Below are 121,896 nucleotides of genomic sequence, written 5' to 3'. Positions count from 1 at the left end.
GGGAAGCAATCTACTTAGGCTCAACTTTGGTTCCCTACACAACCTCTGCAGTTGAGTAGGACTACATCAAACTGGAAGCAATCAGCCTTTCTCCCGCTAGGAACAATTTGCAAATGTTCCACCAGAGCCTCCCATCCCGTGTTGTGGTACTACATAAAACCAAGCGGTGGCTTTGGGATACATCAAGAGGTGGTGCCAGGACTTTTTTTTGCTGGAGGTCTGCACCTTCAGCTCTTGTCTAGGCTTGAAAAGAGAAAAAAAAAAAAAGAAATTTAAATTTTTATTTCTTACCTCAGAAAAGAGGTCTCATCAGCAAGTGACAAATCATTCTTTGAGCTTGTGGTGAGTTCATAGCTGTCAAAAGGGGAAGTCCTCCTTTTGCTGCTTTTTACCGTGTGCCTGCTGGAGCACACAGTGAGTCATTTTGAGTCACTGAAATGGCAGAAAAGGATCTCAGAAGGAAAACAAATGGAAGATGGCACCCTGCCATTCCAGTGAACTGAACTGGCCTGAGGGAGTCTCCAAGCAGCCGCAGAACAGGTGTAGAGGGAGCTGGAAAGCTCCTCGTTACGGCCGTGTGTAATTAAACCAGCACAGCTGCTTCTGAAATAGTACCTAGGAGCATCTTCTGCTGCTTCTGGGGTTGCTGCACAACAAAGCTGAAGTATGTTGTGCCTGAAAGAATAGCACTCGCAAGAAACATATCCCTTGATTTTGATGTAAATAGTAAATACCCCAGAGAGAAAGAGTGGCACCCAGATCTTCCTCAGCCTGAGGTAAGCACTGTGATAAATGAGGTCAAGTCATGTTTCCCTGCTGGGCTTTATGCACAACAGCACACGGTGGAACAACTTCAACAGAAGGCAGTTAGAGAACAACCCCTGGGACAGATGGGTTTGGTCTCCCTCCAGCGTGGGAATTTGCTTTTGGTCTCCCATTCCTTAGGTACAGATTTGGATCAGTAGAGCAGTAGGCAGGCTCCTGCTCTGTTGAGGGAAAACTTCAGCCTGATTTTCTAAAAGGCTTCTACTCCTCCCTACCCTAAGAAAAAGGTTCTGGGCTGTGCAATGAGCTGACAGATCTCCCTGCGTGCTGAACAGGCTGTTATTAGACAACTCTGACTAAAGCCAGCAGGCTGCTGGCAGGCTGCACGCGGTATTTCACGCAGGTAGAAGGTGCCTCGTTCGGGATTCTGGATTCCAGTAACCTCAAGGGCAGGCACCCACCCGGGATCTTGATGGTTAACTTCTGAAGTCATGTATTGGATCTGGTCCAAAAGTTGTCACCTGATGTGATCTTCACGGGAAAATCAAGATACATGGTTCCAAATGTCCCATTGGCTCAGGCAGATGCATGCAGATACTGGAAATAAACTATACCGAGTCACTAGCTGAATCTAAAAACTTACAGATTTAACACAAAAAAAATCCACCTTTTAAGGTAAATGCTTTGGGAAGATCAGGGTATGAATGACTTTCTATATTTCATACAAAGAAACAGCATCTCTGATCTCTGACAGCTACAGACTTGTATTAGATGTATTAACTTTTAAAGGATCTGGTTTCTGACAATTCTAAGTGAGTTATGTTTTCCATCACTCTGCCCCTGACATTTCCATAAAACTTTTAGGTTCATGTAAAATGTTCTGGTGTCACAGACTGTTGTCTTTGCGTTGGGATTATTAAATACTGTAATTTGTGTCTCTGCTACGTGGCCATCTCATGTAAAAAATCCATAAGCCAGTGTGTAGCTTCTTTTCAAGACATCTTATTATCCTTCACATTTGCTTAAAAGTGAATACTTCTCATTGTGCTTCCTTTTCTCTGCATTCATTAAACATATGGACTAAGTTAACGTTTATCTGTATGTTGATATGGGTCTCAAGATGCATGGGGACTTAAGAGCTCTGACCCAAATCTGAAATTTGCCAGTATTAAACATCTTTGCTGTGCTGTAGCCTGATCTGAAGACATGGATAAACCATGGTAAAATCTTTTGTAAGTTCCTCATACACACTAAATTTCACTGTGAACGAGCTCCTATGCACTTTAATTTTCACAGTGCAAAGGCAGTTTGTGCTCATCTTTTATTTGCTCTTTGTTGGGTTTTACAAAGTAGGCACACCTTTGCCTCGGAAGTGTGGTATTTATATATGGCTGACAATACGTGATTAGAGGAATGTTGATAACCGAGCAAAATCCCAAAACCAAGCATGAGTCTAAGCTTCTGTTATAGCACTGCTGGAGTCCTGAGCTCCTGTGACAGCCTGGGCTTGGGTTCCCTTAAACAACAGAGGAACTGAATCTGTGTCGTACCACTCTCTTTGGATGCACTGACCATTCCACCAAGAGGGAAAAAAAAACCAAAAACATACACCTGTTTTAACTTTAGCTGATAAAGGAGAGTATACTGTTCCTCTTTATCCTTTGTCTCATGTGTACACTATCCAAACTTCCAACTTATAAACAGAAGGTCTCAAATCAAATTGCCTTTGCCATACAACTTATTAATTCCTGAATCAATCCAATGAACTAAAAATACGTATTTAGGAAAAATAGTCCTTATATAAGCAAATATCTCCTCATAGCACATATACGCAACGTGGGAAAATGTCAGAAAGGCTACTTCTTTTTTCCTATGTTCTTCCTACTTGGCTTTCTAATTCTGAAAAGTGAATTTATATTGAAGCTTGGTATGTATAGTTTCCCATATCTTTGTGAAAGACTCCTTCATTGCTCCTTAATGCTGTTCAGAACTGGGACCAGGAGGCCTACTGCAGATTTCGGTGACCAGGGGTGGAACAATAATCTGCCTGCTAGCAGGCATTTATGGATTAGCCTGCTAGCAGGCAGTTATGGATTAGCACATAAAGATGAGATATGACTTGCCAAAGGGTTTTGTAGAGGTTAGATGACAACTGAGAATCTTAGAAAGGGAACCTGAGTTCCAGACTCTGAAAATTGCTCTGTCCCCAGTCCCTACTTGTTTTAAACCATGTCATTTCTGTCCTAACCTTATTCTTGTGGTGGACTTGGCTTACTGAACCCCTTAAGCTTCCCCTTCCCTCATTAGCAATGTTTGTTTTTTCCATCCTTAACTGATCTGTCTCCTTTCTCATTCCCTTGCTCTACTCTTTTTGCTGAGTCCACTGCTGTTCCTTTCCCATTCCTCGTGCAGTCTCAGTTTCCCATCTTCCATTTCACTCACTGGCTTCCAGTCTCAGCCCCAGGTTGGCCTCCTTTTCAGTTTCTCCCCACACTCTTTCTGTCCCAGTTTACTCTTTTTTCCCCCCTCCCAGTTCAACTTTTCTCCCCACTGCAATGGGGTGTGTCAGGCTACACCTGCACAAGTAAACTAAACCTGTGCTAGGTGTCCCCTAGCTGCCCATGCCTGTCAGCATGCTCTCAAAGTATTTTTCAGGCACAGTTTGGCAGTCAGTGTGGGTCCAGAACTAACTCCAACAGATGTTGGAGTTTGGATGTGGCAAGCCTGCTTTGAAAGGCAGCTGGGAAGGAAAACGTAGGCATTTGGATGTGACCTGTGCCATGTCTGTTGACCTCAAAGACAGAGAACAGACTCTGGACTACGAAGATGTGTAGTGACCTTTATCCAGGGCTCAAATTTACTGAGATAATTCCCATTTCTCCCTTAAAAGAATTCCCTGCCAACAAGTTCCAGTGTCCAACCCCAGAAAGCTCAAATATGGTAAATCTAGCCTTACCTCTGCATCCTTCAGGTTGGAAGATAATTTTTTTTGTTGTTGTTGTTGTTGGAATGACCTATGCACAGTTGCTAAAGGAGACAGCTCAATAAAGAGAGAGTTACTGGAGCGTTAATCTGCATAGTTTTTTAAAAAAAAAGCTTTGTAGAATATACTATTTTTTTTAAATTCATAAACTTAGCACCCCCTTTCCAAGCTTTGACATCCAACACAAAAGCAGAATTTCTTAAAGAAGAAGTCACCAGATGTTTACTTACCATGCAGAAAACAATGCATGACCTAAGTCTCATCATTTGAAAAAGGTGAACTACGTAGGTTAAAATTTAAAATAAAGTCAATTTTAAGATAAGACGAGGGAAATTTTAGGAATCTGCTTTTGAGAGCTGCTTTTGGCAACTTGAATTAATTAGAGCCAGAGCTGTTATTGTCCAAGCTTAATCAGGGCAATTTATTTCACCAAAACTGAGAAGCTCGTATTCTATTCAAGCAATGTCAGCAATGAATCATGATTGATTCCACAGAAATGACAGAGACGTATGTGAACTCAGACACAGTAAAATCTGCAAAATAAAATCAAAGATATTTTTGAGAATTTATTCCAGCACTTAAATTTACAGAAAACTGAGGTAACCCTAACAAAAGCAAAAAATATTGCAGTACACCATTGCAGAAGACATAAGAAGAATCACCAGTTAAAAATGTGAAAATACAACCATATACCCTTCATTCTTTAAATCTGTTCACATTTGTATTTGTCTTTCTTTGTTGGCAGTCCACAACTGTTCTGAAAGCACTGAAATTGAGTACTGTAATAATGTATGGCACTACTAATAAGACTTGAGATCTTTCTCTCCCTCTCTGATCTCATTTGAAGTACGAGAACTTCAAATGTGCACTGTCAATGCACAGGCCCCCAGTGTGCCTAGGGGCTCATTTTTGCATGCTCTGCATTAGTTTTCCATACCCTTTTCACTACACATTCGGAGATGCCAAGGGCTCCTAGCCTTCAGCATTATTCAGCAGTATTAATTAGTGCGTATGAACAAAACATATTTATAAAAGACAACATTTTAGAATGAAATGTACTTTCTCTTGGAACTCCTATAGTCTAGAGGCGATTTGCAGTTTGATCTCAGACAAACTATTTCAGCTCCAGACAACAACATTTGGAATGTCAAGAGACTACTGAAAGTCCTTAGAACAGCCTTATGAACATTACTGTTATAACTCAGTAAAACCATTTAATGCTTCCCATAACATTGAATCTAAATACACATTAGAGCAAGCCATGATTGATCATTCCAAGTTGCAATATGGCTGTATATTTCCAGATACTACAGAAATAAATGGTTGTGGTCATTCACAACGCAGTATCACACCTTGCAGAATAGAGTGCCTCTTTTTAATTTGTATAAATTTCACTAGGAGAAATTCCAAATGTATGATGAGACAAGAGCAGACATATCTCTGTGAGTGAGTTGATAAGACATGTTAAAAAAGTACTATTTAATAAAATAAAAACCTGGCTACCAGATAAGAAAATCTTTTTTGGAAATGCTTTCTCTTTTCAGAACATTGTAGAAATTCCCTGTTGACAATCTTACAAAACACGTACATGCTGCAAAAAGGAAACATACAGCAGGAGCAATGAAGAATTACCTCAGCTTTCATCACCATTTAACTTGATTGAAATAGTTCTCATGTTCCATTAAGTATAATAATACATTTGGAAAATGTAAATAACCTAATTACATTTTCTTGTTTCAAGCTGCCAGGCACCAGTCATATATCGCAGTCGTATAAAAAGAAGATCCCTGCCCATCTGCAGCCAGCTCCAAAAGGGAACTAACTTAGAACCTGTGATTAATGAAGAAGAAAATCAGAAGGACATTGTTAGAAAAAATGAACAATGGCAAAACATACTTTTACTAGTCATGAACCTCTGCATTCTCAGCACATTCAGCCCTACAACCTACACCTTAATTGTCATAAAAAATATTACAAAAATATATATTAAAAATATATTGCCTTATAGCAATTACACTCTACCATGAGTGGCAGCAGCAGTAATTCAATGTATGCCACAGGATGCACAGTATTCTCTGCAACAGGGCTTTCTTCAAATAAATAGGAACCTGAATACCAATAGTTAAGCAAATGATTTCTGAACGACTTTGGAAAGTCTTTGGAAATTGTATTTGAAAGATAATAACCTCCCGATCTCTTACAGCAGTAACACGAATTTGCCAGCCTTCAGGCAAGGTAAGCAACACACACCATGAAACCAATTCCTCTTCCATCTCTGCCAACATTAGTGCTAGGTGGCACAAATGGAACCGTATTGAAAGAAAATATTCTCTTTTAAAGTAAAGTTGGTTTAGGATGTTCTCTACTTGCTTGCACCCTTTGTCACCATCACAGTTCATTATACTTTTTGTTGTTCAGGGGTTTTGTTGAGGAGAAAAGATTCAGCTTAAAAATAAAATATTATAGAAAAAAAAAGGAACTGCATTTGATCAGAGGAAGTAAGCAAGCAGAAACGAGCAGTACCTCTTAAGTTGTTTTTGCTACTGAGAAACGTATAAAACTATTCTTTCTAGTACCCCAGTAACAGAGATCTCTGTGTAAGTTTCAAAGAATCAAACAAAATCTTAAGAAGAGAGGGTGCTCTAGAGGAGACCTTAACAGATAGGTTGAGAATTTTGGAAGGAGAGACAGAGAAACAGAACTGAATCAATAAACAATGATGGTCAGGCTTCCTGCAGAGCATTTTACAATTGCACTATTTTTATTAACACATTATTGCAAGAGGACTTGCTGAAGTAGTACTCTATCCTAGCAGTATAATTACCTATCTTTGTCTCCAGTGTTACCCATTCACCTATTCTTCCTGTGCTACCATGCCATATCAGAAGGCAGGCAGACATGAAATTCAAAATTTTTATGGAAAGAAGATTGTGTACTATCAAAATTGGATAAAACGATCCACTCTGGGAAGACCCTCAGATATTTTATTTGGGAGTGACACTTAAGGAATCTTGCCAAGAAAAGAAACCATTTCCTTACCTTCAATTTCAGTCCAGTTGACAGCAACTTCTGCTATAGGTATTCTCAAGTGCTGAGCTATGTAAAGAAGTTCTACATCAAATGCCCTGAAATAGAACAGGAAATAGCAATATAGAGTGATATTTATTTCCAGAAGGAAGGTGGTGGTACTGTTAATTAACTCCTTAGCATAATTTAAAACAGGTTGGTGCTCAGTTATGAAGTTCGTACCAATTCCCTACAGGTCTGATGCACATGAAAGGGAAAATAATTTCCTTGACTGAATGAGTAAGAAAATAGCCAACGTACAGAAAACAATACTTCACTGCACTCTGTTTCTGAAGGTGTGTGTCATGCTGAGCTCAGACCACTGCTCACTTCATTCTGTCACAATCAGGATTTAGAAAATTTTGAAGACCAAGCAGTCAAATGTGCAATGTCAATCTACATCTCTACTACTTTCATCAGAGGACGACTACCCACTGTTTTTATCCTGACATGATACTTCCTCCTTGAACTTTCTAAGTGAAGAATAAAGACAGCAGCACAGAAGTGATTTGAGAAGGTAGTGTACATAACAGAGCCGGAACAACAGCTGTACTTTACCCAGTGACCATTTAATGTACAACATAAAAACCCTAAAGACCTGTCTTTTTTTTTTTTTCCTGCACAATTGTTCATAGGCTGTGCAGCAAAATGAATTGGGGAAGTGATCCTACGCTAATTAAGTCATCTGACCCCCTTGTCTAGTTTCTCCAAAATAAGCTTTAATCCTTACTGTTCTCTGCACAGAAAATTGTGTGCTTCATTCTTACAAGTATATGCTCAAATAGTCCCTCAGAACCTGAAGCACTGAGGCTATTAGTATTAGAAAAGTGCTTTGGCAACGGTGGCTTATAATGCTTCTGTAGAAATCAGCATACGAAGTTACCGGTAGTTGCTGTTGACAAGACTGAATGCAAATCACAATTATGAAGCTTTTGGTGATGCTGGTTACATTTCTTAAATTTATTGATTGCTAGGTCTTTATTTTCTCCCATTGCAGTCTTCAGTTACCAGTAGGGCTGTTCTTGTTCCTTGCTGGTCATTGAAATTCAAGCTAAAGACTTCCTCTCTCATAAAAATAAAAATACAAAACAAAACAAAACTCACCACCTTTTCGATTTTTAAAGATATTAGTCTGTATTAGAAGAAAACTATCAATGGCCATCCATATCTGATTTCTGTTAGATTCAAGATATATTCAAACACAAGTTCATTTCCCAGGGAACTAAACCTTGCAGGTCAAGGAATTGGAAGTGTTCTAGCCAAGCTATTGGTTTGAAGCCAGTGGAACAGAAGTTGCAGAACAACTTCTATAGGTCTTGAAAATACTGCTGTGAGGCAGTCAAATACAATTCAACACTAACCCATATTTTCTCTCCATAACTTCATACTTTTAGAATCTCCTTAAATTCTCATTGCTAACTCCAAATCAATTGTTTTTTGAAACAAGAAAAAAATAATAATCTGTTGCCATTGGAGAAAATGTATGCAATAAAATAATTAAATAATATAATTCCTTCATGCTTCAAGTTTTGTTTGAATTCTAGCCACTACTACTTCCATTTGTACAACAGCTGTGGGACAGAAAGGTGGTCAAGAGCAAGCAAAAAGACATACTTTAGCAGGTGGCTAGCCAAATTCAGACATTACTTCCTTGTACTTCGATCCACCCTCTCCTTTCAAGCAGTGCAGGCTATTTCTTCAAAATTATTAATGAACGCAACAAGAGAAGCGACTTTGAAGTAATTACTCAGGTATGACATGTACACATAGGTTCCCAGTGAAGCACACAGGCCTGCTGGTGAAATCGTTACCAAACACGCATCAACCTGAATTCACACGGTAAGCACGTGTAAATAGAACTACTGATACCACTCTGAACAGCATTAAAACATGCAAAGGCAGCATAAACACAAATTATCTACAGAGACTAGATATTTTATATAGAGAATTTAGAACCATTATTCAATTTTGATTAGGACGCAGACCTTTTAATTGTCACAAAAACAGTTACAGGAATAAATTTATGTATTTTTTTCTTCCTCAGTCAACTGAATCTGTGCCAAGCAGCCTTGCCATTTTGCTGTTTTCTTTAAATTAGGGCTGAATATTATTTTATTAATTATGCCATGGTCTCTTTTACTGAAATTGTACTACTTGATTTTTTGCTGACATTTTATATTTGTAAGCCAAAAACCCATGTATTCACCTTTGAATGTTTATGAGTCATGTGTATTAAGAGTCAATCTAATTTTGCAATACATACTACTTAACTGACTAAAAATCTTAAGAGACACAGAATAATTGTCTGATGAATTATACTATATGAACTGCTCTAAAAATATTACTCCATGAAGTATTAGCCTGGTGAACTAATGGTTGTTTGCAACAATTCCTATGGACAACCAATTACCGGAATGTCAGTAATATACATCAGAGTACAGCAACACTAAATAGTTTGGCAAACTACAGTGCTCAAAGTATAAAAGGACAGGAATTAATCAGGTTGAACGCTAATATTGTTACATGTGGTTGTCATTTGTGTGACAGTGAACATATCCTGAATTATAAAGTACTCTATTCGAGGCTGAAAGGAGAATGACTTTTGTAGGATGCTGCTGGGGTACTGCTTTCCTTCAGCTGTTCCCCGCCATCTTCCAGCACAAACCATATGCGTGCTAGAAGAGTTAATGAGGGAATATGGGTTGTACGGTACTCAGTACACCAACGATGCTATGCTCAGACTGCAGACCACCAAATCCAGGCAGTACAGAAGTACTCAGTTTCCCTAGCCAGGATTTCGGCGTGGGTATATTAGCTGGAGCCAGCTCTAGAGATCAAAGCAACACCAGTGGATGAGCTGATGAGTGCAATACACGCGCTTTGACATGAAGCAGCACGTCAGCCACTTGCGAGTAGTTAACGTGTGACAGAACCACTGTTGGGAATAGCAGGGAGTTGTTCCCACCGTGTACTTCAGGGGATCCTCCTGCAGAGAGCAGATGTAGGCGCCTCCTGGGCGTGGAACACAGTTCAGAGCACCTATGTTTGGCTCTAGCTTGAATGAATTCCTAGAAATGCTTAACGCTCTTCCTTGATCACGTAGAAAGTTCAGGCTCTAATTTAAGTACCTGAAGTAACCCCAAAATACACGGTGTGAACCATTTCCCCACCTACTTCTAACAGTGGCTCCATTATGTGTTAATTAACACAAACATGAAGTATAAAACACAGGAAAACTTTTCCGTGTGGTTGTGTTTATGCTAAATACTTTTGATTAAGTTACAATTTAAGGCTATGCTGGCTAAAACTCGGTTGAACACCAGGTTGGTAGGTGTTTAGCTGAATTCAGTCCCTTTTAAACTGAACCTGCAAAATGTTTCAACTTATATCTATCCTGCAAATTTAATCATTATTTTGAAATTGCTGTTTGGCTTTGTTGGTCCAATACTAAATGTTTCAAATATCAAAATTTGGCCTTCTGATATACCATTGCAACAGAAATTTAGAACTTTTCTATAATTAAGATGATGTGTTGTTCCAGCAAACTCTTAAAGGGCAGACAAAACTTTCAATGGCCAAAGAAAGAATGAAATATACAGTCATGCTCCAGCTGTACTGGGGCTTTTGAAAGCCCACATGTGCCTGCTCAAAGCAGGATTTTTTTTTTTTACTTCTACAAGACAAAACAGAGATAGTTGTAACAGCAAAATATTTTTGTGTTGATTAGATGTCCATAAACAATTCTACTTGTCATGCATAAAAACAGGAAAAAACAATTCATTCCACTGCTTGTGTTCGTCTACAATGCTGAAGAGGTAGAAAAAAGTCCTTCCATACCATTTGTGTATTTATCTAAGCAATGAACGCTTCTTTTTCTGTAATTTTTTTTTTTTTTTTTACACATTCACATTTAGAGGTTAGTGATAGACTGAAGAAGCAAACATGACTTCTTTATACTGAATTTGTGTGTTTTAAATGTGAAAAAATGGCTTGTTCAGTGCACAAGGCATTTTTTAGACAAAAGTAATAACATTTTCATCTATTGTATCAATATTCTAATCTAATCAATTTAGCTAATCAATGATCTTCTAAGTTGCTTAATATCATTATAAATTGCTACTTTACAAAATTATGTCAATCAAGCCAGAACAAAAACTGCCTTTTGAATTTCCTCTCATTTTATCAGTATTCCAGGTAGGATAATAACTGCTGCCACGTCTAGCTCTTCTGTGTAAGGAAAGAAAAAATTCTGGCTGGAAGAATTTTTTTTTTTTTTTTGTAGTCAGAAAAAATATCAATGATCAAATTTTGGATAGGAAAATTCTGCCAGTGAGGCAATTGATTTCCCAGTTTTCCTCTTGCACATTATAATTTAACATAGAAAGTTACACTTTTCCAGGTCAAAACTATAGATGCAGAAGTAAAGCTTCTTTTGGAATCTGAAAGTGAGTAATTCCAACCATCTCTATTAAGTTTTTAAAATACCTCTTTTAATTTTCTTTTAAGTTTTAATTTAAAAAATGTGCTCCATCCATTTGTGAAAAATAGATTAGTGGTATAATCAGATTCAGAACCTAAAACACAAAGCATATGCTCTCTGTTCAAAAGGTTGCTCTCATTTCAAACTAATGTCAAAACTTTGCTATGTAGAAAGTAAATTTCAAGAACGTTTAGTTTGCATTCATATACATACAGCCATCTCTCCAAAGAACAGTTACACACAAGAAGAAAACACTCGCAAAAAAAAATCTTGCGTACAAAATAAGCATGACTTCTCAGTATCAAAAATATAAAACAGTTTCCAGCATCTATTAATTTTTCAAATGCTTTCTGAACTTTAGAGTTCGAGTAATAAAATATTCCAGGAACTATCTTGGTCTCTTTTGAAAAATTGTTATGATTCTCATCACTGTAACGATAAAACAGTATCTTTCTCTGTATATTTCAGTTTGCTTTTAAGATTTCCTAAATATAAGCATCTATAAATTAAATTCAGCATAGCAAGAAGGCAACTGTGGTCTTAATTTTCTAGTATTTTTAACATTAAAGAGGTGATACACAACTCAGTGTCAACTGGAAGAGAAAAGCATGATGAAAGCAGAAAAATGTGGAGGTCTGAGCAACTAGCTTTTCATTTCTACTGCAGCTGAAATTTGTTTATTTCCTCGTGATTAAATTAATACTGAAACTGTCAAAGGCAGACACAGGATCATATAAATGAAGATCATGATGTCCTGTCCTGTTGCTAACCCCCTTCCAATTTTTTCCCGTGACAGGTGGATATGGAAACACAAGGCTCCATTTAAAGGTGGTGCTAATCGAACACTAAAAACACCATAAGCATTTGTTTTTGGTGTCTCTGATAACAATCGAAGTATGGAAACTTAAAAATCTTTCGTTCTCTCCTGCCTAGCAGCAGGATAGCTATGTTGCTTATATTGACCGGAGTCAGAGTGCGAGACGTTCAGTTTCCAAGTAAGAGACTGTGCTCCTAACACTCGCTCTCTGAGTGAGGTGTGTTATCAGCCTGCTGAGAGACATACCGACAAAACACCTGTATTATTTCTTGGATAAGTGTTGCTCTGCCTTATGGCAGTATCGACAAGATCCAGCACTTCAGTGCAGTCTACTGCTACCCAGTGCTAATTCAGCACTTACACTCCCCGGTATGCAAAGACACTTGAATTCCTTTTTCTGAAGGGAAGAATTCTCTGGGCTTTTTGTCTACAGAAACAACCAACATTGCCCATATGGCCCAGAAATTGACCTGCCTCAGATACAAAACTGGGTTAGTAGTCTTCACCTTAATCCACGATGTTGAGGATTTACTGAATAGTTTTGTATTTTTAATGCAATTGACGCACAAGCAACTTGACATTTTTCCTACATATTGTGACACCGTGAGTGGAATTTACCCTGCTGAACTCCAGTTACCTACAGAGATAGCTCCTTCTGTACAAATTGTCCAGCATCCCTCTGTAGTCAGAGGCAGGAAATGGGCACTTGTTGGCCACACTTCATCTGGCATATTTTAGAGGCCTACACTAGAAAGAAATGAATGATACCCTAATATTGTCCCTTGTTCTTTTGCTTCAGATGCTAGGTGACAAGCAGATGCACTCTACATGAGATGGAAGGAAATCCAGTCCTTTGGGTGCACGTACTTATATTCTAGCTGAGCAATTAACTTAACAATTCAGGCAGGGATTATTAGAAAACCAATTTTATAGCCATTTCATATTAAGATCTTATTAAATATGTTATATATCAGCGTTTAGTCTAAATATGACCTCCTGTACGAATTCACTCAACTCCGTAGCACCTCCAGAAACTGGAGCCTGACAAAACTTGAGCAGAAAGGCTCTTGCAGAACCCGCAGTCATTCTCTTAAACAGCTTACCACACGCTGGTTCAGCAGCAGGGAAGCCCATAACAGACTCTATGACCATGGTGCTTGCTCTCGGATGGATACGATCCTATTAAATGCTGCTTGTTTGCTGCATTCTCCAGCACTCTCCTCCATTATTACCAGAGTATCTGAGCTCTGAACTGAAATCTTCTTTCAGTACTTAACTAACGGGATTTTAAGATTCAAACAGATTTTAAGATTCAAACAGAATCAACTGATTTCTTTAGATACCAAGTAACACCACCGCAGTGATGGAGGGGTGGTAATAAATGTAGATTTCAGAGCCTCTTGTCCAGTATCAACATGGAGGTTTCTCTCCAATTCCTTGCCAATGATCTCAGTATGAATGAGTTGTTCTGTGACCCAGTTAGGGATACTATATAATACTGAATACTGAGTTCATCAGGCAGCTGTAGGAAGAAGGCTCCATAGTCCTTCCTCTGACAGCTTCATACTCACCAGGTGACAGAACTTCCATGCCACAACGTCTAACCAGTTTTTATTTTCATTTATACACACCAGCTATGTGATGGAAACATATCAGAAGCCAGTTTTACTTAAAGTAAGGAATTTCTACTACTGGATTACTTCAGATTATTACATTATTAAATACAAAGAAATCCAGTGCATGGTCCTGTGAGATGAATGGCTGATGTCTCTATACCATTTCCTACTGCAGCTGTCCCAACTGTCTGTACACCACAGACATTTCACTTAAAACAACCATTTCCTTTAATATGCTCACTTTTCCCACATGCTTATTTCCTTCTCCCCCAGTTTATTTCCAGATCTTGCACATACTGACTGGGAAAGGGACAATAATCTGTTTTGTGCACTAAAATGTTAGCTTCCACTTGCACAAGCTGGATGTTAGCTATGGAGCTGAAGAGTAACTTCTGAGTCCATATTGTAGTATATTCTTCAGCAGTGGCAAAGCCTTTCATCTTGAGATCTTTACTGTTCTGTCAGATTTGGTTGAAATTAGCCAATAGGTATGAAAATAAAGTGAGGGAAGCACAAGAACTGCCTGAAAGACATATGAGTAGAAAAGCAGACAGTATATTGCCTGTTTTGGCAGAAAATTAAAGGAAATAAATAAATAAATAAAAGTATTACTTTTGGCAGATTTGTGACTTGGAAGTATCTGAAGAGCTGCTTTTTGGAAGAATTTGAGCTGTTCTTTTTTTTTGACCAACAAAATGTTCTTCTTCATGAACCAGTAAGTTTCAGATAAAAAGGAAAACATTTACGGGATTAGTTTATGGATTATTGTAAATAAAAAAGCAAGTACTGAAGTCTAATTTTATAGCAGCACATAAAAGCACAATGTATTAGCACACCAAGTCCTGAAGTGCTGGTGTGTTCCACACGAGCAATAAAATTACTATAAAATAAATCAGCAATATCCCTTTATCACTGCCTGTATTCTTGGATAGTGGGGTACAGGTGACAGCATACAGCACAATTATTTTTACTCTTTTGTTCCTTTGCTAACAGAGAATACAAGTGGCAGAACAAATCTTAAAGCTTTTCTTTAAGAAGTTGAACACTTCTTGTATGTCTGACCAGTAAGTAAAATTACATTCAAAACACTCAGTTTAAAACATCATAAAATTGATGATCGCATTTTCACAGATTAAAATAATTGTTTTAATTAATTCCTTTCAGTGTTCCTTCTTGAACCGCTTAAAGAGTAAAGTTAAATAGGATAATTTTGAGATGTGCACTTCTGGACTATGTATACATGTTTAGCCACATATTAAGAAAATTCCTGAATATGAAATTTACACAATTTTATAAATCATGTTTGGCGTTGGAGTTAGCAGCACAAATAAAGATTCTAGCTCAGCTATGGTTTTCTTTATGGCAATCAGGAAACCTCTCAGCCAGGAAAGTGATTTTGCAGATGCTGGACACACAAAATTCCAGATTCATTTTAAGAGAAGCTGCATCATATGCATCAAATTTGTGTGCTCAAACACTACCTTCACAAGCCCATTCTCTAGGAGTGATAAAGTGTGACTACCACTGCCAAAACTCAACCTAAAACTAGATGCAATGGATTTTACTGAGACTGTGGGATTAGGCATTTTTTGGGGAACACTGGTCAGCAATTCTGCTCCCTGTAGCAAGCAGTAGCCTGTGAGAGATTTTTTTGGATGAACACAATAATTTGAAAAGATTGATGATAATTAAACTTGGGGACTGTCATGATGCTTTTGAGCAATAACTGTGGACTAGGAAGTTTACAGAAACTCTGGTATTTATGGGGAAACAGCGTTTCAGTCTCATAACAATAGTCACGACTATAACTCTCATAAGGGAACTGTTCTAGCTAAATTATAAAGAAAGTTCTAAAGTAATTCATAGATCATGCATCATTTTCTAGTGCCTTAAATTAATGAGATCTATCAGTAGTCCTCTCATTAGATATTCCAGCCAGAAAATAAAGGTATTTCCTTTTTCTTTGAGCCTTTAGCAATTACCAATATCTTGTCAGACATGGACATTAGGAAAAATGCTTTGGTTAAGGAACACTCAATTGTGAGGTTGTATTGCATAAAAATAGTTTGTTAAGTTTTGAATAGGATTAATAACCGTCAACTTTCTATATCACAATACGAGCTTCTCCCCATTTCTTACTCTGCCTTTAGGGCTCATATCTGTAAAAGGAGAGAGGACTCTCGGAAATAAGTAATGGAATATAAGACCAAAAAAAAAAAAAAAGTCTGTTTGGGTTTTCTTTCTTTTAGACGTGGAGAGGAGAAGAGTCCACTCTCCTAATCAATCACCTATTGGTCTGACAAGGCAAAACCAATTTGTACTACTTCTGAGTACTACAAAACTCTTTCTACACCACATGTCAAAGTAAAATGGACTAGCAAGGCATCAAGGAGTAAACTGTTATCCAAAATCTCTGCAACGTGGTCTTACAATTCTTCCTGCAGTTTACATTGGATGCTATTTTAAAGTCAAAACTTAGTTCAAAACTTAGCAAGTCCATCTGTTTCCCTTATCCCTATCTTCACAAAAAGAAAGAGTGAAATGAACCAATTCCTGAAGTAGATCTTAAGAATAAAATAGAATTCCTAGCAAATACCAAGGTATTTTTGCTATACAAGTAGTACTGTAATTCATCAAGAAACTGGGCAGCTAGGATTTATGCACAGACATCGTGTTTCATAGTAGCTGCAATGCTGGAATTACTTTTTCAAAACCATGTTCAATGAGGAAAAGAAAAAAACACAACAAAAAGAGAGATCTTACCAGCGTTCTACATGGAGAGTTGAGAAAGTCCGCAAGGCAGCTTCTCTGGTGAAGAGTTTAAATCCACACTGCGTATCCCTGATTTCTTTGACACACAGAAACCATACAAGGAAGTGGAACCCGTACATAAGAAGAGTTCGAAAATACGAGCGCTGTGAAAAAAAGACAAGAAGTTAGATGGCTTCATTTATGTGATGAGTGAAGCGTTTCAACAGAGCTGGCTTATAGGACAATAAACATGTTTCGTGACGGCTTTCAAAGGCTGTAAAATATTTTTGTTTTGCACTGGAAGCAAGCCAGAACTTTTTGATTCTTACAGTGAAACAAAGTTAGAGCTGAAAAGGAACGACTTGCCGGTCAAGTTCATACTTAGAATATAAGCACAGGATATGAGAAGTCCAAGTTCTTGTTGCTGCTTTCCCTAATTCAGAGCAGCTTTCCATTCTGTACAATACCATACCAAACACAGCAGAAACCCAAACCTGGATTTCAACTCAGATTGAGCAGTACAGTCTGTGATTTCCAGGAACTGGGGGTACCAGGAAGAGGAGAGTGAAGGAGGAAGGTGGAATGGCATGCTACATCCTCTACTCCACTGCGTGTATCTGTCTGGTTGGCTGAACAAGTCCAACAAATTCAAAAGTTAACACAACCGACACTGGAGAATAAGCCAGCAGGGCTGCATAAAGACTGTTATTCTTAAGGATATACAGTAAAAACTACCCAGGTTCCAGCTGCTACTCCAAAACATTTCTTTTGAAAGTTTATTGTTATTCCTAAAAACCAAAACCAAACAACAACAAAAAAACAGGAGCATCCGTTGTTTGCAAAACACTTCTTTCCTTAAAGATTCAATGATCTCCAGAGATTACACACAATGTGTTAAGGCACTTAAAAGAATGCAATTAAAGAATGGATGTTTTTTTCAGCATGTGATGGACCAAGTAACAAACAGGACAGAAGTAACAGCTGCTGTGTAAGGTAATTTTTAATTTTATATTTCCAGCAATGTTCCAGTCACCTCTTCTGTTCTTTTGCAAATATATTTTATGTTCCTGCTACAAGTTCTCACAGTCTATTCTTTAGTTACACTTTTGCCCTTGACATAACAATCACACAAATGTGTTTGTCCATGGAATCCAGAGGCTGGCCTCTGGGTTTGCAGAGATCACTCCTAGTCTTGTGTTCAAGACAGCTCCTAAACAAACAGGACTCAGACCCACAAATCACTTCTGAACTCACTGCTGAATTAAGCTGAATTTAGATGATTGTATTTAAGACAGCAAGCCAAATACCACGCAAAATCTTTATGAGCCAACAATTCATCTGTTAAACATCTCTGGGTGATAAGAGATGCCTTTAAAGCTAATAATTGCAAACCTCAGTTGAAAAATGGGAAGATGTTCAGCTTATTATGTAATGGCTTTTGGCTTAAGGAAATTAAAGTTCATACCTTGTGCCTCTTAGAAAAGAGCTCTCACCCTGAGCTAATGGTAGATATGGTGTGGATTTTTTGGCTCTGTTGATGAAGGTGAGCCACCCTGTGACCAAGAACACAAGACTACTTACTAGTCCCAGAAGGAAAGCTCTAAGAGGCTGCGTGACTGCCATCCTGTAATAGTGTGCACTTACTTTGCAAAAAGGAGCTCCTGGGTTATGTTCATTGCTCTCAGGACTATTTATGCCTTTATTTATGGAGTCATTAAAGTGCATTAACAATTCTAGAAGCAGAACAGAAATCTTGATGTCTTGAGACTTAAATTAAGGGTGAAATTCTGGTCTTAATAAATCCCACATGGCTTCTTATCACAGCTTCATTCTACTGTTCTAGATGCCACTATGCCCAGAGAGAAATCCCAACTTCTCAAACATTATTTTGCATCTTTTTATTTATTTATTTTTAATACCTATTGCCCTACTCAGCAGTTTTTTCCCAGTATGGTAGTCCCTCATTTCCAGACTGGGGACAGCTGGGGTGATGAAACGTGCTACATATTTTAAACAGAACATTGCTACCTAATCAGCTGATGATTCCCTCATCAAAAAGTCAGAAATAGGGGGAGAAACAAGAAGCAAAGGAGGGATACTTTCATCCTGCAAACTGTATTTTTGCATTAAAAGATGAAGTGCTGTTCCAATTCTTCTCCCTTACCTAGCAAGACCCTTCAAAGATGCTAAGAAATATGAATGCACCGAAGAAAGTTCATGTATATTCAGTGCCTCAACACAGCAGGAAGGAATTCTGTGGGCTCCAATTTATTAGCTACATGGTCTCCATCTAGCTACATGGTCTTCATGTAGTAGCAACATTTCTAGGACTCACAGGCTAACTGTAAATGGTATATTCTGTCCCACAGGCATGCAAGTTCCATGCCAAAGATTTATTCTTATTTGTGAAAATTATGTGTTGTTTTTTTTTTTCCTCCTTTTTTTTTTTTTGGGTGAGGATGCTGACATATACACACCAGTATTTATAAGAACTCTTTTCAAGTGAACTGCTCCAATGCCACCTGATAAACTGGAAGAAAGATCTACCAGGTGCTGCACAATTTCTTTTGGACTTTTTTAAGGATTTTAGTATTTGGGTATATATATATTAGTTTCAAGTATCAAACATCAGCATAAACAAAGCTTACTCTTGAGAATATTCAACACGATGAGCATATCTAACGATGCTCAAAAATATTAGTCCAGCAATGCGTCTGTTGCAATATGAGTTCCATGCCTGTGCTTTGTCAACTATTGCCAGCCAAGATATCAGAAAACCAGATGCAAGATAAGACTGTGCCTATGCATCACTGTTTATTCTACAAGAGCCACACACTGAACAGGACTGTTCAGTAGATTGAGTACAAACTCAAAAATTTTACTATAATACAGAAAAATTACAGTACAGTACTTTCCCACTGATTGAGATACTCTTCAAAGTTTATTGCTAATTATCCCTAACTCACTTTGAACAGGCCTCAAGATCTGTAGATAACAAGCTCCTGCTGTGGAAGAGAATCAATGAAAGTGAACTCATCAGTTGCCTTCCACTCCACCACTACTAGCAGAAAACGTACACTTGAACAGAGACCATTCCATCGTAGGAGCTTTAACTCACCAGTCACAAAATGTTAACTTCTGCAGACTGTGCCTAAAACTTTACTTCCTAATGACAGGAAACCAGAATGGTCTCTAGCAACCAGTTAAGTCAGGAACTTGAAGCTCTGCTTGTAAGCTGTTCTCAACTAGAAAAACTGAATCCTTCAGTCGTAACACTAACTGAAACCAGTTCAAAGTTGGTGGTGCCTGAAATCTAGAACGCATCCGTTTTATGTGACGGAGCATATGCTCCACTCATGGCAAGCGTTTTCTATTTTTCAGCTTCCATTCTTTTACAGATCTTGCTTATTTAATTGTAAAACCTGTAGAGCAGATTCAAACAACGGAAATATTTTGAGTACTAGTACACAGAAAGAAAGGGAAACAAACCTTTGCTATTGAGTCCTTTTCCAGATGAGCTCTAGAACCACAGGAAATAGCCATCTGGTTCTGTGCAGGAATTCAAATTAAAGAATTATTAGTTAAACTAACATTTGCTGAATTATTGGAATTTTCTGTGAATCTCCACGTGAAACCTTTATGAGTAATGATAACAGTATAATAAAAACTTCAGAGGCGTATACTTTCCTGCTTCCTGTAGCTGCACTTTTTCTACTGCTGTATTCCAAGGCTAAAATAAATCTTTTTTACAACTAACAGATCATCTAAAGGTTATTACATTTTGTATATGGTACATACAGATTGCTACAATTTATTCATATTTGGCTTAGTTTATATCATTCCTCTGAAGTATGCATACAGTAAATGTACTAAACACAGATATGCAGTGAGCATTGCAAGGCTCCTAAAGTTATAATGTACGTTTCCCTTAGATATTACATTGTAAAGGGATATGAGAATACTTGTTGCCCTGATCTATCTTCAAACAAGTAAAACACCCCAGTTTCAGTCACAAATATAACCCCAAATTAAATCAAAAGAGATGATCAAAATAGAATATTTAAAGTTATTCTCACACTACTACTTCTGACACAAAATCCCCCAAATCTGCTGTATTTGAGTGTGGGATTGACGATGGAGAACCAGCAACAACTGCTGCCGCCTCAGCAGTGAAAAGCATCAGGGAAACACTGCCACCCGGTGGCCCCAGTGCTTGCGTTCCTACACTCACGGACAGCCGCTGCCCTTTATACAGGTGCAGCCATCACAGAGTTCCCACTGGAAGGCTGTGTATCATTTCTTGCATATTGGGAACCTAGCTAGATGTACCCCCTTTGTTCTGCACTTAAGCGCTAGGCTCATGAAAACAAACCTCAGTTCTTTCAGGTCAAGCACCTGAAAGACAATGACTATCCAAGGAGGAACTTGTTTCACAGTTTTTTGAATTGGTATTTACAACAAGAATTCTTCCAGATACTGTCATTAAACAAACAATACTGAGAAAATAAAACCTCTAAAAATAGAATGAAATTAAGATGCACCCTTAAAGTTATATAGGATGACATCAGATAAGAATACTATAGTTAACTAAGCAAAAACACTATTTTTAAGTGAATAAAACATGGTGTTTATACAGAGTGTAACAACTTCAAAGGAAAAATGGTAAATAGAACATTATGTGCTGCGTTAAAATAGGCACAGTGAGTGCCAAGGAGGTAAGAACTCCATGGAAGCGACTTCCTGCAGCCCATTCTCACAACTTCTAAACGCGAGGTCTTCAGACTGACACCTATGTTTTCAACTGGATCTCAAAGAGCTTAAGTTAAAGAGAATTATAAAAATTTATCTACATGCATGTGTATTAAACTAAAATACAGAGAGTTTATACTCACAGGCCACGGTTGAAGATTTTTTAGACCTTCTTCTACTTTTTCAATATCTGCAAATTTTGTAGCTCCATCTGCATCAGCCATAAGAATTTTTTTCCCTCGAGAAATGAAGGCACCCTGCAATCAAAATAGTCAATAAAAATCTACACCTTCCAAATCAGTATTTGTCATAAGCTAGCTGCAAAGACTGCAAACACCTGATGTAGCAACCAGAACAGTCCTATCTCAAAGATTCAAGGCAACAGGCCAGGCTTAATATTCTGCTACTAACAACAATTTATTTATATTGTAACAACATCTAAAGACTTCACACACTGCACATTGTCCCAAAATGACGGGGAATGCACAAACACGAAAAGTTAACAATCCATCTCCAGAGAAGCTTGCAAATTAAAAGCTTTGCAAACTAAAATTGTGAGACATGACAAGTTGCTACCATCAGCTAAACAGGGTAGCACAAAGCAGCAATTAGCAGTTGCCACCACACTAAACAGCCTTCCTTTGTCATTTAACTATGGAAAGGAGGATGCAGTGCTATTTTTTTCAGGAGAATTCAAGAGAGAATCTTATATTAGTTCTGAGAAATAATAAGTCTTAAGTCACAGTGTCACTGCAAAATATACGTGATGCTGCAGGTTTTGTCACGTTCTTGGTCAGAGATCTTTGACAATGTTTGATGGGGTTCAGACAGGGAAACGACGGTGGGTTTGCCAAATATATTGTCATAACTGAGCATGTGTGACTTTGGAAAAAAAAAACTGTCAATGAAGCCCCACTACACACTATGAAGTGCAAAACTGTATCACACACAGAATCACCATATAAAAGAGTTTTTCTGTAATTTTTCTTCCCAGGAATAAAATACAGTTTCCAAGATCTGAAATAAGCTTCTTTTATAAAGAGTTTTTGTTTTACTTCATGGAACCTATACTCATTTTTCTGGCAATCATTTTGTCAATATATTGAAATCATAGTGTAGATCAGCACAGCTCTACCTTCTGCATATTTGGGCACAGACAGTTCAGACAGAGAAGGAGATGAAAGTATAAATTACCATCCTGACTGCTCCTCCTTTCCCTCGATTTTTTACCAAAGAAAGAACTCGCACTTTGTCGCTTCCATATTTCTTGCAGTACTTCATTGCAACCTGATAAACATACAAAAAATGAGCATAAAACAAAAACAGGAATCAAGGTAGAAGTTTACATTTGCTCACCCTTTCTTTTTTTTTTAATTTAATAGCACATAGCTATAATCACTTCAGTCTCCACAAATACATTGCCAGTGTTTGCTGGAGTCTGGGGAAATAAAAACCAGTTCACAGTCAACAAAAGAAGACTGGAGAAGATAGGCATGTTCAGTAGAACAGGATATTCCTCCGAGCAATTCTAAACCCCATTCACTCAAGTCCAAAAGACTCACAATACTAATGTAATTTACATCACACTATTTCAGACCTTTTATTCTAACACAAATATTTAATCAAAAAATATGTATTTTTTGCTGCTGCTACCTACTTCTCACTTGTCTTGCTGCTCTCTGTGGTCTTAAAAAAAAAATATCAGTGATATAAAATCCTATTCACATTGATGTGCAGACTTCTTTCATGCTATGGGAGAACAAATAAATGAACTTTTTCCTCTAATCTTTTCTAACAGCTGCCGCAAGTCCTTGCAAGTCCAGAGGCCCACGGCCACAGTGCACTCAGTTAGAAATGATACTAGAAGGAATGCAAAGTCGATAAATATATATGAACAGTACTTAATGGACAAGCTTAAGCTTGAGAAACTTATGAAGAAAATGAAAAAGCAGCATTCATGTTAATACCTGACCCAAAAGTCTACCAAGCAGTAGTTAGAAATAATAATAAAAAAATCCCAAGTTGGCCACCTTTCCTTTCCAGTGACATTCATCAAAGTAGGAGGAGAAGAATGCGGAACTATTTTGAAAGCACTGTTACTGTCACAGGGATTTTAAAATGAACAATGCCACAAAGGATACAGTAAAGAGCAACACAATATATCAGCCATTCTGTCAATTACAGTACGAATCTGCTATTCTAAAAGGCTTCTAATGTTTCCTTAAGTTTTTATTCACATCACTGTGCACATATGGAATATTTTAGAAGTTTATTGAAGCTAAGATTTGAATTTTTACAATTTCAGCAGCAGAAAAAACTGTGGCCAGCACATCAGCCAGTTAAGAATACTGGCATTCAAAAAATAATTATATGTGTATGCTTATGCATATGTGACATCCATCATTCAGGTAGGACAATAATAGAAAGTATTCAGGAACTTGAATTTGAATCGTCAAGTATTTCAAGTAACAAAATGTAAAGGCAAAACATTATTTCACAACTGCAATGTAAAAATCCATACCTCTGATTTCTTGGAAAGACACTTCTTTTTCTTACCTTTGTGGTTTGATCTTTGCTTCCATCATCAACCACTATTACTTCATAAGTGAATGAAGGATCTCGTTTCTTAAAAACAAGAACAGAAAAAATGCATTTCATCCAATATCTGAAGTCCATAGTAGGTGTTTTCAACATCAGCATACTTTACCTCTGGCAGTTTTCAACTATTCATGTTGAGACAGGCACCAATATCATGCAGTAAATTTGCTACGGTAGCAATTTTAGTCAAAGAATTTTGCCACATTTGACGCCTGTTCCATTATATTGGCTGTCATATTGTTCTTCAACTACCATTTATAACTAAAAAAAAATTAATTTATAAGAGATGAAAGTTCAGAACAACATCACTGCTAACACAAACAAACCAAACAAAACCCACAAGAGGCTTCTTACCCAAATAACCAACCCTAATGAAGAACACATGTTTAAAAAACTGTTTGGGACAAACAATTTTATAGTTTAGAATGTTAAATGTATCATTAATCCTTAGTCCCCATCTTGGAGAGATCGCATGCATCATATAGTAGTAATTAAATTTAATTAAAAAAATGCCTTCCAGTATTCAATCTAAAAATAACTGATAAGAGACAGAAGTGTTACTTCCAAGTGGCTATTTAACATACAGCAAAAAAACCAAAGTGAATAGATCACAGACTTATTACATATAGTAAATAAAGATAATATATTTTGAATGCAAAACGAAAATACCTGTCTTTTTTCCAGAAAATCCATAGTTTCATCCATCATAAGAGGTACTAGACAAGAAAAACACAACAATGAAGTTAGTAGATTTTAACATGCTAAACACCAAAAAGCATCTGTACATGCAAGCTGACAACAACCCCAAAGCTAAGATGAGCAAATTGCTTTCTTCATGCCACAACCAGCTTCAGCAGACAAGCTTAGCACCTGCAATTCTAAGCCCCATTCTTTCTGAGTGCAAGAACAATGAAAAAAAATCACACATGTAAGACAGAAACAAAAATTTGTTTTAAAGATTAGAACCCACTTTCCATTTTAAAATGCAATTCTCTAAGTAGTATTACAGAAAAAATTAAAATAATCTCCAAGACTGACCATGCAAACCAGCACTGACTTTCTTCTATTTAAGCCAACTGACAGAGAAATTCCTAATGCTACTTAGTCCCATGCCTTCTCCTACTAAGGCTGTTGGCTTTGATGCTTCAGCCAACAAACTTACGCTATTTTTGCAGCTGATTTATCTGCACGTTAGAAAGACATTCGATGTTACGGTTGTCTTTGCAGGATATGCTCATTCCTGAGCACATCACCAGCGCTTATTCTGTCTCCAGCGAGACAACTAAATGAAAAGCACGTGAAATATTTATGTTCTTGCTTACTGCAAGCACATATATGAGAACCAGAACTGAGGAATGCACTGGACTCAAGAAAGAGCCAGGCCTACTTTGTGTCCAGACGCACGTTGTTTGTCAACATCCCTCAAGAGAATCCCAAACAGCCTGGTACTTTCACTCACCAAGAACAGAAACGTGCTTGTGCTATCATGTCAACCACAACTACAGCTCTACAGCTTGACATTTTCTCTCACATTGGAAAGACTTCGCTTTTTAGTCTTATGTCCTCATGTATATGGCCAAACCAAAAGCCAAACAGCAGAATCAAAACCATCAGATCATCCCTTTCCTGCTTGTCTGAAACTGCTGCTGTTGCTTACAGCAAGTCTGAAATTAATTTTAAAAGTCTGTTTATACACCTTGCTTTACAGCAACTACAGGGGCAATGAGCAGCTATCCTGCTATACTTTATCAAAATAAAGCAGATTCCTACAAGTGCTCCATCCTACTTTTAGCAGCAACAATCAAATTACACAATATCTTAATTTTGAAATTCAGTGTACTTGGACTGTTTTCTGGAAAGGGTGTAGAAAATTAGATACATAATCTGGTGTGCTAGAGTCTACTGCCAACATAAACTGACCTCTGCATTATCAGAGGAACAACAGATAGATTTTCTTCTTTTTCTCAAAACAAGAAAAATCTTACACCGGTCTTCCTCATTGTATGAAGGCACAACAACAGAGAGTTCCTTTGTGGGGGGATCGTGTATACTTGGTACAGATTCTTTCCTGCCTTCAGAGTTTATGAAGAATTTTTCTTCCTCGTATCGGTGAAGGGCTGGCATTTTTACAGCAGTTATGTGAGCAATCACACAAATCTGTGATGAAAAAGATAAGCAAGAAAATATTTGAGCATTGTTTATACACCAGCAATGTATTAAAGGTTTATCTAGCTGCTAAATACGTTACAAGGGGCAACCAAACATATTTCAGTAATGAGATGAGTCAATAGTACATTGCTTCATCCACCAAACTGCAATGGACCTAAGCTTTCTTGTGCGAGTGTTGATCTGCTCGAGGGTAGGAGGGCTCTGCAGAGGGATCTGGATAGGCTGGGCCGAGGCCAACTGCATGAGGTTCAACAAGGCTGAGTGCTGAGTCCTGCACTGGGGGCACAACAACCCCAAGGCTGGCTATTAGGAGAAATTTCTTCACTGAAGAGGGTTGTGCGGCATTGGAATGGGCTGCCCAGGGAGGTGGCTAAGCCGCCATCCCTGGAGGTGTTCAAGAAGCGCATAGATGTAGAACTTGGCAGCATGGTTTAGCGGTGAACTTGTCAGTACTGGGTTAACAGTTAGACGAGATGGTCTTAAGTCAACTGCGACTCTGGATGCCCTCGAAAGGTTGGTCCAAGCCTCGCCGCACCCTGTCCAAATAATCTGTCAGCCAGCTGGCGCTGGCTCCGGTCCTGCACTGAGCCACTGGAAGCGGTGGCATTACTCTGGAGCGCAGCACGCCTCTGTCAGAGCACTTCTATGCACAGCCGAAATACAGCTGGCACCTGTCTCCCCAGGTCCTGGGGAGCACCACAGACGTAGCAGAGGTGGCGTGCGGCAGAATTTCGGTTTCCATGCGAAAATGCTCAACCTTGCTCCCCATTTTCGCAGCAGAGAAGCACACTCCTTGTCCCTGAGCGGCTGGGACAGGAGCCCCACTGCGGGTGCCTTCAGGAGGCGTACAACCCCCAGGACAAATCACACCCCTTGCGAGCCCACCCCCGCTGCAAACACCACACACCCCAAGCCCTCCACGCCACCCCCGGGAGCTCTCACCAGGAGGAGGAGGAGGAGGAGGAAGGCGGCCAGCAACGCTGCGGCCTCGGGCAGGGGCAGGGGCAGGGGCAGCGGCAGCGCCATAGCCCACGGCGGCGGGGGGGAGGCAGCGGCTCGGCGCCCTGTGGCGAGGCTACAGCCACGCGGAAGCCGCCATCTCCTTTTCCTTCCCTTCCCTTCCCCGCCCCGCCGTGCTGGCAGGCGGCCGGCAGCGGAGGCTTCTGGGCGCTGCAACCCCGGAACCACACCCGGGGAAGGGAAGGGAGGGGAAAAGCAGCGGCATGGCGACGGCGTTCAAGTAAGCGCGGGGCGCCGGGGCGGCCCCTCGCGGCTCTGCTCCGCCTGGGCATGGCCCCCGGGGGTTGCAGGCGGATCGGGGGAGCCCGCGGCTTCTCTCCTTGTCTTGGGACCGTGGGTTCTGCCTGCTGCGCGAAATGGGGTGTCGCGAGTGATCGGGAAATGCGGTGTCGCGACTGATCGTGGGTGGGTGGGTGCGGAGGGGTGCTGGCCCCTGTGACGGGGCTGGGGGTGGGATCGGAGGAGCCCCCATGAGACGCGGGGGCTCCGTGTGCCGGCTTCCCTGGGGATAAACGTGCTGCTCCGGAGGCCCCTTATTTCCTTCTGGGTACACGTTATAAAACGTGTGTGTGTGTGTAACGGCGCCGCTGTCAGTGCCTGCATCTTAACACGGCTGAGTGCGGGGTCACAACAACCCCATGCGGTGCTACAGGCTTGGGGCAGAGCGGCTCAAAAGCTGTGCAGAGGAAAAGGATCTGGGGGTGCTGACTGATGGTCGCCTGAACACGCCGCCAGTGTGCCCAGGTGGCCAAGAAGGCCAACGGCATCCTGGCTTGGATCAGGAATAGTGCAGCCAGCAGGAGCAGGGAGGTGATTGTCCCCCTGTACTCAGCTCTGGTGAGGCCGCACCTCGAGTGCTGTGTTCAGCTTTGGGCCTCTCACTACAAGAAGGACATCGAGGCCCTGGAGCGTGTCCAGAGAAGGGCTGTGAAGCTGGTGAAGGGCCTGGAGCACAAGTCCTGTGAGGAGCGGCTGAGGGCACTGGGGGTGTTTATTCTGGAGAAGAGAAAGCCCAGGGGAGACCTCATTGCTCTCTACAGCTACCTGAAAGGAAGTTGTGGGGAGCTGGGGGTCGGCCTCTTCTCACAGGTGACTAGAGATAGGACTAGAGGGAATGGTCTCAAGTTGCTCCAGGGGAGGTTCAGGTTAGAAATGAGGAGACATTTCTTCTCAGAAAGAGCAGTCAGGCATTGGGATGGGTTGCCCGGGGAGGTGGTGGAGTCACCGTCCCTGGGGATGTTCAAGGAAAGGTTGGACGTGGTGCTTAGGGACATGGTTTAGTGGGTGACATTGGTGGTAGGGGGATGGTTGGACCAGATGATCTTGGAGGCCTTTTCCAACCTTAATGATTCTATGATTCTAAACAGGAGAAGGCTTTGTTCAAATATTGAAACAACACTTATGAGTTCTTTTTACCTTAATGTTGTGTGCTTAAAAAAACAACGCACAAACTATGTTGGCAATATCTTGAGTAATAATAAACATAAATTATTTCTTAACTGAAGCATGAAGCATTTATTGCAGTTTTTATTTTTTCCTAAAGATTCAAAGAAAAATATAACATTTCATGTAGTTGTGTTAAACTGTTCTGTGCGTCTGAATGCAGTCATTGAGCTACCAAATATTTTAGATACTGTAATAAAATTACCCTTTCTGCAGGTCTTCAAAAAAATTCTATATTCTTGCTTCAGTAAACATTCACTTTGACCTTAAAACTAATAGGTATTTAATTAATATTACTGAGGTGAAAGCTAGTAGCTTGTGTTAGGTGTATGTGCATGCAGATTCCTTATGGAGAAGAAGTATTTTGGAAAATGAATGACAAAAAAGCTTTGTTTCTTCATCTTTACTATTTCTTAGATCAGTCTAGAGTTTCCAAGTCTTTCATATTCGTATTTCATATTGCTAAGCAGCTTTGCAAGCCATCTTGATTCTTAGATTATTTGTTGTTGTAGGATAGCGCTTGCTTTTTCTTTTTGCTCTCTCTCCTTGGAAGCTTGTGTGTAAACATCCTTTCCTATTTATTGCAGAACAGTGGAACCATTGGAATATTACAGAAGATTTTTGGTGAGTAAAACATGATGTGCATGTATAAATTGCTTGCAAGCAATTCTTGTGTACTCAAGCTTTTTTAATTTGCATGGAAACTTGAAACTGTAGGGGAAAAACAGCTCATTGAGTTGGGGAAAAATGCTTGTAGCTCTTCAGAACTTGTTTTCCCTCCTGTCTCTGTCACTGTTTCCGTGGCAGGTTGTGTTCCTGTTTAACTCCAGATGTGAAAATGCTTTTGTTGGCCTCAAAAGGAATCTGAGTTAAATTTGACCAAGGTGGTGGTGCAGGCTTGTGTCTAGTGCAAAGCGACTTGGCTTTCAGTTGCTACTAAAAGTAATAAAAAATATTGCTACTAACTGTGCTCACTGAAACTATGAAGGAGAGCCTTTTTTTTTTCCTGTATGCTTTACACTAAAATAGTATTGACTTGGAAATGAGTACAGCATTACTGCCATTAGTTTCAGCTCTTGTAATTGAACCAAAATTTTGATTTTGAGAAGCTTGAAATTGTGATGAGTAATAGTTCAGATCTAACGTGAATCATAACAAATTGGTGCTGCTTTTAATGAAGGTTTAGGTTCTGTTGAACAACTTCTGACAGACAATATTTACAAGTTTGTTTTGTTTTGTTTTGTTTTCACTCTAATGTTCGTTTTGAGAGCTCCGCTAGGCGGAGTTAAGGGATGGGAATTGCCTAAAAACTCCAAACAACGCATACAGGTAGAGACTCTCAGTTTAAGTTTCTGAATCTAGCCTGTAGTACTTATCCTTGAAACAGACAATCAATCTACTGTTATATTTATTTTCTAAATCAGTTACAATAAATAAAAAAACCCTGAACCTGCAACCACAAACAGGGCATCCGTTGATGAAAAACTGTCTGGAATGTGATCGAGCTTTTCCTAGCAATTTTGTAGCTGTGCATTTCCACCAAAATGGAGAATGCTTTTTATATAAACTTACTGATGTGTTATTTGATAAAATATGTCTGATGTGTTACTTGATAAGAATATGTTTTCTAATTTGAAATCTATAATTTCTGTGTAGAAAGAGAACTGTCGACCTGATGGAAGGGAGCTAGGTGAATTCCGGGCAACCACTGTCAACATAGGTAAGTGGAGTAATAATGATAATGTGGGTATTATTAATCTCTCATTGCAATAGCCAGTACCCTTAATGACTTGCTGATCAGTTTTCTTGGTGCTTGAATTTTGAAACAAGAAAGAGGAAGGATTTTTATTTATAGTTCCAACAAACATTAAAAAGAACGCATGGTACAGTAATATCTTTGAGCATTGTTCTCTGGTCCTGTCCCGGGCTGCTACGCACAGCAAAATTTAGGTGGTCTTAGAAGTGTGGCTCCTTCTAAGACCAGCAGCTTCATGTTCTGGATGCTGAAGACAGCGTCTGTCCACATCCTGACCAGTGTACAACTGATGCCTGGCATCTTGAAAGGTGCTGACTCCTGGCCTGCGCTTTGTTCTAAGCTCGATGAGCAGCTGGCTCAAGTAGAGGCAAGATGCCTATGTGCAGTGAGCAGCAGGCCTTAACTACCTTTCTTAGACCTTGCTGTGGTTTCTGAAAGAAATATACAGGTTAGCATGTGCCACCACGGAATGATTGCTGGTTATTGCTGAAACAAATGCTGCAGATTTTTTCCATTGTACAGTGTTGCCTTTTCATGAGGTCTAGCTCTAAGTCAGTGAAAAGGTAGTCTGGTGATAACCGTCCCTGATTACTGGCTTAAAAGTTTTCCGTTGATAGGATCTGATCTAGAGCTGTTTTACCTGTTTGTGTGGTAAAAGGTACGTTTTCATCTAGTAGAGCATTGACTGCTATTAATGTAAAGGATATTATTAGTTCAAGTTTGCATCAATGTACAAAACACAATCTGTTGTACATGAAAAAAATTGATCAAGCTAATAATGAGGCAAGCTTAATCTGTAATATTTTGGGAGAAAACGCTAGTAGTAAATTTTGGATAATGGATTCATCAATCCTTAGCTTGAATTTTAAGAATGCTAATAATCCAATATTCTGACTGTTTGATAGAGAGAGGGGATCTGTTCCCATCCTGGATTCATCAAGACTTTGCTTAGCCTGCGTTTAGTTTAAAATGACAGAGATTAAGCACTTTATAAAGGCGGATGTTAATTAATTTGAATGAAAGAAAGATTTTATCGAACTGCACTTTTTCTCTTCAGGTTCAATTACAACTGCGGATGGGTCTGCCCTGGTGAAACTGGGAAATACTACAGTAATTTGTGGAGTTAAAGCGGTATGGTTGGTTTTGATTTTAACTTGGCTGTTAGCTGAATTTGTTTATTTGTCTGTAGAATGCATCTCCTGACGAATTACAATAATATGCCAGTCAGATACAATTACATTATTTCATGAGTTACTTTCGGGTCTCAGAGATAATATTATTTCACTGTCTAGTGCTGCTTGTACATTCTGAGAATGTGTATTTTTGTGGTGTGTACTGCATATGGGGAAAGATATGCACAAAAATACAGAGCTTTTATCTAGAAATAACAGACAGCAATTGAAGAGTTTCTGCAGACTGATCAATAAGTGGATTGGTAATTAGTTGGCTGGACTGTGAAGTGCCTTGTAGCCTCAGCTTTACTGGTGGCCTGCCATGAACCCTGAGATAAATCACTTCACACCCCTGCATGCAGTGAGAGGTTTTCCCATTGGCAAAATGCAGACGGTTAGCTACCTATGAACTTGCAACTGACTGATGAAAAAGAGCTCTTGTAAATCTAACTGCAATGATAACTGGCAAGAAAATGACGCTTCATACTTAGAATAGCTGGAAAATCTTTCTGAACAAAATTCAGCTCTTCATTTCTTCCTTTTTTATTCCAGGAACTTGCTGCACCTGCGGTAGATTCTGCTAATAAAGGATATATTGGTAAGCTTTTTGGTATTGTTCTTACTCAGATTTTTTATTGCTTTAGCTAAAAGTAATGATGGGACAGATGAAGCGTGCTGTGAAGGCCTCTTTAGGGAAAGAAATTGGGTAAAGCTGTATTACTTTCCATAACATCAGTTTTCAAACTGACATTCAGGAAGTGGTACTTCAGAAATTTCAGAATTTCCCTGCTCTGCTTGTGAGTTTTCTATGCAAAGCTACTTTCTCATTCCTGTTTCCAGACCGGGATTGAAGATAAACCCTCAGCAAGGGATGTTTGTTAAGGGGAGAAAGGTAGTTCATCTATGAAAGATTGGGCCATGCAAGGTTGTGCAAAGGCACGTTATCTTTTGTCTTGAAGTCCCAGCAGACAAAAAAGGCTACACAAACTGCTTATTTCTCAGGGAACTGTAGAACTCCAGCATCCTCACTCCGGTGCAGAGTTTCTTGTGAAATAAAATCATTCAGTGGAACAGAGAGCTTATGCGAAATCCCCTTTTTTATAAGGTACCTCCAAAGTATGTTGTTTTCGGTGAACCTCATTATGGTCTGTGGATTTTTTTTTCCACAAAAGTTTATGCATGTTTTTGCTTCCAGTCTAAAGCATCACGTTTTAATGGTTGATGAAAAGCAGATAGCATACCAGCAAAGTCACGCAGTGGGATGAAAATGGTGCTGTTGCTTGATCTAGTTAAGAATGCTTAACACTTAGGGAAGGGTTTGTGTGAGGTCATGATACTCACAGAAGGAATCCAAACAGAAAATGATAAGTACAAGTATTTGCTTTTCTGTGGAACATACCTTTTCCAAGTACAGACTTCTACAAGCTCTTTAGTACAAACTCGTATGTAAGTAACTATTTTTGAGGGGAGAAGTAGGAAGGCTTGACTGAAGAATTCTTGGTCTTGCCTTTCATTTGAAGCACATAAAATGGTATTAAAAGTGCGTATTGTCTTATTTCTATTTTTGATTTCCCATGCCATGATTTCTTTAGTTTATAACTGATGATTTTTGTTACCCAGTTCCAAATGTAGAACTGCCATCCCTCTGTTCAACAAGGTTTCGCTCTGGACCTCCTGGCGAAGAGGCTCAAGCAGCAAGCCAGTTCATTGCGGATGTGATTGAAAAGTAAGGACCATCTTACTGCAATTACACCACAAACAACTCTGCAAGACAATTTTCTATTTGCTGTTTTACTTTCTCGTTTTATTTTAGTTCACAGATAATAGCGAAAGAAGATCTGTGTATTGCAAATGGCAAGGTAAGTTGTATCTCCATATAAAGAAGGGCATACTAGCAAGATCATGGTGGTTAAGACTTTAAACAAGGTATTGGGGGTTGTAGTTTTGTTGTTTTTGTTGTTTTTTCAATTTACATAGCTTGGTTTAGGTCTAAAGTGTAAAATTTTGTTCTTATGAAAGAAGTAAGTATCTTTGTTTGCGTGGCCAGTGTTTTCTTAGATATTGCACCATTTGCTTAGCTGCTGTAATAACTCACGTGTGCAAACCTTTTTTGATAGCTCGCTTGGGTGTTATACTGTGACATCATATGTCTGGACTATGATGGAAACATCTTGGATGCCAGTGCCTTTGCTTTGTTAGCAGCATTAAAAAATGGTAAGTCTTCTCTAGAGTAAGAAACACACTCTGATTGCTGTTGCTTGGAGAAATACGTTAGTTTTTAATCATGAGGGAAAATAATTGCTTCACAATTCCTTAAGTCTGCTTTTTTCTGTCACCTAAATTCCTAAATTGGGAATACAGAGTGGAACTGATGGTAAGGATTCCATAGATACGTAACAGCTGGGCAGTAAGATCTTTTTGTACGTATGTTCTTGCTGTCTTGTAAGATTAATAGCCATTCTGTGTGTTCTGTCTCAGAAATCGGAATCTTTCAGCAGTGGTCACAAACGACTTTAATGTCTAGTAGAGCATCTTACCTTGTTCATCTGTGTTGTGTAGGCAGAACAAGCTGTTGGGAGCTTAGCTTATTTTGTCAAAACACAATGTTTGTAGCTTCATGTGTTATAGTTTGAAAGAACTGTTTTCATGCATGCTAGATATATATGATTATTCACAAGGTGTGGTTTATATACGCATGTAGGAGACAGCATAAAGAGTTAAGAGAGAGGCTTCCTTTTCTAAGCGTGAATTACTTGCCTTTGAATTCCCATAGCTAATTTGCTCTTGATTTCCCTGTCTGCATTACTGGGTTGTTAGAGTGAGAGTTATCTTAAGATTGGATTGTGCTTTTTCTACAGATGTATAAAATACATGAGATGAGACTATATATATATATATATATATATATATATATATATATTTTTTTTTTTACATGTCCTATAGGCATTTTTTGGGGAAAAATTGCTTTTTGTTCAATTTGAGACTAAAGGTGTTGTAATCGTACAGTATTTTGGAAGCAGAAAATGCTTCCATGTAGGGAGGAACGTTACTTTCAAGAGAAAAGTGAAATAGTTACATGAACAGCTAGTTTTAAGCTAAACACTTTCCTTGAATTCAAAAAATGTAACACTAATAATGTAACCAAAACCCCCTTCTCATCTGCTTTCAGTGGCTTACCAATATGGTAAGAGGACAGCTTGAATGTTTCAGTGGTCTAGGGCATCTGTAGGCCTATTGAAAATAGCAGTGTTTAATATTTTACTATTGTCATTTTTTCATCTCTTCAGTCCAATTGCCATCTGTTACTATAAATGAAGAAACTGGTTTGTCAGAAGTTAATTTAAAACAGAAGAATCCTTTGGTTATCAGAAAGCATCCAGTTGCCACATCCTTTGCTATATTTGATGAGTAAGTTCCTGTTTTGTACTTATGAAAACAACTGTGAATCTAAAAGAAATAGTGAAAACGTGAGGATGCTACTGGTGTTTCTGCACTTCTCATCCACTGCTGCTGAAGGACACGAGGGTTCAGGCAATGCTGTTTCGCTTGCTCTTATATCCAAGGTGTGTCTCGCTGAACTGATTTCTAGTTCTGCAGTATAAATGAGTATGCAGCAAAAAAAACACAAAAGTTTGTCCAACTTCCTCCTGTGACTTAAAGCAGAACTGTTTCCCAGCCTAAAGGACAGGCATAAAAGTACTCTAGGGTTGAAGGTTTTGGAAAAGGTATCGATTTATGTTTATGCAGTATCCTTGAGACAAATGAACTAATAGAGTTAATCTTGTAAAATTTTATGTACATAGCTTATATAAAAGACGGTAGTTTTTTGAACAGATTATATGAAGGGTTTAGTCAACAGAGGAAGTAAAAAGTACCGGTCCACTCAAAACAATAAAACCTTTGGATAACTGAAAACATAATTACCCAAGATGAAGTATGACCAGCACTCTTAAGTCATTGTTCCTGTAGGTAAAGAATCTGATTATGAGAAGTCAAAATAATCCCATCTGATAACTTGACTCCTCACCTGAAATTGTTTATTGGCTCTTCATTAGTGTATGTTATTTAAGTGTTCTGTTGCTGCATAGAAGAAAAGTAGAGAATCAAAAATACGATATTTACTGTGCTATCAATCCATTTAAATATTTCGAGACGTCAGGCGTTTATGGCACATTTAGCTGTATTCACAGAAATTACTGATAGGCCCTTTGATTCAGCTGTGGGACGGGGTGAGGGGAGTGCTAAGCTCCAATGCTGATCAAGTGATTACCAAATGAATCAAAGCAGAAAGTTACAGGCGCGCTGGTGCAGAGCACTGAGGAGCTCCACAGCATGACCACTGTGGAGTCAGCCTGTACATAAATGAAGAGCCAGGTCTGATGCATCCAACTCTCGGTGGGTTCAGGTTTCCTTTGTCATGCTGCACAGGACTGATGCTGCACACTGTGTGTGGGTAGAATAAAAAAGTAGCATTTTTGAGTAGCATAGCTAAGGACTGTTATTTTTATTACACTGTTGCGCTGAAAAGGGCAATCTGAAACTGTTGGTTAAAGTGTAAATTACCCAGGAAAACTTTTTAAAAATTATGCATTGCTGCATGAGTTTAAATCAAAAAATTATTCCAATTATTTAATGGGCATATAGCCTCACTGCTATTCCCCCAAAACTTGCCATAATCATCCAGTCTAGGTGCACTGTAGCTGGTAGGTTGAAGTTGATTACATCCATCTCTCACACAAAATTTAGTTAACCCACGTGAACTGAGGCTTCATGAAAACTTCAGGTATAGTCTGTTTGGCTATATCGTAACTCAGAAGCAAAACATTTGTAGTACCAGTTTTTTTGTTTGTTTTGTTTTTGAAAGAGAAACTAAGCCTGGGGTGTTGTTGTTGTGCAAAGTTGACTTTTAGTTGATATCCTTTTTTCATTGGTTTGCTCAATTTTTAACTTGAAAACTAGTATTTTCTACTTTAATGATCTGCATTGTCTAATGTATTTGACAGCTTATTTTGATTTCCTTAAGGTACCCAGTAACCATTTTTGAACTACTCACAGTCTGAGTGACGTTAGAGCTCTCTGACAAACAATTGAGAGCTACTTTGGTGAATTTACAGTAGGAGATGTATTTTGCCTTAAGGTCTGGTATAGATTAATGAAGGCTACACCTAAAAACATCGTCTTTGCTTAACTATGAAGTAAGTGGTTGCATACTGCAAATAACAGTTTTAACAGTATTTTCCTGCAATACCACAGGTCTATAAAACTATTATTGTATTTTGACAGCTGGTATTTTAACAGACATATACACTATTTCCCTTTTTTTTTAAACTAGTACACTGTGGTAAAAAAAAAACACACAGATGAGTTTGAACACTAAATCAATCTAAAATTATTTTATAACACCACATTAAAATTAATTAGCAAATGTATTTTGCAGCCATGTTTAAGGAACATCATGTACTAACGTCTGCATATATTTTCCTTTTAAAAGGACATTACTCGTAGTTGATCCAACTGCTGAAGAAGAAGACTTAGCAACTGGAACAGTAACTATTGTAACTGATGAAGAAGACAGACTCTGTTCCGTCCATAAGCCAGGTACTTCCAAGCTCATTGCATAGGAACCTATGAAGAAGATGGTCTTTTCTTGACCTATATGCTATATAGCTGCTTTTCTTTGTAAAATGTGTGCGTTTTATGACAACAGATTGCTTAAGTAATGATTAAACCACTTACTCTTGAAATTCATTTTGAAAGAGGTGGCATGACTGATGTTTAAAAGTCATAGCTTATCCTACACATAGCAAAGGACAAATCTTGAGCGTGCCTACTGTTTAGCTTCAGCGTGTTTGTTTTCTGTGCCTGAGGCTATAGTTGAAGTTGTATACTCTCTTCAAGTGAAAGTTAGTTGAGAGAATTACTATATTAATACCTTGACTTGGAAAACACATGTAAGGATACTTAACTGAAGCATAAGTGGAAAATCAAATTGTTCCTTTCGATTCTTAGGTGGAAGTCCTCTGACAGGAGCCAAGCTTCAGGACTGTATCACCAGAGCCATAACAAGACACAAAGAAGTAAAGAAGCTGATAGACAAAGTAATAAAAAGCATAAAGCCGAACTGAACAAAAGGCAAGATCTTTTCAAAAGTGGATTTGTAAAAATTGTATTTGTTACAGTGTTCACAAACCTTTTTATACTAAATAAACAAATACCAATACTACATTTACAAAGTTCATTTTTTTCTAAAATGCTTTTCACCCTTATACTATGTACAATGCTGCTGAATGGTAAAAAATACAAGATAAAACATTCTGTTAAAAAATTAAGTGACTTAAAAGGAAACCGGACCCTAGCTGCTTTATCAATGAAGTCGCCACGTTATATAGGGGTAGCTTCCAAAACCAGTTTATTTCAGTGTAATGTCAAAAGGCCGGTTTCCCACCAGTAATATAAAACACTGATTTGTTTTTAAGCTTTCTCCTTTTTGAACTGGAAAAAAAAAATCACCTTTGAATAATTTTTATAGAGAAAAAAAAATGCAAGTCTCAGGATTTTGGAGGGGCTGGTGTGCCTCTTTTCCTTTTACTTTTTGAGTGGCTGCCTGAATGCTGTTGATGTCGCAGGTGAGCTGCTTGTGCTGCTGCTGCTGCCGCCATAGCCATTTGATGCTGCAAGAATCGCAACTGCTGCCACGAAGGAGAAGGGGGAGAAAAAGCTTGTTAGTGTTAGCTATAAAGCTATGTTTCACATCAGAAAGAATGACAGGAAGGTGGAAAAAAATAAACTGAGGAGGCACTAGGTTAACAAAAGGAATACATCATGTACTGGGGCAATGAGTACAGTCAAGCAGCACCAGTGGCACAGAAGCCTGCTGAGGGCATATCAAACGTTGTACATGTTCTCAGACAGCTGTTTCTTTGCCCTTTCTCTCCATTGCAGTAACTGCAGTAACTCAGCAACTTCAGTGAACATTTGGTGACAGTACATTTTTAGCATCGTACCTTTTTCTGTATATGTAGTGTTTTCTTTGTGTATCACAAAAAGACCGTGTGCTAAAAGTATTTTAATATTTTCATAAAGCATCTGAATAACAGAATGCTAAAGGAATGCTTTGTCAGAGATGTTGTATATACTGACTGTAGCTGTGCTACACTGGAACTTACAGGTGCTTCAAGTGTCTTTATTTTGCAATCCTAATGGCACCTGGCAGAGCTTATTTAGTAATGTGCCACAAGCACTCCTTGAATGTTATCAAATCAGGAAGGTGGATGGCTTAAATGAATAAAAATAAAGGCAGTGCTCCAAGCTGAGAAAACTACAGATTTCAAGTCCTTCGTGATAGTTTGTCTGAATTCTTTTTTTTTTTTTTTTTTTAATTTCAGACTGTAAAGACAGTTTTAAAAAAAAGGAGATTTTTTGTTTTGGAGCTGAGAATTTTTTTTTTTTTTTTAAACAGAGCGAAGTTGCTGGATTACTTGTATCTGTTGCTGCTGCTGCTGCAAGGCTTGTTGTTGTTGCTGTTGTAAGGCAGAAGAGAGCTGGAGTCTCTGCTGAGGAAGGCTTTGCCCAGGTCTGTTCACGGCAGAGCCAAGCTGAGACAACACTAAGAAAGGAGAAGGGGAAAGCAGGCAGGTCAAAGAGGTCAGGTTGAGTTTGTCAGGGTTGGGAAAGGAAGACATAGGAATAGAGTGTAACAGAAAGGGAGGATCAACAGAATTAGTTTAAGTAAAATTGGAAACAGTGCAGAATAAAATATACATGATATACATACTTGGTTAGTTAGAACATAATTAGATTATGAAGTGCTCGTGGAGACACAAAGAGGTTTCTCATACTGAATGTTAAGCACACAGTTAAAGAAACATTCTTCAATGAAGTCTGGCATGGAATTTTCCTGTATTTTCTTATCGTATCGAGTGTGACTTACTCATGCGATATAACCAATTTATTACACTTAACCGCCAAACAAAGCAGAGAAGTGCATGCGTTGGTAGTGGAAGTCAAGTATTTCTTGTATAATTCATGTGCTGATAATAAATAGCAAGTTGTTCTTTAAGACTTCTGTAAGACCAAACTTCATTTCAGTGTGAATTTATCAACATACACACTTAAATACAAAAGGAGGCTCAGCAAGCACATACCTGTGGCTTGAGGTTGCATAAAATTCCCTACTCCAGTCAGGTTAATAACAGCAGCTTGTTGGGCAGATAATGCCTGATCTTGATTGGATGGACCTTGGTCAGACCCCTAGCAAAAATGAAAAGCTTGATCCTTATTACCAAACTCAGTACCAATAAATAAGTAAAGCCAGTGTGACGACAAGCTTCCGAAGTGCCATTTAAAAACATTTAATTCTATGTTTTACAGCGCATGTAGATACAGGCTACAATGTAGCCACTACTGAAGTATAACAAATGGATGCCGAATGCTTCCAAACAGCTGTTCGGCAGAAACGGAATTATGGCAGTGACTCAGAAGTACCATGCAGATATTTGCTTCCCTGCTGTCAGTCAGTAGAGATTACAGTTTATGGTTGTAATCTTAGCGCATTTCCTCTCCTGCTCCCCACCCGCAAAGCCTTCAGGTGACACCTGAAGCCATCCACATGCAAAGGTCCTAATCATAATCAAAACGTGAAAAGTCTGAAAACTTACATTCACACGTTCAGATTGTCATATATGCCTGAATGTCATCAAAAAAAAAAATGAATCCTGCTTTTAAAATTTTGCTTTCAGAACAAAGTAGCCCTGACACTAAATGGAATTACTGGAGCCTGATCTAGTGTTTACTGACATTAAGAGTGCTGAATTACGACCTTTTCTTGCACTGATCCAAATAGCAGGGAAATAAAATATTACACATGATTTAAGCAAACTGCATGGCTTATCGGTCATAAGGAGGAAAAAAAAACCAAACGAGTTTTTGAGCTGGTGCATTTCCAGGAATTGCAATGCTTCTTTGGAATGACCACATGAAATAATACCACTAAGATCTAGGTAAACTCGGCCAAAAGACTGAACATCAAGACATACATCATCATCTTGGTGAAGACAATGAAGACAGACTAACAAAGTCATAGAACCAGCATCTGGAAAAAAACAACCCTAAGTACGAACAAAGGAAGTATACTAGTGGTAGCACAGAATTTTTTTTGTCTTTTGGTACTAAAGTTTTTTCCACTAAGCACTTGGATTACAGCACTGTGAACATATACGTTCTTGTCCTTAGAGTGAGTTAAGGAATCTAGTATTCATAATAGCTCATTTTAACCTAACAACCTTAACCCTGGACTATAACATGTAGTAAGAAAACCATTCCTTATGGCAAGTTAGCCAATACAGAGATTGATTTCTTCCACAAAAACCTTTCTGCCACAGAAAGGACTTAGGCTCAAATCAGCCTTTGTGTAAATATCCTTAAAGTTAGCATGTAGAAAATAAAACACTAGAATATGAGCTTGAATTATATATATGTATGTATATAGTTTGTTAATCCAACTAGTAACTGACATTTGGATTCTGAGAATAAGTCTGGAAGTCTCCTATTAAACCGTCACACATTTCAGAACGAGGCCTGTGACACAGGAGACTATACACCGTGAAAATGTTTTAAAGAGTCATCTTATTTATGAACAATCTACAGCAGCACAAGCAAAATTACGACAAAGCGAGTTCTGTATCCATAGAGACAATTTGGTAAACAAAAGTCTTGCATGTCTGGGAAGACGAGAGCTTGTGATTGTAAAGAGCACAGAAGCTGAGCAGCTGGTTTTCCCAAATTGCTGCACCAGTGCTGGAAAGACCTTTAGGCACAGGTAGAACTAACCACTTAAAATTTTTCATTTTGAGAATAAAGCAGTCTCCATCAAGTCTTTAGGCTTCAGTGATTAACACCTTTAACACTAATTACAGGCAGCAGAACGGTAAGTGTCTTAAGATAACTTTAAAGCCAACTGATGTATTTATTTCTCTGGTGCACAGAGAGCAGTTTTGTTACACTACAGGAGTGAAGATCATACACCAGCTCATAGCAGTTGTGAGCTACGAAGTTTTAGTTACTCAGTGGTAATCCTGTCTGTGTTTCTTCTCTGTTTGTCTATGGTATCTGCTAATTATGATAAACAGAGCAAGACTAGGCTAATTTTACACCACTCACAGTGGGCCGTCTCGTTTAATGTTGGAGTGAGGCAGTGCTTAGCTGCTTTGTTACAGCTCTTCTATACAGGATAAAAATAAAGGAGTATAACCCAGCTCCAGCCATGGCAACAAAGCCACTGCGGTCTTTTGCAGTTCAACAAGGTTTTGGAGGAAGACTTTCCTCCCTCTCTGTTACAGACAGATCTGTTGCATAAAGGCTCCTTTATTGTTGAGATGGGGAGAACAGGAGAAACTGATTCCTCCATGCACCCCAGACTGAGGGCTGTTAGCAACACACCTCTTCTCCCTGTGGCTGAGGGCTACAGGTTGTAGGCTGCTGAGACTGCTGCTGCTGCTGGAGCAGGTTAAAAATAAAGGAACCACCTGGAAGCTGTTGAAGATTAAAAACAAAAGGCGTAATTCAATCAAACTGCTGCATTTCCCTCTGTCCTAGGATGAACGTGACATTGATAATGATGTATTCCTTGGAGGTTCTTTTTTGGAAATCCTTTAAAATGAATCGGTTTACAACAGCTGTTGTGTGAGGAAGCCTCATGCTCAAAATAAATCTGCATCAATTGTAGCTGGATTTTTTTTTTTAAACAGGAAAATACTTTTTAATTATTCTATTTCAACTAAAATAGCAGAGATTGTACCGATACTGGAAATGTAAAGGATAGTCTTCAAAAGCACTGTATAGTAGTTTCACATTCTGAGTATGTCACTGAAGTTTAATAGATGCTTCCAAAAAATAAGCTGAAGGTCTGATGCAAGAACTGTTAAAGTGAAAAAGTCTCAATTCCTCTCCCTTAACCCATTTTAATTGCAGTGATTCCAGCCAAATTATTGTTGGCTTTTGAGTATCAGAGGTAGCCTGACAGGGCATACTTCAATTTGGAATAGCATAAATACAAGCAGTTCATTTTAAAGAAGAGCTCTACACTGCCTCCTGTGCCTGTCCTTTCCCATGTTTCTGGAGTGTGTACAGGAGTGGCAGGACGAAGCAGCAAAGCTACAGATGATCTTTTACTGATATCAATTTTCTGAAGCATGGTGCATCATCTGTGGCATTTTGAAGCTGCACCTCTGCAGCTTTAACTTGCAGGCAACTTCAAGATCCAGGAATTACACCCAGTTCCACTCCCTGTTCTGCTTTTTAATGGAGCTCAAACGTAATAAGCACCCTCTGCTCAAGTTTCTATTTGTATGTATGCTTAGAGGAAATGAAACATTTAAAGCCTTTTTGAACATCCTATCTTATGTAAACTTCTACTTTCATTACCAGCAGCTCTTTAAAGTTATTACTGCACCTACCTGTGCAATTCAGATTAGCTTTTAGGCCTTGGATGTGTAACCCTGAGTGATTCTGCTGTACTGTTTTGTGCTTTTCATATCACAACTTTAGTTTCAAGAATGATTTGCAATAAAAGCTTAGGCAAATCCAGAAAACTGAAGATGGTATTTTATGATTAATCTCTTGAATTCAAATGTCAGCATTTTTACATTGTTACTGAAAACTAGCTGCTTTGTTGTGAGCTGAGAATATCATTTCCACCTGATATCTTTACGGAAGTAACTTTTTCCTCATTTTAAGTGTTTTAAAAAAGCAAATGAAATTTGCAGTAAATGGTTTGATCAACTGGCTTCAAAGATCTGTGGCAGCCAATACTGTAAGCAGTGCTAAGCATGTCTCTAAAGAAATGTAAGAAATTATTATTATTGTGTCCAAGTATATCAATTACCTGTAGAAGATTTAAGGGCCGAAGATTTGATGCATTTTTCAAACCAAAAGGGCTGCCTGTTAAAGAAAACATCTTTTTATTAGTAGGAAGTCTTTACTTAATTATATACGTGTATTGCAATTAATACACCTTTCCACTGGGATTATTTCAAACATTTGGAAGCTGGAAAACTGGCAAGCTTAAATTTTGTACTTTAACACAAATGCTGCATTTTCCATGAAGTTGACAAGTTCACAGTTATCCAGATTCAAAGTTAAAGAGCTGACTGAGCAGAAAGAAAACTATCACTGTCAAACATTGTATATGTAACCTGTAACTTGTGTATGCGTTTACTATGAAGATGAACATGGAGAATTTCGTGGCGGTTATTTTTTCAGCAATTCTCTTTCTGGCTTTGAAAAGTTTTACTGTTTGTTCAGTAAACCTAGAAATGTCCAAGGACAGAATGAAGTAGCAGGTTCCCAGTTTCTTGATCATTGTAACAAACAACCAACCCTGTCCAAAATCTTAGCAACTGTACTCCCCTACAAGGGTGCCTGCAAAGAGACATCTGACTTGTAGGGCTTTTGGCATTATTCCACACAGCACTCCTCAAAGACACACTAAAAAGATGTATATGTAATTATCTGTGAGGTGGGTACAGAACTGATTTAAATGCTCCAGTAAAACTGTAGCTGTCAAACAGAATCCCCATTGAGGTCTGCCACAGACCTAGATCAGCTCCCTACTCCCATTTGTTATGTGGATGACAGTGTGGGGTAAAAATCTGTGACAAAACTGGTAAGGGTTGATAATGCTTGAAAGGACAGGATTAGAACTAGAAGTGCTCATAAAGAATTGAAGAAAAGGTCCAAAATCAAAGACAGTGAATTCCAAAAAGACAAACAAACAAGTACAAAACTGAGTTAACTACCCTTGCATCTACACAGCAAGAAAGGATGTGAGAAATTACAGAAGTCACAAACATATCTGAATCACCCGTACCACAAACTAGAGAACAAACAGAAGAACTTCTTCACACAGTTTACATTTATAGAACTGTCACAAGATGCTGTAGATAATAAAAATACAAAAGGGCTTAAAAAACAATTAGACAAGTCCTCAGAACAGAAGTCTAGCAAGGGTTATTAAGCAAAAAGATCCACATGGGTATTCTTCAGCTGAGAAAGTCTCAAAGCTGGAGACTGCCAGAAGAGGTACAGCTGTATACCAAGGGATGTACTGCTTTACATTTGCCTGGACTTAAATTTTCCCCTAAACATCCTCTAATGGGCCACTGTGAGAGCCAGAATATGAACTGGATGGACTTTTTGGCCTAAATCAGTATAGCCCTTCTTAGGTTCATGTAATGCTGTTGCAAAAAAATATGAATAAAAATAGGCAGACCTCACTTGGGGAAATGTTAACAGGAATGTTGTGAAAGAGATGAGATGCAGTTATTCTGCTGTGCTCCACAGTGGTAAATCAGCCAAGCTCAGGCTTGTGTCCAGTTTTGGGTATCACATTTTAAGAAGGATGTGAGCAAATTGGACAGTCTAGAAAAGAGTGACAGGATTATGAAAGGTTTGAAAAATACAACCTATCAGAAAGAGAAGACAAATGTGGGACATGACAGCATGTTTCTGATACTTAGAAAGTAAAGAGAAATAGGGAGCAACTACTTTTCACGTCTGCAAGGAATAGAAGAAAAAATAATTTAATTTGCAATTAAGGAGATGCACTGTGATTAGGGGGAAACATTTTACACAGATAATGAACTACTCCAAACAGCTACTGAAGGAGACTGGAATCTTCTCCAGTGAAGGTATTTATTGAGAGTTTAGTATGGGTTTAGACAGATTTGACTGTCTCAATGTAAGGGATGGATACCTTGATGTACCTTCTATCCTTTTGATTCAGTAATCATGTATTAGGATTCTCTGTCTTAGTTTATTTTTTTCTGAAAATGTAATAAAGAATATAAATGTTGCTTTAATGAATATTGAAACATACAGATTAATATACTCATATTTAAAAGCAGTAACAAACTAATTACTTGTCCGTCTAGAATAAAGGAGTACCAGTGGTAGAATGAAATACCCTGCACATTTAAAAACAGAAGCCTCTTTCTAAATTCAACCATGTCTTTTCTGACAGTCATCATTATCAAAATTGCATCTGAATTTGGAGTTTATCTCAAACATCCTGCTGGGCATACCAAAGGTAATCTGGGTACAGAGTACATTTCCCCACTCCAGTTTCTCAGAGAAACAATCTCAATCATAGCTTACAGTTAGACTGCAAAAATATTTATGTTGTTCCTAAGTTCAAGTCATCAAACAATAATCCATTCACACAATGGCCACTTCGGTCCATTGTCCTCACAGTAGGTTTTTTACACTGTCCCTCTCTGAAGGATGGCTTTTCAACTTATTCACACTAACCTGCTTGAGAGGCAGACTGCATTGCAGCGGGCAGTGCACTTGGTACCAGACCTCCTGATGGTAAAATGCCACTCAGATTTATACCTGCAGGGGCTATGGCACCAGTGTTGCACCCCAACATAGGGTTTGAACCACTCATCAATGTCTGTGCTCCACTGTAGAAGAGGAAAGACAACACATCAAATCCAAGTGGTACAAGCAAATCTGAGTAACTATGTTTTTGTCCTCTGTCTTTTGCTAATTAAATTAATTCTTTTCTGCAAGTAGGATTGTGGATAAAGCATCAAAGCAGCTTAAAAGATCATTATGCTTAGTGTAAAATGAATATGTACATTCATATTCTCAAATGATTGTTTAGTATAATCCACTGAAAATAAAATTTAAGTGGTTCTTTTATTCTAGAAACACTGAAAGATCAGTCTTCAAAACGGTTGTGCTATAGTAATAAAAAGCTAAGGAACAGGTTGGTGTTTTCCTTTTGCGTCATAAAAGTCTCTTCAAATAATCAACAGAAATCAACTGCTGAACATCTTAAATAAATCAAGTGCCTGATACCTGCATTGAAGCACACCATGTGTCTTACACTGAGCATCTTATACTGACCACAGAATTTTATTTAGTCTAAAAGCAGCTCGCTTTATACCATATAATCTACACCTGCCAGCAGCATTATTTTCTAAAACTGCTAAATGAGTTTTGCAAAGAATATTTAATCTAAGTATTTGATTAAATTGTTAGAAAACATATTTGCTCTTTTCTTAAATTTCACACACCTTTATTCATAGAACATTTATAATGAATTTCTTTCCATTTTTTATTTAGTGGTCTGCATACAACATTCCACCTTCTCTCTGATTAATAAAAAGTTCTCAACATTAAAGAGCAAAACCTTAAAACACACTTACATCGAGGCACGTCTTATGGAATTAAATTATATGCATCTGAAAAGCTCAAAGTACAATTTTCTTTATAGACTTCTTTCAGTATTCTCATACTAGATGCTTTCAACTTTGAGAAATGTAAGTAGCTTCTAGTGGCTTTTCAATTCAGAATTACAAGGTGAATGGTCTTTTTGTATTGCAGATTCTGAAAAATATCTACCCTACTGTCTGCTGAAAAAATCTGTATAGCCAAAAAAAAAATCCAGCAACCAACCACCAACCCACCCAGGACAAATTAAGAAGCCGTCGTAACAAAGCACTTACCACACAGAGCCCACTACATTGATGAAGTTAAGTCCTGCAGGGTTTGCCATGACCTGGGTGGAGGTTGTTCCTGTAGTAATGGATGTTACCATGGTGGAAAGAGGAATGGTCATTACAGGCAATGCCTGGCTCAGAGACATTTGCTGCTGAGCAAACGGGGTTAACAAAGTGGGCTGAGGGGTGAAGCCTGAATCTTGGGGAGTAGGGGTGGCAGAAGGGGTAATAGGAGTTGAGCTCTGAGCATCAGGAGGGTGTGGGGTCGATGAAGGGGTGTTGGTTGGAGTAGGAGTAGATGGTTTAGGAGTTCCAGACCCTGCTCATTGAGAAAAATAAAAAGTGCTAGTTTGTTATAAAAGGCCAGTCCCTTTCTGTATAATAAGGTTAATGGAATCTTATTTAGCACTGACAATTTGTCCCATTTCTTAAACTGCAAGTGTTAATTTCTACACGACACAAGTGTTGCAGCACGCACTCATTGTTAAGGATGCAGTATAATCACACAAAAACCCGTTCTCCAACCTTAATTCTTTAAGCCAAACACTGTTCTGCATCCTCCATTAAGTTCTTCCATAATTTATCGTACAGTAAGTCATAACTCTATATTCTGTAATACTTAACCCAAAATAAAGCCATTTCTTAGTGACCATTTTACCCTAATTAATGTTTCTGTCCTAAAATGTTAAACACATAGTCTATATGCACTGCCTGCACAATAGCACCATGTTAAAAAACATATCATGGAAAACAACAGATTCAACAAAGAACAGATACTATTTTAGTAATCATGGGGGTCAGTCTAAATTTTTATCAGATAACTAAACTCCCATTTGCCAAATTTTGATCAAATAAAAAGAATAACTTTTAAAAATAAGAACCAGAGGATAATACTGCATCTTTAAAAGCTACTGTGTAGTGCCGTCTACTTAAATGTAGTATGTATAGCTGTATTTGTTGTGGATGCAGTAAGCACAGCTCATCAATACAAAAATGAAATAAAAACAAAGAAGCAAAAAGCTCAAAGTGTTTTTCTCTCTCTTTTTTTTTTTTTTTTTTAAGCTTTCATGTCCTGCAGAAAGAAAGGAAAGAAATGTGAATGTCCAGCTGTTGTGATAAGGGCCTTACTTAAAGGAACAACTGTGAGCAGTAGATTTACACAATCCATAGCACTAAAATAAGCACTGAGTAAATCTGTTAGAAGAAAACTTTTGTCAGCTTTCTATTTTTTCTTTGTGCAAAACAAGAAGGCAGAGAAGTTACACCTTTTGAGCTATCCAGATTTTGAATTATTTAATGAAAAAAGCATATTATAATACTGTGCAGGATACTGGAATGTGCAGTACACAATAATTCATTAAAAATTGAATAACTGCAGCTGTGATTTCTTTGTACAAATCTTTTCACAAAACGTCTCAAGACACATACATATTTTAAAGACTGCATATGATCTATAGCTACGATTACAACGATCCTGTCAGTGTTAATGAAAATAATTAAACTAGGATGTCATTTATTATTGAAATTTACATGTTAACACCTGAGAATATGGTGCTATCATCATCAGCATCACCACCACACTTGCAATCAGCAATGATTTGTAAAACAGTGCAGGAGTGTTTTAAAAAATCATCTTATCGTTTATTGTATCACCACCTTGGGACTAATCATATTATATACATACATAGAGATACAACTGCACCAGCTCCTATAACATTTAAAAAACCAGATGCTTAAATTATGTAAAGGCAAACTGATCTAACATACTGTTTGTACACTGGAGGAAAAATCTACACTTTGGAATTTTATCACATCATCTACCAGCCTTTCATAAAGAGGAGATCATACTAATTGCATAAAATGTATTAAAACGTATACACAAAGGGTGCATACATATATACAGAAAAACGAACACAATTACAATAAACATAAAAATACATACAGTGAACAAGAGACCTGCCTAAAGCTGCACAACTTATACAATTTAGGGTACACTGTACACTTAAATTTCATCATTCCACAGGTTAAGAAGTTTTATCTCAGGAAGCATTTAAGCAAAAGCCTAAGATTTAATGGAGAATTTAGGTCGTGACTCACTTTGTGAAGAGCTCGCAGGAGACATGGCAGCTGGAGAGAGCATGCTAACTTGATTAAGATCCATAGATTGCTTCCGAGAAAGACCAGGTGGCTTAGAAGGAGGAGGAGGAGGAGGAGGAGTTGGGGATTTTAGATGGCCACTTGACTGCTGTGGACTAAAAATATTACCTGAAAAAAACATAATTACAGTACATTATTGTTCTGTAAATACAAGTTAACTCAAGCATTTTTTAGGATACATATTTGTACAACAATACAGTCAGAAATTAACAAAGTGATACTTTGAAAAGCTCTTTTCACAGATAAAACACTGACTTTTTTAAAAATAAAACTTTACTGAAGAGTCAGCATATCACTTTACAATAAGCAGAACACAGAAAGGAGATGCTCAAGTCGATAAATAATTACCTGAAGAGCTACTTCCTGAACTTGAAGGTAATTTGATGGGAGGAGGTCGGTGTTTTACACCTTTCCCCAGTACTGAAGACTGAACAGAGCCTGATATACTTTCTGGCTGCTAGGAGGAAAGAGAAATTAACACTACCAGAGCAATAATGCGAGCTTCCATATATTTGACAGAAGACATCATTCAGTTAATTTGTGTTATAATTCTCAAAATCATAGCAAAATTACCTTGAAATATTTCAGATTTGTACATATCTGAAAAACAACCTAGGACTAACTCTTTTTAGATCATGATAGTTTATGAAGAAATTCTAAAGTTCCAGTAAAATTTAAACTGAGTAAAAAAAATTAAGGAATTTGTTTTTCCTAATTCTGAAGTCCTTCTTAGTAACTTTTCACAAATGCAAGTGACAGATGCACTTTACATAACAATTTGGTCTTGAAAAAATACACCATTCCATTCATTCACCAACTGTAATCATCTGCTATTTCCAACCCTGATTCTGGGAGCGGGAATTTGAATACATTCAGGAAAATCCTCAATGCATACAAATCACTTTGTTTTCTCATTGACTTCAATGGGATTAGAATTTCCTTAATCTCTTTAAATTAAAGGTATTCCCTTATTGTTTGTTCTTATAACATACTTATCAGGATGTTTAAACACAAGTTAACTTCAGCTAATCAAATCTGTAAATCTTAGTCACTCAGAACAGACCCTAAATTCAACATAATTTCATAATTTCAACAGCTCACATCATCAAAAGACTCAGTGAAACACATTTACCATTACAGACTATATTTTCACATATAAACCATATATCCCATAAGTGAAAATAGTGTCTAAAGCATGCAGTCTAGAAACTGTCTGAAACTAGAAAATCAGGCTCTCTGTATAGCAAATAGAATATTTCAGTGCTGAACCTAACTTAGATCAACATGGGCTGGCAAATCAGAGCATCCACTACTGTGCAGAATTGATCTTTCTGGAGAGCTTAGCCTCCACTGACTCTCAGTAATAAGAGAAACTCCTTCCACGTGTTTCTAGAAGTTTTCTTATAAAAAAAAAAGACTCTGAGGACTAACTCTTTCTTCTTCTATGAAAAACTCTTTTCTTCATTTTCAGAATAAAAACAAATGCCCCATTTGAAAAGAGACAAGATCATTAAACAAAGTCATCTAAGTAACTTTGGTCCAGCTTTCAGTGGGGACTTGCACAGCTGGACAAGATAACTTTTCGAAGTATCCTCCCAACCTAAGTTATTCTGTGATTTTACAGTGTGTGTGTGTGTGTACACAGCGTACGTATGTTGTGTGTATAGTATATATAGACACGCATGCAGATGCGTGTACATGTACACATACAAACATTCATATTTCCTCTCTAACTAGTCTTCAACATACTGTTCTTCTGGCTGATGCAAAGAACCACCTCTTTCAGAGCAAGGTTACAGCACTTCAGAGGATGTATATACAGCAAAGACACAGCAAAGCAAATAGCCCCAGCTGTCACAAATTCATTTACTAGCTGGAGCTTAAATACAGTTGACCACTACAGTACTGAATCTGATCAAGAAAGCCAGCAGAAGTAAAACAGCGCAATACCACAAGCATGAGAATTCAGAAATTTCTACCACATGCATACAAAACATATACACTTTAAAAGTTTTGTTTGTTTTGAAAGTTTTCCTCTTGAAATTAAGGGGAAAACAAATTATAAAGGTAAAAGAAAAGCTCAGCTATTACATCTACTTCCGTTTTACTGATGTGTATTATAAAATGCATGGCTGCATTTTACTATACTGCTCTGTGAAAGGTTTATCTGAACAGAGAAAAATGCTCTAACAAAACCCTGGAGCTAACCGTACTATACACGGCCATAAAAAAGAAGTCATGGCTAAAAGATACAACATCCCAACAGTAAAAAGAAATGTGCTTTCCTCTAGCTTTTCTGATATACTCACCCTGAATGATTATGACAACGTGCTTAAAAATTAATTCAGAATGAATTTTTAGGTTATTTTACTTTCAAATATGAACAACAAGGATTATTCTAATAATTCAACAAGGGCAAATAAAAGAAATACATAGCTCGATAAACTCACTTCCATTTCCTTCCCTGGAGAAAGATGACTGAGATTGACTGATCCACCTGAATTATGAAACATTTTCACAGGACATTTAGCTTCGTTTTGTACTAACTCCTGATACTGGTTCACCACTCTGAAACAAACAAATACATAAAAACAGTTAAAGATCAACAACTTTGAACCTATATATGTATGTACTAACTACAGATGTTACATAAACATATATATATATAATTATGCATAAAATATATATCTATAAATATACATCTGTATAAAATCTAGATAAACACACAGAACGTATTTTTATATATCCATCTTTCTACTTTATGTTCCTGGGTTCTGTGCTTGGATTTATTCTGTTTTAAAGTTTTGTGTTTCTTTGTTTTTTAAACCACTGATTTTGATAATGCCAACTGCAAATGCTTAGATGAAGCAGTTTCCTGCAGTAGGCTTGAATCGGTCAAACTACTTTATCTAAGTTTAAGAAACACTCTTTTAGAGGAATATGCAAAACAGTAGACCTAACAGTTCCCTTCCCGAAAGACAGTACAGTTCTTTGGGATGTCAGCCAGCCATTTCCTCCACATGAGTCCAGAATCTTTTGTAAAGCTGTGTCCCCTGTGCTATGTTCCTTACAGAACAGTCAACCCTCCTTTAACTTGAAGTCTATGTCAGATGAAGACTCCTTAGAGCAGGGGAGGTTCATAGTGAAGGTATATCCAAAAACCACTTATCACAGCACAAGTGACCACACTTTCTTCTTTGAGCTCTGGGACAGCAGAATTTTATTACAGGAGACTAGCACGCAGTGACATACCCAGGAGTGTAAAGCATCAACAGCATCAGGCAAACAAATGCAGAACTGCTCTAAGAAATCCAACGCTACATCTCTAGTAATCCGAGGGAAAACTGTATACTTGGCTCATGGCTGTGGTAAAGTAACCTAATCCTAATTATTCTATGACTTAAATACACTAGAAAACTGATTTGTTTTTTTAAGAAAGCTGAGTCAAAAATGAAGAGCATACAAAAAAGAAAAAGTCCTATATCACACTGAGCTCAAATTAACAATTCCATGATTGCCAATTTACCATACAAAATCTCAAGATGAAATCCCTCTTAAGTGCTTTCAGAATTTTATAATTACTTGTATAATCAAGAATAAATGTGCAGCTAAGTAACAACATGCTTAGGACTTAGGTAGTGGGACAAGCTGTATTTACATACTTGCTTTCCTATATACTTCCCTGCTTGCTAAATGTAGGAATTGCACATTATCTCCCACTTCTTATTATAACAATTAACTCCTCTTATTTTTCTTATCTGTTCAGCATCTGTTTCCGTAACCACAACATTAACAGTCATAATAGCTAAAAGGAACAAAATTTATTATTTGGCATTAAGACAGTTAGTTCTATATCCTGTATTAATTTACCTTTCAGCATCAGTCTTGGAACCAATGAGGAACCTGAAATTTAGAAAGTATAACACATTTTCAGTCATGGATCGTACTAAAATAACGTTTTTATAATTACAAACTGAAAGAACATCAATGCTGTTCTGTTTTCAGATCTGCCCACTGACAAGAGACACTTGATTCATTTGATAGACTGAGTATTTAGTACTTGAAATAAAAACTTGGTTTAATAACAGTGCACAATATACATGTTGTCTAATATAGACTCCTTTAAGAGTAAATTACCTACAAAAGGCAGAATATGGAATTCTTGTATTTCTATTTTCAAAAAATGGAAGCGAATAACTGCTACAGCATTGCTACTGTGAAAAGTAGCAATGGTAAAGTTATCCATCAATCAAGATGCCAATCTGCTCACCCACAAATACAAACATAAGTGTCCTGTGGGTATGTCAAAACCAGCCCTACCTGTATTACTTAAACATTTAGTTTCCATTGTCTGATTTCACTTGTCCAAATTCCAACTCCTCACGCTTTTCCAGAACTAAACATTTCTCTTTTGCTTAATTCTTATGGCTTTCAAATTATCATCATCATTTTTTTAAACACTACCGAACTTCTCAGTTTCTCCAGCTCAAAACGTGTATTAATTTTTAGTTAGACAATGACTTCTTCTGCACCTTTCACTTCCTATGATATGGTTTTATAGTGAGGAAGAAAAATTTTGATGTACATCAACGGGTAATGTCTTAAAAAACAATGGACTAGAACAGTGACACCCCCCTCCTGAAAAAACAAACAAACAAAAAAACACAATAAAAAATAACTCCTCAAACCAGCTAAGAGCTTTATATTCCTTTTAATTCCCAGCCTTATTACAATTGTAAGCTAGCACTGCTGTTCTAAGTAGATCAGTAATAAGTACAGAAAAAAAGTAAAATAGCTCAGACGCTAGGGATAAGATACTCTAAGTATAAGATCCTTAGATTTTAATAAGAACAATATATAAGAATTACATACCAGACAACAATAAGAATAATTTTTTGCTAACAGAACTACAGTTTGCTCAGGCTAACTGCTTCCCGCCTTACTGAAATTTATAGGGTACACCCTGCTGCACAGGTTCCTCCACACAAAGAAGTGGCAGACACACCAAAAGAGTTAAGAATAGAGAATCTTCATAGAGTTGCAGCCAACAGTAGCAGATTCAAAACAGTAGTTTGAACAGGAGGTAACTTTTTTGCACCTCTTGTTTTCCTTTATTTACTTAGCCTGAAGTTCTTTACATAAGGGTAAATGCAATATAATCAAGTTTAATTTTTTTACAGCTTTAGGCAGATTTTGACGCAATGATCAAAATTATGAGTACCACTGGAAAACACATGCTAACAATGTCTTGCAGTATGAGACACTAAGATTTTCACATGATGAGATTTTCTTAAAATATTGCTTTGATGTAAAAGAATATTTAGATTTACTGTAAAAGAACATTTAAGATATGATGTTAGTTGAATGTCTTTTTTCTTGTTAGAAAAAAAATTGAGGTTTATCATCTGATTTTTTTTTTTTTTAAACAAAAAAACTCTTAAAATCAGATTTATAGCTCCTGAATATCCTTATACCTGAAAATGGTAAGTAGTGGTTGTCTTCTTTTATCTATTGCATCATACCACATTTTAAAAGAACATATAACTTACTGTGATGGAGTTAATAGGCTGTCACTTTCCTCGTCACCTTTGAGTGTCTGAATTTTACCATAGTACAACGGATTGCCAAGAGACTGAAAAATCGTCAGCTTTGTTTTTTGCAGCTGATTACCAACTTCACATTCAAACACATAATCGTCTTTTATTTCCTAGAAGAAGGAAATAACCAAATAAGTCTTACAAAAGCAGTAAGAGAAAAAGCTAGTAAAATATGCCAGTTCTATACAATACAAAAGATAAATAACAAAATAAAAGATGGGGTGTATTTGCTAAAACAAAAATTATTTGAGAAGAAATTATCTGAAGAGATGGGAGGAAAGAAGTTTATCATCTATTAAAAATCCAAAAGTACTGCAAAACTTAAACCAATCATGTTAGAAGATACCAAAAGCCAGACTACGTAAACATATATAGAATTCTATAAGTTACAGCAGTGCCAAAAATGTTCAAAAAAAACGTCAGAGATGAAAATTGAGTTCTATGGGGAAGTATTACTTTTTGGTAATATGAAACTACAGGGATATCATGATACATGTTGTTAATAAAAATGATAAATCAATTCAGAAATTACAAAGAATTAATGAACTAATGTATGTCTAATTACATTAAAATGACCTCTCCTTATCAAATCATTCCATTTGTGTGAAATCTTAAGGTTTGACTACAACAATTTAGAAGGGGCTTTCTGTATTTAACATTTCATGATTTCTTTCAAAATTTACTATTTTGATTTTGACAGAAGCCTTTTTCTGTTAATCTTTATATGAGTACCTGCCCTTTTCTGCTAATCTTTATATAAGTACCTGCATGGGGAAAGCAATTTATTGATCAGAGTACTTGCTCCCTGTAAATTACTGTTTTATTTACTATACAGTGACAGCACGTTACTTGGGAGATTACTTGAGAGAAAGGTGTTTTTCATTACATTTCTGGAAAACTTGACAAAATTACAACACTGATCACTGCATGAAATTACAAGTTTCTGTAACAAACTTTCTATGTCTATATAATACATGGAAGGTTAATTCAATTGGTGGAAGGAAGACTATTCCCCATGTTATTTAGATTTTATTGAAATACAAGACATTCTAACTAGAGATAGAAAAGTTTGGGCAAAGGTCTAAATTACTCACATGTGCTGGCCAAACAGTTGGTTGTGAGTCGTCAGGCTTGATAGACTTTTCCACTTTGGCATATTTTTCCACCTTAAAGAAAACGATGATTGAAAAAGAAAACAAAAAGTAAGTAACAATGGTCATCTTGGGCCAGAGTTAATGTCAACCTAGTCCAGCTTCTTGTTTTAAACTGTGGCTAACAGGAGAGTCTTCAAAAATGACTAAAACCTCATCTCTGTATGCAGTTTTCAGAAAAAGTGAATTGGAGAACCTTCAGGACTTTACACTTATTCTGTTACATCGTACTTGATGTATTAAACTTAAGCTACGTTTCACACTTTTGTTAAGAGTACAGATTTAAACCACTGCCTGCAGTGTGGAACGGCTATAGAATTTCACAATAGTAGTAACTCCAGACTCTGATTAGATCAAACACAACACTGCTGAAGCACAAAGGGAGAGAAGGCATATGCAAACTTACAGCATCATTCGATGTGTAATGTATACTCCTGCCACCCCCTATTAAGCCCAAACCTACAAACTCAGTTAATCCACTGACCGCTACTGTCTGGTAGCAGTATATGTTCTGACAGTGCCAAAAAACAAGGTGTACATCCTTGAGATTTGAATGCACACAGACTAATCAGAAGAATTCTCAATTAGAATTCTCCATATAAAAAATTAAACTATTGAAAATAGTTTATAGTATAGTACCCTATAGTATAACATGTCCTATAGTATAGCATGTCAAGAAAAATTTCTACCAGGCTGAGAAGTAACTCCTTTTAAAATACATTCCTTAACTCTTTAAAAAAAAAAAAAGGAGTATTATCAACAGAATTTCAAATGGACATTGATCCTACAGATCAACAATATTAAAGGTCAGTTTGCCCTGTTTGTCTTATCCAAACTATCACACTGCAGTTGCAATGTATTCCAGTGTATCTTAGCTTGTGTTTTATCTTACACTACAGAAAATTCATTTCAAATGTTAAAATCTTCTTTAAAATTCTTGTTGTTTGATCCTGGATAGTCTTCAGTCACTTCCTTCTTCATGCAATACAATGTTGAATACAATTGCTAATAATTGCTAAAGATAACAACCAAACTTACATCCACTTCAGAAGGTGCAGTCAAGTAGCAAGGGTTCCGCTTCCACATATCTACACACTGGAAGATAAATAAAGTGGTATTAGTGTACTAAATTTGTAAATAAACAGTTAACAAGTTCACCTACCTATGTCTCAGAACACTTACATTTCCAGCTTTAGAAATTTTGAGGTCATACTGCTGGGTGCCTTTCCTCTCCTTCCTTTTCTGTAAGTAGTCAAGTATTCTGAGCTGTGGTGGCATTGAATAGTGACCTACTTCCTGCTGCCTGTTCAAAGATGACCTTGAGTACCTTTTGAAACACCTAAGGTAGGATAACAGATAAGACTGTAAAAACATCAAAACTGAATTTCCCACTGCCTAAGTACAAGCACAAAAACATGCAGGGAAATGCTATTAACACTGAGACTAGAAAACAGCTTTTCCATATTCATTTAAAATCACAATTCTTGACTGTACAACTTAAACTCAATTTTGTATTTTTAAGAATAATAGACTAGTATTCTGTTCATATGTTTCAGTGCTAAGAATGGGGTTATTTTTGAAATGCATAATTACATTGTCAAAATAATTAACTATATGAAAGGCTACTGACCTTATAAGATTTGTATATTACCGAAGATTTTAGTTTTGCCAAAAGATCCATGTACTGCTTACGTGACTAGGAAGTTATAAATACAGGAACTGCTCTTCATTCTTTGTCTCAAACCCAACCCTTTGGCACATTAATGCTATCTGGGACATCCATTTAACACCTCTGTGTACTTTTCTAATGGAATGCTTGTTGACCACTATGCTCTAATTTTTAAGAGCAGCTTGATCAATTCGTCTATTTAAAATTAGCACCACTAGCTGTACATTAGGATAATATGTCAATGCATTCTAGTTTTAAATATATTTTGGTAATTCTAGCAGACCATTAGTACTTTTCATTCCACAGAATGAACGTACCTCTTTTACTAAGAAAAATTAAACCATTTCAAGCTTTTGCGGAAAAAAGTGAACCACCAGGCACAGAAGTTAAACAACTTCAACATTTTGTACATAGCGTGTTCCACATTACTTATAAAACTATTAAGATTCTAATCTGCCAACACTTCTGTTTAGCCTATAAACCTCAAAAATAAATAATTCCTTTGATTTCATTGTTTAGCGTTAAAATTTTATATAATTTTTAAAGAATCAGACAACATGCAACACTTCCATTTATATACTTCATACTGAGATGCCATTTGACTCATTTTACATATGAATTAAGCAAAAGGACAAGATCGAAACTGCCATATTATGTATTACGTTAAAATAACATACACGCTTTTTATATACAAAAATAAGCATACTGCAGTTTCTGTTGCTAAGTGAAATACACTACAAAACTGAACATTTGAAAATAAGATAATCTCACTAGTTCCAATATTCCAAGTATTTAAGTAGATATTGAGCAGTGCTTATGTTTTTCTTTGAAACAACCCCATAAAAACTTGAAAGAGTCTCAACATGCTTCACACTGAGAAATACCTTTTCATGGGGCGAGTATTCATTTTCTGCTTGTTGTACAGGAGTCTGTTTGTAGTACAGGTCACTGCTATTGAAGGATCAAGACACAAAGGCTCTGCTGTAGCCAAAATAAGTTGGCTCTCAAGTAGAAGTTTGTCCTCCTGTAATATATAGAATTATTAATAAATGTAAAAATAGGAAGACTTTTACATTAAGTTAATATACACCTATGCATAACACGCACATTATCTTAAAGAAATAGAAGAAATTATTTGCTGATACTCAACAACAGAAAATAGTCAACACTAAAGTATCACTAACAGTTATTACAAGTTACAGAGCTTTGGTTGGGGGGTTTCTAACAGAAAAAAATATTTTTCAGTAGGTTCTATTTTCCTTTCTTTTTTTAATAACAGTAGTGGTAACAAAATTAATTTTCTCTTAGTGATTTATCTTGATGGACTAGCAACAGTGCGATTAAGATTATCTGCCTGGAACTTTAGATTACAATTTGAAATGGATTTGAGCAAGATTGGGGGTCTGAAAGACCAATGAGTACACTGCCAGCACCATGCTCTTCAGCATTTAACTAACTCTAATTTTCCAATTCTAGTTACCAAGATTCTCTTTACTATAATAATATAATTAGGAAAGTGCCACTAGAGGAGCAACTGGAGGGCTAGAGGAGCAATTAGACAATAACTGCTGCTTTGGAGCTTTATATTGAAGACAAATGAAGTAAGGTAAACTATTTAGAGTACCTGCAACACTGTCATTCTGCATTACCAAAAAATAAGGTCTAATTCTATTAACAACTACTGTTTTCTGTGGCATCTCAGGGAAAGACACTACTGACAAGCAACTCTCTGGTGCATGTAGCATGCACCACTGCGCACATCACTAGCGGTTTGAATAAATTCAGAATATCAGTTTTTCTTATCAGATTTTATGAAATTAAGTACATTCACCACATCACTGTAAAGTATTAAAACAGCTGTTGACTCACCTGTGTCCATTTGTGGTTGTCACTTGTTATAGAATGCACATCACAAATTAAAGTCTGATGAGAAAGACATAATTGTAGTTAGCTTTCAACAAAGTAGGAAGAGTTCTTAATATATATTCAGTAACAGCTCTTATCAAGTCTGGGAACTACTGTAACACTGAGAAATGACTTAAAACACTTCTCACCTGCATTGTAGGACGCAAAAGAATGTGCTTGCTTTGGTATGTTGGAGATTTCATGTTACCAGACTGCCTATAGTCACGGATTTCTGCTATGACACATCCACAATGAAAAATATTAACCTAGTTGAAACAAAGAGCAACTTGTAAATACCCAAATATTTACTCATCTGCCTCAGCCCTGGCCTCCATATAGTTTGTTACATATTATATTATATTGTTATATATATATATATATATATGTTATATAAATTATATTATTATAATTTTGACAAAATCATAGGTCTTGACAAGATCATAGGTCAACATACCTAAACAGACCTAACATACAAACTTCAAATGCTTTGTTTTCATATATCAGCAATGTAGTTTTAAGAAATTCCCATGCCAAATATTTCATGACAAAACAGAACAAAGGACATTTTGCTAGAACACAGAATCCAAGTTGTCTGGCAGCCTAAATAATAGCAACTCCTTCTATTCCTTTCTTTTCATAACCTTCCTTTCTTCCTTTTCATAAGTATTTATGAATTACCTTTTTATAGTTATCAATCAAGTATTTATTTGGGGCATTAAATATTTTGGTTCCAAATGAGCAAGTGTTTCATGTTTTGTTGTTGGAATCACACATGTGAAGGATTCGTAGTTCAAAGTCTATCTAGGTACAAAACAATTTATTTTTTAAAAACAAAACTTTCAAACCTGAGATTTTTCTAAAAGATCAACCAAAATTGGTGGTAGCTCCTCTGCATCCAAATATTCAAGCAGTTCGCCTTCCTCATAAGGCAGCCGTATGGTCTCAGAATCTGGATTTGAACAAAACATATTGCTTTTCATTTGCCTTTCAAGTTCAGACTATAACAATGTGAAATCTAAAACAAGCTTGCCACAGAACAAAGCAGGGCTTATGGAACTTATTAAAATTGCTGCTTTTTTTTTTTTCATAATATTAATTTTTACATCCATTTCTGTTCTCAGAACACGATTTTTTTTCTTACTGAGCTAGATAGCAATGCTCCTTTATAGCTCAATGGAACAAAATTTTGCTCCCAAGTGAGACACTATAGATTCTTATTGCCTACTACCGTACCAGGTAGCGTGAAGACGCAATCAAAATGGAATGTCTATCCTTTCACTAGACTTAAATAATTTCTTTCACTCTTCCTTGCAAAAGGTATATGAAGTGAGAGAAACTCAGATAAGGAACTCAGGATGAAATGGGAACAGATACAAAGCTAGGTGGAAATAAGAGAGGAAAGCTATCAAAAACATTATTTATAGTACACTGCTAGAAACTGTTTACAAGCGCCTCACAGCTGTATGCAGATTTGCAGTTCAAGTACAGGTGTTTTATTTTTAAACAAGGAATTGCATTATCAACAGTTAAATATATGCAACAGCAACACAGTCCAACTATTTACAAAGTATTCTGAATAGTTTTAAAAATTAAATAGCAAAAGTATTACCTGAACCATTTTTTCCCCTGAGCATAAGTGAGTAACCCTCATTTCCCGGATAGAGGTTCACTACCAGACATGACAACGTCTCCTGCATAACCAGCTTCTCAAGTAAATTCACATTTCGCCTCAGCTTCTGCTTTAAAAGTAAACATTGCTCATGAACATAATACTATCAAGTAATTAGAAGCATTAAAAACAGTTGCCAGAATCTGAGTAATATTTATTTTAATGTTGAAGTATGTATCAAAACAAGCCCAGTTAAATTTAATTTAGCAGAATTCAATACAATGTATTATGTATTACTGTACATACTTACGCACCTTTTTTTTTAGAATCACTCATTTCAATTCAAAAAACTTTAAGTGCACACAAAACAATTAGCAAGAATGGTCCTTGGCTAAGATTTACAGTGTTGCAAATCTACGGTGCAACTTTATTTGGTATCATTATTATACATTATACACTGCTTGATAACAACAACAAAGTATTTACTACTCTCAAATATTCCTAACAAGCAAATACTCCTTTTCCAGACTAAAATCTTACTGCCTTTTACAGTTTAGAAATCATGCAAACTACCACAAAGGAAAGCACGATATCCTTGTCTCTAAATTGGACAGAGATAGATTTGATGGATGAACCACTCCATCCATCCCTGGTGGATAAGGAATTGGCTGGATGGTTGCCCTCAAAGTGTTGTGGTCAGTGGCTCAACATCCAGGTGGAGACCAGCTATGAGCAGTGTTCCTCAAGGGTCAGAATTAGGACTGGAGCTATTTAACATCTTAGTCATGGACAATGAAGAAAATTGAGTGCGCCCTCAGCAAGTTTGCCAACAAGCTGTGTGGTCAACATGCCAGAGGGAAGGGATGCCTGCCAGAGGGACCTGGACAGACTTGCGAGGTGGGCCTGTGCAAACCTCATGAAGTTCAACAAGGCCAAGTGCAAGCCAACGGTAACCTGTGCTGCATCAAAAGAAATGTGGCCAGCAGGTCGAGGGAGATGATTCTCCCCCTCTGCTCTGCTTTTGTGAGACCCCACCTGAAGCCCTGCGCTCAGCTGTGGGGCCCCCAGCTCAAGAAGGACATGGACCTGTTGGAGCGAGGATGATCAGAGGGCTGGAGCACCTCTGTTATGTGCACGGCTTCAATTTTCAGAAAAATCACTGAGTACAGAGTAGAGCTATTGCCTCTTCACTTACACCTAGCACGAAATACCCTGGGATACAGTAACTGCCCTTTGAAAACAAAGTCAACTCTCAACTCCTCTGATATCTTCATCCTTAACAATTGAGATACTGTCATCTTTTGATGGAAAAGTTTCCATTTCCATGTTGGAAAGATCACTCATTTCATATTTAGTTGTGCAATGGTATTAGGAGGGAAATAGAAAGGGACTTGTGACTTATGTAAGACTTGATTTAAGAAAGATCACCAGGTTATGTAAGGCACGTTAAGAAAATTATCTATTGTAAAATTATGTTTAAAAATTAAAAAGCAAATAGAAATAAATCCATTTGGATCTCACTGGGACAGAATTGAAACAGCCTCTAGAAGTTATTAATAACACTGTTAATATTTCTAATACAACTTTATTTTCATGAGCTTAATAAAAAAAGATTATTCAACTAATGACATTATTCCAAGAAATCACAGGCCCAGAATTATTTAAACTGACTAGCAATCACTAAAAAATTCTATAGAACAATTTACCTTTTTTCCCCAGAAATTTGTTCACATGTACAAGAAATAGGAAAAAATTATTTTTACAGGAGGCCTCTGCTCATTAAACCTAAGATAAGTAACACATATAATGGTAATTCAATTGTAAAAATTATTACATTGAGCTAATCATATTACTCAGTGAACAACATGTTAGGTTTACTTTTATTTTATTTTTATTGTTCAGTAACAGTTAGCCAATTATGGCTTGGCAGGTTTTTTCTTGCCTTTTTTTTTTTTTTTGGGGGGGGGGTGGGGGGTGGTTGGAGAAGGATGGCAGAAGACCAGAAAAAGGAAAGGACAATCAAACAGACCTGAGAACATTTTTGGCACTGCATTCATATAAACTAAATTTCTTAAGATGGATGCTAGGCACGTTTTAAAATAATAATGCCTCTCCAAGACATTGGAGTAAATTGGTGTTTTTGGTGTACAAAAAATGGCGTACCAAAAATAATTTGCAGGTAAAATTACCTTTCAGTAAGCATGAAGATGGCAATAGCCACAAAAGGACCTTTCTCCTTTGAGCTGGCTTTTGGAGCTAGTAGCTCAGAGCGAGTATTAAGCTCACATCTTGTCTGGAACCATTTTAAAGATCAAGAAGTGGATTGAGGTGTATTAAATTTCTCAAACCACAGTACGTTCACCACAGTATGTTGCAAGGATTCAGACACAGAGGCACACAGCAGGTATACTTACTACCTTGGCTGCATCAGCTAATAAGCTAACACTCCTAACCCTCTCTGAATCAGCAGAAAAGCAGCACTCCTCCCTCTGTGAACACACTGCAGTGACTGTGGAACGGGTGGGAAGCAGCACAGAGAAAGCACAGGTGCTGTCTTCCTCTTCCAGTGACTTATGAAGACTACCACTGAATAAAGAATACTGAGTGACCCCTCTCTAAGAAGACTGAGACAGTGTTTTTATGCTATGCTTGCCATTACTCCATCCATGGCTATGTTTGTATCATAGCTTTAATAACTTATCCTCTGACAGTGCACCATTCTTGCACAAAATTCTGATTTTATCTTTATCATGGCTGCTGTTCTTGTCTCTCACTATAACATCTTAAGTCAATTTTTCATTGCGTGACTCTTTTACAGCTTCTGACCAATTCTTCAAATTGATCATCTCCATAAAAAGCTCTTGCGGGTATTTACCATCTTTATGAAATGCAGGCCTAAAAAAAACCCTCAAACCCCATCACCCCAGGTTCTTCCCTTGACTTCTGACATATTTCATTAACCCCAGCATCACTTTACAAATGCATAGAACATGCAAGAACAGATTGCCCAACATCTTTTATTCTCTGCAGGGCCTGACAAGTGAATAACTTGTCTATTAACAAGAGATTGTCTGTGCTCACCATCATAATCTTCTATAAACTCATGAGTTCATAGTTTCTCTGATTTTTCAGTAATTAGAGAAAAACAGAATTCAAGGTTTTTCATGTCTGTTATTTTTACTGCACAGAGTCATCAGTTTATGGCAAGTTTGCTGAACAGCCATCGTAACTTTGGTGCCATCACTTTTTCAAAATCTTAGAGGGTTACAGATGTAACTGTATGTATCTTGTCCCAGGGAAGTGGTGGCATCACTGTCCCTGGGGGTGTTCAAAGAAAGGTTGGACGTGGTGCTTAGGGGCATGGTTTAGTGGGTGACATGGGCGGTAGGGAGATGGTTGGACCAGACTATCTTGAAGGTCTCTTGCACCCTTTATGATTCTATGACTTTTCTATTCTAAAATTTAAAAAATACTGTCTTGTTCTGTTCCTTTCATCTGTAGCATTGAGGAAAAAAACAGCAGACAGACTCAGGTTTTTGATTTTTTTTTAAAGTGAGTATCCAGTATTTCCTATTTTCAGGGAGCAGATGCCTTCTAAAGTGTTTTCTTCTGTTAGATAATTTAAGGAAGAATTTTGAGAGGTCAAGATTTGTTCAAAGTGAAATCACAAATCTTATACTCAAATTATTTCAGAATACTTCCTTTAGGGTAAACATTTAAGAATTAGTTTTCACATACGTTTCTTCTTATGTCATAGATGTTCTTTTCTCAGGTACTGAGAGGCAGTGGTGGTGGTGGGTATGGATTGAAATACTCATTCCACAATTATGCAGTTCTGATGGCTTTATATGAAGTCTACCATTTTCAGAATGCTTAGGATAACCCATATACTGAAATCTACAATTATTCTTTGAGGGGAAAAAGAGTAATCATAAGATGCCCAACCCTGGTGGCATTACTTAAAGACTTCCTAAGGTATGGCAGCAGTGTAGCTAACTACAAGTCAGTCTCAGTGCAGGAATTACCAGGGGAAATTACATGGCCACTGTTATACATAAAGGAAGATTAAATATGACTGGTTGCATGAGACAAGGTTCTGATCTAAGAGCAACAAGGATTATTTAGTATTTTTGTTCTCTTACATAAATATGCAATTATATATTTTAATCAGAGAATTAAGCATTCAACATAAAGAAATTAAGTATAATATTATTATAACCTAAAGATTATCACAACTTTTTAAACAACTCTTTAAAATTTAAAATTTCACATTAGTAAAACATACGTGATCTCTTCACATCCAAGAACATATGACTATTTTTGCTTGAAATTCAGAACCAATTTCTCTCCTCTCTTCGCATGGTTTGTTCAACAGAGTCAAAGAGATCACAATTTTATTTTCTCTCAACCTCAACAGAAGTATCAACTACGTGAAAATTAACTGTGTGAACCGTGACAAGCATTGTTCTTTCAGAAAACTGAAAGAGCAAAGCAGAGTTTTGTATATATTGACTAAAAAACCCAACCCTACAATTCAGAAGATGCCTTCTTTTGTGGAGGCATTGTTATTTGCTTACAAAACACAAGGAGTATACTGAAGCCTAAGGATGTTTGTGACCTCATTGAATCTAAATCAGATTCTTAGAGAAGACTGCAACCACTAGCTAAGTGCAGAGACTAGTATTATTGTAGCTATTAAGGACAAGGCCCACAGAGTCTCCACAAAAGATTTCAGTTTCATAAGTAACACCTAAGATAAGCTTTAACAGATCAAACTTGAGGAATGCTGTGATCTAAAAAGGCTGTTTCACACTAATGAGGTTTGGTTTTCTTCAGAGTAGATTATCATCGCCAAGTGTTTCATCACCTCACACACGCTAGTTATATATAAGAAGATAACATTTTACACAATTCCCCAAATATATCCGACAGCGTGCATCATTATTGTTAGAGACTAACCAAGGAAAAAAACAACACCAAAACAAAGAAAAAGTCCTCACCATTATGTACCACCATTTGTTTTATTCAGGTATCATTGTTACTCATTCCCCACATCTGCCAGTGTGGGGAACAGTCCCTAGGAGCACTTTTACAGCAAAGTAGCAGATGTACTATTTGTTATTTCTGTACTAGTCCAACATGGAAATCAAATGACTTAATTCCAGTGATTTTCATTAACAGTGTTCTGAAACTTTCATTACTTTGAGATATTTTCATGCTTGCTCACTGATGTTGCCCTCTAACAGGTCCACACAGTAGCAACTACCTACCTAGACTAAATCCTTCCCACCCACAGCACAAGTCTCTTTACAAATTTGTGCCTACAACAATTCCAAAATTATTTTATATTTATTTCAACATTTAGGTACAGCAATACTGCACAGGAATCTAAAGGACACAAATTGCTCTAGAGAATCACTTCAACATAACTACTACTCTCACTAGCACGCATGTGAACAAATGGGAAGACTGGACTAATAGAGGATGAGTAATTTATTAGTCCTCTGTGAATGAGTGTGGAAAATTTGGTGTTGCCTATGCACACCAAAAGCAAACAAGAATATAAATGACTAAATAAACTGCAGGCTAGGAAACATGAACATGGGAAAAAGGTCGCATTACAAGAGTTAAGATACAACCGAAAAATAACACTCAGTATGAATGAAAAGATTGCTTCTGAATGGACAACGTACTTAGAATTTGTATCATCAAAATGATGCAGTAGTGGAACAGAAGCTTTGACAGTTCTGTATATCAAAACCTGTAAGGTCATTGGCCAATCTCTAGTCAGAATACTATTTCCTTGTTGTAAACTGAGATGACTGAGCAGTCCTAAACTCATGGATGAGGTTTCACAATAGCACTGTCTTCCAAACTTTGCACCTCAATCTTTGAGCTTCTCATTTTCACTAATTAGAATCCACAACATATGACCAAGATAACTATCTTGGTTGGTTAACTATCCACATCTTAGTTCTGTGAATAAGGGGTCTAAACAGAAACTTTTGCTATCATAAGCTTCCAATACCTCAATAAATAAGCCACTAAATAAAGATTAAGCAAGTTTTAATTCAGATCTTTATCAGCAATTATCCACTTCACCTACTGTGGTGCTAAAACTTTCCTCACTACTTTAATTTTATTAGAGTTGGGTAAGTTTGCTGAGCACCTTCTGATTTAGCAACAACCATAGTATTAAAACCTTATGTTTTTCCAAGATTCCAGTCTAGCAAGCCCAATCTTCTCCTTGCTGCTCAAATATCTTGTTACTTATTTGCTGTTGATGGTTTAATCTTTTCACCTCTGTAGTTTGCTTAACATCTTACTCACATTTGTGATATGAATCAGCATCATACCCTAAATAAAACTAACTATATCAGAACCATTAAAAGAACGGCAGCTGCTCAATAATTGTAACACTTCATGCCCGCTTCTCTTCCTGTGGGTTTTTACTTCACCATGGGAAGCAGCAACACAACAGATTCCACAGCTGATTCTTCTCATTCCATTTGATATTCACAATTCAGCAAAGAAGCTCACAGATCTTACACCTTTGATTTACTGTAGCTAAGCACGTCCAAGCTTCCTCGATTAAGTTAAGATTTCACAAAACACTTTACCAGTTCATTGGTAATCCCATGAAACAAACAAAACCCAACTGAATTTACAACAGAGCACAGATTCTCAAAAAATTGTCTGCACATTTTTTCCACAGCAGTCATGCTAATCAAATGATTCAGAAACAGTGATACTGACAACAATGCTTGACATTTGCTTGCAACTGTGTCAGTGATGCAGGACTGAAACAGAATAAACAGGTCACTCAAGCCAGACTAGGTCTTACTATTCACATATTACCCAATTACTTTAATAGCACTATCTGTTGCCTAATAAGCTTCTTACACCTCTCCATTCTAGACTGTTCTTTTGAAATTTCTTTTTCACATAACAAAAAGCAACTCAAGAGTAAAACTGTCACAAGCCTATGCCAGCATTCTACTTTATTACCTCTAGGAACAGATTTAGGTTTATCAGGTAGTCACCAGCCCTCCCAGCACCATGTTCTTATTTCAAACTGAATTATGATGCTATAAAACACAGTCAGTTTAGTCCACAAAAGTCATTAATTGTTGTTACTGAAGTCTTAGCCTTCAGTAACTACTACAGGCACCAGCCTTTATTTTTTTTTCAATAAAGGAATCAAGTGAAAAAGTCTATTCTGAACTTGCCCCATTAGACAGCAATGAAAAACTGTTCAGCAATTTCCACTTACCTTTATCTCAGGCTCTTTTTCACATTCTTCTATATATAAATCATAGAGTTTTTGAAATACAGATTTTCTGGAACAACAAAAAAAAAAAGCTTAAAACGTAACCAAAAATCAAACCAAATAAAAACTATTTAAAAATTAAATACCAAAACTCTTACTACCTTCCACTGGATAAATATTTTCTTTTGGGAGGTCTCTGACGGGCACTTTCAATGATATACTAAAAGAAAAAGAAAGAGATAAACTAAAATATAGTACATATATTACAAAGAAATGTAATTCTAGCTACCATGCAACTTTAGATCATGAATGGACATTGTTCTACGCATACAGTAAATAATTAACAGGGTAAATGACTAAAAATGTACTAAATGTGATCTACTGTATGCTATACTTAGTAACAAGGAAGAATCTCATTTTAGCAGTGAAACACTGCATTTCATGGCTGTAGCATGGCTTGCATGCAAAATCTTGATTTTACATCCACATTTTATAATTGGAATAGCTAATATTTGCTTAAGTTAACATGCTAACATACTGAAGCTAACTTGCTCAGATATAATCAATTTCATGTGTACTGGCTTGACAATATTTACATATCAAGTATTCCCCAATATAACTAGCTGAGGGAGTTTTTTATTTCATCCTTGTCTTTTGCACTTATACCAGGTTTCTCTATTTTATAGATCTGCATATTACAAATATAATTTTAATTAAAAAATACTAATAGTGTTCCAGGCAGCCATTACATCAGATGTCAGCATGAAAAGTAAAGGCACTTGCCTTTTTATTCCAACTGGGCAACCCTTAAAAACACAAACAGGATTTTACCACGTATTTCTGCCAGCTGTCTCTGAATTTAGAGCAATCACCACCGTACTGCTCTGTTTATTTCACAGCACACAGATTTGTTTGTTTCAAAAGGGGAAAACCTAAGTGCTGCAAGGTTTATCATCACTGTACCTGACAACATTCTCAGTTCAATGGGTAACAGACAATGACCTGGCCTACCAATTTTAGTGAGAATTTTGCAAAACCAGTGTTACATGTATGGGTCATTATTTATACACACACACATTTACATGAACACACCCTCCTGCTTTTCATAGCTGCATTTTTATATTTCTTAAGTGTGAGCCCAACACATTATATGCAAATAACTATTCCTTACCTCTGCACGATCCAATGCCAGTTCTAAAGCTTGTTGCTGCAAGAATTATAAACAGTTTTTTTTTAAGAATGTTAGCTGAAAAATCTCGTACATAAAAGCCACCACAAAAACCTCTATTACTACTGATATGAATTAATAGAAGATGGGCTCAAACATCCTTTCGGAGATACTAAACCTAGCAGCTGAAACCTTGTGTAACTACATTAGCAGTAATTAATCCCGCTACCAAGCGTCCACACTTGTTTGGCTACATTATGAAATGTTAGAGCAATGAAAGGCAGCTAGAATTAAAAGTGGGAATAGGAATTATGCCTAATAAAGATAATGATGAATATTAATCAAAATAATTACAGACAAAAAAATAGAAAATCTGTTCTCCTTTAAGCTGGCTGCTAACTCCACATAAAGGTTAGACCAAAGTTTTCCTGAACGGCAGCTCAGGAAGAAAACATTTAATGCATAGGCACGGATGCCAAAGATCAGGCATTTTTCTACAAGACAGAAATGAAGATCTTGCACTCAGAACATTGCAATTTAGGAAGAGTTTCTTATTACATACTGTTAGGTGGTTGAAAACAAAGAGTCTCCGCTCCGAGATATCCTCCAAGAGAGGCTAAGAAATATGCCTAAACCTAACACACCGACATCCTGGCAAAAGCTTCCCTACATCCCATGGCATAGTATCCTCAATAGCATTTATTTTAACGGATTTAACTCCTTTGTGGTGTCTTCGAAAAATACTTACTCAGGCTTTTTTACCATTCACCTACAGTATCTCTAACACAAAATTTCCTCCCCGTCCATGGAAAAAAAAGCACTTAATGATGTGCTATTACTCACTGCAACCTATCACCACAGGGCATTTTTAAAGTGACATTTTCATTTGAACACCTAAACAAACACATTTGCTATATAAGCCCATTGGATAACTGCATGATTTCAGGCATTCTATTCACTGACTGCTTAACGCCAGGTAAAATCCATGGTAATACTGGTATTTGTCAATAGAAGAATACTAAAAAAAAGTGGTGTGGAAGAAGGATGTGCATTTTGTACCCAGCTGTCTAACACTATACATGACTGAAAACACATCACTCTATGTGATGATTCCTGTGATGCAATGAACAACGAGTAAGTATTTAGGAAAAGTATTCACGAGCTATGAAAGATAACATCACCGAAAAAAAATGACAAAACTCTGAAGTGATAAGCAAAATCAGAATTTTAAGAAAATCAAACATTAATGGCTTTCTTTTCATCAGGCAGACAGGTAATAGGCTACAAGGAAAAGATCTGAAAATACGTTCTCTGAACCATAACTTACCATTGTAGTTGAAGCCAGGTGACCAAGTGGCAAAAGAAGTACTTAAGAAGTTTGGTGCAGTTGGTGAAGAATCATATTTTATGGTCACACCTGGGGTACTGACAGATCAAGGAGAAAAAAATATCACTACAAAACTCATCATTTTATTCAAACACATCTTAAATGGTTCATTGCACTTAAATCTCATCCGTATAGCATCTTCTCCTCCAAAAGCAAGAAAATTCTGTTCAGTCTAAGCGCAGAGGTTCCTATTCTAATGGCTGCTACTAATTTGCACAACCATTTTATGCTAGTTATACTAAAGTAATAGTAACTAATTGAAATTCCATAGCCAAGAACACTTTTCTGTTGTAGCAGCCTACCTAGACACCCCTAACATCAAATCCAGAGATGCTTGACTCTTTAATGACAACTGGCCAGAATATTTAGCATACCCTATTAGTTTTTTTGTTTTGCTTTTATGAAGGTATTATTCCACAGACAACACCTCCACCTGCAGTGCCTCCTAGCACTGTTTTGAGATGTTATTTTAATACTGACTCACAGTAGGCTGTCAATTAGAAAGCGAATCAAATTTGCACAGCACCAGTGTGTCCCTTAGATGCCTTTGCCCTCAGATACTGTCCCTATGCCATTTCATTTTAAAGTATAAAGAAAAAAAAAACAGGTCACAAACGCTGATTTTTAAATCCTGTCTTTAGCAGCATTGTCAGTGAAGAGACGGGGAAAAGTGAAGTCAATTTTACTTTGAAATTTGAACGTTACAGTGCTCCAGTATATGTGAAACGTTTACTTAAGTAATCCCACCGTGCATAATGTCAATTTGGGGAAATTCTTTCTGTTGCATCTGCCCTCCACATCAGCGTTGGGTTGAGCGGATGCCTTCAGGTGCCACCGCCTGCTCCCTCCCACCTCCCCGAGCCTTTACTCAGCTCCTTCGCCGCGGTACCGATTCCTCCAGACAATACCGGCGGAGTGACTCAGAGCTGGGCACGGCTGGGACCTGCTGGCAGCCGCCTCCCCCCATCCCCGCTGCTTTCCGAGCAGCCTCCCGCCCCCCCCCACCCCGCCGCACGCTGAGCCCAGCCCCCAGGCCGGCGCCCGGCCGGCACGGGCGGAGAGCTGCCGGGCAAGAGCCGGGCCCGGCCCCGTAAACGAGCGGGGCCAGGCCGCGCCGCCCCCCCCCTCCCCCCGCGGCCCTCCACGGCGCCGGGGGGGCCGCCCCCGCCCTCCCGGCCGGCCTCAGCCCCCCGCCGTCCCCCCGCGGTCCCCGCGGTCGCGGTGCGTGCGGCGGGCCCGCTACCGGCGGGCCCGTTACCTGCCGGCCGGCCTGCCCCGGGGCCTGCCCGCCGCGCTGCGGCCCCCGCCGCCCGCTCATCCGCCCCCGCCTCGGCCCCCCGCGGCGCCCCCCGGCCGCTTCCGCCCCGCCGCTTCCGGGTCGGCGCCGGAAGGGGAGGGAGCGGTCGCCGTGGAGACGAGAGGGAGGGGGGAGGGAGAGGGAGGGAAGCGACTCGCGGCGTCGCCATGGAGACGGGGCGGGGGCACGGAGGCGCCCCGCCCCTCCAAGGCGGGCCCTCCCCTGTCCCAGCTCCGTGCCGTTGCCTCGGGGTCCTGTCGCTGTCCCCAGAGAGCAGAGCTCAGCGCCTGCTCCTCCGCTCCCCTCGTGAGGGAGCTGCAGGCCGCCATGAGGCCTCCCCTCAGCCTGCTCTGCTCTGGGCTGAACAAACCAAGGGGCCTCAGCCGCTACTCAGGTCTCTCTGCAAGGCCTGTCTACCATCAAAGGAGTCAGCAGCTCTTCCTAATTTAGCGTCATCTGCAAACCTACTTAGTATGCATTCAAGTCCTGCATCCAAGTCATTTATGAAAACATTAAAGAGAACTGGTCCTAAAATGGAGCCCTGGCAGTAACATGCCTGAAAACCTTTGTAGGCCAAAGGTTTCCAGTCGCTATAAAGATCAGAACAGATTTCCTTATGTCCCAGCAGCCCCCCCCCACTACCAAATCCTTGTCATGTAAACCCAATACATTCCTCCCCTTGCCTCTGTGAAAAGAATACTTAAGAACTATCAATAAAATATACTCTTACGTCGCAATCATCAAAATCTTCACAAAGTTCATTTGCCATCAAAGAAAGAGAGAGAGAGAGAGAGAAGAGAAGAGAAAAGATGGAGAGATAAAGAAGAAAAGAATAAGAGAAAGAAAGAAAGAAAGAAAGAAAGAAAGAAAAAGGAAAAAAAAAAAGAAAGAAGAAAAGAAGAAAGAAAAGAAAAAAGAAAGAAAGAAGGAAAAGAAGGAAGAAAAGAGAAAGAAAGATAAAAAAAGAAGAAAAAAAAAAAAAAGAAAGAAAAAAGAAAAGAAAGAAGGAAGAGAAAAAAAAGAAGAAAAAGAAAGAAGAAAGAAGACAAAAGAAAGAAGAAAAAAGAGAAAAAAGAAAGAAAGAAAGAAAAAAGAAAGAAAAGAAAAGAAAGAAAGAAAAGAAAAAGAAGAAAAAAGAAAAGAAAGAAAGAAAGAAAAGAAAGAAAGAAAGAAAGAAAGAAAGAAAAAAGAAAGAAAAGAAAGAAAAAAGAAAAAGAAAAAAAAAAAAAAGAAAAAAGAAAGAGAAGGAAGGAAGGAAGGAAGGAAGGAAGGAAGGAAGGAAAGAGAAAGAAAAACTCACAACAAAATAAATATAACATCATCACAACACCAACAAAATGGACAATTTACACACATTCTACGTCTTGTCCCTTCACCACATTACTACAACGCATAGTATTCACAATTATTACATTGTAAATTCTTCACAGTTATTTCATTCTTAGACAATGTCCGGTCCATGTTTTGCCCATTACTACTCTCAGTTATCACTACTATCTAAAAGTCATATGAGGGCTCATGTTCTGCGTGTCTTTTTTTTTTTTTTTCCCCATTTCAGTTCAGGCTGGTATGAGGCAATCTAATTTCTCAAGAATGGTGTTATACACAATCATGATCTGCAATAACACTCCCCAAAATAGCTTATATCCAAGGCAGAAATTTCTTCTCAGCCCTAGGCAGTTAAATGTGCTATGCTGAGCCCTCTGGAGGGCCTACAACCTTCCCCCAGCACTGCCTCCAAGTTAGGTTATATCTGGACTTGAGGATCTGGCCACAATCTGGCCCCATCTGTGTGTGGGTTTCAGCTTGCCTAACATAACACTGCTGTGGGTGAGAACCAGCACATTAATGCTACTTCAGGGTGAAACTTTGTTTACAAAGGCATCTCAGTGTTGGGTTTGGAAACAAGCTTTCTTCCTAAGAGAGGAGCTAGATGTCTTAGAATCACAGAAAGTTTTGTATACTCTGTAAACATATTGCTCCTTTATGCTCTTTTTGTCCCATCACCAGAAACAAATCAGTATGTATTCCTTATTATACACAGATGGAATAAATGATGAACGTATGGGGAACTGTTGTACAGTGATTATAATGATAAAGACTGTTGTAATTGTGTAGCAAGAATCCCTTGAGAGTTTTATCCATGCTCAGATCCTCCTGAAAAGGTTGCAGGATTTGTGATGATAGTTTTGCGAGAGAGAAGGTTGGTCATAGACATAAAAATCCTGCCGTATGTTTCTGGCATTTGTTACACTTGTTTAGAATAAGAGATTTTGCATTCAGGGATATTTTCCAGAGTTCAGTGATTAACTGTGGATCACCAGACCTGTTCTCTTTATCATTTAGCCATTCATTGGGCTAGGTGACCACCTTCTTCCATTCTGAAGCCTTCTGAGTATCAGGCTGAGATAATTTGAAATATGAACTTCTGAATAGTCTTCTCCCACTTGAATGCCCTCAGTCAGATTCATTATGAAGCCTGTCCTCCCCAATTACTTGAGCCTTTGGAAATCATAAACTAAGATGTCGTACATCAAGTCATGTTTTCTTGATTTCCTTTAGCTTAATCCAGTTGTCTTTGTTTTCTCACTGTGGTCTCTAAATCCATGTTGAAAAGCCCAAAGATTTTGAACCTAGGTGTTCAAAGAAAGCTGGAGGTATGGAACTGATCTAAAAACCTACAAAATTTTCAGTGAGAAAACTGGAAAATTAGTCCCAAGGGTTGATAGTCCATCCACACTGCCTTCCAATTTGTTCCATCTATCTTTAAATTTGTTCATCTTATTTTCTCCTTTGTGCACCATGTGTCATTTAAAAAGCCATCTTTCAAAACTCCTTGATTACCATTCCTCCTACGCATCCAGAGCGTTTGAAGACAGATGCTGCCCAAGAAATTATGCTATGAGTCATATTACAGTTTACTGGAAGTTTCATCAAAAGTTCTTGCTACCAAATGATGAGTTTTCTTTCTCCTTCAGAATAGGGAATGCTGATAATAAAAATTAAAGCTGTTTTCCCCCATCCCTTCATGCTTTAATTCAGGTCTCCCTTTTTATATGTGTGTTTTTGTATTCCTTTTCTCTGGAGCCAATTAGCTGAGAACAGCCCCAGTACAGTATTTCAGGATGGGCCATTTCAAATATTGTGGGCCTAGGTTCGGCTCTAGCTTTGCTTTGCTGTGTTTATACTGTAAAGGGAAGGCCTTGGGGAAAACAGGCATTCTATATTTCATTTGCTGCAAGCCCTTTTAGCACTGATTTTTCTGTACTCTCACATCTGCAAGATCCCACCATTTTTCTATACTACTGTCCTTTTTTTTTTTTTTTTGCTAACAAGGCCTAAGTTCAAATTTGTGAGGTAAATGTAAGGCAGTAGCTGAATTTAATGACCAGGCTTTCCAGGCTTTTCATGTTTGGCATCTTCAGCTTCTGAAAAGCCAGGGTAAGGTTCTCCTTCAGATTCAGATCCTCCAAGTTTGGGTTGAAACTAACCTTTATTTATGTTGGTTTTCACCTGCAATTTTACTTCTCAGTCCCTTTTGAGTAATAATTTGGTATTATATATTTTTGCCACCTTGCTGTTTACTCACCTACCCAGCTTGTTTATGAATGTGTTGAATACCACAGATTCCTGCAGATCCCTAGTGGTTCACTGTGGAAAATGGCTATTTTCTCCTTCCTTTTGATTCTTATTTACTCCAAAAAGTTCATGTTAAGGCAATCCAGTCATGAGTCCTCTGGAGTCCTCTGTAGATGGGCGCAAGCAAATGCAACTTCTACAATCTTATCTGTTGCTCTTAGGCTCTAGTCAACACAGCAACTTGAATTAAATCCAACTGAACAAGAGTTGTTGTCCACTTAGTCTCCCAAATTCCTTCTCCTTGTAGCAACATAACCCTTTCAGACCTCAGCCTTTCATCTGTTTGAGTCAAGTACCCTGTCTGGTGTAACAGATAAGATGAACTTATTAGTCTCCACCTGCCCCATGCTTCTACAGGCCAATTTGTTTGATTGCATAAAAGACTCTGCAGTGGACATCCATCACTTAGACTGACTTCTGGAATCTGGAATGATAATACAGGTTTGTTGATCATTGTTTTTAAGTTCTCATATTTGAACAGACTTCCCCTTCAGGTCTATCCCTCCTGCATTCCTTTCAGCTGTAGTGTGGTATGGTTTTTCTGCCTCGGGTCTGCAAAACTGGTTTTGTTCTGTCGTACTGACAGAACTTCACATTTGACACTTGACACTTCTAAATTCTCTCAGCGTTATTTCTTCACTGAATTCAGCTTTGAAATCAGCTGATAGCCCACAGGAAGAACAGGAACAGCTATGCTGCTGCAAGGCTGTTTTGGAGGGTGATCTGTGATAGAAGTATTCGCAATGTCTCTTCTGTTCCCTTCTGAATCTGAGGAAAAGTTAATCCATTTACTCGGAAAGATAATTTCCTGCACTTGCAGCTTCAGGTACCTTCCTGGGACAAGAGCCATAACTCTGTCAATTCGCTTTCTTACTTACCTGTTATTCCAGATGGACAAAGCCCTGAGCCCTGGTGTACCCCCACTGCTGACCGTGCTTTGGATGGGAAGTTGGACTCTTCAGGTCCCTTCCAGCCTGATTTATCATACAAGCCAATGGCTTTCACAAAAGAGACCAACAGCAGCTGCTGTGAAACCTTCTATGATGTCCTTGTTTATAAACCACATATATTACAAGAAACAGTGAGCTCAAATATCTATAATAAAATCAGTGAAAGACTCACTCTGAGTCTGTGATGTCTATTATTAGATTTTAAAAATTAGTGTTTTTCAAAATTTCTTAGACAGAAACCAACTTTTAATATGCATGTTTCACTTTGCTGACTGTGTATAACAGTAAAAATATAAGCCAGAAAGAGACAGTTCAAGAATTTTCAGATCAAAATATGGGAACTTTTTTTTAGCTTTAAGCAAATCTGTATAGGTGAGAAGCCAGTCTCATTGTTTATCTATCTAAATTGGATTATTCTTTAGCAATAACAAACCTTCATTCATAATGTTTAACTGTCTATAAACAGATTTGCTTGATTAGTGTGTTTGATGCATTCATGGGAATAGAGTATCTGACTTCTGTAGCTATAGTGATGCACTTGTCCCAACAGAAAATTGGAAAGCTGTTTTTCATTTTCCTGTGCTGTTTCAGAGAAATGGCATGAAGGCGTATCAGTCTGAAACAGATTTATGTGCTCAGGCTGAGGCACTTATTCAAGTATGGCCCCTCTCATTTGAGTACAGATGTAAAAAGAAATGACAGCATGCTCATGAGTAGAAACTCTTTATTCAAGTCAGACAGACTGTGGGCATGTAAGTTAAACTTAGGGCAAAGAGCCACGAACTCCTGAATTCTAAATCAGTTATGTCACTGACTTTCTGTGTGAGCTCTCATAAATCCCCATGGCTAACATTTCCGATTCTGGGTATGTACATCCTTATTTAGGACTCAAATGATTTGCAGACATGCTGAAGACCCACAGTTTCTATTTATTTTTAAAGACATATACACCTTTCAAGTACAATCATCCATTCTTTTTGTAGGCAGATATTTGTAATATGGCTGTTGAAACAAAATTTTACAGTTGGAAAAAAGAGATGAACATTATTCCTATTCAGCTTGTTGTCCAATCATCCATTTTTCCTTCATGAAAGCACACACAGAAAGTTACAGAGAATCCCTGTATTTGTTTTCAGACAGTAGAGGTAAAGAAAATAGGAAACACTGTGAAAAAAAAAAAAAGTTTTCATAGTGACTAGGTATAGGATTATGTACATAATTAATACACAAAAAGTAACTATTTGTGACCAAGGAGGGTAGACATCTATTACACTACGTAAAGCATAGAAAATCAATCCAACTCACTCTAAAGTAGGTATCTAGTGCCTTTTATGATGCACCTGAGGTATCTTAGACTCTTTTTCAGGACTGGCAAATATGACACAGAACTCAAGTGATATCTGTATTCTTCAACAGGAGACAATGAGGACGCATAACAGAGTCTAATACAGTATGAGACGCAGTCAATGAGCCTAAGGCTGGTCAGCTGAGTCACTCTGTTGGACTTCCTTGGCTACTGCACTGACAATGGGAGAAATGAGAGATGTAGATACCTTAAATTAAGTGTCTCCTTCTCTGACTGTCTTCCTCCATAACATTTGCAGATGACATTTGCTCCATGACAGGAGCTCTGGTGCATCAGTTTTGGGATGCTCAGCCAGAAACACCTTAAAAACAGACCTGATTTTCAGAATATTCTGATTTATACTCCAAATTAGACATCACTGTTGGGTCTCAGATTTGATGACTAAAGAAAATGAATTATCATTACAAATTATTTGTGATTTCTGTCAGAAAAACAAACAAACAAACAAAAAACAAACAAACAACTGATGCTACTCAATTCCAAGCACATGAGTTATTTTGAATTTGCTCTTCTGATTGCAACTGCAGTAAGACTTCTTAAAGCTGGACCGCCCTGTCTATGCTGCAGGATATTATGGTGGCTTAGGAGAAGGAATAGGACATTCACACCGCAGATGTATGGGACACTTGGAGACAACCTCTATTCCACAGACCACTTCAACTTCTCCAACATCTCCATCTTACTCTGTTCTTGTCCTGAATTATTTTCATTTCTAATACTTTACTTCCCAGTCCTACACAAAAGACTGGCTCACTTCTACCAGCATCTCACAAGACAAAGGAAGGTCAGGCAGGGCAACCCAGCCCAGATTACCTAATTACTATCCTTTCTTCATTGCTTCCATCTTGCTTGAACTTGGCAGCTCTCAGGGGACACAGCACAAAATGGTTGATAGGAGATGAAATCATGGAATCATAGAATGGTTTGGGTTGGAAGGGACCTTAAAGATAACCTTATTCAAACCTCCCTGTCATGGGCAGGGATACCTTTCACTTGACCAGGTTGGTCAAAGCCTCATCCAACCTGGCCTTCAACACTTCTAGGGATGGGGCATCCACAGCTTCTCTGGGCAACTTGTTCCAGTGCCTCACCACCTTCATAGTAAAAAAATTATTTCTAATATCTAATCTAAATTTGCTCGCTTTTAGTTTAAAACTATTACCCCTTGCCCTATCACCACACTCTCTGACAAAGAAATGGGTAAGGATATGCTGAGATTTCTGTATACCGAAGGCTGGAGAGCAGAGACTGAATTTAGGAGCTAACATCATCCTCAAAATAGCAAATAAAGCAAGAATGTTTAACAGCAGACCAGTGGTAAATCTGAAATGTCATGGGCCAGGGACAGTAAGACAGAGGCTGAGGTTACTACGAGTAACCTCAGTTTTGGATGCAGTTTTTATTTATTTATTTATTTTGAGAAAGGGGGGAAGAAAGCAGTGGAAACTGGAGAGAGAGAGCATGGTCAGAGTAGATCAGCTCCCTGATCATCTGGAGGCAGGCAGGCAGGGTGAGCTAGGGGCAGAGAAAGATATGCAGTCCAGACTATATTTTATATAGAAAGGCCACTGGCCTTTTTTTTTTTTTTCATGCCCTGTGCTTACATAGAAACAGTTAGGAGAATGACAAAACATGCTTTTGATAGTTGATGTTCCAGGATTCTGTCTGAATTCTATGTCAAAACGGGCTACCAGGCAGCACCTTGCTTTCTGTTGGAGTTGGGACAGCCATCTTTCTTTGTCCAAAAGCCAGGGAACCTGTGGGTGGAGGTGCCTGAGGAGTTGTGCTGGAAAGCATTTCAGGGCCCAGAGATTATCAGGCTGAGCCGACTTGTGCTGTAGAAACAAGCTTGTGGAGAGATGCAGTTTGGCATTGAGGGCACTTCAGGGAGGACCTAGGGCAACGTTGGTACAGACAAAAGTTTGAGTCTATGATGCCAACCTTATGCAATGGGCATGCTAGCATATGAACGGAGGAATGCATCTAAACCATCCCTTTACTCTTTGAGTATTTCAAGGGAAAGAATTTGTCCAGTACCTGTTGGTACATCACAAAAAATCATAGTATGCACTTTGGCTTTACTAAACAGCGAGGTTGCCATGATAAACCATATTGGAACAATAAAATGGGGCCCTCTAATTGAGGTGATGATGTCTGAATGCAAGATTTTCACCGTAACAAAATTTGGGAGAGCCTCAGGATTCCCTAGAAATTATTGTCAAATTATTCTTCATTTGGCAAAATAGATATGCATACTTCTATTATGAACAAAATTAATGTGGATATTGAGGTAATTAATCTATAATAATGATAGAAAGAGGATGGTTTCTTCTTCAAAGATTGAAAAATGCATCTTTTATTGAGCTGCTTCTGTATTAAATAAGCAAAGAAATGCACCATTCCTACATAATTAATTTTTGGATGAAGTGTTTTGGCTGAGTTTTCCAGAGTTCATAAGCAACACATTTGTTGGTCTTCTCTTGCAACACTCAGAGTCTGGAACACGTATCTGCATATTTGGATTTTGATAACATACAGATGATGTGAAAGTGTGGCACATTTGTGACTTTTTGGAAGAGTTATCTGTTCTATTTTTTTATTTCATAAACAATGCTCTTGTTATTCTGTCTGTCTCATTTGAACTAATTCCCTTCTGCTTAGTTCGTGGCAAATCAGAACATTATTTACATTAATGTGGCTGCATATTGTGACCAAGAGAATCAGGTGTATGGATGCTTTCATTAGTACTGCTGTTCTGGGAACAGAAGAATACAGATATAGGCACACAGTTCAATAACTATGGCTATCCTGTTAGTACCATCCATGTATCATTTATCCTGTGTCAGGAATTTGAAAGAGACTGCCCTCATTCCTATTGCTTTGTGTCTTTCTTTTGCCTTCTATATGAAAATAGCGTATCTTGCATATTTTCTGCCATCTTCGTGTAGAAGCCTCCCATATTTCATTGGAAAGTCATTGCAGCAGTCATTTCAGAGCTCTGGATTTAATTTTCACTGTGGGACAGAAATAGCAGGAAGCCTAAGATCTTTGAAGTCTGTTGTGTATCAGGGAAGTGTTAAGTGCTATCAATTTTCACTGAATGTAATAGGGGTTGATAATGCTTCACAGCAATCAGGTATGCTTAGATTTAAAAAAATTGCAATATACTTATCCCTAACCTGCCTTATCTGTTTTTCTGAATACAACGATAGATACCTCTTTGGCAAAAGATAAGTGAACTGGAAAAAGATAACCAAACTATGCAGATAACTAAGAGACTAATAATGGGTTTTACACAAAGCTCCCAACAGGAATCAGCATTCATCTGCTGAGCATCATAAACACCTCATCAATCAGATAGATGTTGCCATAAGGCAAACACAGTACTGCTGTTGGCCTGTAATTAATTTTCATCTGTTTAATAAAATAGCTAGTCTTTGGCTGCTCGTAGGGCTTTGTTGGAACTTCTACATTTTCCATCTTTAAATGAAAATATGGAACCAAATTAGCATGTTATTCTGCTTGCAATGACTGTTTCACTCAAACCACTAGAGGTCAGGGCTGTACTGCTATGGTAGATGGTTAAAAATCAACTAGCAAGAAATCTCTTAAGATGTTGACAGAAGTGAAAATTCTGTCAGAGGTTTCTAAATTATAGAGATTTATAAGATGATATATATATTATTCAGTTAATATTAATTAATCCCTCATATTTAATACTGGAAAAGCAGTCCATTCAGCAGATCTATGGTTATTAAAAATTTATACAGATCTAATTAGCAATAACAAAAAAATACTAATATGTCTTGTAACCCATAGATCCCCCCAAAAATTGATTTCATTGCTGTTGAAGCTTTATTTCCAGATCTGTGATTGCATTTTATACACTAGTTATTTAAGTATCTACTTAAAGAATATCAAAGACAGATATCAGGAACATTTCTTACTTCTGTAGAGCAGGGGCTAGTTCCAGGCATGTAACCTTCTCAGCTGTGTTTTGAAGGAATGGGTTAAAATAGTAATGGTTTGTAATCAAAAGAATGGGCAAGGTCTTTGAAATAACCTTTCAGTTTGACATCCAGTCCAGGGAGTTTTGCTCTTTACTTGCTGGTTATAAGAACTTACTGTATCTTAGTATAAATGAATAAAACATAATACATGATATAGCTTGTTAATATAATTATATTCTGCTCTCTAATAGCATCCTTCTGGTAGAATTCATACAAATTAATGTAAAAGGGAGCCCCAATGCTCATGGCAAATCTATACAAACGGTTAATTACACTGAACTGTGAGGGAGAATCAGTATATATCCAAACCAAGGGAAGGCAGACAGGGGAGCTCGCTATTGCTTCTGGTATAAGAAAGGGGACATTCTTTTTCCTGCTATATTGACTAGAAGTCTGAGGTAGCTATTTCTTCCTTGTGTCAAGAGAAGGAGACCTGAACAGATGAGAAATTAGTATTCATCCTGAGACTAATAGTGGCACTCACTCCTTTGTCATGCTATGACATCAGTGTCTAAAATATCTAAAACATCTCTCTCAAGTGAGCAGACTTCAGACATACAGGATTCATTTGTCAGAGAGGGATGTCTGCCTCTATGATGGATGTGTGTCTGCAAGTGGGGGTGAGCAATAAAAATGAATACATAAAAACAAAAACACAAATAAAACCAGATCAGGGTGACACATGGCAACTACACATGGGGCTCTGAGTAATGAAACTGCAAAAACACAAACTGAATGGACCATGGCAGAGCCAGAAGAGTGAGTGTTAAACTGAGAGGTTTGGCAGGTCTGCTAGTATTGACATTTAACATTCTTAGGGTGAAACCTCCCTATTTCCCTAAATGTTCTGAAAAAAACCAAAACAAAACAAAACAAAACCAACAATTTAAAATTTCATATATGCAGTTGTGTATTTATCTAGAACAACTAAATGATGTTCCATAATATTTGGCTTAACTATTTTGGAAATCTCACGTTTACAGAGCTTGATTAAATTTTACCAAGGAAGTTGTATTTCTGAGCAGCTATGATGACAGTATTTGTGGGAGAATGGAATTCAATGATCTTGCACATTTAGTAGTACTCCATAGCAAAGGAAATCCTTTTGACTGGGATTTGTCAGCCTTCTTTTTGCACCTTGCCTTAGAGAACTGAATTTGGGAAAAGCAGTGTGCATACTTCTTAATTTTCACAGAACTATAGGATGGTGCAGAACAAATGCACCTATCTCTGTCAGCAGGAAGGATAATATATACTGTGACAAGAAAAGGCAGAGACCCTTTTCTGCAAAGTTTGTGAGGAGCATTGTAAAATGACCTGCAAAATTTCTCACACCTTGAATTCTACCAGATTCGGTATATAGTTTGCTATGCTGTACGTGGAACTTGTTCACTACAAGTTCACATTGTACAGCATTATCTCTAGAAGACATTTTGCAGTTTTAGAAGGCAGGGAAGACAAATAAGGTGACATAAGAGTCACTGACCAATTGATTATTTTGTATCATAGACTTAATTCATTTTTTACTATAGCACATTGGTTTAAGCCTTTTGTCTCTCACATTTTGCTTTTCCCATGATGCTGTCTTTCAGGACACCCAATTTAGGAGTTACTTGTTCAATACAGCTTTGTCCTATTACTGATGCTGAAATACATGCCAAAGTAAATGTCATACATTGCTGCTACATAGTAATCATGCATAGACAATATATCTGATAGCTTTAGCAATCTCATTTACCTTTCTGCATGTCAGAAGCTTTCTGAAACTAAATTGGTTACCTAGTATTTGGCAAGAGTTAGGTTAATGAGGCTGTAAAAAGATAAGGATGACAATCTTTTTTTGCAGTTGGGTTGGCTGGTGGATGTTGGTGGTCTCAGGGCATTCAGAGACAGCTATCTGCAGAGAGCTTCAAAGATGTCCTCTATGGGGAAGTACTTTACCCACTGCTGGTCATCCCATTCATAGCACAAGGTAGACTTGTCAATGGGTGTTACTCTTTCAGGCCTTACACCTCCCCTCTGTTAAAATGTAAAGTGTAGCAGCTTTGGACCCTCCTTGTAGCTATTGGCCTTGGCAGGGAGGCCTGGGCCTCAATAGTAGGTTGTTTTTGGGCACTGCCAATCCCCAGAACCAGGCATGGGGCATAGGTACTATGGAGCCTCTTCTGAGTAACAGTTTTGTTGGTCCCCAGCAAGAAGACAAGCCTCACACAGCTGAGAAATCTTGAGAAGCCATCTGGTATGGATATAAGTAACAAAAACCTGCAGCAGTAGGAGCTTTGGGAACACGAACATCCAGAGGCTTGCTGGAAGCAGCCGGAGGCAGCACGTTAAGACACAGCATGCTCAGTAACTGCTCATGAGAGAGCATCTGAAGCTATCATGTGAGGCAAATGAGAGTGTGTGTGGCCTATAGGACATGTTAGAAAGGTGTGTAGGCAACTTCAAAGCCTTGTGAGTTACATTCTGTGCCAGGGGGTCTGCCACATAACTTGTGTCTGTCAGGAGGTCACCCTGCTTTGGAAGGTGGTCAATTCACTATCCTGGATGCAGGCCATGCCATGCCAGCTGGCTGGAGGGCCACAACAAGTGTTTTGGCATGTTCATTTACTAGTATAGACATACTGTCAAGTCCATATTAGGTGGAGATAAGTACTGAAGGATGTTTCATGAATGCTGGCGTACTGATTGGGAAATCATGTGTGCTATATTATTGAAAATATTGAAAACAATGATACTGTTAATTGTAACTTCTGCCACTTCCTGTGCAGCAGAATCTCTGCCCAGAAATTGCTTTGAAGGTAGAGTCCCTGCAACAAAACTGAGGAGAGATGAGTCCTTTACCTCAAAAGATGATCAGAGATTAGATCCCTGCATTTTTTCAGTCTTTTCTCTGGGGTTTTTCGTCAACATTCTTGCTTGTCCTTTTCTCCTGTCTGGTTTGAAGAACACTTCATGAAGAATGCTCCAATTTGAATGGGACTATCAAAATTAGTATTTCCTCCAGTCTTCCCTCATTCTGTCTTATGCCATAAAGCACATTTTCCTGAACATCCTAAAGCTGTAGGGAGGGGATGCTCTGGGAGAGCAGGAACAGTATTTTAGTCACCCAAGCAAGGACTGGACTTAAATGCCCATCATCCCCATCTTTGGTAATTGCACTGACCATGAAGGTAATGATGGAGAGAAGGACACTTCATTTTCCTTTATGGAGAGATTGATCAGAGTAATCCACTGTGTGTGCTCTGAACATACATAATGAATTGAGCTCGTAAGGTAACAGGCCTGAGACTGGACGACCGCCTTATCTGGTGTCTGCATGAAATAGGTGCTGAGCTTCTCAGAGCTGTCAGGATTGCATTTCTTCTGAGGATTCACAGAGGCAGCATTCTAGACATCAGTTGAACTCTGCTATCAGAAACTTGGCCATCTATGCAGTTTCTGTCCCTCCAAACTGAATAGATACTGAATGGTGATTTTGCTGGGCTTCAGTTCCAATTAGCACATCAAAAAAAGGCAGTCAGGCCTCATCTACAAGAAGACACAGGCATTTAAGGAAAATCTGGATTAAGCTATTTGTTACTTATTTTAAGTGCAGTAAAATTAATTACTAATCAAAGAAATATCTGAAAGCAAGGTCCTTCATTTTATTTTCTAAAGCCCAGAAAGAACCCCATTATTCTATGCTTCGCTTTGTGTGCCTCAGAATGACAAAATTTTCAATGCCTCTGGTTTAAGTCAATTTAAAACATCATTCGGTAGGATTAATATATTTTTTTGAAGAAATGGTTCTGAAAAGAAGTCAGATTGAATATTGCTAAACTGATGTAGCATGGAAAAAATCACCTGGTGAGAAGGCCAAGTATCCTTATGATGTAACTTTGTCTTATATATCAGGTCATAATTTTGTTTGAGAATATGTTTCTTTCCAGCCATTGGCAGTCTCTGCTTTTCAGCTTTATGAGCCTCAAGTGTGTCTATTAAGAAGAACATTGATTCAAAGCCATTTTTGTTTTGTTACTTTCCAGATAGAATACAATCACTGCATCTTCTTTTTGTGTAGATAATCCAGAAAACTTTCCTATGGGAGTTTGCTTCCTTTTCAGTTTGGCTTGTTATTTTCATTCTTTCATTTATTATTTTTGTTATACAGTATGCTGCAAATGATAAAGAAATCCAAAGCCCTGAACTGATACTGAAATCAAGAGTATTTGGCCCTTTCTTACATGAACAAAGCCAATTTGTTCCATTAGGGTCATGAAAAGTTGGTTTGTAATTTCTGTTTATGTATTAAAATAAATGTCTTATCAATTCACACCCACTCCTCGTGATTCTAAGGATTTTTTCATATTGAGTTCAACTCAGTCTTGGAAGACTGTATGACCAGGTAGGCTAACTGAAGAAACTGGGCAGCCCAAGGTCTGTGGCCCTGAAAGAATCACAGAGCAATCACAGAGCACCTTTCACTATCTTGGGACCTTCAACAATTTGAGGTCTCTTTTGTTTTGTCTTTGATATATTTCACTAGGAATATTAATTACTATGTGTAGGACAAACTGCTGCCTGGGGAATAGCATAATTTTTGTCTTTGTATATCATAAATGTTTGTATAGTCTCCCCTGGATGACACTTTTAAGTATTGCCTAAGCCCTTGTTATGTTTTGAGGGCCACAACAAGTGCTTTGGCATGTTCATTTTACTAGTATAAACACACTGTCAAGTCCAAATTAGGTGGCGATAATCTAGCACACTAGATTTTTGGATACTTTTTGTCTTTTGTATTAATAGTATCACATTTGATATGGAAAACAGGAAGTGTGTCCTGGTTTCTGGTGTGTATAAGGAATGGATGTTTCTTGCTTAAGTCTTGTTGGCTTACAACTGTCGTGAAATGGGCTTGATACCTGAGAACATCCCATAAATTCCTATCTTTCTCTGCACTTGCAATCTCTCTGGAACTCCAGACAGGATGTGCTATTTCTATTTGAAAATCTTACATGTTTGCATTTTTCTTGTGTTTGTATCTTCAGGAATCCAAGACAGGAATCATGTTCCGACTATAGACACCTAGGTTTCTGTGTTTCAGAAGTTTCTATATACCTGTGAGATGCCTCAGATGCCAATACAATAAACAGAGATCTAACCAATACAACGAATGGGGTAGGATTCAGTTGACTACATGCAGCTCAACAGTCTGAGAAGATTGTTCAGCTGATCACCTACAGGTACATATTTTAAAATGAGCAGCATCACTCTCCAAATTCAGTTGATTGAATAGGCTGGTGGAAGATTTAGTTGCTTAAGCATATGACTTTAGTGTCCTTTTTGATCCTAGAGGTACATTCACAGACTTCAGCTGCTGTTCTACAATTTTCCTGCAAGTCCTGTGATATAGCTGCAGATACCTGCACTGTGCAGATATTTTAGATAGTCCATGACACTGCAGATCTCTTTAGGCCATTAAATCCTAGCCTGGACCTGGTATTGGTAAAACTACCAAAATGTAGTTTTAAAATTCTGAAACTGATTCCAGGCTTTATCCCTCATTGTCCTGCTAATCACCTCACTGTTAATCTACCTCAGATTTTTGTGTTGTGCCCAAAGAGTTGGGTACTGGTTCTGCACAGATTTTTTAAACTTACGTCATGCAAATAACCTTATGCTAATGGTACTACTCAGTATAATGTTAAACATACTGAAAAAGTTTTAAGTTAGAAATTTGAATCACGGATTCTATAACTGCATGTTCTCCTTTACAGAATTCATTACGAATAGTACAAGATAATTTATCAAAAGTATCACTCTATGCTGTATTTCAGTTATTTGTGAAGTGATTCTTACTTGCAATTTTGGGATCCTACTGAATTAGTGTCATCAATGTCATCGTTATTTGCTTTAAATAAAGATTTTACCACCAATGCAATTTGTGTGATGATAGGGATTATAAATACTGGATGTCCTTTCTCTTGACTCCATAACCTCATCTTTTAAGCAACTCCAGCATTATTCTGATGTAGACGGCAACTATCCAGTTCTGCAGATGCTATGAACAGGCTTAATTATAAAACCTCATTCTTCTTCTCAGCAAAGAATATTCTGAATTGCTAGACAAAAAATCAGCTTTTGAAGTCAGTCCAGATGTAAGCTGGAGGAGTCTCTGGCATAACTACTTCTGTCTGAAATTAATACCTTCTACAATAACTAAGCTTTATATCATTTCAAACAGATACCTCTTTCAAATGCAGCATTTACTATATATGAAAAGGTATACAACATTTTACAACAATAAATGAGGGAGTCTAAGGAACTAATAGAAATGCCTCTGTTGGAGTTTATCCAGGTTACCCAGTCTGCATTCCCAGACTTCAGAGGCAAGGGCCTAGGTTTGTGCTTATTGACAAGGAAAAACCACCTTTGGATTCAGTTTGTATTTTAGCATTTTGCTGAAGATTTAGTTCAGTACTTACTGACCCACCCCAAATAACACTCAAATAATGTCTCAGAGCTGTGTCACTCACAGTCCAAGATGTTGTAGGAAGACTCCTGGCAAGACAAACAGAAAGACTGAAGAGACACCACTCTTACAGGAAAAGCCATAAACACAAGAAATAAAGGTTTAGTCATTAGCTGTCCCACTAGTGTCCCAGTGGTCTCTACTTAATTAGCTTTTCAAGTCTAGTGGAACAGACTTTATGTGCTGTATATCACTAATTTTCCAATGTTTTCCCATTCTACTTAGGAAATTAGTTAGGTTTATCTGCAGGAATGTGCTGGACTCGTAGCTTGTTACTGAAATTGGAAGGTTTCTCAGTAAATATTTCCAAGAGAGACAGTTATATTGATTATATGTCTGACTGTGGCCCTGGGGAACCCTGTGTCTCTGTCACGGCTGTGCTACATCACGGGACAAGCAATTTTCTGGTGGCTAACAATGGCCAAAAAATGGCTGAGATGCCCATTCTGAGATCTTGTAGATAAATTTGCAGAAGAGCTGAGGACACAGCTGGATGGAAGTCAAGGGGAGCCATCTTTTGAAGTGTCACTTAATGCTTAATACACCCAGGAGACAGATACAATCTCAGTTACCATAAATAACCATGAAAAATTACCCAGAAGCATACAGTATTTTCTTCAGAACAGTGTTGAATAACCTACAATAAATAATGCATGACGGTGACCAGAGAGTAAACAAAGCACTGAACAGTTGGTCATTGGCACAGAAGTCTGTGTGCAGAGTGAGTGACAGAGAATTTGATGGAAAATGAATGGTTACATGATCTGGTAATCAGAAATCATGTTGTAGCTGAGGTCACCTTCACTGCCACACCGACTGTGGCTTTTATCTCAAAGCATTGTTCCTGCAACACAGAGGCTCTGGCTGAGGAAAGTCTGCTCTCCAGATGTTAGCAAGCCAGCATCACTTAGCGCCAGGTTTCTCTTGTGTATAAAATGTACATTTTTGCACAGTGTGTGTTTTTCTCCAGAAGCTTTTTGAAAAATATTCCTTTCTGGATTGCTTGGTCAATAATACATTGTTTATTTCCATATTTCCTCATAGTTTCACTAACCTGGTACTCTGTTAGTTTTATCATTATTAATTATTAGAGTCAGGAAAAATTGCCAGGTAACTGAATAAGAAAACATTGTTTAGCTAAAATTAATATTTCTTGCCCTGTTGGGAGTTCCTCATGATAATTTTTACTTCTTCTCCTCTTGATCAATGTCACATGCAGTGCCTCACAAAGGTTGTTAGCCCAGTCTTGATCTAGCTGCTCCCATGTAACAAAAAGTTGAAGAGAGAGAAGCTTTTTTTTTTTTTTTTTTTCAGTTTAAGGTATTTTATTTTTACAGATAAGCAGTACCGAAATGACTGCACTGAAATACAAAGTAAAAGTAATATGATTATTGCAGCTGATTGATCATACATACAGCACATAATCAAATGGAATCAACCAGTAGAATTTGTCTCTTAATTTCATTGCTTTGGAGTTATTCTAATTATCCAAAGAAAAAGCAGTTGAAAATGTACCCAGTAAAGAACAATTGTTTCATCTTTCCAGGTGTTATTCCAGAAAAAAAAAAATCACTTTCTCATCAGTCCCACTTAAAGAAAAAATCACTACGTAAATGTGGAGAGAAATTAAAGTTAGCCAAGCACTTAAAAGCTCAAAATTGCGTGAAAGAAGGGGAAAGGTTTCAGTAAAAAGCAGATTAAGTTGTTCCCTCATTATACGTCTGATTTGCCACTGATAGATTTTCCTTTCCTGGCCTCCCAAAAATAGCACAGTGCAAATAACATGTGGCTTGCATAGCAGATACAGTTATACTTTGGACAGATAAATGATAAAACTGCATAGCTTGGAACATAGCCTAGCTAAATTTTCCAACTACAATTATCTTGCAAACCCAGCAAGAAGTGGTCTAAGTGGTTTAGAGTTCTTTTTTCAACACTACTTTTGCCTTTGTTCTTTTTGGTCTTAGAATGAAATGTTTTTGTTTTATTTGTTTTATTTGTTTTATTTGTTTTATTTGTTTTAGTTCATTTTATTTTATTTTATTTTATTTTATTTTATTTTATTTTATTCTATTATTTTATTATATTATATTATATTATATTATATTATATTATATTATATTATATTTTTTTCCTCCTACTCTTCTGTAAGTTTTAGAACGTCTTCATCAGAAAAATGATAAAATTGCGAAAAAGAACAGGAAGAAAGAAAATGTATCTCTACATCATGGGAAACTTCTGAACTTCGCTCAGTTGTATTCAGTGTTGGAAAGAAGAAAAAACATTTCCAGGCATTAATTTTCATGCTTTCTGAATACCTCTTGGTAGAGAGTCTGAGTAGAGAATGGCTTTTTACAATTTCTCATTATACAAAAAGAGCAAAACTGAGCATTTCTGATGAGTAAAATGGATGAAGGATGACTTGTGTAACTGTTAGAAATGGTGGTATAAATACAAAGTGGCTCAGTGTGTGCCTGATGATTGTGGGAACAAATAAAGTATTATTAAAAGATCCTTATATATTTATGTTTTTCCTGCAGTTTTCCTTAAATTAGGTGCTAGAGGCCGCTGTTGGAAACAGGTTAGAAGGTTAAATGAAGCTGTTTTTATAGCTGGAATGGCAATTCTTACGTTCTTAGATTCCCACACTGCTCTCATTTTCGGAGTATTTTATTTGTTCGTACCTGCTTTAACTAACATTACACTTTTCATTCCATGCAGTATGCATTATGAATGAAACAACATTCTTCATTTTATATTTTCAGCGTGAGAGTAGGATGGGTCAGAGCCCACCCTTTGACATATCTGTTCCAGAGAGACAGGTAGGAGTCAGTGCTGCCAGTGAACCCTCCGTGTCTCTGACTCACGTTCATCTGTGCATCATGTGTTTCCTGCTGAGTCACTGTATGGCTTTCTCGCTGCCTTTTCATCTTCTAGTGTTTTCATGTTTGCGTGGGAAACAATTTTGGCTGCAGGACATATTTTTCTCTATTTCTACGTGCTATGTGTGATGAAGAAACTTGATGTGAAAAACTGGGGAAAACAGCCAAAGGATGATCACAACAAAGACTTTTTTGAATGAAACAAAACATTTATTTAAAAATTAAGGTAAAGCTCTAAACTAGTCTTCTTGTCATTGACAGGGCACAAGTTGGTGTAGTAGCTGGAAGCAATTAGAAATCAGTCTGCAGGTTGTCATTTGGACAGAAAGATCCCATTTATCTGTAGGACAGTGGAGCTATCCCTTTCTGAACATTGTTACCATGGATTACTTGACAGCGTTGTGCATGAATTAGGGCTGAATGGAGTAAAATAAATTATCGAAGAAGAAACCATATTTTCCAACCTATACAATTGGGTTATTTTCTTTCATTGCTTGTTTAAATTAATTAGGTATTCATATTTATCTATACCGTCAGTGTTTCTTACCTTTAGATAAAGCCCTTAAGACACAGATCTACTCAATTTGATGTAAGTAGAGAGGCAATTTACTTTTTGATCTGTTTCATACCAAGTCATGGAAAGATGTTCCCACTCATGGCTACTATGCTCTTAGGAGAAATGAAATTAAGAAATGATGTGACTTTCTTCCGTTGCCTACCACTTCTCCTATCTGAAATGTTGGTTTCAGGATGGGATCACCCTTCAGAGATGCTTTTCTTTCCCCACTGGGTGTTGAATGCATGTGGCTGCTCAGTTCAAATTTTTGAGTAGGTGAAAGACAATGAGATACATCTCGTCTCAATAGTATGAAACAATCAGTCCTAAAAGGGATCAGTCATCTTGGATTGTTCATCAAAGAGAGAGCAGATAAATCATGCCACAGAAGTATCTATTTTTCATCATCTAGTGTTTCTGTATAGAGGTCTGAAGTTAGGTGAGATGGATCCCATGTCTAGTCTCTATTTCTGATGCTCATATTTATTACAAAATCAACATTCAATAAAGAAAGTCAGAGTAAGTTGTTGACACCAAAGTCCATAGTGACAGAGGCTGAGAACATGGACAAATGTTGTTAAGAATCAGTGATTTCAGTATTAAAAAAGGTATTATGGAGCTTCTGTAGCTTTCTTCACTTCTGTGAATGCAGTTGTTTATATTTCTGGCAGGCAAGTGGTAACAATTCTGGTAGGACTGTTTTAAACTCTCTTTTTGCCTTCTCTTTGAACAGGAATGACCTTTGGAGAGAAAGTTTTGGAAACCTGGAGATACTTACTGGTTTCCTGTGTCCCTTGCATTAGGGTGACTGTGTGTGTATCATAGATTTGTCCCCACGCAGCTGGCAATTCTCTAGGATTTTTGGATGTACAGCAGTCGGTAGGTCACCTCTTTGAGCAGTAGAATGGCAGGGTACTGCTATAAGCTCTATTATGTGTAACACTAAAAGCAAAGGCTGAGAAGTAGTCTGGATATTCACAAGCAGTCTGTTTCTCCATTGAGTCATAGCCCCAGTGCTTCCAGTGTCAGCTACATTGATTTAATCTGATCTGTGGAAGTTTGCAGCTGTTTCTTATGACTGATTCCTAGTAATTCTTTTATAGTATTTTATTTTTTATGCCACAGAGATTTTGTTATGGAAGAAGCTTAGCAATATTCATTGGCACCCTCAACCCTTTTCTATGTTTACTAGAATGAAGTCATTGACATATGGAAACATTTAGATGGTTTGAAGACAAGCTTGACTGAAAGCAACAGACAGATGTCCAATGAATTAAATATGTAAATCTTTTAATGAAAATGTGATTGTAAATGATGAAGCGATTAAAGCAATGAACAGATGAAAAATGACCATATTAAAATGACAGGAATCTGATCTTATTCCTTCTGGGAGAGTTGTTGTGAATCATATTATTATCATAAATGCAATGTGTTTCTGTTTTAGTATAATTCTTGATAATTTGCACATTCTTTCTTATTATTACACTATGCATGATTATACTTTTCTATGCAAAAGTGAAACTCTTAGGCAGGTACTTTCTGAAGATTCATTCTTCACATTGATTTTTATTTGGATATAGCACTAGGCAGATCCCAGTAACAAGAGTTTTGAACCATAGCCCCAGTAAATTTAAAATATCAACAACTGACCTCAAGGTACCTAAGCAATGTATCAATAGTAAAATTCCACCTTTCTTTTGTGCGCATATTTTCATCACTGGGACTGTGTGCAGGTATACAAGACTTGTTGTTTAACCACTGAAGACTGCAGGGTTTTGCCACTGTCTGGGACACAGCTGGATTTGTGAGATTTAATATGAAATGCATTTAATTACAGCAGGAGGGATTAATTTCCGTCTAGTACACAACCTAGTCTGCATTAGTGTTTTAAACTTCCCCTACAGTCTGTGGAGAGGTAGACTGAGGTCACGGTCAGAAGCCTGCTTTAAGCTAACACGCCTTTGGGCTGCTGCTGAAGGAGGTGTCCTCTCATGCCTCATTCATCCCATTGCTCCTTCTGTGTCTCTTAGCAGCCACTGGAGTGAGTAGGGGCAGAGTCCAGCATACATCACGCCTCCATGGAGGGATGCTGGAGCTTGGGGATTGTAAAAAAAAATGCTTTTGGTGGCAGTTCAGGTTTCTGTTGCATGAAAGCACCCATTTAGTCACAGTTAATAATGTATGGAATGAATTATACTGCCTATAGCAGGAGCCCAGACAACTAATTTACTTAGTTACCTAGAGAGAGAAAGCTAAGTGTGATGAATCCTGGTCTTAGTGTACTGAATACTTACCATCAACAAAAATGAAACAATCAGTTTTTCAGTATCTACGTGGCAGGTTGGTGTGATAGTGTGGTCTGATAAACTTCTTCAGTACTTCATTCTTTACAACTACCCTATGAGATATGAAATAATAGAAGATGAAATAGGTTACAGATGAACATGCACTCATAAATGTTGTTGATATAGTTGGTTATTTTCACAGCATCACAGAATGGCTGAGTTGGAAGTTGGACCTCTGGAAGTCATCTGGTCCAAACCCCTCACTCAAGCAGGGACACCCAGAGCTGGCTGCCCAGGACCACATCCAGGCGGCTCTTGGAGATCCCCAAGGAGGAGACCCCACAGCCTCTCTGGGCAGCCTGGGCCAGGGCTCTGTCACCCATCCAGCACAGAAGTGCTGTCTGGTGCTCAGAGGGAGCCTCCTGGGTGCCCGGCTGTGCCCATGGCCTCCTGTCCTGGCACTGGGCACCACTGAGCAGAGCCTGGCTCCGTCCTCTCTGCACCCTCCCTTCAGGGATTTAGGGACATGGATGAGATCCCCCTGAGCCTCCTCTTCTCCATGCTGAGCAGTCCTATCTCTCAGCCGATCTCAGAGGAGAGGTGCTCCAGTCCTGTGACCATCTTGGTGGCCCTCCACCGGACTCTCTCCAGTACGTCCAGGTCTCCCTTGTACTGGGGGGCCCAGAACTGGACCCAGCACTCCAAGTGCAGCCTCACCAGTGCTGAGCAGAGGGGAAGAATCACCTCTCCGTACCTGCTGGCAACACTTCTCCTAAGGCAGCCCAGGAAACCAATGGCTTTCTTAGTGGCAAGGGCACGTTGCTGACTCATGTTTAACTTGGTGTCCACCAGAACTCCTTTTCTGCAGAGCTGCTTTCCAGCTGGGGAACCTCCAGCACCTCCCAAGGTGCAGGACTTTGCACTTCCACTTGTTGAATATCAACAAGAAAAATATTTATCAAATATTTATTTTAAACTGTTGTAACCACAGTGATTTTTTTTCTGAAGCAAAGTACTTTACTCTGTCAAGTTTTCACATACTGCTCTTGTTTAGTTTGCTGTTTTTGTTTGTTTATTTGTTTGTTTGCTTGTTTGTTTTTGGTGTAGTTTTCTGAGAAAAATACAATATAACAACCTGAAAAGTGTAGTTATGGTGTACTCTAGTTTGAAACAATGTACATCTCTTCCCCATATTACTTATAATTCTAAATGAGCTGAACTTATATTACTATCAACTGATTTATGAGGTTGCCATATGCTCTAGGATGATCCTCCCTATAAAGCTGAGATGTCAGTCTAAAAACCTGTGCTCAAAACATTGCCTCTAACCACTGACTCTCTCCAGCTGTGTGTCTGCAGGAAAACCACCTTCCTTCCCTTGTTTGTCAGGCTGTTCTACTTTGAGCCTCAATTAATAAGGCAAGGATCAGAAAGCAAAATGTCTAATGAGGTTGCCCTCCCTCTCCTTTCACCTTCTCTGAAGCAAGGACAGCTAAACTTGTTATTTTTCAGTTGCTGGAGTGTTAAAATTTGCAGAGTCATGTTTTAAAGTAAAGCATCACTAGTTTTGGTCTGTCTTAAGTGTCACAGCGTTTACTGGAGCAGTTCACAGGGCGATTTGTAAGTGGCTTAGCACTGTTTATTTTCCCCTCTGCTGAAGACAAAGTGGAAGTTTCACCAACAGTCCTCTTTTGTGATGTCTCCATTGAGGAATCAGAGCACTTAGATCCTAATTCAGCATTCAGAGCAGGGTTTTTCTCTCATAATGTACTTTAATGTATCATCTACCATAAGAGGCCCTTCACGTTGCCTGGGACTTCCAGTCACTATGATAATACAAATAATAACAAGCTAGTGAACATCTGTACACGATTACGAAAAGGCACTATGTAACTGGGTTATTGTTAAGAGATTCCATTAGCCTATTTTCAGAACAAGCAAAAGTGCAGGACTTGGGAGTGTCCCTGCTTTGTGGAGCTGACTCACATGTGAGTACTTTCACCATCAAAATCTGAGCTGGGTTTGTACCCTAAAGACAGGATGTCTTCCAAATACTCACTTTCCAGTTGTTTGTGTTAACCAAGAGTGTGGAATGATGTGGCTTTAGATATGGCCCATTGTACCCAATGTCACACATGTTTTGGTCCCCAGAAGACCCCCTGGGAGTTGCTAATCTACTTTTGTGGGAAAAATGATGTTACATGAGCAGAGAACATAGCTGTATCTATGTGTATAATACAGCAGGAGCTTTATACTGGGTAGAGGTATTGATATGAGCAGGAGCTTTAATTTATATGCTTCCTTTTCCAGTTTGTTTTCATCATGTAAGCAAAAGCTGTATATATGTTGTGATGTGCTTTTTTTCCTTACAGTCTATTAGTCTGTGTTTGAAGGATTTATGTTTATTCTCTAAACAGAGAGAAAAATACTGGTTTCATATAAATTTAAGGGACATTTGCAAAAAGCAATTCTTCTCAAATTAGGACTAATTCCAGGTTATATAAGTTGTAACTAAGAAATGATTGTGTCTCACAGATGTAATATTTTGACTTTACTGTGATAGACAAATGTGAAGTATACTACAAAATATTTACCAGTGGGGAATAGTGAGCCTTGCTGACTTTCTAGACCTTCCTAAAATAATGTGACTCACCCTTATTATGTATTATTTTTTCTTAAATAATTTCTTTTGCATTGTATGACCTTGAAAATAATTCCAGCCAGTGAAAGCATATGTCTGCATTCTTAAAATATTTATCTGCCTAGGTAAACTGTAGGGGAAAAAAAGAAACAAAATCAGTCTCCATCATTTCAATTATTCTTTTTTTACAGCTAAAAAACTTTGCTTACTTGCGGTGGTAAGAAATCAGTTTGACTACAGGACTGATTCAGGCACTAAGGAAGACGGTGAGGTAGGGAAGGAGAGTGGAAGTGAACTATTTATACAAGAATTGGTCGTTGTAAGTTAAATGTCAGAATCAATCCAAATGCCACTTCTTATGAACAGAAAACCACATTTTCCAATAAAACATGAAGTTCTGACTAAGAAGTTTGGTACCTAATTATAAAGTTATTCACTGTCTCCTTTTGTATTACATAAACTACTTTGGGGCCTAGCCAAGCAATAGCAGTGAATCCAATGTTAACCTTTTATTAAGGCATCATGAATACCACTTTTCTTAAGGCATTTAAAACACTACTAAGATAGTCAACTATAAAGCCTTCAAAAAAATACTGAGAGACTCTCAATAGTAAAACTTAATATCCTTTAACTTAAAGTAAACATTTTGATTTTACTAACCCATTTAGGTATGTAAATTTTTAACAATTATTGTGTAATTGAAATAAAGGGAAATGAAGAACCAGTGTCGGTGCTGAAATTTCAATCAGCCTTTAAACATGTAGCCAATTTTAAGCTTCTTTGAAAATGAAGGAACATATGTATAGATTATAGATATAGATAACCCTATGTATAGATTTAAGTATTTTGTATTGAGGTCAGAGAAGTTCAGAAGCAGAAACTTTGACGTCCTGTCCGACGCTTCAGGGATATGAATTTGTCTCCTTTGTCCTGATAATATTCTGTGTACTTATATGAAAAGCTCTAGCTTTATTATGAAGGAGCTACCTCTCTATTTGCTCACACAGTCATACATATTGTGTGTGTTCATGTGATTGGAAAAGCCTGTACTGCTCTACTCACCCCGTATCAGTATGACAACTATTTCCATCACAGCATAGTCTGTCTCATTTACACATAAAATTATTTCTGGGTAATTTCTCCCTAGTTTCTCTCTTCTGGATCCAGGGAAGTTACAAAACATAAATTCTCTCCAATGGCTAGATTTCTAACAGAAAAACTCTAAAGCCAAATTTAGGCAAGCTTTATTTTATTTCAGATCTCCAGGAGCTATACATTCTCTACTAAGTCTAACCTGAAATGTATAGCTGGTAGCTTCTTAAATTATAGCTGGTTCAGAATTAAGGCAGGAATTTATGGAGAAAGTTCTTATTTTCAGTTCTTTTCACAAATAATTCTTGAAGAAAAAAAAAAAAACAAGAAAGGGTAAAAAGCAGAGAAGCAATAAAAGTAAAATAAAAATGCCAAACATATTTGTAAACCTGATATTTATCTACAGCCATTGGCTTAGAATGACAGTAAGTGGTGCCAGGGACCAATATAAAACAAGTTCATTACTTGCATATGAATCTTTAAAGGCCATGTGTTAAGTTAATGTGCTGCCGATAGCTTATCTCATTTTCCGTCTAGACATCCAAGCTAATGGAAATGGGAATATTTTCATCTGCCACGCCCCCGCCCCCCGCTCTTTTTCAGCTTCTGTGCTACTAAGAATAATAATGGTAATTTTCTGTTAAAAAAGACAGAAAGATTCCCCCCTGTGGTGGTTTTACTCAACTGGGCACCCTAGATGCACCACAACCACTCTCTCACTCCCCCTCCTCAAAGAGAAAGGGGAAAAAATATGATGGAAAGAGCTCAAGGGTTGAGATAAGGAGTGGGAGATCACTCATCATGGGCAAAACAGACTCAGTATAGGGAGAGTAATTTATTACCTACTACAAACAAGCTAGAGCAGTGAGAAACTAAAAACGAACTAGAGACACCTTCCCCCCAGCCACCTTTTATGTCCTTCCCCCAGACAGCACAGGGGAACGGGGAATGGGGGTTGCAGTCAGTCCCTGACGCTTTGTCTCTGCCGCTCCTTCACGGTCACTCTCTGCCCCTGCTCCACGTGGGGTCCCTCCCACGGGATGCCGTCCTTCCCGAACTGAGTCTGCGGGGGCTGCCCACAGGCAGCAGCTTTTCAAGAACTGCTCCCACACGGCTCCGTACCATGGGGTCCATCCCCCAGGAGCAAACTGCTCCAGCACGGGTCCCACACGGGCGGCAGCTCCCCCCAGACCCCCTGCTCCTGCGTGGGCTCCTCTCCACGGGCTGCAGCTCCGGCCCGGGGCCTGCTCCTGCGGGGGCTCTCCATGGGCCGCAGCCTCCTCCAGGCCACATCCACCTGCTCCACTGGGGGCTCCTCCACGGACTGCAGCGTGGAGATCTGCTCCATGTGGGACCCATGGGCTGCAGGGGGACAGCCTGTTCCACCAGGGGCCTCTCCACAGGCTGCAGGGGAACTGCTGCTCCATGCCTGGAGCACCTCCTGTCCTCCTGCTGCACTGACCTTGGGGACTGCAGGCTCTCACTCTTTGCTCTCCCATCTGCTATTGCACACCATTTTTTCCCCCTTTCTTCAATCTGCTCTCCCAGAGGTGCAAACAACATTGCTTATTGGCTCAGCTCTTGGCAGCAGTGGGTCACTTTGGAGCTGGATGAAACTGGCTCTGATCTGACCTGGGGCAGCTTCTCGGTTCTTCTCACAGAGGCCATCCATTGCAGCCCCTTGCTACCAAAACTTTGCCACATAAACCCAATATACCCTCCCAGCTTTTCGTGGTGTACTGTGGAGTGTGGAGCTTTAGGCATTGAGATGATGATATGTTTCAATCTGAAAGCAGTCCTTTTTTTTTTTTTTTTTTTTTTTTTTTTTCCATTCTTATAAAATGTGATAAACTGTATCTCTTTAGACTGATTATTGAGAGAAGACTTTGAATATTTAGGTCTTGTTTTGCCTCTGCTGTATTCCACCTGGATTACAGATGTGTTATTAGAAAAGAAAGGCAATTCTCTTACTCTCATGGTAGATTTGTATACCGTCTTGGAACTTCTCAGATAAAGTCCTGTATCAAGAAGAAAGGACTTGAATTTCTACTGATTTAGCCACTCCAGCAAGAGGTTTTCCTTGAATTGTGTATAAAGACTCCTTCAAAAGCTCTTTCAGCTAGTAATGTTCCCCTGCCAAAAGATTAAAAAGTGACAGGACTGTGAAACATCTAAAAACACTATGGAAACCTCTCTTAGTTGTATCATTTCTAGCTGTCTGACAACATTTATAACATCCTTTGCACTTTAACAGATTTATAGGGTAGCTGTCTGAGTGCCGTTTACATATCCATGTAATATGTGCTTCCATTTTAGCCCATTGACAGTTTGGCTCATGGAACTGATTCCTTCTTTGTGGAATTGACTGATAAATTTTCCTAACAATGAGCAGCAGACAGAGCCTGGAGTGAAGGGCAAGAGCCCCATCCCATAGCACCCAAACGGAGCAGAGCAGGTATGCAAATGGTAACCAGGGCAGCCAAAGTTCCTGACGGCCAGACAAGTCAGTGCATGGTGATGCACTTGGTCTGAAGCCAAGCTGGGAAGGCAAGTCCGTGGGTCAACTTTCTCACATGGATTTTTCCCAGAAGCTTGACCCAAGGTTATACCCACACTGTGCTAGAGCTGGTCATGAGCACGTGTAGCCAAAGCCTTGGAGGAGGGAAGAGGCTGCAGAGCATGTTGGTGTACTCTGGAGGCTGAAGCTGAGCAAGAATAAGTCAGGGATGAATGGAAGGCCAAGACCACTGGAAAATTCACGGTGACTCTATGTTTTTATTTGTCTGAAGATAATTAGCCTCAGTTGGTCAATTCAGTCTGTAGTTTAAAAAATAGCCTTGCCTTCTTCTGCCATGTTAAGGTAGGTGATCCTATCAACTATAACACGAAAAAATATGGAGAATAATGAAGGTTAAAGATATGAAATTGCATCTCTGCAAAGATAAAAGACTAGAACTCTTAATGTTGAAAAAAGTGTAACTGGGGGGCATTTGATAGCAACCCATAGACTGAATGTTAAAGAGAAGGTGAGTAAAAAGTGATTATTAATAATTACTCACAATTGATTTTGTTATGATTTTTTTTTTTTTAATAAATGGTAGCTTCAAAATAAACAAAAGGAAGGAAGTAACTTTTTATATAATGAACAAGTAAATCATGAAATGCTTGAGGCTATGGAAGGGTAAGTTAGTAGTAGTCAAAAAATAATTCAACTAGTTTGTGGAGGATAAATTGGCAGATGGCAAGTAAACTTCATAATCTAGATGTGACTTTTGGCTCAGTAGACCCTAAGCCATTGTCTATTAGTAGCTGGAAAGATATGCTGGGGAAAAAAATCTCTCTGCATCAGACATATTTGTTACATAGTGTAATAATGTTAAAACAGTTGAATGTTAATGCAGTTAATCATGACTTCATTGTATTTTTTATTCACTACAGCAGTGTGACTTAGCTGGATATGTCTTTTTAGCTCTTAGGATGTATGAAATAATAGAGTTTACTACTGCATGTCTTCTCAGTTATATAGGTGCCAACATCAAACTTGTCCTTCAGACAAACTGGCTTCCTGTGGCATTTTTCATCAGTTTCAATAGTTCACCAAGACACTTGGTGACTCAGGCCAAGGATAGCTAAAAGATGTCCTAAATCTCTAGGTTGATGATTTGCTTCTCTGCACAATGCAACACTCACGAACTTTTCCTGGCAAAGTCTGAGGATTTGGAAAGAAGTCATTGGGGAACTAAGGATCATTACAAATCTCAGCATATTTTGTTCTTTTAAACCAGCTTTTTCTAAGATAAATACATGTCACTATGTATTTTAAAGAATAACCTAATGCAATATGAAAATAAACAACCCCCTCAGAAAATTCAAACGTCAAACCAAGTAAAACCTGAATTCCAACAGGACAAAGCTGTCCTGTTTCTGGCTCTGCTCTTTGCTGCTCCTGGAGAACTGATGAGAAAAATACAAAACAGTGCCTGGCCCCTTTCTGTCCGAATGAATATAACTCAGATTGTACTGTAGTAATCACATAGGAGGAAAAGTATAAAACAGGACAGATGTCATAGTTTATGCCAAAATAAGTTATTACATTGCATTCAATCAGTGAAAAAGGGGTAACTTTTTTTTTTTTTTTTTTTTCCCCCCCATTTTAAGCAAGAATAAGTGGAGAGATTTGGAAGTCCACTGTAGACCCAAAATGCATATGCAGTAGTTCTGTGTGTCATTTAACTTTTACTTATGGTTACTCATGAGTTGTCTTTACATTCTTATAATCTTGTTCACAAGTATATATATCTCAAATTTCTGTACCATGAAATAAATACAAAACTATTTTACTCTTCTAATTTTGTTTGTAGAGGGAATGGTCTTAATGTTATCAGGCCAGATAGACAATGAAAGTGACCTGAGGACATATGTATGTAGTCCAATACTGGAACACGCAAAAAAAAAAAACAAAACAAACAAAAAACCTAAACAAACAAAACAAAACAAAACAAAAAAAAACATAAATCTGTATCATATCAGCTTACGCTGAGGATACACATTCCTTACACTTGAATCTCTCTAGCAGTAAAGCCCTGATATCCCTTGGAGGGAGAAATGGAGTATGCAGAGACTTGTGATCTAGCTATGGAATTTTTAAGTTCCTTCTGGCCTCGTAACTTCTTGCTGAGCCACATGAACCTGAATTAATCCAGCCAGGCTAGCAGCTGCACAGTTTGCATTTGTGATAGGGAAAACAAAATGAAACAAAACAGCAAAAAACAACCAACCAACCAAAGTAAAAAACACCCCCAGCATCCTCCAAACTTATATACACGTTCAGTACATGTTCAATGTACTTGGTCCAGTAAGCATGGACTTTGTGATGCTATTTTACAGTAGACTTTCAAAGAGGATGGCCACATATTTAGAAAACAAAATTGTCAGCTGGAGCTTATTTGATAGTTTATATCCTTAGTTTATATCCTACTGTCTCCTAGATCCTTTACAATAGAAAGAATTTATGCTGGAACACTATGTCAGTATCTCAGTATCTTCTCTTCTTCATTGCTACCTCTCAAATAAAGTCCTGTGATCTTTACAATGACTTTTGTCACACACATTCCTGTGATGAAGATCTCACCTCAAAACTGTGGACCAATCTCCAATTAATTAAAAATGCTGGAAACAGACATGGGTCTACCACAGGTGTAAGATGTCATTTGTCCCTGTTTTAACTTCCTCTAACTTTTATGCTGCTGTGTTGGCTACTCACAGTCTCTTAACAGCTGTGTGCCATCATAGTGTCTCTCTTGCTTCTGCTACACTAGGAAGAATGAATAGCTTTGTGCAGCAGATGGAAAATGTCTACTTGTCTCCAGCTTCAACCTGTGCCCACAGCCACGATGTTTTACACAGCTGGGAGAAGCAAATACAAACTGGATTTGCATGATGTGTGTGGCCTGATATGGGGTTACGACATATGGGCATTCATACCACAGCTTCTCCGCCTGGATGGAGCTAATTAAATAACATAGACTACGTGGGCTCCAAATACTTGATTATGAACCTGCTGAGGCTGATGGACCTGTTTTGAATTGCATCTAATACCAAGCATTCTTGCCATGAGGTATTTGGTTTTAGGTTTAGGTTTATGCTTTCTATTGATACTCAGGTCACATTCTGTTGATATTGTTTATTCCCTGGCTTTAATTTTCTCTAAGTAGTCAGTAAAAATTTCAGGGTTGTGTGTTGATGAGATGAAGTTATATCTCATTGAAGTTACATCTCATTTGAAACATTGTTTTTCCCTGAAGATTTCTGCTGTTTATTTCTATATATGTATTTCAGGTAGAAATTTCTAATAAAAAATTGTCATTAATAACATAAAGCCAATAGTATATATCTTATAAGCTCTCAAACTCCTGTGTTATGTTGGAAAATGCTGAAATAGTGTTAAATAAAATAAACAGCATCCTGCCCTAAATATCTGCAGTATAACCTCTGATTAGGATTCTATCATTTCAAATTTATGTTAAAAACTATATAAATTTGCTAGGGCATTACTCCCAAAACATAAATCATTAGCAGCAAGGACTGAAATGAATGTGAGAGAAGATGAGTAGATGTCTGGCCCAGGCAAAGGAAACCTGATGTTAAACGCCTGTAACCTCACTGTATGCTCTGTCCCAGAACCCACCATGCTCTGACTAATAAAATTTAATCTGATCTGACCTGATCTAGTGCTGCTAATTGACAGCTAAGACAACTTTGTGGACTCTTTACATCAGTGGAGTAGCAGAAAACATGTGGGGCTGATTTTTAAATTCAGCCCTAATAAAACAACTATCTCTGTCTTGTTGCAGATTAGAGGAACAAACCTGAATCTTACTCATCATAGATTCTGTGCTTTATACACATTGCAGTTTAGCTGGGTATTGATACAGCCATTTTGACTTGAAGTGAGGGCATATGATGCTGGTTTTGCACTTCGTGTGTGTATAGCTGGGCATAAAAACTGGTGTGCAGTAACTGTGCTGGTCTGCAGAAACACTGAGATATCAGGAGATATTTACGGACTTAGTAAATGGAAAAGAAAAAAGTGTATGTGTTGCACATACAGAATCTATATGTTGCACATACAGAATCACAGAATCATTAAGGTTGGAAGAGACCTCCAAGATCATCTGGTCCAACCATCCCCCTACCACCAATGTCACCCACTAAACCATGTCCCTAAGCACCACGTCAAACCTTTCCTTGAACACCCCCAGGGACAGTGACTCCACCACCTCCCTGGGCAACCTGTTCCAGTCCTTGACTGCTCTTTCTGAGAGAAATGTCTCCTCATTTCCAACCTGAACCTCCCCTGGCACAACTTGAGGCCATTCCCCCTAGTCCTATCACTAGTTACCTGTGATAGGACTAGAGGGCTCCCCACACCTTCCTTTCAGGCACCTGCAGAGAGCAATGAGGTCTCCCCTGAGCCTCTTCTTCTCCACACTAAAAAAACCCAGTGCCCTCAGCCTCTCCTCACAGGACTTGTGTTTCAGGTGAAGTTACAATCAAATTTCTTTTCTGTCACTGACAAATAATTACCAGCTTATAAGATATAGTTTCTCCAGGAACTTTGGGACATCTCCAACAAAGATCCCAGGAACACCGACTCCTTATACAGCCAGTGCACACCCTAAAGGCGCTACCAACTGTTACAGCCCAAACCACATTGAAATCTATTCAATCCATTCAGATGGGAATCAGACCAAGACCTGAATGAGACCAGAACAATCAAGTGTTACTCTTACAGTGAGTATGAAAAGGTAGTGGTTTGGGGTTTTTCCCTGACTCCATAAGGGAACTTTGCAGTGATGCCAGTCCTAAGGCTATAATAATACCTCTTTCAGTCAGTCCAGTCCAGATGCCTTTCAGTCTGGGTGGCCCTATGAAAGACACAGTATGTTATGGCTAAGGAGATAATGTCATCCAATTTTTCTGATGATTTTGATATTTCAAATTTTTTTTTGGGGGGGGGGTGTTTTTTTTTTTTTTTTCTTCTTTTCATTTTCTATTCAGCATTTAACAAGTCTGAGGGGTGCTAGAAGACACTCTTGCAACCAGGGAGCCAGGATGATCTAGGAACCCCACAAATGCAACCAAACCCCAGGATGCTAAGTAACTAGCGAAAGAATGAAGCCCAGAAACTTAGGAAGCTCTAGGCAGGATTTCACAAATTGTTTTCCTTCAATCTCCAGCAAAAGCTATTCTCAGCTGAAATATTCTGACGTGACTATGTGATTTGGGTAAATATTTCAGCTGAATCTGTCTAACCATTTTTAATTTGTACCTTCTAAAAAGGGCTGCAGAGAGCTGGTGTCAGCCCTGTCCCTCAATGTCTAGGCAGCCTGATTCCATCTCTACACAACTCAAACAATCATACTGAGAAAGGTAATGAGTTTCATTGAAGCTGTAGTTTCTAGTAAGCAGATAAAAGATTTGCTTTTCATTCTTTCTAACAAGTGAAATAGGGAATATATGTTCTTCCCCTGTAGCTAAAGAAATTTGAAACAAGTCCAAACAGCTTTTCTATTGAATTTATACAAACAGCAGCTATAAACTCATAAAAATATATCACTGTGAAATTTACAAATATGGCTTCATTTTATTACCCTTACAATGATAATTTAGAGCAATAAACATTTTACACAGACCTTGTTTTATATCTGCAACTTGGGTCATGTAATTTCCTTGGAAGTGATGGTGAACTATGGGAGAATGATTTTATTGATGAGTTTGGGGCGTTTGTTTTAGGAGCCAAGAATAAGCAGTGAAAGTCAACACAAACTAGTGGAGATAAGACTCTTTTTTCCACCATGCCTTCTGCACTCGCTGTCCATTTTGCAAAATTTTAAAGCTAGTTTTCAAAAGAAAAAAAAAAATGGTGTCATTTCATCTTTCTCTACTTATGATATGACTCTGAGTGCCTTAGTTTAGGTGTGTAGTACAGTGTCAGAGATCTTGGGTCATTCATAGCCTCTTGTCATATATGCCAGCCCTTTTTCTTCAATACTGTAAGTAATTGAAAGTGACAGTAGATACCAGTGTCCAGGCCACTAAATCAGTATTTTTTTTTTTCATACTTTTCGTGAAGCCAGTTTGGTAGCCTTGACTTTGACCACATCAGCTCTCCCCAGAGTCCTGACTTTTCAGTCATGCATTTTCAGCAGGTGATGGAGGCTGCAAGGCATCTGTCCAGGGCAGGAACTTGGGTTTCCCCTGCAAGAAAAAAAGGACGTGGGAGAATGAGGGGTGTAGGTAGGGACACACCCGCCTGGATGAGAGGCTTGGATGTGGACATCTGGGCTTGAGAACTGGGATGCATACCTGTCTGTGGAGACTGGGTATGATCTAGACTATGTCTAGACATGATCTAACAAAAAATACTATTTTTTTGGCTAGGGGAAGACAGCTTGAAATCTGCCCAGGTGGAGCAGTAGGGATGCTGAATCAATAACCCTCTTCCAGCTCTCTCAGAATATATTAGTAAAGGAACATGCACAGATATGGGAGTTTTCATGGCTGTGCCGGTGACCTGAGCAGTCTTACCACTGCTGTGTGCTGGTAGCTTTGAACAGGATTTGTGGACATGAAATGAACTATGATAATTTATTGTATAATATATAATTGCTGAATTTGGTAAGAAAACTACAGTTCTGACCCTTTATAGAAAAAAATGGTGGTTTATACTTTGTCCAGGAAAGCATGTTCATGTGTATGTAAGTTTTGCTATTCAGAAACAAATATACACAAATAAACTATTCCTCCCCCATACACCCCAACCCACCACTTCCAGGTCATATTCAAGCTTCAGATGATACAACTCAATTTCTTTACAAACAAAGTCTGTCTGAAAGAGACAACCATCTTCTGTTTCAGTTCATCTTATCACACCAAAGCAAACCACTGCAATAAACCTCATCATTCAAAAATGAGCTGAAGCCTGATGATGGAACAAAATGCACTTCACACTAGAGAGACTTCAGTTTGTCTTTTGGGAAACTTAAGAGGAATTTGAGCTAAAAGGAAAGAACAGAGGAAGCTATTTAATAATGACTATTCCCTGATAACATTTTTTATCACTTTTTTTTTTTCTTAATTGCCTAAGGATCTATGTCAGGATCTCGCTCCCATTACACTAGTCATCATGCTTTCACACAAGAAGGGTAATTGCTGGCACAAAGAGCCTGCATTTTAATTAACTTTTCCAGATCAGATGTACTTGGCCTTGCACCTTGTAGTGTTCTGGCACAGATTTCTAAGGGTGTAGTGCATGCAGAAAATGCAGGCGCAACAAAATGAAAGTTTTTCAGATCCTTGGACTCCTGGAATGAGGATGTCAGCTCACTCTCTATTCAGTTCTGTTGATTTAAATCACAGGGCCATTGCAGAATACACTGATAGATGTAACTTTTCTAAGATCATAGAATCATAGGATTACAGAATGGTTTGGGTTAGGAATGACCTTAATGATCATCTAGTTCCACCCCCCCTGCCATGGGCAGGGACACCTCCCACTAGCCCAGGTTGCCTAAAGTCCCATCCAACCTGGCCTTCTTCTGCAAACCAGATGAATAGTTCCAGTGTCCCTTAGTTTACTGGAGTACCAGAGAAAATTGTCATGTGTGTCCTTAAATTTCAGGAAATTGTAGCTGTTTTATTAAAGTATCATACTCAATGATGTCTATGTGAGCAGCACTGGTGAGTAGGTCAGGGTGGGCTATGGGAAAATTAAGGGAAGGTAAATCTGCTGGGTATCACTCCTTTAAAAGTACGTGCCTCTTTATTTAAGCATCCATGTAGAAAATCACTTTTTCCTGCTAAGAATTTTCAAACCTCTGTTTCAACAATGGTACTTGATGCCTTCCAAGAGAGAGATGTTATCATGAGAAAGTTGTTCACCAATGTAAGCGGGTAACCTGTGATTTAAAAGATAAATGAAGGAGAGCAACCTAACCCAAAGGTTCTGTTGCAGGCCTATGGAAGTATTTTCTATAATCACATGCTCCCTTATCTGCTCTCCTTCTGGCTTGATGACTCTTGCATGCCTGACCACGCTGCAAGCTAACAGGGCTGGAGCAGATCACGTCTCCTGAGTGACCTGCAGTCCTGAAGTCCAGGACAGTCTAGTAAAAGGTATGGGTTTGTGCCTCTTCTGACTGAAGAAAGCCAGTTCATTGCAATGTTCTTTCCAGTAACTTACTCTGAAGAAGGTGGGATATGTGGCTAGCTTAGTGCTCCAGTTGAAAGGTAGGTAGGCAGGATCCAAAGTGGAGGTAGGTATCAATTTATGTGAAGACAGAACAAGGGAGCGACATCTCCCTCGAGAGGTTTTCAGGAGTTGTTGCAACTTTCTGCTGACATTCCAGTGTAATTGGGTGCTAATTTTAGGAGGTCTGACTCATTTCCCAGAGAAAGCCACTGAACATTAAGTGAACTGAATGTGTAAGATAGCCAACGAATTTTTGCATTGCAAATTGCACCCAAGAGTAACAGAGGTCTTTAAAAGAAACTGTTCAAAACCCTGTCTTTAATGGGGTTTATGTAGGTTAGAACTAGTAGATTTGTACAATTCTTTCAAGTTCTAACTCATTTAAGAAGCTTCTCATGTTTCAGCTTCAGTTATTTCCTCATAATGACACATTGAACGCTTTCTGCAGCCTGGTAAATAATAGCGAGGTATTGATTTAAACAAATTTTAAGCTAATCGATATTTCCTTTTTCCGTTTCCTTCTATTTTGCTTGGATATCATTTTTCACAGGCTAGACAAGTATTAATTTGTAGAAACACAAAGGGAAATATTTCCTCTGATATTTTTTTATCACAAAACCTTTTTATTGTTGTTGTGGTGGTATCTGAAATTCTTTAGATATATTCTCAAACAGCTCACTTGCTGTATCATTGCTTCCCTTTGATATTTATCAGGTACAAAACCTTCTAGATAAAGCATACTGTTTAACTGAAGACAGGTAAGGTGTGATAATAAGTGATAGACCTGTGTTACTATCTTTATCAGTGATCTGTAATTATAGCTGAATTTAATCAATAGTGAACCTGTTTATCTTTCCAAGCCAGTCTGGACAGTTGAGTATAGTGAAGCTGAAATGGCAGTTTTCTCTTTAAAATGCACACTGAACAGTACTGCAGAATTATTACAATTTCACATGTAGATTTTGTCACAGTCACAGACTCACAGCAGTGTAACAGGTAAAGTGTCATTCGCCTCATCTCTTTATATGGCCACTGCTGTCCAACTGAGCTGATGTTCTGCTTCCATGCAGGTTTGAGGGGCACCCATGTATATGTTACTGAATTTGGTTGTCTTTATTTTGCTGGTGGTGAAGGTGATTTTTTTTTTCTTTTTACTTGCTCTTCTTTGCAGACACACTGTAATTTTTCATGAGGATATCTGTGGTGTGCGCCAACTGTTTTTCATAACACAAAAAATGATTTTCTTTCCTGGGAGAAAGGCAGTGATCAAAAGTCGCACACAGTCTGTAGCAGTTTTCTTTGCAGCACTCACTTTACATCTGCGTGGGGAAAACACAGCTTCTCTCAGGGGAAAATTCACTTACGCTTTCCCTCCCTGCACAAATCTCTGCCAGTCCCTGGAGTGACTGGGGTGTGAAATCCCTCCCTGCCTCTCCCAGGCAGCCAGGGGAGGCTTGGATCTGGGGAAGCTGCAAGCTCCCTGTCGGCATTTGTTTAACCTATGCGTACTATAGACACTTGTTTATGGACTGAACCACAGTTTATGGGACAAAGCCTTCCTTCTTTGCTCTGTGCAGCTGGAGTGGGGAGCAGAGGGTGCTGCGGCCAGGCTGCAGAGGGCCTCCTTGAGGTGCTTCAGGATACTATAAAATGGGGTGAAAGTGTTTACTTTTGCTTCAGTTCACAACTACCCAGAGGCTTTGAAAAGATTGCATGTTAAAATTAAAAGTACTAAAAAAGTCCAAACTCTGAGGTGTCTTAGAAGCCATTGGAATGTTTTTTTTTTTTTTTTTTTTTTTTTTTTTTTTTTTTTTTTTTTTTTTTTTTTAATGGGGAAAGGACTTTTGGCAGGCTGCTACATTTTATTTATGAAATCTCACCTGATCTCACAGCACCTAATCAAGAAACATGGAAAGCAAATGGAAAAAGTTACCATGGTTTTGTCAGGTTTCACACTGAGCTGAGCATATTTAAACACAGCATAAGCAATTGGGTCTGAGAGGAAACCTAACCCCAGGTTTGGGTCCAAGCACAGCAATGCGGATTCATATCTCGTGGTGGTCATGTCACATGATGGTGAGAGTAATAGCACTACATCCCCACGCTACATGACTTTGGGCAAGGCATTACTGGCTAGGCAGCCAGGCCCAGAGAATGGGGTGCAATCCAGCTGGCGACCTGTCAAGAATGGTGTTCCCCAGGGGTTAACATTGGAGCCCATCCTCTTTAATATCTTTATGGGTGATTTGGATGAGGGAATCGAGTGCACTCTCAGTAAGTATGCAGATGACACCAAGTTGGTGGGAAGTGTTGATCTGCCGGAGGGTAGGAAGGCCCTGCAGATGGATCTCGACAGGATGGGTTGATGGGCAAAGGCCAACGGGACAAGGTTCAACATGGCTAGTGCCGGGTCCTGCACTTTGGTCACAACAACCCCTTGCAGCACTACAGGTTTGGGGCAGAGCGGCTCAAAAGCTGTGCAGAGGAAAAGGATCTGGGGGTGCTGAACGATGCTCGCCTGAACATGAGCTGGCAGTGTGCCCAGGTGGCCAAGAAGACCAACGGCATCCTGGCTTGTGTCAGGAATAGTGCAGCCAGCAGGAGCAGGGAGGTGATCGTCCCCCTGTACTCAGCTCTGGTGAGGCCGCACCTTGAGTACTGTGTTCAGTTTTGGGCCCCTCACTACAAGAAGGACATCGAGGCCCTGGAGCGTGTCCAGAGAAGGGCTATGAAGCTGGTGAAGGGCCTGGAGCACAAGTCCTGTGAGGAGCGGCTGAGGGCACTGGGGGTGTTTATTCTGGAGAAGAGAAAGCCCAGGGGAGACCTCATTGCTCTCTACAGCTACCTGAAAGGAAGTTGTGGGGAGCTGGGGGTTGGCCTCTTCTCCCAGGTGACTAGAGATAGGACTAGAGGGAATGGCCTCAAGTTGTACCAGGGGAGGTTCAGGTTGGAAATGAGGAGACATTTCTTCTCAGAAAGAGCAGTCAGGCACTGGGACGGGTTGCCCAGGGAGGTGGTGGAGTCACCGTCCCTAGGGGTGTTCAAGGAAAGGTTTGACGTGGTGCTTAGGGACATGGTTTAGTGGGTGACATTGGTGGTAGGGGATGGTTGGACCAGATGATCTTGAAGGTCTTTTCCAACCCTAATGATTGTATGATTCTATGATTCTATGATAAAGCAAAGAACCATCTTTGGGTTAAGGAGAGAGGGCAACAGTTTCTTATTTCAAAGAGGTGTTCTGAGCATGAACAGAGGCATGGCTGTGAGCTATGGCTGTGAGGAGGGCTGTGAGCATCACAGTGAACACTTCGCAGAGCTGAGATGTATATATAATCCCATGTCCACAATGAGATCAGCTGCAGAGCCAATGAATGAGCCCTGCAGTGGCCAGACTTCAAAAATATTTTTTTTATTCAAAAAATAGTTTTTTTTTTTTTTTTTTTTTTTCAAAAGCTGCTAATATAAGTAAATTCAGATGCTTCACATGGCTAATATTTTAATATTTCTAATTTCACTAATTACTTCCTAGAAAGGCTTAGGCTGGAGAGAACTTTGCAAGACTGTAGTATTGCAAATATAATAAACTATTTACTTTGTCAATATGTAACCATTGATTACAACACTGTTTATTATTCCTCTTATTCCTAATCAAAACACACTTAAATGAACTCTTGCCTATACAGCTTTTTTGTTTGTTTTCATTTTTAATCCTATTGTAGAAATGAATGGCATATTCTGGCAATCTCTGCCCTCAAAGATTATGTTCTGAAATTGCTGTTGTGAGATAACTAACAAACCCAGACCAAATGCCAAAGTGTTTTACCCAGTATTTTATGCATTTATTTGTTAAGACTGAATGTGCTTCTCTCCTTTGGCTGCATTCCTTTGCAGTGGACAAGTCAGCACAAGATGGTGCTAAGCAGCACACCATTAATCATTTTCCTGTACACAGCCTTGAAGAAAGATTTTGGGAAAGGCAGTTAGTGGATAATCTCCATCACACTGTCAAAAGATCTTATATATATATTTATTTATTTATATATATATTATTATTCATTCATGTATTTATTTCTGTCTGCCATGATTGGGAGAATAGCCCCAATATAGTCTGTCCGCTATGTAGTTCCTTTGGACAAATTGCTAAGAGGGGCCAAAAATGCACAATGGGTGAAGAACTCCAATAACAGCTGGTGGGATGTGACTGCCTGGAGAGATTCTGGCCTGAGAGCTCCAGGGAGAAGAGGCATCTCTTTAATCGAGTGCTGCTCTGCTCTCTGTGCTGCTCCTCTGCCCTGAGCAGGGAGAGATGCAGAGTTTGGTCAGCTGCTGGCCTCTTTGCTTTAAGCCTGCCAGCAGAAGTGCTAATTGGATATTTTGTCTTCTTGGCATCAAATCACCTCTCCTGTGAAAATGATCATGGGATGCACAATGGAAGGGATGGACAAGATCTTCAAAAAGTGTTTTTATTTATTTTTTATGGGAATGCAAAGCTGGTTTCCCTAAAACAAAGAAAACGAACAGAAAAGCAAACAAACCCACACCATGCTTTCGCTAGTAAACCCAAAATAGATGATCTGGGATCAAGCAGCCAGGGAGCTGTACTTGCTGACTCTGTGTCTCTGTAGGAATCTCACCTCACAGATATATGGGAACATTTTGACACTCTATCCGCACCTCGGAGACTTTAGCATCTTCTGCTCTTTAAAAACATGTTTTTATGGACACCAAAGGTTTCTAGGAAAGCCTGGAGCAATATTTCCATTTGCAAAACAACGAAAGGTTGAAATAGGTCCTATTTCCTTTCCCATCATGTAAATTCCAGCCTCAGCAAGAACTTTGTAGATGACCCAGAGGGAGCAGTTATTCTTCTACACAGGCAGTTGAGATATCTTTCCACTCTTGCCAAGTGCATGATTTCATGGGCCCTTCTGCTTATCACAGTACTGATATACAGCACTGAGTTCAATGTGGTGTGAAAACTTGTCCTTTGCAGAGTGATCTGAGGTGTTTGATTACATGTGTTGTATCACCTAATGAGCAGCTAACTTTCTGTCAGCATTCATTTGGGTTGGGGTTGGACTCATGATTGAGAGGCAATTAGTTCTATTCATTTATATATACATATTAGCTAATACATACATTAATATATACTAATGTAGTAGTGCTTTCTTTTCAGTATTGCAGGCTCTGAAATGCAAGCTGAGTATCTTTCTAATTTTTATTATCTAATTTTCCATCAGTGACAGCAAATCTCTAAAACGCTTTTGTAATTGTTGTAACCCAATTTCTGTTGGAAGCAAAAAGCAGATCAAGACTTGTTCTTTTTGCACTCCATTGACACTCAATTTCACTAAGAAACGTTTATTTGACTAAGGGTTAATACTTTATCTACTCACGAGGCTTACCAATGCAGGTGTTGTAAGTTAACCTGCTGACTCACGTTCTGGAACTAATTGTTAGTAGACTTTTTTATCCAGAGATGAGTCTGGACAACCCATCAGGATCTGAAACATCCAAATTTATGGAGAAATTCTTAGTTTAGGTGATAGCAGTATTAGCTGTTGGACAATATTTGGCAGACATCAAGAGATTAGACATGTTTATATAGACAGAACAGTAAATTCAATTAAATATTCAAATATTCAATTAAATAAACATCTGTCTGTCTGGAGTGAGCAAGAGATTCCTACTCTGGATAGGTTATACCACAAGTTTTTATTGGATAAGTGGATCAGCAATCTGATCTGATATGACAATCCCTTTTTTACTTTCTATGCATCAAATCAAAAGAGTTAAATTGTCTTTATTTTGCAATTGATTAATGCACTTCCTGATGTATACTCCATTATTTTACAAAGGGTATGTTTGATATCCCGTGAGTCTTGCACAAATATCAACACATACAAGATTTTGGGCCAGGGATGTCTTCCTTTCAGGTGCTTCAGTTTTCTGTTCAGATGCAAGAAAAAACATCTACCTGAGCCTTGGCCCACTCTTGCTGGGGCAGGACAAAACCCAGAGAGGGATTTGGCACTCCTGGATCTGCGGGATGCTGAGCAGCACTGGGGGCAGGGGACCCTGTCTCTCACACCTGATTACCTTGAGCAGCAAGTGCAGAAGAGACCTGGAAGCACAATGTGGCATTTCCACGGGTGAGCCCTGATACTTCCTATCCATGTCTGCAGTTTCACAGCCAAGTATCAAAGGGAGTGATTGCAAACGAAAGGAGTGATTAGAAATGAAAGTAGTGCATTATGTTGTTAATGTGAAGGTCATGAATTCACATACCAAGGATTTTGCATTTTCTTACGGTCTGTGTCCACTTTTTCAGTTGCAAAATGTGGGTTCTGCAACTTTGCTAATACTGGGCTTGTGAATTTTCCTTTGCCCTCCATCCCTGAGCTTAGTTTACCTATAAGCTTTTTTGGCCATTTTCAGTAAATTTCTTGCTTGTTTACTGAAGTCTCAGATAGGCAAGAGGACCTACTTCAAGTGCATTCAGCCCAAAATAATAGCTTTGGGGCAGATAGTAGGTACCTTTCTATTCAGTAAGGGAAGAGGGCACATCTCAGGGAACAGCACAGTTCCTCGGTTAGGAAGCATGTTTCTGCATGCTTTTTCGTAACATGGCTTTACAGAGTTACTGAAAGCAATTAAAAAGAATAGCACAAAACCTCACAGTGTTAATGGCTTTTATAGATAATGATCCTCCAGCTATCTGGGGAGCCTCAATAGTGAAAGAAGCGGGCAGTATTTGCTGATCTCATTCTCTTGTCAATACTATTCCACTGCTGCTTGCTTATGCCAGTGGGAGAGAGAAATTTGTATTGCTGAATACAGCGGCAGGGTAGAAAACTTCAAAAGTGTTTTGTATAGATTGAGAATTGATCCATTTTATTTCCTAACCTGCTTCTTCAAAATAATGTGTGAGGGATTTTGCTTGATGTTGTAATTATTCACATTCATCATAGCCCCATTGTTAATCTCTTTCCCCCTCTTTAAGTCCTGTAATTATTGGTCTGCATAGGAAGGTCTGAGGTTTTTGCATCTACATTACACTGAGTGACTGGGGTGCTGAAAGTGGAGACATTTTCCTTAGTTTGTAATAACACTGCCTTTGATGGATGCTATAAATCATTTGTTCATTATGCTCATTTTCCTTTGGCCTTCTGGTGTCGTCCCTCCTGCAGCCTGGAACACTGCTATGAAGCACAGTTTGTTTCTGGGAAAGTCTTGCTGGCATTTATAGCTTGAACTCCTCAGGAGGAAAGAGCCTAAGCACATACAGAGAGGCCTAATGCTTCCCTTGCTGGAAAACTGTCCATACTCTCTGTGGCTGTAGTAACTTAAGTTACTAATGACTGCATCTTTCAGGCTTCCAGGCTCTTATTCCTCTAGGAAACAGAAACTTAGAGTTTTGATTGTTTGCTTAAAGAAAATATTCTCTTACTATTGTTTGGTCAGTCTGATTTTTCACAAAAAGGAAGAGACATACATATACATATTGGAAACTAGAGACTCTAATGTTGTAGAAATTGTTTTCTATCCAACAGCACGATGTGGAACAGCTTAAAAAAAGAGGCTCTCTAAGGCAATATTGACCTTCAAGCTATGATACAGTAAGCACAATATGACTAAGTTTTAAACATAAACCCAGGCTACAGCATTGGAATCAGACCACAATTCAGAGACTTAGGTTCAGACTGGGGTAAGGAGATGGGTCATTTGCACATTAGCTTAGTTTTCCACAGCTGCTGTTTTTCAAATGGGCTTTGGTTTGGGCCCATTTCCTTAGCATAGACGTGGCTCTGTGTGTATGATTCTGGCAGACTGTTACTCTGCAGTGTGCTTTGGTTTCCATCAGACCTTGGGAATGTCTTCTGAGCTGCTGCAGAGTTTGATCCTGTCCATGCCGAGCACAGAGCAGGGCTGCAGACACAGCTCTGCTGGGTCCTTCCCTCCAGGTCTTCAGGTGAGGCACATGCTGAGCTCTTGCAGACTGAGTTTATATCAAGTGGTGTAGCTCTGTGCTGTGGAGTCTCACTGAGGTCTCCAGGGGCAGCTGACAGATAGAGAAACACTTGGAGGCACAACGTATCACCACAGTGAATGGCGTGGTGAAGGGATAAGTAATGGTATGTGATGTATGTGCAAGAGGCCTCTGGAAAATACCTGCGAACACAAGAGAGAGTGTTACACAAGAAGAGAGAGTGAACACAAGAAGAGAGTGTGAACACAAGACAGAGGAACGCTATTTATCTGTGAGATAAGAAGAGCTGCTTGTTCAGTTCAGTATTCATGCTTCAGCAGACCCAGCATCCAAGATATGTGCATGGTCATGCTGATAGTTATGGGCAAAGCCTGCATTTCAAAGTTCTTCCTCCTCCCAGAGGTTTCATTGGTTTGTGAGCCTAAGGTAAGAATAATTTATGTCTTTAATTTTTACTGGATGTTCTCTTTATTTATATGAATGCCTAATTATACTTTTATGACCAGTGCTTGAGTGTATCTTATAGAAAGGACCCACACAGCTTAATGAGACGTCATGGAAAAGGCACCTGTGTAAAATGTGTTGCTTTTCAGTTTGCTTACATGTGCCTTTCCTTCTTGAATAGAAAAGTTCTTAGCCTGAGTCTTTCAAAACTTACCTCTCCCAAGAGCCCATTTTCACACAAAGATCCTGGCGATCATTCTACAACCATGCAATCTGGGAGCACTAACAGTACACAAGAAATGGCATGTGCTCTCCAAAAACATGCATTATGGATTTCTGTGACAACTACAGGGAGAAGAAAGAAAAAATACAGAACAAACAGGTACTTTTAACTAATTCATAATCTGTTAATTTGGAGAGATTTTTGGTTTTATGCTTTGTTGGCTTTTATGCTTTGTTACTTTCATGATTTTGGCTAAGGGAATGTGTTTTAATTTTTAATAGAAACTAAGGTTACAGGTTTTGAACCTCTGAGAGTTTTTGAAAATCCTTGGAAAGCTGACACTCCTTTACAGTAACTATTGGGCATTGCCTGTGTGCTCAGGTACTCCCTGCTGATGTTCCTGTCTCTGTCCCCTTGGGCTCCATTTTGTGTGTGAGTGTGAGTGTGGGTTAACACGACCAGGAAAACTCACAAGAGCAGTCACAAAAGTACCCACTCAATTTAACAAGAGGGTAGTTTCTATTTCTCATCCGAGGAATGTTTTTTCTCTGATTTTTCATACAGAATGTTTCTCATTCCTTGAGAAAGGTTGCATTCTTCAAACTCCTCAAGAATTCCTCAAACCCGCCTTTTTTCTACCTGGGAGAAGCCATCTTCCCAGGAGCTCTCTGCAGTTAGTTAGCAAGTGGCTGGTGCACACATGGGAGCCTACTCATGTTTCCTGAACTCAACAAAATGTTTCTTCACTGACTCCAGCATATTCTGGAACTGGTTTGTATAGTCTGAGTGGCTCTTCATAATGGGAAAAAATCCATGGATGGATAAGTTTTATGAAAACTTATTAAAACTGTAGGTTAAGACTAATTTAATCAGTAACACAGGGTTATCATAGAGTGAAAATTTTCCTGAGGTAAAGACACAGAAGGAGTCACAAATTTAACACAGTAGATTGGAGTAATACACTATACTGTTCAGATACAGTTTTTATCAGTTTAAATATCGTAAAAAATTGAGAAAGTGCCTCTAAAATTTTAGGTCCTATTTGGAGCTTCTGTGGTTAATTTATTCTAGAAATAATATTCTTTAGTGAAACTATTCTGATTAGATCAGCTAGAGATGTGATCCACCATATGCTTTCAGGGAAAAGCAGAAATGCATTTAGAGGAATCTGGCAAAATTTTTCAAGTAATCTTTTTTTAGGTGTGAGTGAATGCTTGTACCTGAAGAAAGTGAACAATCTACCTTCATCCATGGCACATATACACCTAATGTGTGATGTACACCACATACAAACTGTAAAACTCTGTGAAGGATTACATTATTATTATTATTATCATTATTTTATGAACCAACATATCCCAGTTGCCTGAGCACTGCAGAAACTTAGACTACGGTTAGGCTGTTTAATGCTTTTGCATTAATTCTGTTGAACCTAAAGGTGATCAGCATTTTTTTTTCTCTTCTTTTAGTTCTGTCTCAGCATTTTGAACTGTGTTCTGTCTGTACAAGTGCAGTTGCCTGAAGGATAATTGCCTGATTATGCCGGAACACTGCAGAACAAGGAAAAACTAAGGACACACCAATACAGTCAAAACTCGAAACTTTACCATAGCAGAATGAGTGTGAAATTAGTTCACTGTGTTTAAGCTAATGCCCTGGAAAGGCTTTCTGCTGACAGGATTAGAATGGCAGATTGGAAATACAGTGCATTTACACCTCATGCTAATGGAAAGTATGAAGTGGGCCTGTCAATTTTTCTGAAAAGAAGATGGAAATTCTTTATTTCTATGAAAAATACTTTGAACTAGCATTTTTCAAATGAGAATTTCAAATCATTCAAATGCTTTCATTGTGTCTTTGTGAAGTATTATTATTTCTTCTGCCAGTATTATGCAATATAGAATCAATAATAGTTGCTCCACTACTATGAAAATGCAGACGACTCACTATGTGGGCTATTTCTCTTCCATCCTCTAGCAGCCTTCTCTTTCCATGCCTTGGGAATGCTGCCTGTAAAATTTTCCTCCAGTACACTTCCATCTCTCCAAATCAGCATCTTTTCTATGGCTAGATTAGTAAATCCTTGTTTGTTTGTTTAAAAACATTTAATACTTCTGGTAGCAATGCAAGAAATCTTTAAATAATTTCATTCCACTGTATGAAATGAAATATAATTTATGATTTATTCATCTGGCTGCCTCCTATAGATGTCATTGGCTAACTTCTGTGAAGCTGAAGGCTGTAGATGTTGGCATGAGGCCATGAAGCCTTAGTCAATAGAGCAAAACAGAAATGCAAGGGTTGTTATAATTCCTGGAGATGTTGGACAAAAAGGAAAGTAGTAAATGGCTGCAATAGCGGCTTTAACAACTTGATAAGCCAAATATGAAATTAATGTGTGGATTGGCCTGACTAACAATGGGAAGTGGAGCTGCATATCTGATGACACACAAAATAGCGATTATACTGTGTAAATGAAATCGTGTAAGGAGAGCTGGTGTAACTGATTATGAGTCCTCTTGGCACAGGTTGAATGATCACCCATGAAAGCGCCAGGGAAAGACCTCATATATTTTTCCTATTCTCACATCTTTTCTTGGTAATTCAAAACCAAGCAATAATAAGTACACCTCATAATTATTGCCGCCTCTGATATTTTCAAGAATGCCCTTCACTCCTGTTAGACTTTAGCTCTTGTCAAAACCACTACCAGCTCTTTTCTCCAACCACAGGAAGACACACAGTTCTGCCACCTTTATCACCTGGAATTATTAAAAAACCCCACCCATATAAGACTTGTTGTTAAAGTCTACTGTCTGGAGCTTCCCCTCACTGAAATCAAAACTAAAGCTAGATTTAACTTTTCTCTGTCTTCTTTCCAGCTATGGCAGAAAGAGCACACATCATTCCTAGGGATTTTAAGCAGAGGAGTACATAGTTCACACACACACTCATCTGTTGGAAGACCTTGCAGCTCTTACTAGGTGAATGTATCCAATTTTCTTATCAGTGCAAAGGAGATTTGGAGGGAGATCAGGAAAAGAAGCATCTGTTCCTCTCCTGCTTTGGGGTTAGGCATGGCTAGAGAGCTTTGGAGCTTAGTAAATGCTTCCAAATGTTTCATGTAGAATGGTTAATTTTACATTATTACAGTTAATAGACCATGCATGTATATGGGAGAAGACAGACTTGAATTACTGCTCCAGAATATGCTGGGACATGGGGTCGAGCTGAAGGAGGAAAAGAATTATTACTTCTGCCTTCAATATTGCCCTAATAATGTTTAGGATGAAAATCCATTATTTTCCTGTGTTGTGGCATTTATTTACTGCTCACATCCAAAAGGCTATTAATGTATGCTTTCTCAGCTTTACTCAAACAATATCTCTATTTCTACTGTTTTCTTGAATCCCAGAAGATTAAGATTGAAGGTATAAATATGGATAAATAACCAAAATAATTCCTTAAGGCACGTGCTTATTCTTATTTTTAAAAAATGACCTCTGAACTTGAACTTGAAAGCTAAACACCAGTTAACTAACCAGTGCAAAAATAATACTCAGGACTGGGACCATAAGTGCTCTAATAAGAAATCAATATTATTTAATAATTCCTGCCTTAAAAAAACATTCACAAACAGTAATTAACAGCTGTAGATATTATCATAGAAATCCTCAGCAATTCAAATAGTTGCAAGGATTATCTGCCAGAGGATTATGGCTCCAGATATACTCAGATGTTATTTTTATAACCTTCTGTTGGAGGATGAAGTCAGTGAAGTTTTTATCTACTATCATACAATTTTTTAAAACAGCAGTTCCTTAATGGTTCAACAAGGTGGTTCTTGTTATGACAGACATTGCATAATATGATTATAGATCTCATAGGAAAAATACAGAGAATACAGGCCAAGGGAGGAAAGTGAAATGAAAGCCCCAAACAGCCTAGATCGAGTTCACATAGCAGTCAATGGTGAAGCCCGAGATTCACCAGCATCCAGCGCTTCTGAACCCCAGTGCACTGCTCTAATGGTTAGCCCATCCATATTTTCCCAAATTCAAACACTTTGATACTAAGTTTTGAAGTACAGAAAAGTACAGAATGAAAAAAATGGTCCGAAGTCTGCTTGCATACAGTGGCATCTAGAGCCAGTGCATGTCCTGTCTTGGCTCCTGACTTCTGCTTTTAGCAGCTTTTGCATTTACAATTATTCACAGGCTTCACAAGATTGCGGGACCTGTGAAGCTGTTTCCTTTTCAGTCAAGGACTAAAATTCAAGGTAGAAAGTTTCTTCATGAGAATTTCCAGACAACACAAGTTTTATTTTAAATCTGATGTGTTCTTTATACAGCTTGGGTATTTGCTCGTCTCCACTGCATTCAAATAATCTAGAACTGTGTTAATATTTATTTTTCTTTTTTTTTTTTTTTTCCCTTTCAATCTAGAACTGTTT

General features: G+C 38.4%; 3 protein-coding genes across 14 annotated transcripts; 1 reads left to right on the top strand and 2 right to left on the bottom strand.

Annotated features, from left to right (window-relative positions):
* Positions 1-4,303: 4,303 nt before the first annotated feature.
* On the bottom strand, positions 4,304-27,111 carry ALG5 (ALG5 dolichyl-phosphate beta-glucosyltransferase). The gene is made up of 10 exons (XM_040543477.1): positions 26,937-27,111; positions 25,811-25,982; positions 24,495-24,541; positions 23,784-23,852; positions 22,422-22,514; positions 21,371-21,484; positions 19,968-20,027; positions 16,491-16,642; positions 6,788-6,873; positions 4,304-5,578 (listed from the first exon to the last, which is right to left on the bottom strand). The coding sequence occupies exons 1-10, from the start codon at positions 27,018-27,020 to the stop codon at positions 5,466-5,468; spliced, it is 990 nt and encodes a 329-aa protein (XP_040399411.1). The 5' UTR covers positions 27,021-27,111; the 3' UTR covers positions 4,304-5,465.
* A 26-nt stretch (positions 27,112-27,137) lies between these two features.
* EXOSC8 (exosome component 8) lies at positions 27,138-37,606 on the top strand. The gene is made up of 11 exons (XM_040543488.1): positions 27,138-27,234; positions 29,045-29,081; positions 30,114-30,177; positions 31,271-31,344; positions 31,938-31,983; positions 33,006-33,111; positions 33,199-33,244; positions 33,503-33,599; positions 34,673-34,793; positions 36,877-36,983; positions 37,395-37,606. Exons 1-11 carry the CDS (start codon positions 27,218-27,220, stop codon positions 37,508-37,510), a joined length of 831 nt encoding a protein of 276 aa, XP_040399422.1. The 5' UTR covers positions 27,138-27,217; the 3' UTR covers positions 37,511-37,606.
* Positions 37,536-72,136, bottom strand: SUPT20H (SPT20 homolog, SAGA complex component). Of its 12 annotated transcripts, XM_040543470.1 has the most exons (24): positions 72,060-72,122; positions 70,742-70,839; positions 69,418-69,453; positions 68,408-68,466; positions 68,250-68,316; positions 60,977-61,103; positions 60,213-60,316; positions 59,517-59,633; positions 59,332-59,385; positions 58,347-58,486; positions 56,976-57,132; positions 56,832-56,888; positions 55,737-55,808; positions 54,595-54,752; positions 52,916-52,948; positions 51,496-51,613; positions 49,394-49,502; positions 48,986-49,153; positions 46,895-47,207; positions 45,686-45,844; positions 43,267-43,318; positions 41,823-41,915; positions 39,530-39,635; positions 37,536-38,074 (listed from the first exon to the last, which is right to left on the bottom strand). In XM_040543470.1, the coding sequence occupies exons 2-24, from the start codon at positions 70,742-70,744 to the stop codon at positions 37,971-37,973; spliced, it is 2,406 nt and encodes an 801-aa protein (XP_040399404.1). In that variant the 5' UTR covers positions 70,745-70,839; positions 72,060-72,122; the 3' UTR covers positions 37,536-37,970. The 12 variants fall into 12 exon arrangements, with proteins under 12 accessions (XP_040399404.1, XP_040399336.1, XP_040399341.1 ...); XM_040543402.1 differs by lacking the exon at positions 41,823-41,915 and having other exon boundaries at positions 43,267-43,322; positions 45,690-45,844; positions 60,977-61,106; positions 72,060-72,136; XM_040543407.1 differs by lacking the exon at positions 41,823-41,915 and having other exon boundaries at positions 37,536-38,071; positions 43,267-43,322; positions 45,690-45,844; positions 60,977-61,106; positions 72,060-72,136.
* Positions 72,137-121,896: the final 49,760 nt, after the last annotated feature.

This window comes from Cygnus olor, chromosome 1 (genome assembly GCF_009769625.2).
Source record: "Cygnus olor isolate bCygOlo1 chromosome 1, bCygOlo1.pri.v2, whole genome shotgun sequence".
In the NCBI taxonomy this organism is placed as follows: domain Eukaryota; kingdom Metazoa; phylum Chordata; class Aves; order Anseriformes; family Anatidae; genus Cygnus; species Cygnus olor.
This window is presented reverse-complemented; position numbering and strand designations above follow the sequence as displayed.

Bases quoted from the DNA above. Each gene is read 5' to 3' on its own strand.
- ALG5 (XM_040543477.1), bottom strand. From the start codon at position 27,020: ATGGCGCTGCCGCTGCCCCTGCCCCTGCCCCTGCCCGAGGCCGCAGCG. The intron at 25,983-26,936 runs GTGAGAGCTCCC...TTTTCATCACAG, and splicing joins TCCTCCTCCTCCTCCTCCTG to ATTTGTGTGATTGCTCACAT. The intron at 24,542-25,810 runs GTAAGATTTTTC...TTTCTTGTCTAG, and splicing joins ATACAATGAGGAAGACCGGT to TACCTCTTATGATGGATGAA.
- EXOSC8 (XM_040543488.1), top strand. The intron at 30,178-31,270 runs GTAAGTGGAGTA...TTTTCTCTTCAG, and splicing joins GGCAACCACTGTCAACATAG to GTTCAATTACAACTGCGGAT. The intron at 33,112-33,198 runs GTAAGGACCATC...GTTTTATTTTAG, and splicing joins ATTGCGGATGTGATTGAAAA to TTCACAGATAATAGCGAAAG.
- SUPT20H (XM_040543470.1), bottom strand. The intron at 57,133-58,346 runs GTATTTCTCAGT...ATCCTACCTTAG, and splicing joins AATACTCGCCCCATGAAAAG to GTGTTTCAAAAGGTACTCAA. The intron at 52,949-54,594 runs GTAAGTTATATG...TCTAAATTTCAG, and splicing joins AGCCTATTAACTCCATCACA to GTTCCTCATTGGTTCCAAGA.